Here is a 144,179-nt window from a genome sequence, read left to right as displayed (position 1 = left end):
ACCAGTCAGGAAACTGCAGAGAGAGGGCTGAGGTGGCTCCTCCAGTAGCCCTGAGGCTGGCAGGAAGGGTCGTCAGGCCCTGGGACTCAGCAAGGAGCGCCCCCGAGATCACACAGCGCTGGTTAACCTGGACATCACAGCTGTGGCCTCTGCTCTGTTGGGTAGATAGAGACAAAGGATATACTGTTCCCACTAGACCTAAGGGAAGGGGGTGCCTGTGCACAGTGTGGAGCTCCCTACTGAGCAGCCAGTATCGGTTTCCCATTAAACCGTTGCCGCCACGGTTCCCCTCAGTAGGACAAGCCGCCAGCCTTCTCCTAAGTGATGCCCTGCAGAGATGCTTACAGCAGCGCCACTGCCGCCTCAGGCAGGTGTGAGCAATTCGATGTACCTGCCTTCAGAGCTGCCATGTGCTCACCTGATCTGGCAAATCCCATGTTAACCCTTCCCCTCCCCAGCGTATCTCACCCACCGAAGAAATGAGTTAGCTTCGCGGAGTTTGCAGTGTGCTGGAGGTCGGGGGAAGGGAAGAAACCTTCTGACCTAAAGATCTTTACTGTTAACCCCCCCCCAAGATTAAAAGGGGGTCGGGGTGGGAAATGAAGCGCAAGAGGGGTGAGAGGATACTGCTCATCTTCAGACATTCCTGGCATTTTAGGTAAAGAGCAACTCGCAAAAGTCAGTCCAGATTGACAAAAAAAAAAAAAAAAAAAAAAAAAACCGTGCTCGCCTGTCAACCTGTCAACTAAGGAAGGAAAAACCGGAGTCGCCGAGGTCCCGGGCTTCGGGTCTGCTGCTCGCCCTCCGCGCCCTGCCCGGGCGGACTGGAGGCGCAAGGCGGGCAGGCGAGACTGCGCCCCCGTGCACGCGCACACCGGGACCCCAGGGCCGCGCTCGGGGCTCGCGGCCGCGGGGACACGCCCTCCACCTACCTCGAACATGGGAGCGGCGCCCTTGCTCGGCAACGTGCAGCCCAGGAGCTCGGCGACAAACTTTGCCATATACGAGCGCTGAGGCGGCGCCCTCCCGAAGCGCCCGAGCGGCGGCCCGGCTCGCGCTCAGCCCGCCGGCGGGCGAGGCGGGGGCCCCGGGGCGGGGGCGGGGCCGGGGCGGGGGCCGGGGCCGGGGCCGGGGCCGGGGCGAGCGCGCCTGCTGCCCGGGCGCCGCGGTCCGCGCCGGCGGGTCCCGCTGACTGTCACCACGACCGCGGCACAGGGAAGGGCCCCGGCGAGGGGGTGCGGGAGGGCCAACGGCCCCGCAGCCCCGAGCCGCGCGCGGCCGAGGCCACGCCCGCGACACCGCCCGGCCCGACAGAGCGGGGCGGCGGCGGGCACGGCCGGCTCGGGGAGGCGGGCCGGGGGGGGCCCAGTACCCCGCTTCCCCCTCCCCGGCGGACCCGGGCGAGGCGCTGCTGCAAGGCGCGAGCTGCCCCGGGGCCCCCCCCACCGGCTGCCGCCAGCGCACCCTCCGTCCCTCCGTCCCTCCCTCCGGGAAAGGAAAAGGCTCCAGAGCCCGGGAGGAGGGACTCCCACTCCTCTGCTCACATTCACCCCGGTGTTGAAGGGAGCAGGCACAGGTGCGCCCCAGAAGGGGAAGGGCGGACTCCGTGCGCACAGGGGCTGGACCAGGTAAGCTCCGTAATCACAGCCGCGGCCCTCCAAAAGGATGGCCAGGCCAGGGGACAGACACACACAGCTGGGGCCCTGTTTCTCTTTCCAAACCTGGAAGGCCTGTCTTATGAAAAAGGAAGATGCTTTTAGGACACAAGACCTACGTACATCTCAAACTTTGGCGTACCTAAGAATAACCTGGAGACCTCGTTTAAAATCAGAAGCCCTGGGCCCCAACTCCCAGTGTTTCTGATTCAGACGGTTTGGGACAACCCCAGGATCCGCTTTTTTTTTTTTTTTTTTAGGCACCCCAGGAGATCCCGATGCAGGTGGTGCCCAGCATCAATTTGGAGAAACATTGCCCTACCTTGTCAAATCCAGAAGTCAGAGCATGCAAGACCTGTAAAAGCATGAGACAGGCCAGAGACAGAGACCCTCAAGAAAGTTTGTCAAATCACCTAATTTTATATGCAAGGAAACAGCTGGAAAAGTTTGTATTACCTCACAGGAGACATGGTATTAGAGACACTCCAGGCATTATAGAAGCACTCTGTAAATCTTGCTCGACTGAATGAATAGAAAAAGACGGATAGCCGGATGGACGGTGATGCATAGCTCGGTCTAGATTTCCTGGTTTACATTCCAGAATTCTAGTTGGCACCGCAGAGTCACTGTGAATTCAGGAAATAAAATGGGAAGGAAAGGTGTTATACTAAATAAGCTGGAATTTATCAGCTCAGTGCTTCTCTAACTTTTTCAGTCAAATATTTTTCACAATAGGGGATCCCTGGGTGGCTCAGCGGTTTAGCGCCTGCCTTTGGCCCAGGGCGCGATCCTGGAGTCCCGGGATTGAGTCCCACCTCGGGCTCCCGACCCACCTCGGGCTCCCAGCATGGAGCCTGCTTCTCCCTCCTCCTGTGTCTCTGTCTCTGTCTGTCTGTCTCTCTCTCTCTCTCTCTCTCTCTGTCATAAATAAATAAATAAATCTTAAAAAAATATTTTTCACAAAGAGATGATCAAAAACAAATTTTTTATGAAATCTCTGGTTTTATCTTTTTTCATTTTGCCGTATGAAATATTCAATTTTGTTACAATCTAAAAAGGCCTACTCCTATAAGTAAAATGAACACTTCAAGTACTCTATCTTTATCCAGAACCCACTAGCATAGCACTAACTAATCCCCATCAGCGAAATCAAGAATGTGGCAGCTCGGTGCCCATGCACTACACTAAAAAGAAAAGAGAAAGGAAACTAATATGCACTGAGTACCTCCAAATGTTTTAGGCACTGTGTCACTGGGCTAGAGGATGGGCTCTGCTGATAGACTACTAAATCCCATTTATGATATTTAATAGCCGTGAGTCTTCGAACGAGTGACTTCTCTGTGCTTTGGTTTGGGCATTGCAAGTCAGGCAAATAATAAAGGTAGCTACTGCATGTGGTTTGTATTTGTTTTCCATTGCTGTCACAACTTAGCATCTTAAACCAATACCCAGTTATTATGTCATAGTTCTGTGGGTAGGCTCAACTGGGTTGTGTGTGTAGGATCTCATAAGGCTAAAATCCATACACAGCCAGCTAGGCTCTTATCTGGACACCCTGAGAAGAATCCACTTCCAAACCCAGTTCCTGGCAGCTGTAGGTCTGAGGTCCTTGCTTCCTGGTTGGTTGTCAAGCCCAGCCCGTCCTCTGCTCCTGGAGAATACCCAGGCTTTTCACGTGACCTCTTCCATCTTTAAAGCAGCAATTGAGTTGAGCCCTTCTCACACTTTGAATCTCTCTAACTTCTTTTGCCAATGGCCAGAGAAGACTTTTTGCTTTAAAGGGGCTCATATGATTATATGATTATAATATCCAGGCCCACCTATATAATCTTCCTGTCTTCAGGTCAACTGAGCAGTCATGTAATCACACCTTCAAAGTCCCTTTTGCTGCATCAACTAACATGATCACAGAAGTAACAGCAGAAGTGAAGGTCATGAAAGCTATCTAGAATTCAACTTACCACAGATTATTTTGAAGAATAAGTAAATGTTTGCATTTTAAACCCTTAGAACAATGTTTTATTTCATTATACTTACAGTAAGAACTCAATAAAGGTTAGCTGTTATTTTTTTTCTGACCATAGCACTACATTTGATTGTCATTACAACTCTGTATTATTTTAAGGGATTACACCGAGAATCAAAAAGTTTGTCCATGTTGGTGAAGATGTGGAGAAAAAGGAACCCTTGTGCACTGCTAGTGGGAATGTAAATTGGTGCAGCTTCTATGGAAAACAGTATATAGGTTCCTTAAAAAAATAAAAATACCATATGATCCAGTATTGGGTATTTACCCAAAGAAAATAAAACACCAATTCAAAAAAATGTATGCACCCCTACATTTATTGCAGGATTATTTACAATAGCCAAGATACAGAAGCAATCTAAGTGTCCATTAATAGCTGAATAGATAATGTGAAACACACAGTGGAATATTACCCAGCCACAAAAAAGGATAAGACCTTGCCATTTGGAACAACATGGACGGACCCTAGAGGGTATTACACTAAGTAAAATGAGTCAGACAGAGAAAGACAAATATCATATTATTTCACTTATATGTGGAATGTAAAAAAAAATGAGTGAACTAACAAAAAGCACAAATAAGTCAACAACAAAGAGGATGAGAAAATGAGTAAAAGGAAGTGGGAGGTAAAGGCTTCCTGTTTTGGAATGAATATTTCATGGGAATAGGGACGCCTGGGTGGCTCAACAGTTGGGAGCTTGCCTTCCGCCCAGGTCATGATCCCAGAACCCGGGATCGAGTCCCACATCGGGCTTCCTGAGGGGAGCCTGCTTCCCCCTCTGCCTATGTCTCCACCTCTCTCTCTCTCTCTCTCTCTCTCTCTCTCTCTCTTTCATGAATAAATAAATAAATCTTTTTTTAAAAAAAAGTCATGGGAATAAAAGGCACAGCATAGAGAGTATAGTCAATGGTATTAAAATAGTGTAACATGGTGACAGATGGCAGCTCACTTGTGGTACGCACAGCATAACATATAGACATGTCAAATCACTGTGTTGTACACAAGAAACTAATGTAGCATTGTGTGTCAACTATACTTGAATTAAAAAAGACAGCCTGTCCAATACCACATGACCAGTTAATAGCAGAGACAGGAATCAAGCCTAGCACAGCCGCCAATCAAGTCTGTGCTTTTGCTATTACGTGATAGTACATCATAGAAAGATGGCAAAGGACAGGGACTATTCATCTGGGGATGGAGGGCTTGAGGAAGAGTGTGGCAATAATTAGTGGCAGAAGGAATATTTACAGATAGTCAGTTGCTGAACATGAGTTCTTTATGGTCTAGGTGCAAGGGAAGCTATACTAAATTTTAAAAGTCTTTCACTGAACTGATGATTTTTAGTGAGCAGGGGCATTTTGTTGTGAAGACATTCATCTTAAAGTGCTATAAATTTCACTGTGGGTCTAGATTCATTCCTTTGATGAACTCTTCCTCTGCATGCCACCTCCCTCCCCTCTGCCATGTTGCATCTTGCAGTCTCAAGAGGAAATAAATATTTCTGAAGAGCAGTCCCACTGACCCCCATCTTGATAACAAGAGCATTGTCCAGATTTTCTCCAGGGCCTACTCAGGTCTGAATCACTACCACACCTATTTTCTGCTATCTTCCTAGCTACCTAGCTAGTAGCACAATGGCAGACACCCAGGGGGGGAAAAAAAGCAAGTAAATAAATTATTATCATCTCTGCCCCCCCCCTTTTAGGACCTTGTTCACTAAAAGTTATTCATACACTTTGACTCAGTATTTCTATTTCTAGAATTTATCCTAAAACATAAGGAATCACTCAAAGAGTATTGCATTTAAAATTGTTTCATATCTATAGGGACAAGGGTCTTTTTTACTGACATAGGTTATCATGGCTAAAAGAGCAGGACTGGAGTTGACCTGCCTGAGGTTGAACTCTGGCTCTGACAAGTACCAGGTTCTGATTATGGGCAAGCCACTTTGATTCTGTAACCCTCCATTTCCTTATCTGGAAAGTAAGGATGATAACACCTACCTCATAAGAATTTAGTTACTACTATTATACTAACTTATTAGAATGCTGATATTAACATACCTTCATATAATTAATGGTTCCACGTAGTGTCACCATAAGCATCTTTACCACAAGCATCTTTGCTGCATAATCCAGTAACCATAAGGCAATACTGCCATAAAAGATAAAAATCATTAAAAATAAAAAAGGGGGTATTCACTAAAAAGAAATAAGGAAACATGAAAAAGAATAACAAAATTAAAAAGACTTCATTGCAAAATACAAAATATTTGAATGCATTCAAAATGTATAGTATAGATTCATGGAGACACTGTGCAAATAATTGATTTTACTTTGTGGATTATACCTAAGCACTTTCTTCAAAGTATTTCATTCATAGTATTACATTTTTTTTGCTTGTTAATTCTTATTCAGCATCACATTCTTTCCTTATTTCTAAAATTTCTTCCTTCACTGAGAGACATATTACTTTCTAAATACTAGGATGCACATTGTAATTGACCTTCTATCACAGTGTTTGTTCGTTCTTGGCATACTGTCACATGTCTGCTGACAGACGCTCCAAAATTCTATGGTAAATGTGGGTTCAAAACCCCACACACCGTATAGACCGTTATGAAGGCTAATGTTTATATAATATAAAAATTATAGTACTGTGTCAATGGAGAAATCAAATCAAACTGTCAGTTATTTTTTTATCTTTTACAGCAAAATTGCCTTCTGGCCAATTAGTTATATGGCAAAAAAAGGTTTTCCGTGAACATGCTAACAGCAAAGATGTTTACAGCAAAAAGGTTTACAGCAAAAATTCCAGATACAATAATTAATATACTAATAAAGTACCCAGCCAATAGTTAGTAATAAATGTTAACTATTAGAAGAGTCACAATTAATGATACATCCTCAATCCTGGCCCATAGCCTGGCACCCTATACTCAATAACAACTGATTGAATGAATAGATGGATGGACAAATAAATGAGTAAAGATACTTGTTGCAACATCATAAAGCCAAAATTTCTAAATCTTCTAACATCTAACAATGGGATATTGGTTTGATATACTATGGTTCATAAATACAGTCAGCATAAAGTATATTTTAAAGAATATTCACTGACCTAGAAAATGTCCTTTGTATAGTGTTTGTGGGGGACAGCATACAATTTGTGTTGTATATGCTAACTTTGTAAAATGTTTCCATGCATATGTCAGAAGAAAACAAGAAGAGATATACCAAAAGGCAATAATAGTTCTTTCAGGGTGACAGAATAATAGATGACTTTTATTTTCTTTCTTCTTTATACATTCCTGAATTTTCTATTCTTTGCAGTGAACCTGAGCACAACATCCATTCTAATACTTTTTAAAATCTCATCATGAAGAACTTGGACATTTAAAAAAATGTTGAGTTAATCTTAACTGATTTAAGATTTTATCCCTTTAGGGACACCTAGGTGGCTCAGTGGTTGGGCATCTGTCTTCAGGAGCCCCGGAATCGAGTCCCACATCGGGCTCCCTGCGTGGAGCCTGTTTCTCCCTCTGCCTCTCTCTCTTTGTGTCTCTCATGAATAAATAAATAAAATCTTTGAAGGAAAAAAAAGATCTTATCCCTTTAATAAAACATTTGCAATAGACCGATTAACACAGCTAAATATACTACACCGTAAGAAATCTGTTTGTGAAGAGGCTTTATTAAATATCATCCAAAATTCAATTTTAAAGACACTCACCTTTATTGTAAGAGCTAACACTCTGGTTATCATTGATAGCCATGACCCTGAGAATGGCAATGTCATAAGCAGCAAGTATTACTAGTTTTTTTTTTTTAAACTTTATTATTTTTATTTTTTTTAAATAGTCATAGACGTTTTTTTTTTTAATTTTTATTTACTTATGATAGGCACACAGTGAGAGAGAGAGAGGCAGAGACACAGGCAGAGGGAGAAGCAGGCTCCATGCACTGGGAGCCTGACGTGGGATTCGATCCCAAATCTCCAGGATCGCTCCCTGGGCCAAACGCAGGGCTAAACCGCTGCGCCACCCAGGGATCCCGTATTACTAGTTTTTATAGCTTACCTATTTCCTCGTCTCATTTAGTTTAGAAACTAATGTCGAAGTTGAGGGGGCACCTGGATGGCTCAGTTGATTAAGCACTGGACTCTGGATTTCTGCTCAGATCATGATCTCAAGGTGGTGGGATTGAGTCCTGCACCAGGCCCCACACTCAGTGCAGAGTCTGCTTGGGATTTTCTCTCCCTCTCCTTCTGCCTCTCCCCCCACTTGTGCTCTAAATAAATAAACAAATAAAACCTTGTTTTTTTTTTTTAAAGAAGAAAAAAACTAATGTAGAAGTTGAAGAATAAAGCTCTGGAAATAGTCATTTGCCCAGGGTAAGTAATAATGTATGCCTGCCAACCCATAAAAAATACTACTTTTTTCATTGACAAATGAATAGATAAAGAAAATGTGATACACACACACACACACACACACACACAGAGAGAGAGAGAAGAATATTATTCAGTCATAAAAAGAATGAAATTTTGCCATTTGTGACAACATGGATGGACCTTGAGGTCATTATGCTAAGTGAAATAAGACAGAGGAAGACAAATACTGTGTGATCCATATACATGTGGAATCTTAAAAAAACAAACAAACCAACCGTAAAACTGAAGCTCATAGGTACACATTGGTGGTTGCCAGAGGCCATGGGGGGAGTAGTTGGCAAAATGGTGAAGGGGGGGGAGCCTGGGTGGCTCAGTCAGTTGAGTAACTGACTCTTGATTTCAGATCAAGTTGCAATCTCAGGGTTGTGAGATCCAGCCCTGTGTCAGGCTCTGCACTCAGGGTATGGAGTCTGTCTGGGATTCTCCCCCTTTCCCGTGGCCCCTCCCCCTCCAAATAAATAAATAAAATTTTTTTAAAAAATGATGAAGGGGGGCAGCCCCGGTGGCCCAGCGGTTTAGCACCGCCTTCGGCCTGGGGTATGATCCTGGAGACCTGGGATCGAGTCCCACGTCGGGCTCCCTGCATGGAGCCTCCTTCTCCCTTTGCCTGTGTCACTGCCTCTGTGTGTGTGTGTGTGTGTGTGTGTGTGTGTGTGTGTGATGAATAAATAAATAAATATCTTTTTAAAAAATGATGAAGGGAGTCAAAATATACAAACTTCCATCTATAAAGGAAATAAGTCATGAGAATGTAATGTACAGTATGGCAACTATGGTTGATAATACTGTACTGAATAATTGAAAGTTGCTACAAGAGTAAATCTTAAAAGTTCTCATCACAAGGAAAAAAATTCTGAACCTAGTGTGGTGACAGATGTTAACTAGACCTACTGTGGGGATCATTTTGCAATATAGACAAATATCAAATCATTATGTTGTTACATCTGAAACCAATATAATGTTGCATGTCAGCTACACCTCAATAAAAAATAATAACAATAAAAGAAGGAATGCTACTTAAATTTACCCCGCTTCCTTCATGGTTTTCAGAGAGATCTGGTATTGCAGTTACTGTAAACATTGTGCTTTGGAATAGTCAAAAAATAGAGCAGTCTGCTTAATCAACTATTCTAATTATCATCGATGCAACACATGAATTACCACTTTTCAAAAAATTAGGCTGTCATAAATTGTAACTAACACTGAAACTCTACTGAAGGTTTCATAATTCTTTGATGATGCAGAAGGCACTTCAGTGTCTCTCAGGGTGTCAGGCTCACCAGCATAAAAATCATTTATCCCAGTAGGAAGGATGAGGGGAGATGCTGGCTAATAGGAATTTTCAGTTGAGAGAAATGCAAGCAAGCCAGGTTTCACTGTGTTTACAAGGCTGAATGAATGTCTGTTGAGCTCTTTAAGCACCTCCTGAGAAAGGCGCTATTTGTCTGAGATGTTATAATTATAATTCCACAGGAATACAATGGTAACATTCTATTTTGCAACAAAGAAAATTAGATTACAAGTTTTCCTACAATCCTCCCTCCTCCCACTAAGACCACACACCATACAGAGTTACAATGGTGCCAATTACAACATCTTTTCATGCACTGTATGCTCCTTGGCTTTTGATGATCTGAATGGATTTCATACCAAATAGCAGCTACTGGCAGCAATCAAAACAGTTTGGAGGAAAATAGTCCCATCCTCTGTGTTCAAGTACTGCTATTGATTTAAACTTCATATTTGCCTCACTTTTCTTGGTACAACAAGCAAGCATGTGGCTTCTGTCTGGGCCCCCATTCTGCTTACCAAGAAGAAGGGGAAGGAAAGCTGGATACATTCTAGGCCTTGTCCGTCACCAGTTGCTAGAAGCCCACTTCCATCTAAGAGAGAGTGTTTCTAAGAATTTAGTCCAATCCACCACATCCCCCTCCCCTCACTCCACTTTACAGAATCAGAGACACAGAGAAGTTAAGGCTTTTTCCCCAGTTTACAAAGCTAGTGTATTGGTAGAGCAGGGCCCAGATTCTAAGTGTCCTGAGAGCCCACAGTTCCACGGAGTCATTTCCTCAGTGCCCATGTGTGAGATTCCACATCTTCTCTAAATCACGCTAGGGATGAGATTTTGCCTGAAAAATAGCCCTATCCTTTGAGCTAGGTATAAAACAAAAGAGGACAAAAAGGAAGAGAGAGAAATGTTGTGATGGAGGCAGGGAGGGAAAAGAGCCCAGCATCATTCCCTTGAGGTATCATTCCCACATCACAGCCAAGGTTACTCTCTTGATACAGGAATTTGGGGTTTTGGTCCTAACACAGTTAGCTGCTCAGGTTTATTTATTTGAAAAGTTGTATAATGGGACTCTCTGAAAGTCTTTGAAGGATAATTGAAGCTGATGGCCAGAGGCTCTCTAATGGGCTAAGAAATACTCTGACCCTCCCAGCCCTGCTCCAGCTGTCCGGGATAGGAGGGAGATATATTCTAACATGGGAAAGACTCAAGCTTTAGGTCAATATAATTGGCCGATGCTCAACACAAATGGAAGTTAGTCTGTCTAAGGGGTTAAGTCATTCAGTGTGATATCAATCAGCTTCCAGCACAGCCCAGCAGGGAACTTGTATTAAGACTCTCGAGAGAGGTACAGCCTGGAGAAATTGAATCAATAAATGGGAAAGTTGCAATATTATAGGTGAGACAAGAAACTAAGAGAATAAGCTATACGTCCCCCCCAGTTTGAGGCTTAATATAAGAGTCACTGTGCTTATGGGAAAGGGTCTGGCTCGTCATGGTGCCAGTGACAGTGGGAATGCCTCGGTCAACACCAATGACAATGAGAGGACTGATAATACATAACAATGACAAAACTCATAGTGGCATTAAGGCTACACCATACCCTTAGGAACCATTCCACTCAAGGGTAGAAAACCAAAGTTCACCTCAGAAAAAAGCAGGTATCAATATGGAGCTCTGGGTGCCAAGTACATCAATGGGTAGCAGTAAGTAGGACTGTAGCTTACACTAGGCAGAGGAACACCAGGGCCAGGACCATAGCACCACCCAGGAAGCAAAAGTGGCTACAGATAATGGAGCAGAGAAAAGGAGCCAGCACTAAAAAGCAGAGCTACAGGGATAGAACCAAATATGTGACAGCCTGGATCCTCCATGGGAAGGAATCCTCCATGGGATCAGCCAGAAAGCTAAAGATTCAAAGAATTCCCCCAAAGGGGCTTGAGGTAAATGCTATTTTGGCATTTACCCATCCTACCTGTGTGGCCCAGATGAAAGACAGCTGGGACAAGGGAATGGATAGGCTGTCAGCTCTTGTACAGAAGCACACCATCCCACTAAAGGCTGCTTCAGCTCTAACTATCCACACAGACCCAGATTTGCTCTGCATTAGACACTCAGCAAGATTAAAGAGTTCTGGACAAGGTCACCCCTCAGGCTCCATCAGTCCCACAACCAATTCAAAAATGACTTAAAGTCAGACCAGATCTATAGCAGCCACATACTTAAACCGGGCAGAGATGTGTTCCAGACATCTTCCACAGCCAAGGAACACAAGTCATGATGCGGAATCCACCATCCATTTTTCTCTATCCTTTGTGTCTGGGCTAATGACAATAACAACGGCCAACGTGGTACTATGTGAGAGGCACTATGCTATGCTCTTTGCATATAGTATATTTTTATATTTGATCATTTTATCAACTCTTCCGAGGAACACAATCATAATCCCTACTTTATAAATAAGGAAAATACAGCACAGAGATGTTTATTATCTTCCCAAGGTCACATAGCTAGAAAGAGATGGAGCCCAGCCAGGTATCCAGGCAGTCCTCCAGAGCCCAACCTTCCCCTACATCCATCCCATCATTAGACTAGAAGAGCAGCAAGGGATTAGGCTCTTTCAGCTCCCCCGTAGGGAAAACTGAATGTGAAATGAGTTTAAAGAGGAAGCAGTTTTTAAATCTATACTGCCTCATCTAAAAACATGCAAATTTTTCTGACTAAATAAAAAATGAGCAGAGCCACAAAATTTTGACCCCGATGCCCTCAAGCCTGAACAAGAGAATGTTCCAAGTTCACTTTCCGTGAGTCACCCCTGCCCAACACTTGCTTGCTGAGTAATGCTAGGAGAGTCCCAGTGGGTTCCCACCCAACTTGCATATAAATTAAAGAGCTTTCCAAATCTACTAAATTTCTCCACCTTAAGCAAGATTTTAAGTTAAGAGCTCGGTTTGACTGGCTTAACTTATTTTCTTCTACTTTAGGGTTTAAGATTCCCATACGCCAATTACCTTAAAAGACACATGGGTTCCCGGTCAAAGACACCCAACATAACTTCAGTCCTATAAGGAGCTACAGCTACTAGGACCGGCCCAGCAACAGTCACAAGATTTCCCTTGAGAGAGGAAGAAGTTTCAAGTTTCACCCCTCAGGAAAAAAGCACTCAGATTTAGCTAGGGAAGAATTTGCAAGTGTCCAAGGTCTAATCAGCACCCACTGGGAGTGGCTGCAGTTTAACCCCAGCCACCTCATGGGTGCATCACAAGAGTTCATAGGTCCTTATTAATTTCAAGGATCCAGGTCTGTAGAGGGTACATGGCGATCAGGAAAGGGGAAGCCATTTATTAAAACAGAGGCATCAGAAAACAAAAGAAAATATAACTGTAGAGGGTGCCCCCTCGTAACCTACTCCAAAAGATAAGGAAAACACAAATGATCCAAACCAAAAACCTCTGAAAAGAGGGGGGGAAAGACCAGGCTTTGTGTTTGATTCTGGAAACATATATTATGCTCACACTGAAAGCTGGCGGGCAGATGGTTGAAGCTCATACAAGGAATATTAAATCTATTGAAAACCTCTTGCCCTCCTAATACAACACAGCTCAAGCCTAGGGGGCAAGACAATCAGCACACGAATGCCTACAGATCACTCAGATTGTGTCACAAGCTGGGAAATCCTCACTGCATCCCTGAGCACCGGGAGCCTGACTTGTCTGCCCCAACCCTCACAACAGATCCGCCAGGGAGGGTCCGAAGGCTGGGTCTGACTACCTATCCACCGCCCCCTCTTTCTCTCTCTCTCTCCCCATCTCTCTCTGTCTCTCCCCATCTCTTTCTCTGTCTCTCACATGCATACATGCACACACAGTGGATGTCTTTGTATTCAGACTGGTTTCTGCCATTAGAGGCAGATATGAAATGAAATGGCACGTGAAAAGCACCCAGCATAGAGCCCGTTTATGGGGCTTGATATGTTTTTGCCATCTCTTTGCAGGAATAAGAACAGATAATTAGATTTTAAAGGCCAGGCGAAATGAAGTCAGCAAACTTTTACCTTGCCCAGTAGTCCTTTACTCTTTACATCGTTTGATGGGCAATCATTCAACAATGTGGTGAAGGTCACACACGTTTCACTGATTCTGCCTGGAAATAGCAAAGCATGAGATGAGGAAATCATTCCAAAATAATAGAATATGTTGTATTCCTCTTTTAACCTGAGCATCTAAAGCTCAGGGTGCCTGGATGGCTGAGTCAATTAAGTGTCAACTCTTGATTTTGATTCAGGTCATGATCTCAGGGTCATGGGATCGAGCCCCCGTTCAAGCTCCATGTTGGGCATGGAAACTGCTTAGGATTCTCTTTCTCCCTCTCCCTCTACCTTCCCCATCCTCTCTCTCCCTCTCCCTCTCTAAAAATAGATAAATAAATAAAAATAAAAGATAAAGCTCAGTGGCTTGTGAGCATTTGGATCACAAGATGCTTTAGTGCCAGATTACTCAAAGTATGGTTCACAAACCAATTCCATTGACATCATCTGGGAGCTGGTTAGAAATGCAGGGTTCCAGGCCCCTCCCAGACCTATTGAATCTGAGCTGGGGACTCCTTTGCTCAGGAAAGCACTGCTCTAGAGCAAGCAGTACTCTCTGCTGAGAGGTATGTGCACCTCAGAACCCACACAAATGATCTCTAGGGTGTGCAAATAAATATTACAACTTCTATTTTTAAATGTGTACCTCTATATTAGTTTTTTTTATTTTTGTTTATGCTTATCTCAAAAAAATTCAGCTTCTCTACTATTTGACATTGAGCTTGACAGTGATATGTGTATAAATTTATCAATATATATGCTTATATTAAAAGTATGGACTCAACTTTTTTTTCTTTTTAATAATAGGGCTTTCCACTTAAAAATTGGGCTGATGGTTCTAGCTAAGCTGTGGTACAAATTAGGCCATCTCTCTGTCCAAGAAGCTTCCACTATCCCATGTTGACTAGATGTCCACTATCTCCTCCCAGTTACCTTATAAATATGTACAGTGGTATACAGCAGGGCCCTTCTCCCAGAGCACTTACCACTATTGGTCCAGCTGTGCCTCACCCAGCACACATCTCAGCTAGCTGGCCATGGGACAGGGACACAGATATGACACTGACACTTCTGCTGTGACCCTCCCATAAACCTTATCTTACATCCACATTATGATACTAGTGTGCTCAAGTCTTTGTAAGACCCACATATAAACAAATAATCATCCTCCAAATAAATAATTAACCCATTTTATTTGTAATAAGTACCATGAGGGAAACGTGCAGGAGAGTTAGGGAAAACATTCATAGTCCAGATGGCCAGGGAAACTTTCATGATAAAGTGACATTTGATTGGGGACCTAAAGAATGGATACAACATAGGAGCATTCAGGCAGGAGGAGCAAGTGCAAATGGCCTATATGAGGAAGGAATTTGAAACAGATTAGATTCTGAATAATGGCTAGTATGGTTGTATCCTAGTAAGCAAGAGAGATGGCAGCAGGGATGAAGCTACAGGCAAAGACAGGGTGCAGATGTTTGGGACCATGTGAAGGATTTTGGACTTTCTCACATAAGACTATTGAGCCTAGGGTGATGTCCCAGTTTAAGCTCATCCAAAAACAGATCCTGAGGCAAGGACTAGGTATAAAAATTTTATTTGGGAAGTAATCCAAGAAGCTTGGTGAGGGCTGAAGACAAGGTAGCAAGGCAAGTCAATAAGAGGGTCACCAATGAACACAGTAGACAATTCAGGGTCATTCCCAGAGGGGACCCTCTGGGTGATCGCAGAAAACATGCCTTAGAATGTTTCCACTGAGAGGCAAGAAAGCTGGACACATACCCATCAATTCCCACCCATTGTTTGTGATATGTTTCTGTAGTGTTAACTTCTACCATGTATGAAGATGAGGAGGGGCCTATGGCCAGAGAATGTCCTCATCACATGCAGGTAAATATCCCTCATACACGTAGAGTCAACAACCCACCCACCTCATCCATGAATGTCCTGGTTTTAGCACTGAAAGTCTTACACCCTGAGAACCCCCTAAGTCCTGGCAAACTGAGATGACTGGTCACTCTAATATAAGAAGTATCTGCAGGTGACATCTGGAGTAGGTCAAAGGGATATGGGTGGAGCACTGACAACAACTGGGAAATGGCATCAAAAGATTGCATACCTACATCCTGTCTAGCTCCCAAAATATCAATGACATTTTCTTACCAGAAAGACAGAGTCAAAGACATATGACAATGACATATGATATATGATAGCAATGCCCAAGAGGATGACAAAGCTGGATGTTACAAAGTTCCAGAATGTAATACACGTTACTGCCTATAACAACACACTTGTATTAGTTTCCCATGGCTGCCAGAGCAAGTCAACACAAAATTAGTGGCCTAAAACAATACAAATCTATATCTTATAGTTCTGGAGGTGGAACTCTAAAGTGTTGGTAGTACTGTCTTCCTTCTGAAGGCTCTGTGGGAGAATGCATTACCCTGCCTTTTTCCAGCTTCTAGAGTCTGCATTCCCACTCACAGTCCTGTAGCACTTTGACTTTTGCTTCCATCATGAAATCTTCCTCTCTGAGTTTGACCTTCCTGCCTCCCTCTCATAAAGACCCTTGTGATTACATTGGGCCAACCTTAATAATCCAGGACAATCTATCTTAAAATCCTTCACTGAGTCACATCTGCAGAGTCCCCTTTGCCATGTAACGAATCATATTCACAGGTTTCGGGGATTCACACGTGAACATCTCCGGGGCGCGGGGGGCAGCATTCTGTCTACAACAATGCCCTTGATCCTAAGGCATATTTCATTGTAAGATGCACATTAATTTAGTAGTGGCTTTGATGGGTGGTAACCATGATCTAATTAAATGTATATTTTAAGTATATATCCTGATTTCAGAAATACCAACAGCTATAAATCTGGGACTTCAGCATGTATGTGAATGCAACAAGCATAGCACAGCTGTGATTTTATAGAGGCTCGGGTTCTAGATGCAGAGCCTAAGGTGAATCTCCACCAGGAAATGTTTGGCAGTAGAAGACAGGCTCTGCCCTCATGGAAATTTCTTTCTGGTAGGAGAGGCAGATGAAAAGCAGTTACCCAGGGAGTGACCAGTGCCAAGAGGAGAAGAAATTAGAAAGAGGAAAGAGGCTATGAGAGGGCAGGTAGGGGAGGGTCTCATCAGATGGGCCAGATCAGGAAAAGTAGGCAAGGTGGTCGTGGTTAAGCCGAGACCTTAGTGAAGGCCCAAAGAACAGGATCAGGGTCAAGGGTCAGCTCAAACACAAGAACTGTGGAGCAGAAGGAAGCCTGATGCTGGAACATTCATCAGTTCCACAGGAAAGATACATCCCAGCTACCACTATCCCCACTCTGAGGCATAATGCTGCTCAGGTAACATCAACTATAAAACCTGACATCAAATTCCATTTTTTTTTCTTTTTTTCTTAAGGTTTGGTGGGAGGTGTGGTGGGATAGCAAGGAGACCAAAGTTAGAGTGGAGAAGAGTATTTGCTATAAAACTTAATAGCAGAAACTACCATTCTGTTTCTGATTCAAACTTGTATTAAGTGCATTGCCTGCAAGGAGCATAGAGATAGGCCCAAAGGAAACATGATATTTTCATCTTCCTATTTCTTGTTCCCTTAACAACTGTTTCATTATTTTAAAAAATCAAATGGACATTTCTTTCCTCCCTTTTTTTCGACTTTATAATCACAACACCCCAATACTCTTACCACCTCCATCCTAATACACCCTACTTCTACCCTCCTGAAGAAAGCCAAAGCTCTGACAAGCATCTGAACCTGTCCTAGAGAAAACAAGACCCAGACCTGTCCCCAGACCAGAGATGAGACAACCAGTTCCTGTCCCTACCAGAAGGGTCAAGGGCCAAGACCATCGTCTGCTTGATTAAAATCCCATCAAAGAGAATAAACAGAAGTCTCAGTCCATCTCAAGAGAAAGGAAAAAGGCATCTGGAAAATCCTCCACATCGTTATGACAGCTACAAATTGCCAATTATTAATGGCTCCCAATCTAACAGCCAGACTACAACAGGGACTCCATTTGTTAGGAAATGCTGCTGAGGACCAGTTCCCCCAAACAAAAGGGCAAACACACAAGCACAAAGAATCTGCCCACCCCCTCTGCAGAAGTTCAAAGGTTCAGAATCTTGCAGCTTTAGAGGATAATCTGGAGGAGACTCATTAGTGGTGAAAGGGTGAGGTCTCAAGCTGTGGCTCATGACTAAATCATTTAACAGAACACCTGCCTATTCTGCTTATTAACCTTGACTTACACATCTCAACAATGTTTCCTGACATTAAATTTGCAATCAAGATAGATACAATTAGTATAAACACTATTCAGAGTTATGTAAGAAATAGAAATCTGATTTTTTTGTTGTTCTCTTGGGTTTTTCATGAAAGTATTTTAAAAATTGCTGACCCACATGCCAGTGAATCTGAAGGTTATTTTACAGATCATCCCAGTGACAAAAATATACAGGCAACTCAATTGTCATGGATGTTTAACTTAAACCTCAAGCTTTCAGAAGTAAATTTACATAATTCTATCATTGTTAGAACAGTCATTTTAAAGTCATATTATTTCACATCTAAAGTATCTTGACCCAGGTCCTACCGGAAACAAGGCAGGTCTGGACATTTATAATTATATTTGACCTAAACTTGAAACTGTAACCAAGAAACCAAGAAATTTTCAATAGCAGCCTGGACTAAGGCTGAATACTTTCCAAACCATAAATCATAGGTTTGTTGGACACCCTCACAGGCTAAATGATGCAAGCAATTTCAGTACAGGCCAGTGCAATGGCCACTGAAATGAAATGTGAACCAATATCTACAGGGAGATGTTCAGCATGATCCATGAGGATTTAACCATAAGTCACTCATTAGTGTTAATGGAGCATGGCTCTCAGCTTCCAGATGACACGTTGGAATGTTACTGCCAACAGAAAAGGTAGATTGAGGTATAGCAGCTGTGATCTGGGAAAATTGAAGGTAAATAAAGTGCTGTCACTGACTGGAGGTGGGGAAACTGAAAGCCCAATCTCTATTTTTACTAACCTGTCAACACAGAATATTTTATATAGAAACTCATCTACCATTCATCATTAAAAACTACCTTCTACCTGGCTGTTAGGTCCTGTCTTTGTAACTAAGCTGCCTGAGCAGATGAGGAAGCAGCAATTCTGTCTTATACTTTTGGCTCTCTTGAAATCCAGCTTAGTGTTTTGGTCATAATAGATGCTCAGCAAATAATTCTTGATGAGAACAAAAGAGGAGAAGGAGGAAGAACAGGATATAAACTTCCTCAGTTGTCAACTCTAATAGGACGAATCATCACAAGTAATAAGCAGGCTCAAACAAAGCGATAACTTTAAGCAGTTTTCCTCTTGTGATTTCAGGTAAGAATGCCCAATACCCCTAATTAAGCCCAGATCTAAGTTTAGAAGTTTCCATTCTATCATTTACAATTGGCTATTCTTCACCTTAGATGGGATACTTCTTGGCCTTCCTTTTTTTTTTTTTTAAGATTTTATTTATTTATTTATTTATGAGAGACACAGAGAAAGAGAGAGGCAGAGACACAGGCAGAGGGATAAGCAGGACCCACACAGGGAGCCCGACACGGGACTCGATCCAGAGGGGCCCCAGGACCACGCCCTGGGCTAAAGGCGGCGCTAAACCACTGAGCCACCCAGGCTGCCCAACTTCTTGGCCTTCTTGTCGCTCATTTGACTGAGGTTAGTGTAATACATTTAACCTTAATGGTGTTTACACTTGCTCAGCTAACAGCAAGACATGACAACTGGATTTTTATTTAAGTGTTCTCTTGGATGGCGTCCTAGTGAGATAAGATAGAGCAAAAGAAATAATGTCTGCAGGCACACATTACTAATGAGGGGTGAAGTTAATTGACATGTGGGCAACAGCACTCATTCCTTCCTTGCGGAGCCATTTGGCATCATGAACAAAATTCTAAATCCCAACGGTACTTTGAAATACTTCCTGTATTACAAAATTTCATAACTTCCTTTCAGAGTTGAAAGTTATTCTTGAGAAAGGTTGATTTTCTTAAATTAGGTAGTCAGGCATATTAAGCTACCAGAGGACTTTTCCACCTATAGGCATCTTTCTCCTGTTCCAAACACCTGTTCCGAACACATGGTGCATGTGCCAAGCACCATGTAAAATGTTTACCTCATTTTATACTCAGTACCAGGGGCAAAACAACCCTGAGGTTAGGAATCTCAGAGAAGTTCATTAATTCATCAAAGGTCACACAGCTATCCAGTGAGGGATCTAGGAACTGAAACCAGCTCTTAGATTCTAAAGCCCATATGCTTCTCCGGTACACACCTTATAGCCTGAATCTTCATCTCATTCTCATGAAGCCAGGCCTGACTTCTTTCTCTCATTTCATTTGGAACAATTTACCAAGTTTCTCCTATTCTGGAATTGGGGAGTGGGGCTGGAAATTATACTGACAGGAGGAAATCTGATTTCCCTCAAAACTCTACCATGCCTATGATTCAACACTTTGTAAAGACATTATTTATTATTATTATAATCGATATTGCACTGAATGACAAGACAGTACTATATTTTTCAGAGTTGGGCTAAATTAAAAAGATGAAGCTGAGCTCTCTATTGAATCAAACTAACTCTACAGGACCTGGTGAGTTAGTGTTCTAAAGAAATTTTTAAGAATTTATAAAACAAAGTGAGCCAACGGATGCTTCCATTCCACGTTGTTTGAAAGGAAGTTGAGACCTGCCTTTGAAAGAAAAGCCCTGTGTATGGCAGAAATCTCAACTGGTGAAAGCAGTTACCGCTTGACCATTGCTGTTCTTTGCAAAATATCCTACATGCTAAAATTGAAACTTAGAAATATAGAAAAGATGTAAACAAATAAATAAAAACCTCATGATCTCAGCACCAAGAGACAATCCCTATTAGTGTTTTGTATAATTCCCTTCTTTCTATTTTATGTGTAGTATTTATGTAGCTGATTTCATATCAAAAATATAGCTTTTGATTTCTGAGGAGATTTGGGGAAGCATATGGGCACTCAGTTTTAACATTAGCATATTAAAATAATAAACACTGGTCAGAATTCCTTCGGAAAGATTGGCTTTCAGAATATATATCCGTTTAAATTCATTGATTTAAAGGCGTTGACTCAAAGGAGTCTAAATTTATTCAAATATTACTGTTATATAATTCCATCAGGTTTCCTGAACTACATAATTTCATAAATTTCCCCAATGACAAGAAAACTCCAGTGAGGATTACACAATTCTGCAAAGTCAGGAGTAAGCAAAAAGGAAATTAAAAATTGTGAGAAAAGGACATTAAACAGACTTTATTCACTTGTTTTAATTAGCATAGCTGAATTTTAATTATCACAATTCTTCAGCAGACACTAGTAAATGTGCTGAAACCATCTTGGAAAATTAACAAAGCTTTAATACTACCAGGCCCTGTTTAATTTTATCCTATTCTGCATTTGCAAAACAAAGAGTGATTTAAGCAAGAAGGTAGGGCATTTGGAGTAGGCAAACTTTCAGTAGAAAGTTTGCATCATTTAAATAATTCATTCAGTTATAATCTCCATGAAGGCAAGGATGGATCTACCTCATTTATTGTCGTAGACATGGCATCTAGCATAGTGAGTGAGTGGATGTAAAAATGAATGAATAGGGGATCCCTGGGTGGCGCAGCGGTTTGGCGCCTGCCTTTGGCCCAGGGCGCGATCCTGGAGACCCGGGATCGAATCCCACATCGGGCTCCCGGTGCACGGAGCCTGCTTCTCCCTCTGCCTGTGTCTCTGCCTCTCTCTCTCTCTCTCTGTGACTATCGTAAATAAATAAATAAAAAACCTTTAAAAAAAAATGAATGAATAGTTATATCCTTTGTCTCTTCAAAAGGGTTATGAAATACCCAAAGGCAGAGATTGTGACTTCTTCATACACAAAACATCAATAGAGGACTGAGTAATTAGGAATCAGATACTCCTTAGCAAACATATTTTCTAGGGAGGAATAGCTTCCACCATCCCCCAATGAGAAGGACAGAACAATCTAGACTCTAAACCTACAACACAACACAACTAACTTACTGTGATCCCGGAGGTGCAGAACTCTGCTGCTTTTCCTCTCATGTGATTAACACCAAGGACTATCAATGCAAGGGGGGGGGGTCGTCAAGGTCTGTACTCTCTAACACATCCAAGTGTTTTCGCTTGCCTCTTCTTATATACATTTGAGGATATTTCTCTGTTATGGGTATTATTTTACCTCAACATACAAAAGTTTTGGAGGATGAGTTGGAAGGCTGCCTTATGCAGGAGGATCTCTGATTCCAGCACTGCACCATCTTATTCCTGATTCACTTCATTTCAGCTATCATTTACCACCATCAGACTAGATGCTGGATTATGCTACCAGCCCAACACCTCAATTTTATCATCACTTGATTCTTAATATGTTCAATTAATTCGATCCATTCCATTGCTGAATTTGCTGCTGATGGGTGTATGAGTTTCAGATCCTGTCCTCACTCTGGTCCCTGACATCTGCCTAAACTGACAACCACTTATAGCTGTGGTTGTCCCCTTTCTGCCTGCTTACCTAACCACCTGCCTCTCTCAACCACCCCTCATTCAGAACCACAAACCACAGACATTAGGTTCTCCACAGAAGTGAATCTACATTCCTGAAAATGAAAGACTTTGAATTATTATGAAAGCAAACCACATAAACACACATACACGCACACCTTAGCAGAATTCATACAATACAGAACACTACAAAATAGGACATACAGCTCCCTTATAATCAGACACCCAAGAAATAATTGCTAGTATCATCTTATTGTGCATTCTTGCCCATTCCTTCCTAAATTAACATCTAAGTTTCGGCAGAACCTTGTCTTATCAGTGTTATCCATCAGTTTGGATTGAGAGTCACAAGAAGAAGAGACCTTAGTGTTATGAGTACATGATATAGTCAATAAATAGTTTTGGCACTAATTATGGAGTAAATCAGTTGCCGGGAACAAAGATATGAGGGATCTGTCACAATTCCACACCTGTTTGTTTCCCTGGATGAATGCCTTGACTTCAACAACATTTTCATTTAGAATGCTTATCGGTAGCATATGAAGAACATAAAGAGAGACATAAATAAGAATTGTTTAGTGTAATGGTTCAGATCGAGTTTTGCTTTGCTCCAGTCAATTTTTTCAACCTACTGGGCTTCCTTCCTAACAATGCAAATTTGATTCTTTCATAACCTACTTGAATTATAAGGCCTTGGCTTCTGTAAGTCAAGTGTTATATGAGTTTTAAACCTTATATAACTCTGGGTATGTCTGAAATCACATTAGTCTTTTTGGTACTAAACAACAACAATAACAACAAAAACAGACTTAAGAGAATCTCTTCTATCCAAGTGCTTGCATTTCACAGGTAAAAGTGAATTTGGTATCTATGTATGGATATACAGAAGTCTTACAGAAATCTGACATAACTAATAGCTTTATTTCACCTCTGTATGTGCATCTCGAATCAGACTTAAAGCTTTGTTATATTGATAATTAACTCTAAACACATAAAGTGAGACAGAAACATTATTAATAGGTATAGGTGTTAGTCTTTCTTGCTAGGGACCAAAGAGCAGCATTCAGTCTTCTATGTATGTATCTAGATGTCTAGGGGCATTTGTAGGGATGTGTTATATACATGTATATGTGCTATAGGTAACATTCCAGAAATATAAACTAAAGTCAACGTATATAAAGAGGTTTGGAGTGTAATCAACTCACCACCACCCTTTCAGAGAATCACTGTGGGATGTAAAATAAAAGCACAAAGCTGTACCATTTTGCCTTTTTCTTTCAGAAACTAAATTTGCATTATCTTTCTGCCATATGTTCAGGTAGCTTTCAATGGTACCTCATGCAGCTGTGTCATTGAATTCCCCAACCTTAATGAATAAACTAATTACAGTCTGAAATGAACTCTTGCAGACTAGCTATCTCCTGCCATAGATCATGGAGAGAACTTTATTCCCCAACTATCTGCTAATTTGCATGAGCCATAAAAAGTGCACCAGAGCATCCTTCCCTACTCCAGCTGGACAACCAGAGCCACATCAACAGGACAATATGCCACGATATTAATTCTTCACAGTTCAAGTTTGCAGCAGTATATTTGCCACTGCCATAATTCTCAAGTATAAATGCAACCAGGATGCTATTGATTAACTTGAGTTAGATGGCAGTGTTGCTATAATTGTTAGTTTCACGGCATTAAATTTTACAATTGAGCACTATTATTCATTTGGGTCTTGGAACTGTTTGTTTCCAAACAATTTCCAAAGAAAGGTCAAAATAAAGGTTGGATCATTTGAAGAACTTGAGACTATTAAGAGTCATTTTATCAAACACAATTATGGCTGAATCAATGGGGAAAATTATCTCAAAAACAAGCTAAAGAGAGAGGACACTAGATGCAAATCAGCCTTCATTCTCTGAATTCAACATCTATCCTGCCCCTCAGATAGGGATCCTGCTGTATCTGTTAATTATAACACTGGGTTGGATTCCAATTACATGGTTCTCAGATGATTATAACCTTATGGTGGCTTTGTTGCCAAATTAACTCTATCTCACCAGCAGCAAGTCACAAAATTTTAAGAGACTTACTGCAGAGCACCCCAGGCTCCTTGGCTTTTTTCTCCTTCAACATGCTTATAAATTTTCCCATTGGAGTTGTAGAATTCCAGAGTGAAAGCTGGGATCACCTATCACAAAAGTGACCATTAGTAGGCCTGGATTCTAGCCCCAGTTTTGTGCATTCTAGCTCTAGGACTCAGACTCCAAGAGCTTCTACTTCCTTTTCCACCACGTGTGTGTGTGTGTGTATGTGTGTGTGTAGGGGGTAACGAAGTGTTACCAAGCTCCACTTGAACATGTGTAGGAGTGAATATGCCTTTGAGACCTACATGCATTTAACATGCTCATGGGATCACTTATCCTTGACCCTCTCTACCCAGGTCAAACCTCTGTTACTTATTTTATTCACAATACATTCAGATACTCTCATCCAGAACATTCAAAAATTATCATTATCATCATCAAAAAGTGAGTTTTAGAATATATTTCAGATTTCCTTTTGAGAGCTAAAGCATCTTCTTCTGTAGTATATCGCACATCTCACAAAAGCACAAAATTATAAGGTAACTTGTCATAAAGTCTTTACAACAAATCAGATTAAATTGAAACCATCCTGATCAAAAAATAGCCCTCTCATTTTTCCTTAGAATTAAAGTTGGGGGGAATCCCTAGGTGGCTCAGCGCTTTAGCGACTGCCTTCGGCCCAGGGTGTGATCCTGGGGTCCCAGGATTGAGTCCCACATCAGGCAGGCTCCCTGCATGGGACCTGCTTCTCCCTCTGCCCCCCGCCCCCCCTCTGTCTCTGTGTATGTCTCTCATGAATAAATAAATAAAATCTTTATTTAAAAAAAGAATTAAAGTTGGAAAGTAGGACTAGAGACAGAAAGTCCTAATCATGGTATAATGGCCACAGAGCCTAGGAACATTCCAGAAATTACACACAAGTGTAGAGCTATTCATTTCTCCAGTATAATATCTAAATCCAGCAGAGGTCCTCTGATGATTTATGACAACTTACTGTCTTCTCCTAAAAAGAAACAAAATCAATATTCAACATGAATGACCTAAGCAAGCACCATCTCTATCAGGAAGTGTACAGTTTCCTTCTTTAGGTCTCACAGTTAGTATCTTTCACCACATCCTATATCCTGTTCTGAAAAGAAGGTCCATACTTGTTTCAGTCAGGGTTGCAGCACAAAATATATGGCATACTCATACTGGGCCATTAGGAGACTGTTTATAAGGATATGGGCAGGCTTAAGGTTTGGCAAACCAGTAAGGGATAGAACCATACACTGAAGCTAGTAACATGGGGGGAGGAGTTTGAAGGGGAAGAGGTTACCATCCAGGACCTGAAAAGGCTAGGATAGCTCTGGGAAGGCCCATGCCTGATTCTGGAGCTGTGGCCTTCAAGAGAGGGAAGCAGCCAACCTATGGTGACTCAACAGGTAGGAAGCAGGACTCCTCTCTCCTCCCTCTCTCAGATATCCTGTCAGTTCCCCCGACTCATCAAACCCAACCAAGAAGCCAGAAGACAAGGAGATCTCTGTAAGGCAATACTTGCAGGCTGGCTTCCTGGGTCTAGAGAAGAACAAAAAGAAGGTCCAAAGGAGCAAACAGGCAGAGATCCAGCAAAGCGAATTAGCCAACTGAATTCCATTAACACTGGGGTGCAAGTCTACTCTAAGATCCCCGAGAAATAACCACAGTCCTTACACCTTGAAGTATCCTCCATTGGTATTAGACCATAATATTTCCCATGTAAATTTTGTCTTGTTTTATGCACAATAATTCAGAATTTCAGAACCTGGAGCATTGAGTAAATAAAATAGACCCTTACAGAATATCAGCTTGAAGGCAACTCAAGAGTGTACGATTTAAGGCCTGTAGCAAATGCCACATCCAAGCAAGCACAGAGAAGAGGTAGTCAATACGGGTTTTGAAAATGGCCCATTAAAACTGAAATGTTTTTAAAAGTGGCCCAGTTGTCCAGTACAATGGCATCATCCCTGCTGGCATATTGTTTGACATCATTAAGGAACTGGTTGCACTCCCCACACCATCTTATATCTTGGTTTTCATAATGTTGCCATTTCTTGCTTCTCCTTCTCACTGCCCTCCTTATTCTTTTTTCTAGCTTCTCTCATCCTACCCCAACTAAATGTCAATGTTCCTCAGGACTTGATAGTTGCCCTCCTTTCCCCTTGTCTGCATACTCTCCTGAGCAAACTCACCCATTCCCAGGACATACCTGCATGTCCACACCACAGCTGTCCTTTCCAAATGCACAACTCACAGCCTTTCCTCTCTAGTCCATCTGTCTCACTGCTACTGGAGTTACATTCCTTTAAAAAAAAAAAAAAGATTTTATTTATTCATGAGAGACACAGAGAGAGAGGCAGAGACATAGACAGAGGAAGAGGCAGGCTCCCCACAGTGAGCCCAATGTGGGACTAGATCCCAGGACCCGGGGATCCTGACCTCAACCACTGAGCCACCCAGGCATCCCTAGAGTTACATTTTTAAAACACATCTCTAATCATGTCACTTCTCCATTTTAAAATCTTCAGTGACTCCCAGCTATCCTAGATAAAATTTCTTCTGAATATAGCATTGAAGTCCTTGTGGTCTTTGTGGTCATATCCTGCTCTCCAATTATCACCCACTATTAAAGCATATGGATCTTACATTAAAAACATTATTCTAGGGGCACCTGGGTGGCTCAGTTGGTTAAGCATCCAACCCTTGATCTCAGCTCAGGTCTTGATCTCAGGGTTGTAAGTTCAAGCTCCACATTGGCCTCCACACCAAGAGTGAAAGCTACTTAAAAAAAAATTATTCCACCATGCACTTTCACATAACTTTGCCTTTTCTTATGTTGTTTCCTTCCTATGGATAATTTCTTTCCACGATGAACTCTTGTTCATCCTTCAAGGACTAATTCAAATGTTCCCTACTCTGTGATGCTTTCCTCAAACTTCCTAGGAGATTGAACAGCTCATGGTCCAACAGAGCTACTATTATACAGTAATAGTGGGTTTTTTTTTTACATACTCATCTCATCTTCTGGGTTGTGAGCTCTTCTGGGGTAAAACCACATTTCATTAATGCTGAACAGAGTAAATTAATGCTGAAAATAGAGTATTAAAATTTCATATTCTCACTACCATAGATAGTAAGTCCTACACAGAAAGAAGAACATTCTTTTTTTTTAAGATTTTATTTATTTGAGAAAGAGAAAAAGAGAAAAAAGCAGAGGGAAGGGCAGAAGGAGAGGGAAAAGTAGACTCCTCTGCTGAGCAGGGAGCCCAACTTGGGGCTCAATCCCAGGACCCTGGGATCATGAACTGAGCCAAAGGCAGACACTTAACCGACTGAGCAACCCAGGCACCTAGAAAGAACATTCTTGAACAATGAAAGCTTGAGTAGATATAGAGAAGAATTGACCTAAGATATGCAAAGTCAACACTCATCAGGTAAGCCTGGGTTTTAGGCAGAATTACCATGAAGGTTAAGAACATGGACCCTTAAGCTAGATAATTTAGGTTTAGGTTTGCCGGATAAAACACAAAGCTTTTTTTTTATTCAAATTTCAGATAAACAATGATTAATTTTTTAGTGTAATTATGTCCCAATTATTGCAAAAAGAAGCCAAGTAAGGTGTAGGTATCCTGTGTGTGTGTGTGTGTGTGTGTGTGTGTGTGTGCATGTGTGTGTGTGTGTTTGTTTCCCGGTTTCCCTCTGAATCTGGCAATTCTACCTAGGTTTAAACCTTGGTTCTATGGTTTCCTGGCTGTGTGATCTCAGACAAGTTAATTAACCTCCTTGTCCTTTGGTTTCTCATTTTTAAATTGGGATAATGAAAATCTACCTCATAGGGTTATTATACAGATTAAATGAGTTCATACATATAAAAAACACTTAGGTTTTTGTTGCATAATAAGTTCTTAGTATTAACTATTTGCTACATAATGGACATTACTTTTTTTTAAGATTTTATTTATGAGTAATCTCTACACCCAACATGGGGCTCGAATTCACAACCCTGAGATCAAGAATCACATGCCAGCCAGGTACCCCTGGCCATTATTATTATTAGAAGTTGTACCTTATTTTAATGCTTTCCTCATTAAGATAGGTTTTATGCCCATCTTAATGCTCATCAACAATACTGAATGTTAGAAACATCTTTCTTCTTCATTATCAACAAAAAAAGACACATTCATACGTAGAAGACCATACTACTGCTAATTCATTTCACCACTAAAATGGTTCAAATCAAAAAAAGATAAAAGAAAGTAACTATGTGAGGTGATGGATGTGTTAATTAGCTTGATTGCAATAATCATTTCACAAAGTATATGTATATTAAATCATCACATTGCATACCATTAAAAAAATCACATTGTACAACCTGAATATATACAAATTTTATTTGTCAATCATACCTCAATAAAGGTGTAAAAGTAAAGTTGGTTATAAATAAATACAACTTAAATTAATGTAAAAAATGGTTTAAATCTAACTGTAGTAATAAATACCATAAAGATCTCCATTTAAACAGAGATATGTAGTGAAAGACATTATAGGGGAAAGGAGAGAAAATGAGTGGGAAATATCAGAGAGGGAGACAGAACCTGAGAGACTCCTAACTCTGGGAAACGAACAAGGGGTAGTGGAAGGGAGGTGGGCAGGGGGTTGGGGTGACTGGGTGATGGGCACTGAGGGGGGCACTTGACGGGATGAGCACTGGGTGTTTATATGTTGGCATATTGAACTCCAATAAAAAATAATAAAATTAAATAAAATTTAAAAATAAACAGAGATATGTTAGCTGAGGATAATAATTACTAATAACAGAAGTCAAGCAATTCTGTCCTAAATAATCTTACATGTTTGTAGGCACAATTCATTCTTTCGATTGTCTGAAATGAGTCAAAAACTAACCAGTGGGGATGCCTGGGTGGCTCAGCGGTTAAGTGGTTAAGCGTCTGCTTTGGGCTCAAGGTGTGATCCTAGAGTCCCGGGATGGAGTCCCACATCGGGCTCCCTGCAGGGAGCCTGCTTCTCCCTCTGCCTGTGTCTCTGCCTCTCTCTCTGTGTCTCTCATGAATAAATTAATAAAATCTTTAAAAAATAAAATAAAAAAATAATCAGTGAGAAACTCAACCCTATACAATGTAGTGTACCATTTTAGTGACAGGGGAAAAAGAACAAATTGATAGAAAGATCATGTTCTAATGTCAGGGAATGAGAATCTCGAGTCATGAAAAAGAAAAAGAAATTTTAAAACCATTCGTTTTCACCCATATGTAAATTTATCCGCTCCATTATGGCAATACCTTAGGATTATTATGCTAAACTTCAAACCCACCCTGATGGTGATTACTAAAAATCCTATCACAGGATCATCAGCCAAGTGTAATACTATACAGATTGTTAGAGCATGTGTATATTTCTACATTGTCCCTATTGTTTTGCCATTGCTCATCCAGTCAGAGTCCAAGTCCCCTTCACAAAAAGCACAACCAAGTGAAGAGAGAAATACGCCTCATAAGAAATGATTCCACTAGCTTATATGAATATGCTCCAGTGGGAAATACTGTCTCATGCATTACTATTAAAAACATGCACGCACACAAACACACACACACACATGCACACACAGAGAGGCACGTCTCAAAGCAATAAAAGGCCTGCAGAGAAAGGAGGTAAAATATGCTTGCTGAGCAATCATTACAAAATGGGGGTGGGGGGAGGCCTGAAATCAACAAAGGACCAGTCTCGGGAAATTTATAAGTTAATATCGGTCACACCTGCAAATTACTACAGTGAGACCCCTGACCAAATCCAAAATATCATTTAAATGGATTTGGTGAGATATTTATATATCCCTTGGAGTTACTGAAATGCTCTGAATCTAAATTTGTCAGTTATCCCAATTAAGTCCAGTGGAAGTAATATCTACAACAGTGCAGAGGAAGCAGATTTAACTGTACCATTTGAGAACAGGGTTTTTCTTGGGAATCTATAATGCGGTCACCCACACAGCTCGTGACTCAGATTGTAAATTTATTGTTTTCATTTAATGGCCAATCAGGACTTTTTTCCCTCACTTTTAAACTTCATAAGACTCTCAGATGCCTTAGAAAACACCAAACACTCTATTGGTACCTTCTGTGAGTTTAGCAAAGCATGTATTTTGAGCTGTTCGCCAAAATACCCCCATTTGAGTGACAATTTACACACATGTCACATCATTTCATCTCCCTTGTTTTTGTGGAAAAGGTCAAAGCCATCAAGCCGACATGCTTAGCCAGAGTCAGGGAGAGTCCTCATTTCACAACCATGAAGTGGAACTCACACAGCAAATGAGGCTAATCATTCAGCAAGTACAAGGAAAAGAGATTATGAGATCATAATTTTCTCTCCAATTGAGAATCACTGTGCGTAAAAATAGAAATTAATAAGGAAAAAATTCAGAATACTTACCAAGAAAATAAGAGCACTAAATAAAATGATCTCTCATCTGGGAAATGACTTTCCATTTCAAGCAAAACAGAAAGCTCTCAGATACATACAAAAGATATGAGAGTAAGAAGGCACACAGGCCTGTAAACAATTTGACTCTTGCTTTATTCTCAAAATACAATTTATAACACAAAATGCCCTGAGTGGCCTTGCAGATGCCACTCACCTGGAGTCAATATCACTCTTTCTGCTGGCAAGTGGGAAATGGTTCTGCTTTCGTTTATTTGGCTACAAATACGAATGGTCTCTTCCTAAACATGTTAGCTAAAGTGTTATAAAGACTGATGAGGCTAACTAATGGGAGCTCACTGAAGTGCACCTGGCTTTTAAAACCTTATAAAAATTCTGCTTAATGTTTTCCGGATGATCATCTTCCAACAAAAAAGATTTTTTAATGATGGAGGAAGAAAAGACTCTTTCTCAGCTTTTATGCATTCAGGAAAACCTAGATAGAATTAATTTTTCTGTAGAAGAAATATATAATAGATCTCAGGAAAAATCTAGTTAATCCCAAAATTTTATTCTAAGGAAGAGGCATTCTTTTAAAGAAAAGGCTGGGTGGCTCTTTTGCTCAGCCAAGCACCTTGGTTGATGTTGCATATGCAAAGGTTGTCGTGGGGTGTGAGGTTGGGCCAGGTGGAGGTTGGGGGTGTGCTCTACAGTGTTGACATTTCCCCAATAGGAGAGTGAGAAGAATTTGGAGCACCTAAGAGCAAGTGTGGAGAAGTGGCTGAGACAAAGGAGACACAGAAGAAGACAGAGAGGCTGGGGTACTATAGGAAGTGGCTTGACCAAGAACACATACCCTTGTGCCGTGCAACCAAAGACCCCTCTAAGGACAGAAATGTTTAACACATGATTGTTAAGTTATATTCTGTGGCATGTGATATGACAATGTGACTCCTGCCTTTGGTTCCACAATCCTTTATAAAGATTCTGGCCAATGAAACAACTCTTTGTGGCTAGAGGGATCAAGAAGAAAAGGCCTGCCATACCGACAGAGATGAGGGACCATTCCAAAAGGCAGAGCAGAAAAAAGGGATTCCCTCATAAGTAACCCTGGGAGCCAAGTACCTCAGGATTTACAGGAAGCTTAGGAATGGCGTTGGTAACCATCCAGGGGTGGCTCCAGGGTTTGAGCCCTCTTATCCAAATCTCCAGGGGCAGAGTAACCAGCTGATGTCTGGGTACAGATGCTTAAACTATTCGTGTTCCTTCACCTTCTAGCTGAGTACCCCTGTCCTGTGCTTTAACTCTGGCAGTTCTGTCTTTGTATGGTCCCTGCTCTGTACCTTGGAACTTAATTAATCTGACTACCCTGAGCCATAATCTACTCAGAGTTGTTAACTCTACACTTTAAAAATGATTGTCGGGGATCCCTGGGTGGCGCAGTGGTTTGGCGCCTGCCTTTGGCCCAGGGCGCGATCCTGGAGACCCGGGATCGGGTCCCACGTCGGGCTCCCGGTGCTTGGAGCCTGCTTCTCCCTCTGCCTGTGTCTCTGCCTCTCTCTCTCTCTCACTGTGTGCCTATCATAAATAAATAAATAAATAAATAAATAAATAAATAAATAAATAAATAAATAAATAAATATTTAAAAATGATTGTCATCCAGACCACTGATTTCACACGCAGGCAAGCCCCAATGTACCCACACACTAAATTCCAAAGGTACACTTTGAAGCTGATTGGCTATACGGAGGAGTATATTTTTCCCAGGGAAGTAATGCTACAAATCAAACGTTCTCAAACTTTAATGCAAGAAGGAATCACAGTGGAGGCTTGTTAAAAATAGATCCCTGAGCTCTACCACTAGAGATTCTGATTCTGGGATGGAATCCAATAAGCAGCGTTTTGATTAAATACCAGGTGATTCTGATGCAGCCACACTTTGGAAAATATCATTATTAGTAACAATAAGATTTTCTTTTTAAGATTTTCTTGATACCCCTACAAAAGTTAACACATAGTATAACTGATATAGGAGTAATAATAATTTTCATCTTTGAATACCCAACCCCCTAGTCTCAGATCCTTAGGCTGAGAGCCCAACCGCTCTGTACCCAGAGAAGGCGACCCCTCTGGTAGGGGCTAAGTGGAGCGAGACAGCAGCAACTGTTATATCGGAGGATTGCCTATAATTCACATTTCCCCCTCTGAATTTGTCACCCCATATAAAATTCCTTTTTTTTAAGATTTTATTTATTTATTCATGAGAGACACAGAGAGAGAGGCAGAGACACAGGCAGGTTCCATGCAGGGAACCCAATATGGGACTCTATCCCGGATCCCAGATCCCAGAATCACACCTCAGGCCAAAGGCAGACGCTCAACTGCTGAGCCACCCAGGCGTCCCACCCCATACAGAATTCTAATTAAGGTCCTGGTGGCTTAAAAGAATTAAGATAGCACCTTAACTTACTTCACTTACAGCCAAGTAATTAACTTGAGACAATCTAGTTCCATTAATTATCGTCGTGATATTTCCAGAAGAACACAGCTTATTTGGGTTTTTTCCAATTGAAATTATAGAATTTCAAATAATTTCAATTATAGAAGCCAAGCCCCAAAACAAAAACTGAATTGAATATTGTTTTCCTTGTGAATCAAAAAATACATCAAATGGCTTCTGATACAGAGGTCTTCTATAGCATAGTGTCCAAAATGATAAAGAAAAATAATATAAAGGACAAGAATTGTTCTAAGTGACTGAAAGATTTTCAAGATCTTCTGCATGATGGCCTGCCATAATCTCAGTCCAGCAAAGACCGCTAAAAACATGAGACATGAATAGGCAATTTTTAACTTAAAAAAAATCCATCAAGCTTATAGCAGAGTAACTTCTAGACCTTGAATGACACAACATGACAATTTTATTGGCTGACCTTTCAAGAGAGAGATCTAATTAGACACTCTGATGTTCAGGTTCTGAATTATGATGAGCAAGAAGAGGTCTCTAATCCCCCCACCGTTGCGGCTAAACATTTGGGAGTAATACTGCTAATTAAAATGCAACATTCCAACCTGAAAGCAGAGCTCCCTGCTCTAGTCCATACTGGTAGAGCCTGCTGCTTCTGCTACCTCTCCTCAACATGCTGCCAAATATTTCCCACCATAGAGATTCCCTTTATTACAATTTTTAATGTATTTCTATAACAGATGCAGCATGTTTACCTGGGTGCCTGGAATCTGAATCTCTTCAGGTGGGTAATCATTTGAATGAGGAAAGTCAAGTAGTCACTATAATCCCCACCTCACCTCTTGCACAAAATAAATTCCATGTGGATTAAAGGTTTAAACCTAAAAAATAAATCCACAAAATACTAAGAGAACAAATGAGCATGGTTGCCACAGAATTTATAATGGTAAAAACGTGGCAAAAAAATTTTCTAAACCTGAGTATCCATCAGTAAGGGAATACACAAACATAAATTATGGATTATTCATGCAGTGGAATAATAGGTACCTACTAAAGCAGCTCTTTAAAAGGGGAGGGTGGAATTCTGTATTCTGATATAGAATGATGTCTATGGCATTGATAAGTGGGAAAGGAAATTAGACTAAAGTTTGTGTTAAAAAAAATATGTGTGTGAGTGCATGCATAAAAGAAACCTGGGGGAGGGGGCTGTGGATACAAAGCCATCCTGGAGGGAAGTGCACAAACTGTTGACATTTGATCCATCGAAGGGCAAGACACAGACATCATCTCGTTATATACATTATGCCTTTCAGTATAGCTTGAATTTTTGCTACAACAAGAAAGTACAATGGAGTAGCATCATTAAAAACATTTAAATTGGTAAATTCCACCCTGCCCAGAGTGAAAAGGAGGAGAGAAAAGATCATTTAAATTGTCCAATCATGGTTAAAAGTGTAAAGCAAAGCGATTAAAAAAAGCACTAGCACCAGACTGCCTGAGTTCAAATCCCAGCTCTGCCTCTCTCCAACTGTGCAAGTCACCTGACCTCCTGGTGCCTCAGCTTAACTTTTTAAAAAATGGGTATAATAAAAGCCATATTTTCCCCTTAGTCCACTTCAGTTTTTAACCTCTCATAGCATGAGCATCTTACTGAATTCCATAGGATTTTAGTATTTAAAGATCTATATTTCTGATACAACATGACCTCTAAACCAAGTCAACTACTTTTAGCAGTCAAATAAATAATGGCTTGTTTCAATGCCAGTGGGAAAACTGACTGTGTCAATGTATTGAAAGATAATATAGCAGTCTTCACCGAGGCATGTAATATGGCCGTGTATACATAGTCTAGGAGCAATTTAAGGGAATTTCGAGAGTGACTTTGGTATGTGCAGATTTTTTTTACACACTGGCTTTAGAACTGAACCATAGTGTACAATTACTTTTAAAATTAAAGTACCAGGGACGCCTAGGGTGGCTCAGCAGTTGAGCGTTTGCCTTTGGCTCAGGGCATGATCCCAGAGTCCTAGGATTGAGTCTCACATCGGGCTCCTTGCATGGAGCCTGCCTCTTCCTTTGCCTATGTCTCTGCCTCTCTCTCTTTCTCTGTGTGTCTCTCGTGAATAGACAAAATTTTTTTAAATCTTTAAAAAATAATAAAATAAAATTGAAGAAGCAATAACCCCCCCAAGTTTGGTAATATTATAAATACAATAATTATAAAGATCATCAGACCTTTCACATTGCCTAAATTGACCTCTTCTTAACATTCCTCTTCTGCATTTTTATGTTCCAAGGGTTTCTGACTCTTCTCTTTTGTACTTCAGCTTGGTTTAAAAAGGAAGGGTGCTTGGGGAGAGGAAAAAAAAAAAACAGTTGTAATCTCTGAAACAAGTCATCCCTGCATTGGTGCTGGCAGCTCAGTGGCCTAGGAACCAGCATTCCTAGTACAGTTAGCAGGGTCCCACGACCTACCAAGCAGTAGCATCCCTGACACCAGTATTGGCTGGCATCAGCCACAGAAGTACTGGCTTCAGCAGTGCCCTTCAGTGGACCTCAGCCACACAGAAGCCACTCTCAGGACAAGCAGCAAACATTGTCACAGTGGGCCAGAGCAGTTGCCACCAGATGGGAAAAGTGCTATCTTGTAGCATCAGAGTAAAGACAGCAAGATGGATGAAAGAAACCTCATACTTGAAGCATAATTTGACATTCCCTGAGGATTCCTCAGAGGTATCAGAAAAAGGTTTGCATTCCCATGGGAATTTTGGATACCTTAAAGGGCAGAATGTTAAATTTGGCAATGAACTTTGATCGAGGACTCAAAAAAGTCCACAATATGCTCTATATGAAAACAGAGGGGAATTCTGAAACTATTTCAGGGACTGCTCCAGCCAGTGGAAAAAATACCCACTTTGTAGGGGACTTCCATGCTACAGAGGTATTTGCAAATCTGGGAATTCTTGAATATCTCTAAGGGACAATCCTCAGATATGTTAAGGGTCCTCCGTAGCTCAGAGAAACATGACATCCAGGCCTTTCATTATCCAATAGGTATTTATTCCAGACATTGTAAAACTCTGACAGAGATCCTGGAAGAAGCTCACTTGGGGACACCAGGGAGAACCCGGAGAAGTAGGTGTCCTGTTGGAGGGAGGCTGGGACTGCGAGAGCTGCCTGGTCAGCAGCAGATCCAGACTGAATATAAACTTCAAGGGACTTGCTCCTCAGTCTTCACTCTCAACTACAAGCTTCCTCCAGACCCTCAAAAGATGCATTTTTAAAATTTGCCTATGTGAAAAGCCCTTGTAAGGATATAAGCAAGCTTTCATTTTGAGTTGTATTGAATTATTGAAGCAAGAGAGAACATACAAATTCTGAAATAATATCTCGCTGGAGAAAGTGAGTGTCCATTTATTATGGCCTATAGGTTGGGCTCCAAGTTCTTTGGTGCACCTTTGGATTGGCTGATTTCTTAGCAGAGGGTCAATGGAAGCAAGGAAAGATCCTGAGTAAGAGCCAGGGCTTGGGCAGCCCGGGTGGCTCAACGGTTTAGCGCCGCCTTCAGCCCAGGGCCTGATCTTGAAGTCCCGGGACGGAGTCCCACGTCAGGCTCCCTGCATGGAGCCTGCTTCTCCCTCTGCCTGTGTCTCTGCCTCTCGCTCTTGCTTTCTCTGTGTCTCTCATGAATAAATAAATAAAGTCTTAAGGAAAAAAAAAAAAGAGGCAGGGCTTTCTGAGGTTGTCATGGCCAAACTGGTAAGATGGTGGTTCCATTTCTCACTCCCAATAATGATAATAATAGCAACATAAAGTCTGTGCATTAAAGATGAGAACTAGCACAGTCACTCCTATCAATTATTCCACACTTCATTTTTCATCTTAGATTTTAAGTGTACAGAAGATAGGTCTCAGCCTCTTTCTTTGTACTTTGCCTAAGAAGCTACCATACACATTTATGTGTTTATAAGGCTTTTAGGTTTAGTTTGCAATGAATACAGTTAGAATCAGCCCTGCCAATTATCTTTACTCATCTAAAGGCATCATTCATCTCTTCAGGGATCTTTCAAAGGACAAAGAAAGAAGTTCTAGACTAAGTTACTTCTTTAGGGCCCATCTAGCTTTAGGGATCTATAGTAAAACATGGTACACCTTACAGCTGTGCTATATGCACATATAATGAAGAGCCTCTCCTGCAAACTTATCAGAGAATGCTACCATGGGAACCAGGAATGGAGGCTCTACCGTGACTCCAGAAAGCAGAGGGGGGAAAAGGTGGAGAAGCAAAGTAGCAATCAGCACTGATATGAAGACCCAAGGTACTTCCCCATCATCAACATGGACTCTTCCTTCTACAGCCATCCAGGCAGGAACCCCTTTCCCTGTACAAACCTCTCAACTTACATATTACTTCTTCAGGATGTTTTCTCCATTCCTTTTTTTCCTTCCAGTTTTAGTGAATCTATTTCTCCTATATTTAAATACTTGGAGAGTAGCTGGATATGGGTTTGACCTTGGGACAACTAGACCATGGAACTTGTATAATCTTTTTTTTTTTTTAATGAGATCTTATAAGAACCTCAGACATCTCTATCCCATTCGACTGGATCTAAAATCCAAGACAAGAATTTTTCTAAATCAATAAACAGTAGATTGCTTATTCAATGTGTAAAGAGAAAAATGTACTGATCTGTTTCCCTGGCTCACCACCCCAGGAAAGTCATCTGTCTCGAATGATGAGGTGAAGACACTGTACAGAAGGCCCAGCAGGAGTAAAGGATTAAACATTCAGCCAATTCTAAGTCATTTAAAAAGAAAAGGGGTTGTGTTTTTAATGCTTCTGTGTTAATCACTCCTTAAGGTCAGAGGGATAGATCCCCCAGCAGTACCACAGGCTTACTTACCCTTTAATAGCTCAGGGCTCCAAGCTCATAAAAACCAATGGATTAGACAGACACCACACAGTATAGTAAAGAATATGTTTACTATATTTACAAGAGGTAAAAATATATAAATATGCCAACGTACCAATGTCCCAATATTGTTTCTATGGAAGAACGTCAGTAGTCGAACACCCTGTGTTAACGACCTTTTTGCAATGTTCATTTCCCACCTTGCTTCCTTGCTAATAGAACTCCAATCTTGTGCAAAGGTCACTATGCCCAGACATAGGCAATGGATCAGGATTTGTCTTGGTCAGTCTTGACAGTCTTGTCCCTTGTTTTCTTGAAGTTGGGGGCAGGGGGGCAGGGTACTATTTGAATCAGGATTAAACAGGGAGGCTTAAGAAGTTATTGGAAGGTGTGTTTCTGAAAAGGTTTGCTTTTCCTTGATGGAAAGGACAGATGCATATGGTGCTGCTCCATTCCCTAAGCAAACAAGCAAACAAAAAACCAGAGAGATATTAGATCCAACCACACTATCACTGAACCAACCCCAGCAGGGGTCACTTATGGATTTTTTTCAAGTGTAAGAAAAAATAAACTATTATGTGCTTAAGCCATAGTATTCTGTTATTTGCAGTCAAAAACACTCTTAACTAATATAGTTCCTCTTCTCGCTTAAACTAAATGATTCTAAACCGGTAAGTAGAAAAGGTGCATCTCCTCTGAAGGATAGCCAGACTTTAGCTCCTGATTCCCTTCCCTACCTTCCTCAGTATGCCCAGCTCCTCCCACAGCCGACACATGGGTGAGGTGAGTGCAAAATGTGAGGGGCTGCCAAAGAACTCGGTGATCAAAATAAGCAATATTTCAAGACAATAGTGGTTGTTTCTTTTCGGTTTTAAACTGTGATAGAATACACATAATATAACATCTACCATCTTCACCATTTTGAAGTGTATATTTAGCAGGATTAAATGCATTCATAATGCTGTTTAACCATCACCACCACCAACTCCAGAACTTTTTATCTTCCCAACTGACACTCTACACCCATTGAACAATAACTTCCTGTTCCTGTGTTTCCCTAGCCCCTGACAATCACCATTCTACTTTCTGTCTCTGATTTCAACTATTCTTACTCTAAATATTTCATGTAAATGGAATAATGTAATATTTGTCTTTTGTGACTGGCTTATTTCACTTCGCTTCAAGGTTCGTCCATGTTGTGGCATGTGTCAGAATTTCTTTCCTTTTTGAGGCCTAATAATTTTAATGCAATAGTTTCAAAAATCATAAAGGGAACCATATTACTAACTTGTCCTTTTTTTTTTTTTTTACGCTCCAATATGGCTCAGGACAGCACTGTTACTGATCATGTCTTTATTTAAAATTTGTATCTTTTGTTCATCATGTACATTTTTGCATTCATTTTGATTTTTAAAAAATATTAACATATTATTTTCCTTGATTACTAAGTGTTTTGGACACCCCCTCTTACATTTTGTGCCCAAGGTGAATGCCCTACTCATCTCACCCTAGTCCCAGCCTGGCACTGCTCCACAAACATGCCATATAATACCACATGGTACTTGTAGTAGCTTTAGTGTACTCTTTTTGCTTATTTTTTAAGTAAGCTCTACCCCAACATGAGGATCAAACTCAGGACCGCAAGCTCAAGAGTCATACGCTGTACCAACTGAGCCAAACAGTCCCCTTCCCCCCCCTTCCCCTCCCCCCAACACCTCCACCTCCACCCCCAGGATTTTCTGACCCTAAGGAAACTATTCCTTTCAGAGCTTGCCAATTCCTAGAGACACTAAACAATCTGCCTTCCTGGGAGTCTTTCATATGCAAACCAACCAATCCAAGCCCAGATCCCAACCACCTAACTTAGGTCACTGCCTCCTGCCTTAATCACCCCACAGCCAGGTATCAGACAACTAGGGACAGCCCCAATGTCCAGACCCCACCAAAATTTTTCAAACTGACCAATCCTAACCTGCTTATCCTGCCTTTCCTCTTCCTTGCCATGGAAACCACGGTAAAGGCTCCTACTCATGTTTCCCCCTCTACCTCTGCCCCCTGACTGACCCTGGCGCTTCCCCATGTGGCCCTGCAGGGCATGGCGTGACCCCTCCTCGTGGGAACTGTGAGTAACAAACTGTCTTGTCAATGGCAATCATCTATCTGATCTGTTGGCCTCATCACACATGAATAGTAGTAAAACCTGCATTATAACACAGGGCTCGGGGAAGGTAATATAGAGTGATGGAGGATGCTTGGTGGTCCGGAAGGCATCTCTGAAGAGATGTCTTTTGAGCAGAAACCTGAAGGCAGGGAGGAAGAGGAATGTCTGGAGAAAGGAAGATACCCTGACTAGATAATTTACTCCTTTCTGAACCACCTTCTTCTCCCTTTCTCATGATTTTTGCAGCACCATTTTCTTTTCTGTTTTTCCCTCGCCTTTCTGAGCATGCTGTGCAAGCTCCTCACTGCCTCCCTGGGGCTTCCAAGGTTCCTCCTCTCCTCCAAGTCCCTGAGGTCTCTGGAATTAGTAATATTTTAGGTGCTGATTCCTCCTGGCAGCCAGTTCCAAGCACTCACTGGCCTTCCTACAGATAATTCAAACTTATCCTGTCTAAAACCAAATTCATTATCTTCCCCTCAACCTTACCCAAATGTAAAACTTTCGATAGTTTCCACCTGGATTGTACAAGTGTCACAGTTGGTCCCTTTCCCTCCAATCTCTCCATAGCCAGCTCATGCTCTACAGCATTGCCAGAGGATTCTTAATATGGGCATTTCCCTGCCTAATAAATTCAATGATTCCCCATTGTCTACAACATAAAGTCCAAATTTCTGAGCCCCAACCTGGCATGCCAGCTTCATTTCCAGTGATAACTCCTACAGTCTCAAACCTTTGCCCTACCAGGTTAACTGTCCCCAAAGGCCAAAGTTCAATGGATTCTTTGACTACAACAATCTTCCAACTCCAGTGTAGCCACAGACTCTGATAGCCATCCCCTGAATATGTTAGGATACTCTTCCTACCAAAGAAAGACATGTTTATTATAGAAAGTTTTTAAACTAAAGAAGATTCTAATAATAAAATTGAAATCACTGCCTATAATCCTACCACCCACTACTCTACATTTCCAAGTATTAATTGAGTATCTACTAGTTGCAAAGAATAAGATAGAACTAGATACAGAGGCAGTATAAACTCTTGAAGATGTTTGAATAAAACCCAGAGAGATAGGCTTTCCAGAAGCCATTCCCTCTGTCTACAATGTCCTTCACCCCTTTGCCATGTAGCAAACTTCTCTTATCCTTAAAGACCAACTCAAGCCTCTCCCCCTTTATGAATCTTTCCTAATTTCCCTCAGATTGAACTGATAACCACTTGATTTTGTCCTTCTGTACCTTGTAGATTCATCCATGTTAGCCCCTGTCGCAAACTTTAAAGGTCTCACTCTGTGTTTGTCTGTCTCCTCTTCCAAACTATGGAATTTTGAGGCTGGGAACCATGGTGACCATCGTTCATCTAGCCCTGATACAAAGCAGGCCCTTAGAAATAAGCGTTACTAAAACATGCTTCATAGAGCTCCTCTCAAGTCTGAAAAACTCAGGTGGTTTCAGTACCTGCAACTCCATTTGACCAAAGCTTTGTGTATTTCCAAACACCGCTTTTTATATTAAAACATTTCCCCAGGTCATGTTTTATTTTTTTAAGATTTTATTTATTTATTCATGAGAGACACAGAGAGAGAGAGAGAGAGGCAGAGACACAGGCAGAGGGAGAAGCAGGGTCCCTGCAGGGAGCCCGACGCGGGACTCGATCTCTGGTCTCCAGGATCACGCCCCAGGCTGAAGGGGGCACTAAACCATTGAGCCACCCAGGCTGCCCCAGGTCATGTTTTAAATGCAGTAACATATATAACTCATTTTAATGAGACATGCTCTACAATAAGCAAGTCCTACTAGATACCAAAACAAATTAGAAGAGCCATTTGGTACCCTTTGTACTCCCACTGAGCCTGCAAAAATTATTTAGCCTGCCCTTCCTACTGAAGCCTCTGCCAGCTCCAAAGCATTTAAAATAATCAATTAGCTAATCCTTGCAACACCTCTCTGGGCTTAACTAGTGCTCTCATAACATTTTAGAGTTATATTTAAAGCAGACAGAAACAAAAAAACAGCTATCCTATAAAGCAGTTGGATTACCCAAGGATACATAGCACCTGAGCAGTCAGCCCCCTACGCTCAGGGATAAGTCGCTGGCCCACCTACCCACCCACAGATTTTCACTTCGCCGCAGACCTCGTGTTTCTAGCACTCACCACTTGAAGAAGAGATATCTGAAAATTCCACAGATTTGAGAGAGCAGCCAGGATCATTTGTGGGAAACAAAGTGTCGTTTAGGTAAGCAGGAACTCGGGGGGCACAAGGGAAGAAGAGGTCCACATAACTTGAACCTGGAAGATCAGCAGCACAAAGTATAGAGAAACTAAAAGCCACTGCTTTGTAACTGCTCACCTGACCAGTGACGAAGTGATTCAGTGTAAGTTGAGGGGAAACTAAAACATTGTGTGTGTGTGTGTGTGTGTGTATTTGTATTCATTTAAACTAATGTAACAATTAACATTTTTGAATACTCATATTTATTCCATAATAATTCTGTGAAGTAGATATTATCCCCCACTTTACATTTTAAAAAGATTTATTTATTCCAGAGAGGGAAAGAGAGGGGAGTGTAGAAGGAGAGGGAGAGTGAGTCCTGAGCAGACTCTATGCTGGGCTGGATCTCACAACCCTGAAATCAGACCTGAGGCAAAACCAAGCATCGGTCACTTAGCCGACAGTGCCACTCAGGCACCCCTATTCTCACCTTAAATTTGAGAAAGCTGAGAGAGTCAGAGTGGTTAACTAACCCCCACTCCCAGTTAGTGAATGACGGGAATGTATTCAAACCCAAATCAGTCTCATGCCAAATGGAAGATAACCACTATACCATACTGCCTCCCAGTAATACAGGCATTTATTATATTATCCTATCCATCAGGGCCCCAGCAAGGCACAGATGGCACATTCCAATATAATAACTTGAGGAAAGTTTAACAAAGGGCCTGTCTACAATGGTGTGGCCAGGAGGCAGGAAACCTCAAGGAACAATGCAGCTGGTTATCAGTGGTCTCTGTTAATACTCATAAGCCAGAAAGGGCAAAGGAGGCTGCTGGAATTTGAAAACAAAGAAGCAGTGTGGAGAGGAACACTTTACACAAAACATAATTCCATCCCAGAAATGTAGCCAATGCACTGGAGGCTACAAAGAGAGGGAAAGGGTGATGAAAGCACAGGCCCCGGCCTCTTCCCTCCCTCTAATCCCCACCAACGCTTCCACCTGGCCAAACCAACCTAGAGCCAGAGGATGAGGCAGCCTGCTGAAGTTGTCCAACTGCCAGGGTATAGAACAAGGTAGAAAAAGCTGAAGAGGGATCCTGGGTGGCGCAGCGGTTTAGCGCCTACCTTTGGCCCAAGGCACGATCCTGGAGACCCGGGATCGAATCCCACGTCGGGCTTCCGGTGCATGGAGCCTGCTTCTCCCTCTGCCTGTGTCTCTGCCTCTCTCTCTCTCTCTGTGTGTGACTATCATAAATAAATAAATAAATAAATAAATAAATAAATAAATAAATAAATAAATAAAAACAAATAAATATTTAAAAAAAGGAAAAGAAAAAGCTGAAGAGTGGCTCTGAAAAAAGGAAACATGAATTTGAAAAAGAATCATAAAAAAAATAAAAAAGAATCGTAGCTTCATGAAATTCCTTCACAGTCACAAGAAGAGACTTAGAAAGGTATATTATTCCAAGGGATGATGGTAGAAGGTGGGGAGAGATAAAATTCAGCTAAAAACACAATAAAAATCACACTTTAAGACTATAGAAAGACATAATATTACTATTTTACTAATAAATTGAGAATAATCAAATATGACAATAAGTGTGCTTGGTTTTTTTCTTTGCTTGGCCTGATGGCTTGATGGCTTAAAGGAAAAGCAAAGAATTGAACTAAACTATCCAGGAAAAAGAAATTGGGCTGAAAAAGACAATCCTTCTTCCCCTATATTCTTTTTTTTAAAAAGATTTTATTTATTTATTCATGAAAGACACACACAGAGAGAAAGGCAGAGATGTAGGCAGAGGGAGAAGCAGGCTCCAGGCAGGGAGCCTGGTATGGGACTCCATCCCGAGACTGCAGGATCACACCCTGGGCCAGGGGCAGGTGCTCAACCACTCAGCCACCCAGGCATCCCCTTCCCCTATGTTCTAGGGAATAGGAGGCTCAGGAAGTACCCAAGCACGTGGTCTAAACTGCTCCCTTTTGGAGATGAACAAAATCATGGAACTGAAGAAAAAAGAAAAGAGAGAAAAACCCCCAGTGGAAAACAGTAACAAATGAACAAATGACAAAGTCATTTTTATAGAATATCACCCAAGAGATCTGCAATTCATTGAACTCAGTCAATATAGATATAGATATAGATATCTATACCTATCAATTCTTCTTTCAAGTTTCACTGTATTGAATTTCTATGTAATAAAAAATAACTACCATTAAAGAAGAAATGGACGTTGAAACAAAAAAAAAAACAATATTTAAATTAAGAGTAAATACAGACATCAACACCAGGCCATTATTCCTTTTAAGACAACTCTCAATATTCAGAGACAAAGCCCACTGCCTTGAACAAATTATGTAACCTGCAGACAGGACAGAATTCATTTTAAAAGCAAACATGAGAAGATTGTGACACTCTTCTTGTGTTTTTGGTCAATGATTGCACAAAAATTGAAGGAAAGCAGCTGAATCCCATGAATTCTCCCTCTGATGCACTCCCTGGTCTAAAGGATGGCCCACCTATGGCAGGATCTTGGCACCATCACCACACACATCCATTAGTCCTTACAGGAGCAGAGCTGGCTGGGCTATCAAATAGTGAGACCCAGAGTTCTCTGATTGAGCATCATAAGGGAAAAGACCTGTACCAAATCAGCAAGCCCTTGAAAATGCAGACCGTGTTCCATGGCTTGCCTCACAGGCTGCTGCAGACTTTGCCTATGGTGTAACTGCAAGGGAAAGGAAGACCAGCTCCGACTCTCAGAGCTCACAAGGAAGGTCCAAATCCCTCACTTGACAGGTACAAGGAAGCACAGCCCTAAAGGACTAAAGTGTAAGGCATTCCATACCAAGAAGAAATTTGCCATTTTTTTTCTCTCTTTTGGCAGAGCTTTACATCCTTAAGGCCAAAACATTGCACCTAGCACAATGATGATACTAAGTAAAGTAACCTAAATGGTCACTCAAAAAAGTAATGATCCTTTTCCATACACTCAGGTATAGAAACAGAACTGTCATCATGAGTAAGCCCGGGGCAGGAGCTGAGCTAGAAATGGAAATAAGTATGTGGCCAAAGGCAAAATATGAATGAATATAGAGAGATAGAAATAAGATGGAGAGCAGCTGAGTTCAAGGGCTTGTATAGGTCCTTCACCATTAAATGTCTATGATTTATTTTAAAATCTTCAGTGCAGACAATGGAACACAATAATGTATTTGTTGGCTTAAGCTTTACTCAAGGGGCAGTCGTCCTAATCTGGAACCCCCAGTATCGGGGTGAAAGCCCACACACCACAGGGACTCTGCCACTTGTATGCAGGTATTCATATCTCAGTCCTCACCTGTGCTTTTGCTAATGAGTACAGAGTTCAGAAATAGAGCTCTGCTGGTGAAATTATCATCGTAATCAGTACCGTGCTGTAGGTGAAGAGTAGTATTCAAGATAATGTGGGATGGTTCAAATATCTGCCACATTTCCCACTGTTTCGTGAACAGCATAAAAGAATGTATTGAGACCTGCAAACTGCAGGATGAGGCTTCCTATCTAAATGCTCCCTTGCCGTACAACCACAGAAAAACAAGAATAAAGGGAGAAGGCTGCTAAGGAGAGAAAAACAAATTAACACTTCAGGACAGAGATGATATGATGCTTATTTCTGAAGCAGAAGTTCTTATCTAGGCAAATATCAATTTTTTTAAAGATCTATTTATTTTAGAGGAAGGGGACAGGATGAGGGAGAGAGAGAATCTTAAGCAGACTCCTCACTGAGTGCAGAGCGAGAGGCAGGGCTCGATCTCAGGACCCTGAGATCATGACCTGAATCAAAACCAAGAGTTGGATGCTCAACCAACTGAGCCACCCAGGTGCCCCACAAACATCAATTTTTAAGGTCTTGAATGGATTTCTTTAAAACATATACTATATATGGGATGCTTGGGTGGCTCAGTGGTTGAGCATCTGCCTTTGACTCAGGACGTGGTCCCAGTCCGGGGATCAAGTCCCACATCGGGCTCCCTGCTGTCTTCTCCCTCTGCCTATGTCTCTTCCTCTCTCTCTGTATCTCCCGTGAATAAATAAATAAAATCTTTTAAAAAAAAAACATATACCGTATAGAATGATTATTGGTTACCCTAAAGCCTACATGGTCCTTAAAAAACAAATTTAAAGGAGACCGCATGCTTATCCACCCCTACCCCTTACCCTACACATAAATACACTACCTAGTCACAAACACGAGATCCCCCAATTTATGCTAAGATTTTCTTCTCTGCATTCCATTGGATAAGTTTACTTTAAAATAACCAAATCTATCTCACTGTTCAATTTCATATGTTAGCACATTGTAGCCATCTGTTGATAAGTGTCTGCCCTGTAGTGCTTCTAGGTTAAATTTTTTAAACATACCTCTTGAGATTTTTAACCATTTCCATTTAATTTTCAGGTTTTTGCAAAACCCCATTTTTAAGCATCTCCAACATATGGAGGAGGTTAGTCTAAAACTTCAAATATCTTAATGCATTATTTTAGTATTAAATTATATGTCCAATTTTCCTACACTATATCCATTTTTCATAAGCTCCCCAGCTAAGCGCTTTTCCACCTCTATACTAAACAATGAGGAAGAAGACATTACAAATCAATGGACAGTAACATTGGTGACTGCTGGGGTCCTGCAATATTATATCGCAAAGATGAAGCAGCCAATTGTGTAGACCCAACGGAGGTTTCTTTGCATAATCCTTTAATGAAATGAGACTGCTGAATTAGAAGAAGTTGGGCAAACCTGACCCAGATTCTTAAAGTAAGAGTAGTTGCCCTAGATGTCTGTCAAGATTGTGCATTAGAGTGTATTCTTAATCAGTGAGCAATCAAAACAAATATTTCACTCTGCTTCATAAATCCATGCCGTGTGATTGCATCTGACACATCTAGGAGAAGATAATCCCTTACAGTTCACTTCCTCTTGTTTCTAAATGTTAAGTTGCGTTGTCTTAAGGCCTCTCCAGTCTGCTCTGTATTAGAAAGATATATGGAGGGATCAGAGGAACGGAACTGGTGAAGCAAGAATTCCACCAGGACTGAGACTGCCGGAATTGGTTGGGTTCTCCCAAATTAGCACAGGAAGAAATTAACATGGGATTCTTTCCAAAACAAAGAGTATCAGTATATAGATTTCTTTTTTTTCCCCTTTGATAAATTTTTATTGAACTATAAATGGCATACATTATATTAGTTTAGGTGTACAATATAATGATTAAACATTTGTGTATACTGTAAAATGTTCTCTACAGTAAATCAAGTTATTATCACCATACAAAGTCAAGAAAATTTATCCCCCTGGTGAGAATTTTCAAGATTTACTTCTGTAGCAACTTCAAATTTGCAACACAATACAATTTCTATAGTCACCATGCGATACATTATACCTCCATGACTTATTTTATAACTGTAAGGCTTTACTTCTTGACCCCCTTCACACATTTTGCCTACTCCCAAATCCCTGCCTCTAGCAACCACCAATCTGATCTATCTATGAGTTTTGTGTTGTTTACTTGTTTTATTTTTTAGTTTACATGTCTGAGTTAAATGATATGGTATTAGTCTTTCTCTCATTTATTTCACTTAGCATTACACCCTCAAGGTCTATCTATGTTGTTGAATGGCAAGATTTCATTCTTTCTACGGCTGGGTATTATATATGGAATAATACCATTTTTATTAATAATAAAATTATATATATATATATATATATATATATATATATATATATATATACCACATCTTTATCCATTAGTCCATTGATAAACTCTTGGGTTATTTTCACTTTTTGACAAATGCTAATCAACCATTCACTTCTTCTGTCTTATTCCTACGGCTTTCTTGGATTGATGTTTAATCTGTCCCCACCAATACACTTTACCTGTGTTAACTCTTGCTTTATCCTAAGGTTTTCTCAAATGGGAAAGTATTAAAAATCCATGGGCCAAACAGAGATATTTCACTAGATTCCTTTCCAAGCAGAAGATATAATGAATGCAGGGAAATACAGAGCCCTGAGAAAGATTTTTTTTCCCTATATCAGTATATATATATATATATATATATTTCAGTGTTGTTTATTTCAACATTGTTGGCAGTAGCAAAATAAGAAGAGGGACAAAGAGGAATCCCCTCAATCTCCATCAATAGGGAGATGATTGAGTAACTTATTGTCCATTTGTTCATGGACTATTCTGCAATAAGAGAAGCGATAGAGCACACAGAATTCAGGAGCATAGAGTGTAGAGTCAGACTGCCTGGGTTTCTCATTCTACCACTTCTTTATCTGTATGACTCTCACAAACTACTCAATATACCTAAGCCTCCAGTTTTTCAAATGGGAAATGCTAATGATAACAACACCTACCTCACAGGGTTGAGGGATCTAATAAAGTATTTCCAAGAGAGATTTGGACATACTAAGCATTCAATAAAAGAAGCTAATAATAAAAGAGTTACTTGTCCAGTTAGAGCTAATAACTGAATTGAATGGCTGTTCTTGGCAGAGTAACGTTCATGGTAGGGTAATGTTAAAAACTGACCCTATGGGGATGCTTGGGTGGCTCAGCAGTTGAGCGCCTGCCTTTGGCTTGGGGTGTGATCTCAGATTCCCAGGATGGAGTCCCACGTTGGGCTCCCTGCATGGAGCCTGATTCTCCTTCCTCTGCCTGTGTCTCTGCCTCTCTTTCTGTGTCTCTCATGAATAAATAAAATCTTTAAAAAAAAAAAACCTGACCTATGTATGTATATATATTTGCCTACCATAGAAAAAGGTACAGAAGGATACACCCATTAGAAGGAGAGAAAAAAAGAATAAACTTTTTCTTTATATACTTTTGTGTTGATTTATTCTAATAAGCATGACTTACTGATGAAATGTGTTATATCCAGTAAAATAAGAAAATATGTGTGTTAATGGGCAAGTATTTGGATACTTAAAGTCAGCTGATATTTGGCTTTGGGTCCACATATGGAAACCAACACTAGAGTAGGGGAGGGAAGCACAGCAGCATAGCAGGCCAGGCCTGACTCAGTATCTCTGTCTTCACCGTTCATCCATATAGCTGAACTGGGAACCACTGTTGGTCATTAACTGTTGGTGCCCACAGGTGTTACATTAATGGATGGCTCCATCCCAGAGAGCACTGGTTTTGCACATGGCAGTGGAGATAGCCTAGGCTATACCACAGAGGCATCAGCCACAAAGGTTTTTTTCTCTTCCACGTTACATCTCCAGATGGCATGTCCTGCCACAGCTCCATGCCAGGCTTCACTGCGAACCCAAGCTAATGGACCTGAGCCTTCAGCTGCAACACTGCTGAGCTAATGGCAAAAGAAAGAGAGAGAATGGAGAGCTACCCATTGCCCCTTAAAGCTTTGCCTGAAATGATTCATTCCTTCTGTTCACATTTCATTTGCCAAAGGAAATCAATCACATGGGTGTGCATGGATTCAACAGTGTGAAGATAAGTAATCTTCCAGGAGGGAGGGCACTAATGTGCATGAAGCTACTGTAATCACTGCTTGTGTTTCTCCATTAATCTGTGTTATTCACAGAATGTCTCTCTTCCCTTCTTTAGAAGAGATGTACGGTCCCTTATCTGAAACCCTTGGAGCCAGATGCATTTCAGAATTCTTCAGATTTTATGCAACCATTATTAAGAATACACCAAATGGGATCTGGGGAGCACCTTATATTACTATTCCTGAAGCAAACACACAAATATCCACATTAGGTGAGATAAATAAGCCTAAACTTCTGTCAGTTCAGATCTGGGTATTTTCACCAAATAAGTTTGCATAACTTAAAAAAAATAGGACTTTCCAAGCTTTTTGGAATTCAGAATTTCAGGTAATGGATTGTGGACAAGTACAGTCAAGAATTAGCTATGGAGTAAATCCGCTTTAATGTCTCTTCCTCCAACAGAAAAGCAAAACTAACAACCAATGAGAAAGATAAAAGGAAAACCAAATATTTTGGCGATGTCATGAGGCATTCTACATGAATATTCTACTCTGTCAGAGACAGTACAATTTATAGCACTATTTAAACCCAGGTTGAAAGCAACTAAAGAATTAAAACCAAACCCCCTGAACATGCTTTAAATTTCTTTTTAATGTAGCTTTGGCTTATGTTTACATCAAACATATTTATTTGAATGAACTCCAGGTAGATAAAATTCCAATATTTATTCAGGAATTTGGACCTAATGAGCAACAGTACATTGGGAAATCATTCTGAATAAATATTAGGAGAAGAAACTAAAAATAAAACTGCATGAAAAACAAGTATCTCACATCAACCCCAGCCTTCAGGCAATGCATAGCAACAGATTAGTTGGCCTGTTCCTAGCTCCAGAAAAACATTCAGTAGTCACTGTTGCAGAAGGTGATGTTGGAAAGGAGTAAAGATTTATGGTCAAAAGACCGAGGTATGATTCTCAACTCTGCCACTGACTCGCTGCGTGAGGTTTAGCAACATTCTGAACATTCATTTCTTTTTTTCTTCCTTAATTTTTATTGAAGAGAGCATCCATTTCTTATGTAGAAGAGGAGGTTAGTGAATGATTTTGCCTACCCAACTGTATTGCAAGATTGCTGAGAGACTCAGAGGAGGATACACTTGAAAACCGAACAGTTTTGTACCAGTACTAATCACTACCACGCTGTTGACCCCTTGGAGCTGTCCTTAGGTCATGTAGTAGAATCTCCTTTCTGTCCATCTTTCCTCCTCACACATGCCATGGACCAACTTAAGTGTTCACTGGGCTCTTTACATCCTCAGGTATATTTGGTTCTTTTAAAATCTATGGAAAAACATGTTCTTATCCAGAGTTTGGCTTTGTCTTAAGGGTCCGTTTGTTTTTTCTAGTGCCTTCACTTAGGAAAAATACAATTTTCTAAGAGAATGGACAATGCAAATTTTTCATAGTGATATCAACCTCAGGAGGTCATTCGACAAGCTGCAGTGATCGCCAAGAAGGCAAGCCAAGTCACAGTTTAAAAAAACAAATAAAAGGATGAATTAGCATCATGCTGGTTCAACTCAGGCTTTAATCCAGATAAGACACTAATATGCCAATTTGAGGAAACATAGAGGTAAGCAGTTGATTTAGTTAAAGCAGTAGGGTCATAAGTGATTTTTCTTAAGAAAAAAAAACTTGTGTAACTATGTTGGTGATAGATTTTAACTAGACTTCTTGTGGTGACCATATCTCAATGTATACAAATATTGAATCATTATGCTGTACACTTGAAACTAATATAATGTTATATGTCAGTTATACCTCAATTTTTAAAAAATATTTTTTGGCAGAAAAGTTTAATAGGGGGTAAAGAAAAATATTTATTTCAGGTCAGAAACATTAATTTCAGTGGTCTCTCTTAGATTTTAGGCTCCAGAGATGTTCAGTTTAAGTCCCTGATTTGGAGAGGATTTTCGCCATTCTGTGTACTGTGTACAGTTCATATTACGGGGAGAAATCCTATTATGTCAGTATTTTGGAATGGCAAAGCAAGCCTTACCTGTTATTCCTAAGAGCTGAAAAGAATATAGGAAAGATCTCTTGATAACAGATAGAACTACAGGAATTACTGTGAACATGAGAAGGAGAATTGCAGTTTTTATGTTCTTCTATTCAAATAATTTTCCTTCTGGGTTCCCAATCCCATACTTACACTTTATGAAGTATGTTTACTTCTTAAAATGTTAAACTCTAGGGGCACTTGGGTGGCTCAGTTGGTTAAGCGACCAACTCTTAATTTCAGGTTGAGATTAAGCCCTGCCTGGGGTTCCATGCCCAGCACAGAGTCTGCTTGTCCCTCTCCCTCTGCTCCTCCCCCTGCTCATGCTTGCTCACTCTCTCTTTCTCAAATAAATAATAGAATCTTTGTAAAAAAAAATAAATTAAATTAAAATTAAGTGTCAAAGTCTATCAACATTTAATTTTTGGTCAGCATTTATTGAGTACCAGCTACACAGGAAACACATGAGTAGGCAGATAAACAGAGTACCTGTCCACACAGAGCTTAGGTCCAGGTCTAAGGTAAATTCTAGATTCTTATGGAAACAGAATCCATAGAGCCAGGAAGAGTTTTTACCTAGAGGTCTGCTTTGCCAGGTGGGGATCTGACAGCTCCTACTGGTGAGAGAGGCAAGTGCAGGGGACAAGGCTGTAAGAATCAGTCTTACAAGGGGTATGTCCCAGAGAGGTCAGCTAAGGCTGGCAGCCATTGGCAGGTGCCATAGCTATAGGCAAGGTCTAGAGTCTGGAAGGTCAGAGACAAAAGCAAGAAGCCAGGAACCAAGGGGTAAGATTATCAGAAAGTCTGAGTTAGAAGACCTTGGCTTAACTGGTGCAGCCACTCTGGAAAACAATGAGGACATTCCTCAAAAAGTTAAAAATAGAGCTACTCTATGACCCAGCAACTGCACTACTGGGTACCTACCCCAAAGATACAGATGCAGTGAAATGCCAGGACACCTGCACCCCAATGTTCATAGCAGCAATGTTCACAATAGCCAAACTGTGGAAGGAGCCCCGGTGTCCATCGAAAGATGAATGGATAAAGAAGATGTGGTCTATGCATACAATGGAATATTACTCAGCCATTAGAAACGACAAATACCCACCATTTGCTTTGACGTGGATGGAACTGGAGGGTATTATGCTGAGTGAAGGAAGTCAATCAGAGAAGGACAAACATTATATGGTCTCATTCATTGGGGGAATATAAAAAGTAGTGAAAGGGCATAAAAGGGAAAGAAGAGAAAATGAGTAGGAAATATCAGAGAGGGTAACAGAACATGAGAGACTCCTAACTCTGGGAAACGAACAAGGGGTAGCGGAAGGGGAGGTGGGCAAGGGGGATGGGGTGACTGGGTGACAGGCACTGAGGGGAACACTTGATGGGATGAGCACTGGGTGTTATGCTATATGCTGGCAAATCGAACTTTAATTTTTAAAAAATGGAAAAAAGAATAAGAATCATAGATCTGTTCCAGACAATAGGAATTATTGAAATGGCAATCCTAAGTTAATGAAAAACAATTGAAGACCTTTCCTTCCTTTTTCTTTCTTTCTTTCTTTCTTTCTTTCTTTCTTTCTTTCTTTCTTTCTTTCTTTCTTCTTCTTTCTTTCTTTTTCTCTTCCCTCCCAGCATTTACCCAAAGAAAATGAAAACACTATTTTATGAAGACATATGCATTGCTATGCTTACTGTAACACTGTTTACAATAGTGTAGCCAAAATATATGGAAGCAACCTATGTCGTTCATCAACAGATGAATGGATAAGGAAAATGTGCTGTGTGTGTGTGTGTGTGTGTGTGTACACAACAGAATATTATGCAGCCATAAAAAAGGATGAGGTCATGCCATTTGCAACAACATGGATGGAACCAAAGGGTATTAGGCTAAGTGAAATAAGTCAGACTGAGAAAGACAAATACTGTATGATTCCACCCATAAGCAGAACCTAAATAAATAAATAAATAAATAAATAAATAAATAAATAAATAAATAAAAAAGAAGCCAGGAACCAGTGCGTAAGACGATCAGAAACTTTGAATTAGAGGACCTTTGCTCTCTTTCTTTCTCCTCTCTCTCAGCTGAAGTGTGGACAGCCTGGTTGGAGTCCATATAAATGTGTTACAAGCATGACAATCTGAGGTGTGTAGGGAGGTCCTAACGTAGACTGATGCAGGGACAGAGCAGCTGGGCTCTCTGCAAGGTCAGAATGGTGACATTTTCATGTCCTTAGAGGCACTGCAAATATTCTACTTTGCAGCCAGATAGGAATACTCAGAGCCAAAACAAGTGAGCTACAACCCCCTCAGTCTGATAATGATGAATCCAGGCGTTGTAATAGATAAGCTACAGCTTTTAGAATTAGTAGTGAATGTTCACATACTCCAGATGCTAGAGTAAGCTGAAAAAGTCTTGGAACAAATCCAATATCCTTTTCTAAGATGTCATGTGAGTATAGTGCAGACACTAATGCTTCCGTTAAATAAAATAGAGGGTGCATTTTCAATGACATTCTTCATTAGGAGTTATATTGCTAGAGATAGAAATAATATAATAGATATAACAATATTCTAGGTTATCAGAGGGGAGTGGATCAAGGCAGGAAAATATGTTTAAATTTCTGGGATCCCATCAAACGGGAGGAAAGTCATTAAGAAGGATCATTATCTGACTTCCTGTTCATGCACTAAGATACAATGAACCTGCTGCCCATGCATCTGGCCCTGAAGCTTTCCTGCAGGCCTGCTTCGCCACAGTGGCAGAAGGGCTGGCTGGCTGAAGGCTCAGGATCTGTACAGAGCAGCAGATGAATTTGGCTGTGCTTGGGTGCAATTCACAGCCTACAGAAGTAGACCACTTCCCCGTGCGGTTTTGCTCAAGGTCAGGATTATACCCTCAAGAAAACCTCCCCTGCATGAGACAGGGAGCCAAATACAATTGTGGTTAATACCCTCTGGCAGGGCCCCCTCCAAGGTCATGGGCACTGTTCTAACCACTGCTTTGTTATGTCACCAGGAAAGGGTTTTCCACCACCACCTGGGAGCCCTTGACTGCCATTAGGTCAGGCCCTCAAAGCTCACCAGCTTCACCATGTGTGTAATACAAACGGTGTGGCCTACAATTTCTGACTTAAATTCCACTATTTGAGAGCTAACCACATCTTCCATCCAACATGATTGGGAGCTTATGTGATGTGTCATTGCTTTAGTCCATGCTGCTCAGAGACTGATATCACTTTCATAACATAGCATGCTACAGAAAATGGGCACATGATGGCTTTTAACTGAACAGCAGAGCCCTGGCCCCACTTCTGTGACATTCTGATCTTGTTGACCAGAGGGGGCGCCCAAGAATCTGGACCAAAATGAGCACCTCAAGTTATTCTGATTCAGGTCGAAGGCCCACATTGTGAGAAACAACTAGTAGAGGGGCTGAAATGATGTCCTGACCTGGACACATATTTTAAACCAAATATAAGAAACAACTCCTTCAAGCAAAAATACCATAAATCTAGTAGCATGGCAATTCTGCTGTGGTCTTATTCTAGCACTGGTGGTTTTACCTTCATATAAATACTCTGAAGCATAGTATTCGTCTCGAGCCCCTCAAACTATTCATAAGAAGTCGTAAACATTGTATGCAAATTCTGATCCACAAATGGCCAAAGATACACAATACCTTATGCGTGATTGACAGCACTGAGGGAGACTAAGCTTTGTGTCATATCACCTAACACCATATATTTTCCTATTTTTGTTTGTAACCCAGCACTTTGAGCTTGCACTTTATTTTAGCAGCAATAATGTTATGAGATTTATGCACCAAGGCCATATGCCTTGCATAATGCAAGTACTTGATTTATAACTGATTTTAAAGTTGGTGATGCCCAACTTAATGAATGAACCACTTTACTTGTCATCTTTTTTAATTTCAACCCTCCTTTTGAACCAAAATTTATTTTGTACTTCAACAGATTTTTCTCTGCCTTTTTTCTGTTTGCATGCCACTACTTTTGAAAGGTCATTTGGGACATAAAATGTACTATGTCCACCAAAACTAAAGGAAAGAGGCAGAGGAAGAAGCGGAATGAGAAATAAAAAGGGAAGTGAATGAGAGAGAATAGAAAAGGAAAAATGAAGAAGAAGACATCTTCTGATCAGTCCCTTCCATGCAAAAGTTGCTATTGTTTTTGTGCATTCCTGCAATGCTCAGTGACATCTTGTCCTCTCTACCACCTCCCCTTTGCCCTTCCACTTGCCCAATGACTTGAAGTCCACACTCTTTCCCAACTCCAGTGATCTAGCTTTTATGAGCCCACAAGGCTCATAGAGGCTCAACAAAGACTCAAAGCATACCTGGTGCCCAGCCTTCTGTCTCTTTCTTAGGGAAAAAACTACTGCAGGTGAATGTCTGTGTTCGAGATGCCCCAGTTAGTGTCACTGATGTTCTGTCTGCTTAGGTCTGGTCACCCATCTGGTGTTCTGAATAGTAGGTCAACCTTTTTCCTGGCTAAACTATCTGGTAGTCATCCAAAATTTATAATCATTGACTAAGTGCAGGTACTATGTATGATGCTGAAATGCAGAGTTCAATAGGATTTGGATTTCATACCAGAATAGGAGGGACAGACATAAAAACAGACAGACAGGGGCACCTGGGTGGCTCAGTGGTTGAGCATCTACCTTTTGGCTCAGGTTGTGATCCCAGGGTCCTGGGATCGAGTTCCGCATCGGGCTCCCCACAGACAGCCTGCTTCTCCCTCTCCCTATGTTTCTGCCTCTCTCTGTGTCTCTCATGAATAAATAATAAAATATTTTAAAAACAAACAAACAGACAGACACCCCTGCTGGAAGAAATTGTGAAAGATTTCCTCAAGGAGAAGACAGCAATGTGGTCTCGAAGTATGAGTAGGAGTTAGCCCACTGAAATAATAGGAGTAGTGATTATATTTCAAGACAAGGAAGAGGCATGATCAAAGGCATAGTGGTGGGAAATATTTGGTGTGGGGATATACAATCAGTTTGGCATTACTGAAATATAAAGCGTGAAGCCTAGAAAGGTGCTCAATGAAGCTGAAAGCCAGAAGCCAGGATGGGGAGAACCTGAATGCCCCATGGAGGTGCTTGAACCCTATTTGATGAGCAGGAGGGAAGTGCCAATGAGTTGTTTTGTTGTTTGTTTGTTTGTTTTTAATAAGGAAAAATATGCCAGATTTGCACTTTAGGAAGACCTGCACTGATGACCATGCAAATTCTGCATGTGATGTGGGGTAGAGTGGTGGCTGGGAAGCAAGATTAAGGGTATCAAAACCAAGTAGGAGATTTCTATAATGATCCAACCCAGAACTGATGAGACTCCAAATTTGGACAGAAGCCAGCATAAAGAGGAAGGAGTAGATTTGAACGATCCCATAAAAGGTTAAATCAATTATGTGTGTCAGGTAAGGAGAATTCAAGGAGATTTCCAGGTTTCTGACTTGTGTGACTCAGCAGTAGATTTACTGAACAGGGAAGAAGGGGGAAGAAACTTGTTTGGGAATATCAGGAGTTACTTGTGAATTCATCATGAATTCCAAACCCTTCTATACAAGCCATTCAATCTTCACAAATTTGGAAGACTTTTAAATGCTACTGGCTATATTAGAGGAAAAGCCATTTTCCCAAGGTGTTGGTTCATTGAAGTTTTACTGCCTGGAATTCAATTTGTACCTTCCATTAGGGGGACTATCCACACACGGGTAAGGTGTGTTCTGCTTTCAACACTTAGTTCATCACTGCACTCATTCCATGCTACTCAGTGACGCTTCCACATGGTTCCTGTCCATGCTCACCCATTCAGTGTTGCTGAGGTCAAAGATCAGTTGCTGTGTGACTGGTGGTTCAAACAAGTACCATAGAATAGGGAAGCCTGGGGGGCCTGCCATGCTGTCAAGAAATATCCCCAGTGCTCTGTTTGTAGCACTTTTTTTATATACCAAAAGATCAAATATAATAACTTCTTGACAAACAGCCAGTAATACATACCTGGCCATTTGTTATTTTCTTTCTTTTTTTTTTTTAAATTTTATTTATTTATGATAGGCACACAGTGAGAGAGAGAGGCAGAGACACAGGCAGAGGGAGAAGCAGGCTCCATGCACCGGGCGCCCAATGTGGGATTCGATCCCGGGTCTCCAGGATCACGCCCTGGGCCAAAGGCAGGCGCTAAACCGCTGCGCCTCCCAGGGATCCCTGTTATTTTATTTCTGTATTTTTCCTTTTTCTTTCAAATCCTCAGATTTAATTTCCAAAAAATTAGCTCATAAATATCTTTCATCTCCTTATTCCCACCAATCATCTCTCCCTTTTTCCCAAACACAAAACCTGGGTTTTTTCTTCTCTCTTTAATAATGACTATGAATTTGATGGATGTAAAAGGAAGGAGGAAAAATTAATAAATAAGATACATCTTTTCCAAATTTAAGTCTTATGGAAATGCTGTAAAATTACCAGAAATATGTGTACTTGTATGGCTCCTGGGTGGCTCAGTTGGTTAAGCATCTACCTTTGGCTCAGGTCATGATCCTAGGGCCCTGGGGTGGAGCCAGGTTCCCTGCTCAGTGGGGAGCCTACCCCTCCCTCTCTCTCTACCCCTCCCCCTCCCCCACCCTCACCCCTTCCACCCCAAACCTCCCCCACACTCCTGCTCCCTCTCTCTCAAATAAACAAATGAAATCTTTTTTAAAAATGTGTGCTTGCATATCATATACAATGTATATAATACGCATGCATTTGTATACATACATGTTCAAACTTGACCTGACATAACCACTTTGAATACCTCTGTTTACTCCCTAAGAAAATTTATGAAGAGTATTAAAAAAAATAAGACATCAGTGTAAACTCCATGGTATGTTATTTTTCGAAGATTCAGTGATCCAAACTATGCCCCAGTGGTTAGTCTAATGTCCCAGTTCAATTTCCTGAGAAGCAAACTCTGAAATGGAATTTGTATGCAGGACATTTAGTAGTAAGTGTTCTCAGGATCAATACCTGTAGGGAAGGAAAGGAAGCCACATTGGACAGAGGGAGAAATTGGGCTTCTGCTGATCTTCCTGGCTGTTTAGAGTTGTCTCCATTGAGAATGAGGGCGCCAGGCCTTTCTTACTCCTCATCAACCAGACACCTCAGGCTTCACATGCAAGCTGCCCCTTGAGATAAGAGTGTGACGTTCCAGAAAGAGGCTTTCTGCCATCAAGGGCAAATCCTCAGAGAGGGACTCAACTGGGAGCTACCTGCTGCCAAAATTCCTAGTATTTTGGGTGACAAATATTACAGTCCTGAAGTGGGGTTCTGAGAAGCCCACCCTACTATCCACTTACTATACCTAAGTTCTTTTTTTTTTAATTTGTTGTTTTATTTATTTATGATAGTCACACAGAGAGAGAGAGACAGAGACACAGGCAGAGGGAGAAACAGGCTCCATGCACCGGGAGCCCGACGTGGGATTCGATCCCGGGTCTCCAGGATCGCGCCCTGGGCCAAAGGCAGGCGCTAAACCGCTGTGCCACCCAGGGATCCCCTATACCTAAGTTCTAAAAAATGAAGCAAAACTAACATTAATTACATGTTGAATTAATGTAAGCACAGTGATCGCCAAGTCACTTAATATCGTGGGACCCATTTTCCTTACCTATCAAATGAGGTGGGATAGGCCTTTCTCAAGTTTCTTCAGCCCTGAAGATCTAGATGTGAGCTAAATTTATCACATTGTAGAACTGTTTTATAATTTCTACATATACTTTCTACACACATGTGGGATACATGCCATGCTTTTATGCTCACTTCATATGACTTGAATTTGTGGAAACCCTTTGAATGTCTCTGATTACTCTAAGAAAAATTTAGAACATTTAGAGGGATGCCTAGATGGCACATTCAGATAAGCATCCGACTCTTCATTTTGGCTTAGGCTGTGGTCTCAGGGTAACAAGTTTGAGCCCTGCAGGGGACTCCGTGCTCAGCTCAGCGTGGCAGCTGCTTAAGATTCTCTCTCCCTCTCCCCCTGCCTCTCCTTCCTGCACTCTCTCTCTAAAATAAATAAATCTTTAAAATTAAAAAAAAGAAAGTTTATAGGAAGATATTTCTTTTTGTAATGACATATAATTTACTATACTTATGATTTATTTGATTCCAAGTTAATTGGTAGGAAAATACAGGTTTTGGCTTGATTTCGGCTCAGGTCATGATCTCAGGATCCTGAGATGCAGCCCCCCAACAGCTCTATGCTCAGCAGGGAGTCTGCTGGAGTTTCTCTCCCCCTGTCCCTCCACTAGCACTCTCTCTTTCTCTCCCTAAAAATAAATAAATAAATACATACATAAATACATACATACATACATACATAAATATTTAATCATTTTAAAAAGGCATTAGGTCTACGTTTTGAGTGTATGGCTGCTTGTTAGAGAGATATTGCCAAGGGTTCCACTAGTCAAGATGACAAATAGCAAGAAGAGAGAGAAACGAGCATCCTGAACATTTTAGAAGTCTGTCAAATGAAATTGGCAATAGTGATGCTAAGTTTGTTCAGAGTTCCCTGGAGTTGGTTTGTCAGTGCCCAGATACGCTCGAGCTTAATTCAAAAGGAAGGTTACTCTCTTTCCACTCCCTTTTATCAACATTTGTCTCTACATTGTCAACTCACTTCCCTATGGAGTCAGGGTCACCAATAATAAAACAGACTTTCCTATACATCTTCCCAAAAATAGCATTTAAAGTAGTGTAATTTTCACATATATATGTACTGGGATGTTCATGAAAATTTATAACAGCCAAAAAGGATATTGTCTAAATTTTCAACAATAAAGACATTTTTAATGAAGTATAGTATATCCCATATTATGCCATGAATATTATTACTAGAAGATATACAGTGAAACAACATTTGTTCGTGTAGGACAATTATACAATTTTTTAAGCCAACAGGTGGGCTATGTGTAAAACAGTATTATAATCCTGTGCACTACAATGTTTATAGTGGTATGTTTTTCTTCACTTTCCAAGTTTTCTGCTTTGAACATGTATGTGCTTTTGTCACTAAAAACAGTACCACTTTTTAATTTATTCTATTTTATTATTTTTTTAAGATTTTATTTATTTATTTGAGAGAGTGAGAGAGAGCGCGCACAAGCGGGGGCAGGAGGAGGAGTGGAGGGAGAGAGAGAAACAGACTCCCCGCTGAGCAGGTAGCTGGACATGACCTGGGCCAAAGGCAGATGCTTAACCTGTGGGACCCAGGAAATTTAACAAAAATCCCCTACCCCTGGACAAGCAGAGCAGGACTGATTCCATTTTGTGCTACAGCCGCCACCTCCACTATGACCCCCACATGACCTGTTTATTGCTTAAGGCGCTGCCCCACCCTAGTCAAGCCGCTGGGCACACCCTCATCGGAAATGGGCTCGTAACAATGTAACCCTGCTTTGTGCCCGCCAAAACTGCGCGCCAATTCTGACCGCAGTACTAGGCCAGCTCAAGTGGATACTAGAGGCTAAGGTGTAATTCAATCGGCCACCTGCGTGTGGACCCACATGACTGTGCAACTTTCTGCGTATCCCATGGGCCAGTGGCCCCTAGAAAGCTGCTACGCCTCTTAGTCTCGGGGCCCAAGTCCCTGCTCCGCTGTGTCGGGTGCACTTGGACCCAAGCCCGAGCTTGTAAATAAACCCTCGTGTGTTTGCATCGGTGTCGGCTCCTCGGTGGTTTCTCGGATTTGCGATCTTGGGCACAACAAACCAACTGAGCCACCCAGGTGCCCCGAGTACCACTTTTTCAAATGGCTATTTTCAGTAATGTAGAGAAGACAGTCCGAGAATGGATTACAGCTCCAAGCACAAGTGCTCCATCTCTTTCCTAGTGGCAGCTAAGCCTTGCATGAGAGGTAGGGGTGACAGCGGGAACACAAATACCTCACTTTGGTGCAGCTCTGAGGCCATGCCTGGGTCCTGAGTGATTAAAGGTGCCTAATCAATTCCCAAGAAATACCTGCACAGAGCAGAGCTCCAGGCTGGAAGATGGAAAAAGATGGGAGATGGGGAAAAAATGGCTCACCTAAGCTGCCAAACTGAATCACTAGCCTGGGGAGTCTGCATAGTATATGATATATCCTGCATATTACACTATGGGAGAAACATTCCCATCTTCTTCTCCAGGAGGATAAAAGCAAAGACTGAGGTAAATCTGAAAGGCAGGCCTGTCTTACAATGACTTGGTTTATTGAATGAAAATGTTACTAGGTTTAAAAGATCTCCCACTTTAACAAAGCGAACAGCCAGCCAAAGAGAATGAAATACATGAGAAACCTACGCAATGGGAAAGCTCTCTCTGCATTCTGGAAGCTCATCCTGTCTTTTTGGCAAAGGTCAAGAAAATCCTTCTCCATAAACAGCAAGAAAATACAGTCATCCTAAAGCACAGAGGGAAGTCACCAAGGACACAGGTGGGTAGAGAGGTCTGACCAGGTATTCTGAGGTGAGCCACCAGCCTCACTTGGCCTCCAGGCTGGTTGCTCCTCTCACCCGTACAAGAGGGACCTGAGGTAAGAAGAACTAAATTCTGTGGCAGGTGGGCCCCATCCAAGAATTAAGGAATGTGTTTAATGGCATGTTATAAAACAAATGCTACCTCACATTTAAAAACAAAACAATAATAAATGGGCAAAGATAGAGAGAAATTGAAACTTTGTGCACAGTTCCTCAAAAAATTAAAAGTAGAACTGCATAAGATCCAGCAATTCCACTTCTGGGTATTCACCCAAGGAACTGAAAGCAGACTCACAAACAGGTATCAGGACCCTTATATGCCTAGCAGCATTATTCACAACAGATAAAAGGGAGAAGCAACCCAGGTGCCCACCACCAAACACATAAATAAACACCATATGGTATATACATAACGGAATGTTATTCAGTCTTAAAAAGTATCTGAAATTCAGATACATGTTTAATGACACTATGCTAAGTGAAATAAACCAATCACAAAAAAAGACAAATATAGTACCATTCCACTTACAGGAGGTACCTGGAGTAGTCAAGCTCTTAGAGACGGAAGGTAGAATAGAGGTTCCCTGCAGGTGCGAGAGCAGGGAATAGGGACTTATGGTTTAAGAGCTAGAGTTTCAGCTTAAGAGGATGAAAATTCTGGAAGGTACTTAATGCCACTGAATTGTACACTTAGAAATGGTCAAGATGGTAAATTTTATGTTACTTATATTTGACTACAATTTTTTAGAAATCATTACTTCATGGACAAAACAAAAAACGGAAAGAAGTGCCAGTGGATGCAGAGCTGAGTAAGTCTTGCCGCATACCCTAACTTGCGCGGAGTCCGCGGGCCGAAGGCAGCACCCCCCTCCCCCCTCTGGGCCAGAGCCCCAGGAGCCTGAGCAAATCCGCAGGAAGCGTGGGCAGCGGCCTCGGGGAGGCAGGGCAGCCGCTGACCGAGATCGCGCTGCTCCAGCGGGTCGGGGGAACCCAGCGCCACGGCCCTGCGGGGGCGCCCCGAGCCAGGGTCTCAGCCACAGCTGAATTCTAATTGTGAAACCAGGTCGGACTGGTGTCAGGATTAACTAACGACAACGCATGAAGCGCAGAACACTGTATGATGTGTTCCTGCTTATGCCAGGAGACAGAGGTGAATATATATGTTCATATTTTCTTCTGTGTAAAAACCTCAGGGAGGATACATAATAAATGGATAGCCGTTATTTATTTTTTGGACAGGTGGTAATGCAGTGGAGGGAAGAGGGGAAATTTTTACCGTCTCTTTTAATTTTTGCATTGTGAACCATGCAGCTACATCATCTTTTTAAAACTAAAGGGGTGCCTAAGTGGCACAGTTGACTGAGCAGCGGATTCTTGGTTTCGGCTCAGGTGGTGATCTCAGGGTCATGATCTCAAGGTCCTAAGGTGGAGCCCGACCCCGCCCAACTCCCTCCGGCTCCCAGCTCAGGGTGGAATCTGCTTGGGATTCTTTCTCCCCTTCTCTCTGCCTCTCCTGCTCATGCTCGCTCCCTCTCTCTCTCTAAAATAAATAAATAACATCTTTGGGGAAAAAATTTATTTAAAAATTTTAAAAATTAAAAATATCAAAAGTCAAAGTATATAGAGCATGCGTCATACAATGTATATTAATTATGAGGATGATAATTATCATTAGAACCGCTACCCTTACATCTAAGCCAAACAGCACTCCTAGGTTCATCTAACAAAAAGTCAACCCCCAGGAGAAACCCTGAAAGCCTTCCAGAATCTTTTAGATTCACGACTCCATGGTAGGTCCAGAACCCCCAAGACAACCTTCCAGATCTGAAATTTTATAATGCTAAGGCATGATCTTGTTACTCATTATAGCCAAAATCTAAGCAAGGCAATAGCTGTGCCAACCACGGCAACAAAAGTGTGCAAGCAGGACAAGCAGACAAAGGGAAAGACAGGAACAGGGAAAGAAGGAGGAAGGAAAGAGCAGGGCCACTTTTGCTCACCTAACTCCTCCCGTCATCCTTTCCCACTATTGCTCCTGGCCAAACACCTGTCCAGTCCAGTTTCGGCAGCCAACCTAGACCTAGCCTACCCACTTAGATTAAACAGCCTCCACGGCACAAGCAAATCATGATGCCAGCCCCGGGAAGCAGGATATCACCCAGCAACGGGTCTCCTGCTTCCCCAGCTGCCTGGCTTCTCAAGGGCAAAAGAGCAGACTCCCCAGCTAGACATGGGGGCATACTGGATTGTCCCCAGGGGTGGGCCAGCTCTGTCACACCCCACCAGCTTATCACGGAAGAACCTGACCTTGATTAAAGGCATTCTTTCCACGCCCTTGCTCTCAAGATCTTGCCAGCATCCATTACCGGGTCTCAGTGTCGCCTCCAGCACAAAAAGACACAAAAGTTACCAAACAGCATCACAGTCATAACCCAGAGGGCGATATGAGGCAGACAGCTGCTTGTGGCATATTTTCGTGTGCAACACAGACTGCCTTGTTGGGCAATAAGTTATTTACGCGAATCTGCATTTTTATATCTTACTCTGTGCAGAAACAATTGGTTCCACTTGGGTGCACAAGAATATAGAGGAAAGAAGAAACACATCATGATGTTGGTACCGGGAGCATTCAGATCATCAAGGATTGATCAACAGACACCCTGTATTAGATGCAAACCTCTTCCCTCACTGCCAAGTTGTTGCTCATGGTGTTTTTAGTTCATATACCATGCTAACCTATTATTAATTCACAAAGGTTTATTTAATTATGGAGAATCAAGCCTTTCAAAAAATAATTAATTACAAAAGCTACTTAATATTCAGAGGTGTCATGCAAGCAGATAACTGGCATTCTCTGTTGGTGGTTTAATTAGACAAGAAGATGCAAAAAGCTGTCACTTGAGGGTGGGTGGCTGCAGGGGAGGGAAGCCCGGGTAAGCACTACCAGTTGGCCATCTGTACCATACACAAAAGCACGACTCTTCAGCTGGCCTCCCTTAGAGAAAGCCCCCCATTTTTACCATCTCATCCACTGGCAATTTCTTTCTGCAGCACAGAGCTGGAAGGCAGAAGATATTCATAAACGGTAATTTCAAATTTGATGTTTCATACATGTGGAAGGTGGGGAAAAACAATTAACCACGTGGTGCCTCAGTTTCTCCATCTGAAAAATACAATTCATAAATGTCATCCATCCATCTGCCTCCCAGATCAACAGCTGTTGAACATTTTCTTTACAAATGGCCAGGAACATGCCAAGTAACAAAACTGGCCCCATGTTACACATTTTGATATAAATATGCTGGCAAGAAATAGAAAAGCTTCTTAATTTTACTGAACAATTGATTCTTGATTATTTCAGAGTTGATTTGTCAAGTTGTGATTTTCTGTGCCACTCCCCCCTCCTCGCATTTTTGAAAATCATCTTTGGCCATCTGTTCTCCAGATAATTCTTTCTTCAGTATCTTTGTTAGATGGTAAGTAATAAGAATACCAACAATCAGTACTATGGTTCGTTGTATATTCACATTTAGTCTTACCGGCTCAGTGAGACAGGTATTATTGTTATTATTATTTCTATTTTATGGATGAAGTTTAGACAGTTTAGCTAATGCCACCAATGCCCCAAAATTAAGTAGCAAAATTAGGATTAAAACTCAGGTCAATTTGATACCAAATCACATAAGATTGCTTTTGCTATTCTGCTATAGAGGACAAAAAACATATATAAACACACACACAGAGAATGGTCAGGATTTCTACTGTTCAGAAATTATTATAGAATATGGGAAGAACAGGGCAGCCTGGGTGACTCAGAGGCTCAGCATTGCCTTCAGCCCAGGGCCTGATCCTGGAGACCCAGGATCGAGCCCCACATCGGGCTTTCTGCATGGAGCCTGCTTCTCACTCTGCCTGTGTCTCTGCCTCTCTCTCTCTCTTTCTCTCTCTCTCTCTCTCTCTCTCTGTGTGTCTTTCATGAATAAATAAATAAAATCTTTAAAAAAAAAAGAATATGGGAAGAACAGAAATCACTCGATAAAATAAAACTTATTCTAAACACAGTGTGATATTCTAGAACAGAAAAAAATTTGTGGAAAACCTGATGAGATTGAATAAAATCTGAGTTGGGTTTTAAAAAAAAATCATTTCTAAGGAATTCTTGCCATCTGTGGCCAAAACTGTAAATTCTATCACCATTACTGAAGTCAAAAGTTGATCATTGTTTACAAGTAATTTAAAACATTTTTGAGTATCTGCTATGAGATTTATTTCATACGATAGCTATCTAATCCATAAATCTTTCCTCGAGAGCCTTTTTGAAAAAAACAAACATTAGTTTTGTATATTCATGATTTTCCCTACCTAAGTAGCACAGACAACTGGAAGTCAAGTGAGTAACATAAAACAAAATGGTACATCAAAAGAGCTTTCATATTTGGGAAAGGAAATAAAAATATTAATATTGATCTTTAATTTATCAAAGTATAGGATCTCTAAATTTCCTTCTTTAACAAGTTTGTTTTAAAAATAATAATAAGGGATCCCTGGGTGGCGCAGTGGTTTGGCGCCTGCCTTTGGCCCAGGGCGCGATCCTGGAGACTCGGGATCGAATCCCATGTCGGGCTCCCGGCATGGAACCTGCTTCTCCCTCTGCCTATGTCTCTGCCTCTCTCTCTTTCTCTCTCTGTGACTATCATAAATAAATAAAAATTTAAAAAATAATAATAATAAAAATAATAATAATAATAAATAAGCTTGTTTAATATAGTAACAGCTTATTTCATACTATGGAATCAATGTTTTAAGTAAAATTAGATTTTGTTAATACTTTTTAGCATGCCAGTGAATTTCCAGTAAAAACATACTTGTAACAATATAGATTCAAAACTGCAAAATTTTTCAAATGAATAAAAGGACAAAGAAAAAATGCACTTATGAGAAACTACAGAAACAGTAAAAGTTTATAATTTAATTAGAGAATTTTTGATACATAAGTATACTTTTTTCCTTCACTATATTTTTGGCTTGTGTACAGAGTTGTAGTGTGGTTATATAATGTGGAATTTTATGTGGTTCCTAGTTTCTCTATTTTCTTGAATAAGCATTTGGAATTTTGTTTTGATAATGGAGTTAAAATGAACTATAAAGCAAAAGCTAGAAAGAACTATTTAAAATTTCAGAAATAGAATGAACTTAGATACCAGTTTTCTTCCTGACACAAACCCTGACAAAGTGCCATGCTAACAACACAAAAACTAGCGACTGACCTCAGATTTATTTATTTATTTATTTATTTATTTATTTATTTATTTAGATAATGTACCAGAACAAAACAGCATCATCAAACTATTTTCTGCACCAGGTCTAAACATTCATTCAAGTCCATGCATTCTACAGAAAGCTCTGTACACCAGACCTCTCTTTCTATGGATCTGTGCTTAAAATCTGGTATCAGAGACCTCTTTGGAAATTAAGAGAACTGCCCCTGTTTTTCAGGAGAGTTCCCAGCATGCACTTGGGAGTTGATGTTGCTATAGTGAAAATTTTACAGAGCTTCTTTCAGTTTCTTGCACTGCCAAGTTTATAGCCAATGGATTATAAACATTTAGGTGAAAGATCTAAAATTGTAATTAGTACTGGCAAACCTTCCTAAGTTTTGTGACTTTCACACAACTAGTCTGATGGATTTGATCACTGAATTCCCTAACATTGTAGTTTTAATAGAATCTGGACCAAGGATTCTAGAGCCTAAGGGTTCCCTAGGATGACGAGGTAGTTAATGTGAAATTGAGTGTATATATGCATTTCTCTGGGTAGAGGGCCCCTACTTTTCATCCTCAAAGGAGTCTTTAACTCAGAAGAAGTTAAATACCACTTACATGAGCTACTGTGTGGTTATAGAACCAAAGAGTATCTGAATAAAATAGGCATACTTTTGCCCTTATGAACTGAACTGTGTCCCCCCACAAAAAAGTCACGTGTTAAAGAATTCCCCTGTATCTGAGAATGTGACTCATATCAAGAGGATCTTTACAAAAGTAATTAAGATAAAATGAAGTCATTAGGGTGAGCCCTGATCTAATATGACCAGTGTCCTTAAAAGAAGAGGAAATTTGAGCAAAGGGAAGAACATGTGAAGACACAAGAAGATGGTCCTCAGAAGGAGCCCACTCTCCTGACACCTGGTTTGAGACTTATAACCTCTAGAACTGTGAGAAAATAAATCTATTGTTTGAACCACCCGGTCTGTGTATTCATTATGGCAGCCCTAGCAAACTTGTATGGATGCGTAGTATATTCATTTCAGACTGCAAATACTAATGGTCAGGGAGAACTGAAAAGTCTATTTGCAAGTAGAAAGTCTCCAGCACTCTCATTTCTTTTTCATATAAAAGGCCATAAATATTAAAAAATTAAATATTATTCACCTGGTTAAATAATGCATTCCTCAAAGATGTGAAGAACATATAAATTATTTTTGCCCAACTCCCTTAAGAACCAGTGGAGGAACAGAATTGCAAATTGCAAACCACAGTCCTCTACCCCACACTTCCTTCTTTGTCTGTTTTATTATGGGTCTCCTCAGAACTCTGTGGAAAAACACACAATGTTTAAATTGTTAATTTTTTAAAACAAGGTGATAGATGGTTATTTAAAAATAAATGTTTAAATATAGGTAAGCAAACAGAGAAAAACAAAACTTCCCACAACCCAGAAGAAACAACTTCAGTAATACTTGTTGACATATTTGTATTGCTGCTAAGTCTCATAATACTATTTTCCTTAAAACTGTAAAATAATGTTGCCTTCTTCAAATAAACAAGCTCATTATACAGGTTATCCAATAAAACAAAAATGTAAAACTGTCAAAACTATTTTGAAAAATTATAAATGCCCACCAATGAAGAATGTGAACGATAATTTATTACTTACACAGATTATATTTTATCAAACAAAAGTTACATAAGATTACATCCAAATTGAGATACAACATTATTTACATTTATGACAGAAATAAAAATCACATTAAGTCTTATAAATAATTATTACTTCAACAATCTCACATATGCATTAAACTTTACTGACCAAAAAAGTAAAGAGACATTTCAAGATAATAGCAAGCAGCACCACCATTTTACTAATGCAGCACATGTAAAAACATATAGGCATGTAGGCACACATACACTCAGGAAATAGTTAGGTAGTATCTAAGAAATGGAGAAAACAAAATAGCTTTTAAAAGGAAATGAGAGAAATTATTTAATATAATTAAAAGGGAATTAGATCAAGAAAAATAGCAGTAATCTAAAAGAGGAAAACGGAAAACCAACAAAATGTTCCATATATTAAGAATGGTTGACATATTAGAAACAATCTCCTAAGGAAAATTACATAAGCACTACAACTCAAAACTGGAAGTCGTATGGAATTATTGTCTACTAATGCTCTTTTCTGAAATAATTTTAATTTTTCAGTCATTTCTGTATTATTCCTTCATAGGCTCTATTTCGAAGAGATCAGTATAGCACTCTGGTTTGAAACTAGGTAAATCTGATCTGTTTTTACTACAACGTATATTTTAGATTTCCCCATACAGTTTTTTCTTTTGCATAATTTTTTTTTGAAATTGAGGATGGGAGCATCAAAAGATGTCCCAACGGAACACTTGAGAGAGAAACATTCTTTCCTGCCTCCACTGAGTTACAGCAGCCCTGTTATCTCCTGATGATCAAGTGTCACTGTAGTGACACCTTTTCCTTGCCTGCCAGCCACAGTGATTTGAAAAGGAAGTTAAAGAATAGTTCTGCGAGATAGCCAAATGTTTTCTGAAGCTACAGTAATCAAAACAGTGTTGAATTTACTGCCTTACTAGGAATAGGGAGAATTAGGGTGTCATATCATTGGGAGTCAATGGCGAATTTCAGAAAGAGTCCAAATATGTAAAATACTTATTTATTATTTATTTATTTATTTATTTATTTATTTATTTATTTTAAGATTTTAAGATTTTATTTATTTATTCATGAGAGACACAGAGAGAGGCAGAGACATAGGCAGAGGGAGAAACAGGCTCCCTGCGGGGAGCCTGGTGCAGGACTCCATCCCAGGACGTGGGATCACCCCCTGAGCCAAAGGCAGACGCTCAACCACTGAACCACCCAGGCGCCCCATAAAAAATAATTAATATTGAATAAAGAAGTCATTTTAAGCCAATGAGGAGTGTGTCAAGGTAATAGCTGACTGTGTAGGGGAAAAAATCTGTTTCATCGAGAGCTGATATTCAGCAAGAACTATCAATCTGGCCATACCCAGTTTTTATAATTGGCATTCATTTTGATTGGTCCACATCCACAGCATAATGGTTGTTAAATATTTTGAACATCACTCCAGGTTTCATCTCTCCACAATAATGAAAGAAATTCCTAATGGGATTAAAGTGTAAATATTTGGAATGAAACTTGAAAAGCAAGGAAAATATAATTAAATATTTATATAATATCAGATGAAAGACTTTTCTAACCATGCCCTCAAGAGCAAACACCCATTTTTAAAAAGATTGAAATTTCGATGAAATAAAAATTTTAAACTCTTTAGGAAATAAAAGATGAAATATAAAAGGCAAGCAGCAATTTGATACAAATATTTCTGACATATATAAAAGAGAAGTAATTTTATCCTAAATATGTAAAGGGCTACTACAAATCAATTTTTAAAGAAGTCTAACCACCCAATAGAAAAAATAGGCTAAAGGTATGATTTCACTAGAGGAATACATGTAAATAGATGATAACACATGAACAAATGTTCAACCTCTCTAGTAATCACAGGAAATCATATTAAGACTATTAAATACCATTTTAACTATCAAGTTAGCAAAGTTTTTTTTAAATATGTAAGAACCAATGTTGGCAAGGGCTCAGGGAATTGGGAACTCCCATTCACAGCTGGTAGGAGATTAAAAGTGCCCTAATCTTTCTGGAAGTTAATTTATAAATACGTGCTTTAAAAATCTTCAAAAGGTACATCATTTTAAGTACTAAAAAATCCACTTCTAGCAAGGATATCCAAAAATATTGCTTGTTGTAAGATGCATGTACCAGGGTATTCATATTGCCATTGGTAATTAAAGTCAAAAACAAAAACTAGAATCTATTAAATTTCTAATAAAAAGAGACAAATTAGGGGTGCCTGGGTGGCTCAATCAGTTAAGCGTCTGCCTTTGGCTCAGGCCATGAGCTCAGGGTCCTGGGATGGAGCCCCAAGTAGGGCACCATGCTCAGCAGGGAGTCTGCTTCCCCCTCTCCCTTTCCCTCTGCCCCTCCCCCTGCTCTGTGCTCTCTCTGTCTCTCTCTAATAAATAAGTAAAAACTTTTTTTAAAAAAGCTATGCAAATATGAACTAGTAGCATTATGAATATCATGTATGGTGCTATTTAATGCAGCACTTTCCTCAAAAGTTATGTGACCCTGTGGTTGCTTCCTCCCAAACTAAACAGCCTCAGACCATTGTGCCAAAGAACTAGGGAGAATTCAAAAGAAATTATTCTGCTTTCTAGAGTTCTTCTGTTTCCTCCCTCTGCTGTCAGCTATTGTTTCTCATGAGGTCAGTGAGTCCTGCTGCTATCATCTGCTGCCTTACACACACAGTTGTTCTGAGCGACTGCCTGAGGGCAATTCTGTCTTTCATACAGAATAAAGTACTCACCAGTTTGCAGCTTCAAGCCTTTCTCGTTGCCTTTTTCCAACCTATGTTCTGAATGGCTGAGGCTACCATCAGTCTGACCTCTGGATAAGAGGCGATATTATGGCATAATAAACATATAGATACATCTTTTACATAGAGATATTTGTATATCTATAGCACCAAAGCAGGGACCGCTACCAAATGGGTGCACAATACGATTTTTTAGTTGAAGAAGTAAATGAGTGTGTGTGTGGATATCTCACGGAAGTGTGTATATAAACAGTACATAGTTTCACTCTGACACTTCTAACTCCTGTGGCTTACCAGAAGACCAAAAACTGTGGTCTAATCAACCCAAGTCCATAAACACTTCTGGGAAAACAATGCCAGGGACAAGAGTTAATGGGAAGCTTTAGCATTCTCTTCACAGGAAAAGGGCAGCATTTATATTTGTGTGGTAAAACAGGAGAAAACACTCTGAAGCATTAAAAGCACTAAATAAATATAGGTGCTATTACTATTAATATGATATTATATGAGCATTCACCAGCCCACCTTCCCTGAATCTCTAAGTGGACCAGTCAGGCACATGTCGTAAGAACGTGGCCGGGCCTAACACAGATACCCAGTCTGGGATAGGCTACCACTGGGCATTCTACTGATTTTTAACTCTGTTGTGTAATGCTCAGTAGACAGTGGGTGCTCAATTAATGTTGCCATCTGCATGAAATTTCAGAAGTTTAGAATGCTGATTCTCAACTAAAATCAGAAATCTGCTCAAGGAAAGCAAGTCAACGCTGTCCTGAAATAGTGATGCGATCAGCAGAAATTTCTACAACATCAATCAAAAGGGTTCACAGCAAGTAGTCAGTGAACCAAGTAAAGTGACCTTCAGGCCCCCTCCCCCTCCTGCCCCACTCCATATTCTAGTTAACCACTGTTGATTGATGGCTTCCTCGAAAAGATGATCCATCACTGTTCAGATGAGCGAAACTTCTACCACGACTTGCAGGTTATTCCAGCATTTTGTAAAAATGAGACAAAATATAAAGTCTAAAAAAATGCCAACTCATGGGAAAAGAGGAAAAGCTCCAAACAGCATGTTATTGCCAAGCACCAATGAAATTAACAGACAGAAGATGGATGGATTTTTTGTTTAATGTATATGTAATGGAGGAGACACCTATTTTTCAAACACATAGAAGGCCGGTGATACAGTTTTCAATTCCATACTGGAAAATTGTTTATGACCAGGATAATTACTGGGAAAATTAAGTGCCCCCCCTCCAAGTATCAGCGACCACTGAAATTGAGCTCTTACTCATGCCAGATATGCTGCTAGCCACTTTATATGTTATCTCTTTCAATCTTTATCACTGTAAAAGGTAAAAGTCTCTATTTTGCCAGTAAAGACTTGTTCACAATCACAGAGCTGAGGAATGATAGAGCCAAATTCAAACCAAAGGCAGTCTAACTCTAAAGCCCATATTCTATGTGCAATTCTTCTCCCTACCTCCCAAATTTTCAGAAAGGTGAAATCAGGTTTAAGTGATTGTGGCAACAAAAATGAAAGGATCAGTCTCAAAACATGCATGTGCCCTGGAAGTTGTGTGTGAAATGGGAGAAGGACAGCCTTACTCTTTACACCGTATGGTGGCCAAACTGTTTATAGACTATAAAACACTCCTGAAAGACACAGAAGTAGGCTTGAACAAATGGAAAGACATGCCATGGTTTTGGATAAATAAACTCAACACCATAAAAATGTCAGTTCTCCCTAAGTGATTTTGTGAATTTAACAAAACAACAACAACAACAACAACAAAACAGTAGGGCGGGAAGGATAGCCCTACCAGGTATTAAAATGCATTATAAAGCCTTCAGTGCATGCACATGAATTGATAGGCCAATAGAAAAAGAAATGAAAAATTGAAAAATACATCAAACTAAATATGGAAGTTTAGGATGTGATAAAGGCACAATTTCAAATCAGTATGGAAGAAATAGACTATCTAGTAGGTAGCTGATCAGCAATATAGAAAAATATAAAACTGAAACTATTCCTCATATTGTGCACCAGAATAAATTCCAGGTGGATCTAAATGTTGGACACAGACATATTAGGAGAAAATATAGGTCATTCTTTTATAATCTGAAAATGGAGAAAACTTTTCTTCAGCTTAAAATCTAAACGCAATAAATAAAAAAGGATAAATTTGACCGCATGAAAATAAAAAATTTTGCATGAAAAAAATAACATAAGCAAAATCAAAGGACAAACACAAATTGAGGGAGGAGGCATATTTGCAACTTATAATACTCAGAAAGTGTTACTATTTCAAATATATACAGAGGTCTGAATGATCCTAGCGGATGGAAATATCCATAGAAAAATGAGCAAATGATAACATTTAGAGAAAAAAAAGCAAATTTCTCTTAAACATCTGAACAAAATCCCAAATATGTAACTTCCTCTATGGTGAGGCTATGGAAAAATATGTACTGCCATACCTTGCTGTAGGAAATGAAAAATAGTAGAATTCCTAAGGAGGGGAATTTGAGCAGTATCTAGATAGATTACATGCACACATTTAACCCATTGACTTAACAATCCCACTTCTAGGAATCCTATCAAAAATACACTAGCAAAAACATGATATGATGTAGGCATATCACTATTCACTGTAGCACATTTCATAATAGTGAAAGACTAGAAACAACATAAATGCTCAACCACAGGATACTGCTTGAACACACTCTGGTACATTAACAAAATGGAGTATGGTGCTGTCATAAAAAGAAATTAGAAAGCTCTCAATATCATTAAAAAGCACTGGTTCTCAGCTAGGGATGATTTTGCCCCTCCAGGGGATATCTGACAACATCTAGAGACATTTTCAATTATCTAATGGCAGAGTTGCTACTGGCATCAGGTGAGTAGAGGCCAGGGATACTAAACAGCCTATAATACGTATAACACATAGAATATGTAGAACTGCCCCCCAAGGGACGCCTGGATGGCTCAGCAGTTGAGCATCTGCCTTCAGCTCAGGTCCCGATCCCGGGATCGAGTCCCTCATCCGGCTCCTTGTGGGGAGCCTGCTTCTCCCTCTGCCTGTGTCTCTGCCTCTCTCTCTCTCTCTCTCTCTCTCTCTCTCTCTCTGTCTCATAAATAAATAAATAAATAAAATCTTAAAAAAAAGAACTGCCCCCCCAAAAGAAACAAAGAATTATCTGATCCATAATGCTGCTATTGATACTCCAAATCAAATACTAATTTGGAGTATTCCTCAAGATACATTGTTAAGTGAAAAAAAGCAAATGAAGAACATATTGCTGAGACCACTCCCACTTTTGGAACCTGACAAGACTGAATGAAAGCCTGCAAACCCTAAGTGGCTTCTCCCTCAGAGACATTTTCATACAATATGATGATGGACTGGATAATTATTAATGATTAAATGGATTCTAGTAATGAGCATTTTGACTTTTATGAGCATTTTACTGTAAGGGTTATGTGTCCAAAGACCAGGAAGTAGAGCATAATGTTGTAAAATAATGACAAATACATAATTGATCTTCATCCTCAGTTCCTGGCACAGAGCATCTAAAACTCTTATAATTTTCTCAGTGATAAACAGAAAAAGGAACATCTTCTGTTATTCACAATGAGCCCCTTTTAACCACACCTGATTTTATGGTAATGGTGACTCTTGGAGGTTGGCAAAGGAATCAACCATGTAATTAGAGGATTTGAACTTTCAGCCTAGCTACACACCTGCAAGGGGAGAGGGGCTAAGGTTAAGCCCAATCACAAATGGCCAATCATTTAATCAATGTAAAGGAACCTCCATTAAAAACCCTAAACAACAGGGTTTGAAGAGCTCTCAGGCAGGTGAACACATTGACATGCTGGGACAGTGGCATGCCTGGAGAGTATGGAAGCTCTTCTCTTCCCAATACCCTGCCCTATGTATCTCTTCATTTGGCTGTTCCTGGGTGTACCTTTTATAATAAACTGGTAATTTAGTACGTAAAGTGTTTCCTGAGTTCTGTGCACTGCTCTAGTAAGTTACTGAACCCAAGGAGGGGGGCCACGGGAACCCCCAATTTATAGCTGGTTGGTCATAAGTACAGGTGACAACATGGGACTTGTGACTGGCATTGGAAGTAGGGGGCAGTCTTGTGAGACTGCACCCTTAACCTATAGGTGGAGAATTGCTTGGTGGAAAACCCACACATTTGGTTTCAGAAGTGTTGTCAGTAGAGGGATAGTGTTTCTTTATGTACAGTGTAATCAAATCATTGAAGGAAACATTCTTCTTCAGCTAATAAATGTAAAGAGAATGATAAAACTGTAAAATCCCCATTTTGCAATCCCCAATAAAACAATGGATATAGGTAATGATCATCAATGGCCATGAAAATTCTTGGGTGAAAAATAAATGAGAAACTTTAGCATGGATAAATCAGGTGAACAACACATAGACCCATTAATCAAAAAGAGAGATAACCAATTATTGTATGTTTTGTGATGTGATGCAATAACGAATATACAATTTCGACTGTGAAATATTTTTGCCAGAAAGTTAAACATGAATGCTAGATCAGTGGCTCCTAACTGGGGCAATTTTACATGAAGAGAACATTAGGCAATGTTTGGAGACATTTCTGGTTGTCACTCAGGGGGGCTGGTGCTATTGGCATCTAGCAGGTAGAGGTGGAGGATGCTGCTAAGATAGCCTATAATGCATAGGACAGTCCCCTATTGCAAATAACTATCCAGTCCAAATTGTCAATAGTGTTGATACTAGGAAACCCCGCTCTGGATCTACTACAAGAAATACAGGACCCAAGGTGCATACCAACCAAATGTAATCTGTAGGCCTTATTTGAATCCTGAATCAAACCAATGACAGACATTTATGATTCCGAGAAATCTGAACACTGATTGAATATTGAGGAGCTGTTCACTTTTTAGGTGTATTAATAGTATTATGCTTATGCTAACAGGAAAATCGTATCTGTTGTTAGAAATATACACTGAAGTATTTACAGATGAAATGGCACGATATCTGAGACTTACTTTAAAATTAGGCAGCAGGGTGGAAAGTAGAGGAGAAAAGTGAAAATTAAGCAGTTTGGTCATAATATTAATAATCACTGAAGCCAGATGATGGGTCGAGCTTCTACTTTTGTGTATGTTTGAAAATAGATAATAAAAATACACAGAGCCAGACACAGGGCTTGATCTTGTGACCCTGAGATCATGACCTGAACAGAAATCAAGAGTTACATGCTCAAACAACTGAGCCCCCCAAGCGCCCCCTTAGATTAGTTTTAGAAACAGTTAAACTGAGTACAATGTTGTTATTCCCAGAAGCAATGAACTGACAAAGCATAATCCTCAAAGTCCTAATTTCCTATACTCTGCTGAAGGCTTCCCATGTTTTTCCACCAAAGCACCCTATAAGGCACATGCTATGGTATCTATACTTTAATATTCTCTAGGATAGAGTGTGTGTCAGTTACAGTTTCACTCTTGGGGCAGGATGCTGCCCTAATCAGAAATCCACAGTCTGGAGATGATGAATTAAATGTTATTAGAAAAGTCATGCACTAGAGGTGATGACTAAAAGGTCTTCATTTTTTTCTCCCTTCATTGCCAGAGCTTTCCTAATCAGCATAATGTTAGGAATGGGTTTTCATGGGTGGAATTAGTGGCTTGTTAATTGATAAAAATGAGGCTTTCATTTGGGAAGTGGCAGTGGAGAAATATGAATTGGCTACAATATTTTACAGTCTCTGTGACTGCAAAAAAGATAAAGGAAAAGGAGGTAACATTCTAGAGAGCCCTGGAAACTTTGTCCTTAGGAGTAGAACCCTGGGTGAGATCTCTAAACGATATTTGCAGAAGTAGTTTAAGATGATGTTGTGCCTGCCTATAGAAATGTCTTTGTGAGTAGCCAGAATTTGTTCTGAGACTTGCTTCCTAACAACCTGATATGAGATTATAAGTAACTAATCCTCTTTACCTCTAACCATTAATATAGCCCGGGATATACCAAAAAGAACCTAATAGTGGTGCACACCAAACTGGGCTGGGTCAGTTCTCAGCAACAGAAAAAAAGTAAGTGCATTATCCAGAGTGCATGAGTACTGGTCTATCATAAAGACAAGTTATCTTGAAATCACCTGTTCCATCGTTAAAATTCATATAAATTTGTCATTATTACTCCATGTGATAGACTCTTACATTGGCAACCCCCAGTGAATCATGCCTTTAGGCTTTAAGGCCTTTGCTCCATGACACTGGGTCATGTGACACTTTGGCCAATGGAACATTAGCAACTATGATGCAAGTAAAAATTTGATAAGTGATTTCACAGTGGGCTTTGTCTTCTTGGTGCCCTGAGCCATCACGTAGAAAGGTCTCGCCACTCAAATGGAGAGACCTTGTGGAAAGAAAGAGGGTTGCCTGGCTAGCACATCCCAGCTCTTGCAGCCCTTGCAAATGAGGCACCAGACTTGGGAGTAAAGAAATCATCTTAAATATCCCAGCTCCAGGGCACCTGGGTGGCTCAGTCAGTTAAACATCCAACTCCTGGTTTTGGCTCAGATCATGATCTCAGGATCGGAACATTCCCTCCATGCTCACCAGGGAATCTGCTTGGGATTCTCTCTCTCCCTCTGCCTCTCCCCTGCTCACTTTTGTGCCCTCTCAAATAAACAAACAAACAAACAGCTCCTGCAGTCACATGTGGAGCAACAGAACCACCCCAGTGAGCCCAACCTAAATAGCACAGATTTAAGAAATAATAGCTCAACCTTTGGGAAACTGTACCAAATTTATCTTGTGATTTCACATATTCCTTGGAACAACATTAAACGTTTTCCCCATGCTGCAGCAGCAACCATCTACAGCATCATAGATCCACTACTCTGATACTGTGGAGAACTTCAGAAGCTGAGGAAAACTTAAGAAAAAAAGAGACGGTGAGTGCATCGTCCAAACGCTCTCTCCAAGCAGACTCCTCATTGTGTGGGAGCCATCAGAATTGTAAGGAATATTGCCAGAATCCAGAGGGAATGGATTCAAGTTAGGCCAAACCAGAGAAATGTCCCCACATGCTCTAGAGAAGTTCTTTACTACTTTCTAGACACTTGGATTTCTTCTATCTTATTTTTATGTCCTGGTGACTTAAGTGTCTTGGAAGTAGGGTTGGAAGGCCAAAGGAGAACATTTGGAAAAGTGGTCAAGAAGAGGGAAATTCAATATGCTGGTATTAGCCATGATGTAAAAGATAACCATCTTGATAAGGCACTGTGCCTGCATTCAAGCATGCATACACCCAAAGTACAACTCTGCCTGACAACCCACACATTATTCCAAGCATCCTGGATACAGAATCTACCACTGCACCAGTAATTCTATACCTACCCGTTCGTGAGTCTATCATAACAAAGCTCACCTAATACAAGATCAATCAAGGATTGTCTTAGGAATTAGAGAAACCAAACCCATATGTTGTATGTTACAGAGTACCAGTACTCACATAGTCTGAAAAAGATAAAGGACAAACTATTCCACAGCCTACCCACTAGGAGGTATTTCTGGGGGCAGGGGGAAGGACTCCAGTAAGATATTTTCATATTTAACAAAATCCACTTAAAAACAAACATTCTTTAAAAAAAAACATTCTGTAATTCTGCTGAAAAATTTATGGACAGTTCATTGACATTTCCATTTGCCATAAGAAAAATCAGCAAAAATTTATATTATTCCTTTCTCGTTTTTGAAAGTAGATTTTATATGGTATGATCAGAAAATCAGTAAATTTCTAGATAAAGAGCCTGTCTGGGCTAGGCTTGCTTACTTTTTTGTATGTCAATAAATCTTTTACTAACCTGAGGGACAATAGAGAAGCCAAGTATGTTTGGCCTTAAAGTTCAGGAATGTAGGACTAGAAATATAGATAGAATCTAATTCATGAAATGATAAGCATCTGTTGGGATGATCACTCATGTTCTCAAAAAGACTATCCATGTAATATGTCAGATAACAGAATGTGAATGTGACCTCCCTAACCTCCATGAATGGTGAGTTAGACAAACACTCCTATACAGGCATGCACAGGCACATAGCAAAGTCGACAAATAAACCTTGCACTTATTTCAATCTGTATCTCTCCAGACTAGTCTATTCTAAGTCTACCTAGGAAAACTGGGGCAACCAAACAGATGTCTAGCATTATTTCAGTACTCTGATTTTCTTTTAGAAAATTCTTGTTACCACTGATTTTCAAAGTATTGTATATCTATTAAAGGATAGATTTCTTCATAGCAGGAGACAACAAACGGTGGTTAAAATCATTAAAAGGTTAAAAAAATAAAAATAAAAAAATAAAAAATCATTAAAAGGTAATAAAACAAAGGAATAATATCAATAGTACTCATATTGCTGAAATTGTACACCAGTAAAAATACTAATCATAATAAAAGCATATGTACCAGAAAATAGGGAATAGAAACATAGGTACAAATTACTATTTTATTAGCAAACTAAATATTTGCTGTTGGTAAATGATCCTGACAGGAAAAATAATGTGAAGAACATAATCTGATAACTATATATATCTAGAAAAAGAATTTAAACAACCATGGAAGTCAAGAAATAACATATTCTCTTCCCTTAAGATATCTGAAGGTTGCATATAATCTAATAGATAGACAGTAGTGCTAACACATAAGAATTAGAACATACAAAAATACAGTAGTGTCTTGTTCTTTTCTAATATTGTGCCTCTGGAAGATAAATTATTGTAACCATATTTTTAAAAAATAAAAAAAGTGACCTATTTGAGACTACATATCAAGCTCTTGTGTATTCCCAGAGGATTTGCCCCAACAGGAAAACAGCATGACTTTTACACAATGAAGGTGTCACATGAATAAAGATTTACACATAAGTAAGCAAATGAAATTAAAAGGCAAGTAGGACAGAGGTATAGTTTACTCCTAGATTGGCTTTCATCAATTTTCTGCTTATCTTAGACACTCCTTTTGCTCTCTAGCTATATGTCTGAAGAGAATCTTAGATACAGTTATTTTCAGTGTTTCTCTAAAACAAAAATGTAAGCCATTATATATGCATTTTTTCTGTGAACCAGGGTCATAATGGGTTTAAATGTTCACTGAATTAGTTTTGATCTTCCTCCAATGAGCTTATAAACCAAATGAATAAATAAACAAGCTGTAAACATATGCAAGATGTGAGAAATACGCTGAGGGGGAGCAAGGATGTGTGAAGATAAAAATAAACTGAGTTGCATTCATACATTGTGAAAAAAAAATAGCCACAAAAGTCCATGAATCACACTCACTTTAACAGAAATGACAGGAAGGTGGGAATATGAGCAAGTGGGCTGTTCTCACACATATACTATTATTTTCCAGAATCATAAAATTAGATTGAATTGTTATGGATTTTTCATGAGGCAGCATTAGACTGCTGCTAGAGGGTGCCATCTAATAAAATCAGTGATTTGCAACACAGGAATACTTCACACCAAAGGAGGTGTCTGCTAATTCATCACACCAGCAAGCTCATTGTTTCACTTGAGAGAAAACCTTTATGAAATACCAGGGGAGCTCGGAGATAAAAATGTATGGTTTGTTGTCCCTAATTTTTTAACATCATGTAAAGGCTTTTATCTCAGTCTACTTTATTTTTTAGTGTTTGCACAACCATATGGTTTGTCCATTGGCTTGTCTGAGCCACTCTTGTTATTTCCGGGGATTCCAAAGCCAAATTCTTAGGCAACACCAATGTGGCTTTGGTAGACCCACATGTGACCTTATAACATGGCAGATTTTCTCAGTCCACATACCATCTTTGGGACAGAAGGGTCCTAGGAGTACTCATTCCTCTACTCACAGGCCCCTTTAGAAAACCTTGATGAGTTGGGGTACAGGACCTCCCAACCATGTTTTAATTCTGCCATGGGCATTTGGATATGACCACTTTGCTTTGCGCAGTGCCTTGCTTAATAACACGATAGGGACGCCTGGGTGGCTCAGCGGCTGAGCGTCTGCCTTCAGCTCAGGGCTTGGTCCTGGAGTCCCAGGATTGAGTCCCGCATCAGGCTCCCCACATGGAGCCTGCTTCTCCCTCTGCCTCTGCCCTCTGCTCTCTCTCTCTCTCTCTCTCTCTCTCTCTCTCTCTCTCTGTGTATCTCTCATAAATGAATAAATGAAATCTTTAAAAAAAATAACACATGATAAATAATATTCAGAAATGTTATTTTGATGATGACCTAATATACCAAAAGCTACCACTTCTTGAGTTTTTACCTCCAAGCCAGATGTGCCTACATAAAACAAACGTCTCTGAATTTTTCTCCCTCCAGTTGCACTTAGAAAATGTTTGGATTTGCATTTAGAATAAATTTCTTCTCCAACATTGGGGATATATTCTAGAGCTTCCATGAATGATTTTAAAACACTACATATTGGGGCAGCCCTGGTGGCTCAGCAGTTTACCACCGCCTTCAGCCCAGGGCCTGATCCTGGAGACTTGGGATTGAGTCCCACGTCCGGCTCCCTGCATGAAGCCTGCTTCTCCCTCTGCCTGTGTCTCTGCTCTCTCCTCCTCTCCTCTCTCTCTCTCTCCCCCCCCCCCAGGTCTCTCATGAATAAATAAATAAAATTTAAAAATAATAAAAATAATAAAAAATAAACTAAAACAGTACATATTCCTGTGTTGGGTACAGAAAAGTCTCCAACTAGAAATGACACTACAAAATGTTAGCAACAATAATTGGTACTATGGGCTGTGTGTTCTAGACCTTTGGCCACCTGCTGACTGCAAAGGAAAAATCCAAAGTTAGAAATTGGGGAAATGGACGGGATGAGCACTGGGTGTTATTCTGTATGTTGGTAAATTGAACACCAATAAAAAATAAATTTATTATAAAAAAAAGAAATTGGGGAAATGGAACTTGAAAGGGTTTGTAGTCTTCATTCCTTGAGGAACAGCACTAATATAAGGGAAAAATATGTGGCTATATACGAAGAATGTCCGATCAAAATTAATTTATATTTCCTATTGACTGAAAATCTAAGATACACTAGGACTCAAGAATAATAATCACATGTGTCGTGTGTTTGAAAGGGCAAGGTGGGGGGAGTCAGCATCTAAAGGAGAAGCATAAATAAATGATAGCTAAACGTTGTTAATTGAGAAATACCAGGAAGCTGAAGGGGATAAAACTGGGATTCAGGGAGAGCCTAATGATGGGCTACAAAGATGAGCCAAATGTTTCAAGATAAATATTCTAGACTTAGGTTTAGAGTGGCAGGAAAAAAGTTCAAGGCAGGTTTGATGTAATTTAACAGTTGTACATGTTTTGAAAATGCTCTAGAATAGTTGCTGATTACATACTCAATGAGTCATCTGAGCCATTTGGCAGTCTGCATTGACTGACTCATGGAGTCCAAAGCAAAAGCATCTTTCTGGATTATGAGACCTGAATGCTACTGTCAGCCAGAGACAGGCTTTGGATTTGGGGTTCCACATGTCCAGACCCAGTTAGCAAGGAGCCTGTCTGTGGAAACTGGGGTGACTCTAATCTGTTGTTCGCATTTTCTCTTCTACTCCCTGTTGATCTTTCTCTGATCTAGCAGTTCATGCTGTCACAGTTACTCAGTTACCAAAAATATGCATTACAACAACAACAGTGTTTGTCTAATTATCATCCGCTTGTAATTCTTAAGAAATAAATACCATGGGGGTCTCCATAGCCCCTTGGAGGTCACAGTGTCAGAGAGTGTGAGAGCAGTACAGGTTTCTGGTAGGCCCTAATTGGTGGTGTTAAACGTGGAATAAATAACTCAGAAACCATGTTTCCAGGGCCATTCAGTGAGCAAGACAGAGAAAAGTCCCTGTCTTCATGAAGTTTATGTTACAGTGGAAGACAGACAAAAAAGATAAGGAAGTAAAATATACAGTCCAGTAGAGTAACAAGTTCTCAGCAGATGTTACCAGCACCCTTCTCAGATTCCCTCGGACTCCATTCCCACCTGTCCTGACCCCAGGGCTCCTACTTGGAGCCTCTGCAAAGCAGAGGGCTTTCTCTGGTAGCTGGAGGACACTGGCCCAAGCACAGAGACAGGAACTGCTGGGAAGTTAAAGTCCCAACCACCACCACTCCCACAGCAGCTCTCAACCACCCGCTGATGAGAACTGGTGGATAAACATGCCAACTTCCGGATGCCTCAGACCCCCTCCAAGGCATGTCCACACAGTCTCCCAGAGGCCCCAGCAGGACTGAGTCCCAGCCACCCACAGCAATAACCTGCTGATTACTGAGCCCTGACTGGCTTCCTGTTCTGCCCTATTTCACTCTCCCAAACCCCACTGGCCTTCATCACCCCCATATCAACCACGTGCACGCATATCCTTCTCTGAGATCCAGCTTCTGGGCAAGACAAGTGTTAAGGAAACATGATGCAGGGAAAGAGGCAATGAAATGCCGAGTAGAGTGAAATATCAGATGGGGTGATTGGAAAAGGCTTTGCTGAGGTCATTTTGAAAAAAGACTTGGATGGAAGGAGGAATGAAGTCACTAGTCCCAAACCAAGGTTACTGCCACACCTACCACACCATGTTACATCCAGAGTCATAGTTCAGCTTGGGGGTACGGGGAGGTTTCCCCTATCTGGTGTTTGAAAATAAATTGTTCATCCCTAGTAATTTGGTGAAGTTTGGATTTTCACAGCTAGAAGCAAAACACTGATTTTCCTTCACAGCATTTTGATATAAATGTATGTGAAGCCCTTAGGGCATCTTGCCCTCTCATTCTTATTATAAGATGTCTTGTCAACTGTCCTAGCTCAAGGCCACAAAACTGACTTGATACTGAGACGTTCTCTCTCAGAGGAATTCTCAACAAAATTTCATGAGTACAGATATGAACGTGGTGGGGATTCATGTCACTTTCACTTAGAGCCTCCAAAGAATAAAATGTCATTCTGTGTAGTCACCCTAAGCTTACTGTGTGACACACTGTCCCTATATGTGTAATGACCTACGATACATACATTAAATATGTATATATAGAAAGAAAGACAATTTTACAGAATCACAGGCTTCTAAAATTAGAAGCTACCTCAATAGGTAAAATCTCGTACTCAGGACAATGATCCCTGCCCCATCATTCCTGATAGGGGGGTCACCTGCTCACTTTTTCCTGGTCTTGATTTGACAGTTCCATTTAAACAGAAGTGCAAAACTTACCTATCTGATTGCAGGCCCACAATACTATACACCATGCACATCACAGATGTCTTACTGTAAAAGTTTGTCTGTATTATATAGTGGCCCCCACAATAGATATTTTACCCTTGGAATGCAAGCCAGCTTTTCTTACTGGGTTTAGAGATCATTTAGGGTGCCAGCTTTATTTTCACACCTGACCAAGCCTTTCCATTGCCAAATTGCCTCTATCACACGTAGCTTCTACTTTTAGTTGATAAGGGTTCAACAGGCCTTCCCAAAACTGCTCATATGCCTGGACTAAAATTAGCTTAAAAACTAAAGTTGCACAGGAAATTAGAGAAGCCAAGCATGAGAATGCATCTTCCATAGACAAATCTTTTCATTAGACTTTTTTGTTGGAGATGAAGGACTATCACAGAGAAGAAAAATGTTCTCCACAGCCTAGAGTGACCATTGCAGGCACTTTTGGGCCCAAGATGAGGGCTCTGGACCAGGCCTCATCCAGAAGATCCATTCCAGCAGGGGTGGCCTTTTTAGGAGGGCTCTAGGCTTACAAACCAGAGAATCCAGAGAGCATTACCACAAAACATGAAATTTTAAAATAGTTCTCCTCCTATTAGATCAAATTGGCCAAAAGATCCCTGAAACAGACCCTGTGGGTGGTCCTCTGGATTAGGAACCACCAGAGCTTGAAGTAGACCTTTTTCTATCAGTAGGAACAATCTTGGCTGCAAGAAACAGCTCATTTAAATTTAATGAACAATTAAGGAAATTTTTACCTCACAGCTCTCCATGCAGAGATCAGATGACTAGATAGGTCCTTGTCCATTTCTCCTTGATTATCTTTATTCTCTTTCCATGTCTCTGCTTCAAGTTGACTGCAGTAATTCTAAGACTAACATCATGAACGTGTCCAGAGGAAAAGATGTCCGGTATCCTCCTAAAGCCAAAGAAAATATTCTACCCAAGGTCCCCAGTAAGCATTCGTTATTGTGACACATGTCTATTCCAGAATCAATCATTAACAGTGGTAGGGACAGAATTACCCTTACACCAAAAGGGAACCCCTGGAACTGGAAATGGGTTCAGCTGCCCTCTGGAGTCCATGAACAGCATTGGCTGGATTAAAAGGAAGTTATTTTGGGCAAAGGGGAGAAAAATAGATACTGGGAGAAAATTGACAATATCCTCTGCATTCTTATGGCAGCTCTGTGCTCTCCTGTCTTTCTTTTTTCTTGATCAAAATTCCTGGGGTCCAAGAAGCATAACAATAGCCACAGCAACAGTCCAGAGAAGTCTTGGATTCTGGTGTTTCAGCCAAGGCTGTAGACTTGTAGTTTATATAGAATTGAAAATCACGGACCCATCCCATTTCTTCCAGTACTGTGCCCAACTGTCAGTTCTATATGCTGACAGAGGCTTTTTAAAGCTCTATGCTCAATTCTTTGGAATTGAGAATACTGAGTGATACCAATAATGAAGTCATATCGTTACAACACCTATCTTCATTCTTCATTGTTATTAAGCTGGAAAATTCAACTATTCATTATGATGATCATTTCCAGCCTTTGATAAGATTTTCCATTTTCTCTCTTTTTTAATGCTTTTAAATTGTAATAAAGCTTTAAAGGCTGAGCTACCAATAGTTTCATTTGCCTATCTTTCAACTATAATGAATACAGATGGGCAGAGAGGAAAAGAAATCCTGGATTTGGTCTAATCTTATAATCTTTCTCATTTGCTTGTGAAAGGTTGAATAATTCCAGATGAATACCTTGTAATGCTCATGTTTTCTCATCCCAATGATTTATTTTCTCATCGACGCTAAAGAAATATTCAATATAATGTGCATATATAAACTACAAAATGATAATAACCCACATATGAAAAGTCATAAATAACCAGTGTAATCAGAAGTAATGTGTAAGTCTGCATGCATATACACACATCATTAATACAGAAACACTTCCTAGAAAAGAAACCACAGATATTACTAAATGAAAAAAAAACCACTGAGTGCATTTTCTGCCCCATAAAATAAGAAATCATGTTGTTTTTCTTTCTAACCATATTTGTCCAAATATCATAGTTGATATATCCATATTGTGATAAGCTGTGACATTAAAATTCTGTTGGAGTCCACTTTGAAAACTTCATTTTACTTCCCTGCCATTTACCCAGTCATTTGTCTAGTTATGTATGTGAAAAAAAAATTGACTTCTGGGTTGCTCATATATCTCCAGAGAATTGATGCTGCCTACACATAAATTTTACTCTGTTTCCCCAGTCAAAAAACAAATCAAAATGAAACAAAACAAAACAAACAAACAAAAAAAAAAACAAGCCCCAAGTGTGCTAGGTACAGCAAATCAGGAATAATAAAAGCACCTCAATTTCCCTTGGGTTGGTAGTACACCATGGTACAATGCATGGGTAGGATAAGTAGTGATCTTATGATCCACAGTGAGCTCTGTCTATTAAATGAAAGAAATTGCATGAAAATGACCAACCTTTACAATGAGCTCTGGAAGGAACATTTCTGAGTGAGGAGTGGTAAATGTGCAGGCAGCCTGTTTATCTCCTCTTCCATCCCATTTATTTCTGGCTGAAAAAGTCTCTTACTCCAATTCTACCTTGTTGTCAACACTCCAACTTTGAGAGCAATGCTCTTTCCTCTTTAATATTCTGACTCGAATATATGTATAACTAAAATTTATTTCATTCATCCCCAGATCAAAGAAGTTTGAGCTAATTTCCAAAATGAGATGAAAAAATACAAGTTTTAAATTTACAACATATGGTGTCCTGATTACAGCTTATTCAGTTCATAAGCCCTGTTTCATTTAACATCTTATCTCTGATGTGTTTAAAAAAAAAGACTAAGGAAAAGAATTTTGGGTTACTTTGTCTATGATTGGCACAAATTTGAAAGGGAGCTGGGTATATAAAAAGGTGATATATAGTTCAATCATGAAAATTCATTATTTTGTAGGCAGACATATCTTTTTAATCAAAGTCAAACAAATTTAAAGTAATAATCTCTGGGGTCCCTGGGTGACTCAGCAGTTGAGCATTTGCCTTCGGCCCAGGGTGTGACCCCAGGTCCTGGGATCGAGTCCCACACTGGGCTCCCTGGGGGAGCCTGCTTCTTCCTCTACCTGTGTCTCTCATGAATAAATAAGTAAAAATCTTTAAAAATAAACAAAGTAATAATCTCATCCTAAAGCATTCACTTGTGCTTCCTACAGAAATTCTTGAGTAGCAAGAATACAGTCTCTTGAGAATTAAAGGCATATTTAAAAAGGGGTTTTACTTTCATTAATGCAGACTGGATGATTTAGACCAAACTTATTACTAAGAATGACTTGAAAAGATGAACAAATATTTTTTTAAATGTTTGAAGGCACAGATAATAAGGCAGTAAAAAATTACATAGCCATGGTCCAGAAGAATAAGGAAACCCAAGAAGAAAGCCTAGAATTTGAAACCACTTTTCTACCAGGAAGTGTGCTGATGTTCCACTAGAAGCATCTGAGAGGCTGAGAAACTCATCAAAGGTTTTAATAGACTCACAGGTCTTGGACGACAAAAATTGGAATTCAGAGCCAACTGGGAAGTGAGTGGTGGTTGATAAAACCTCTCCCCACACCTCCAGGCACATAGTTGAGATCCTTGAGTTCCTACCCATTCTGGAGTAACAATAAACTGAAAACAGACCACCACCCCCACAGAGGATGAAGCTCAACTTCCTTTCATCTCAAATGGTGATTGGATTAAGAATATCTGGGATTTCCAGTGTACCTAGCCTACATAAATGCAAATATAAATTCTCCCTGAGAGGAAGGTAATATCCAGAGCTACAAATTATCTGTAGTTTTCATAATCTTCAGCACTTAACCAAAATAGCTAAGGGACATGAGATGACAAGACAATACGACTAAGAACAAAAGTAAATAGCAATCAAATACAGAGTTACTAGAAAGGGTCTCTAGACTCTCCATAAAGTTAACTGACACAAACTTTAATATAACTATACTTAATATATTCAAGGCTAACACAGGCAAGATTTTTAATTTGGGAAGAGAATCAGAAATTATAAGAGAGAACCAAAGGAGAATTTAAAAATGTTTAAATAAAATAATTAAAATTAAAGATTTTATGTGTTATATGTGGAATTTAAGTAACAAAGCAAATGAACAAATTAAAAAAGAGACAAATGAAAAAACAGACTCTTAAATATAGAGAACAAACTGGTAGTTACCAGAAATGAGTTTGGGGGCAGGGGAAATGGGTGAAATAGGTAAAGGGAGTTAAGAGTATACTTATTGTGAGGGATGCCTGAGTGGCTCAGTGATTGAGCATCTGCATTCGGCTCAGGGTGTGATCCCAGAGTTCCAGAGTACCAGGATAGAGGCCCACATCTGGCTCCCTGCATGGAGCCTGCTTCTCCTCCCTCTGCCTATGTCTGCCTCTCTCTATGTCTCTTGTGAATAAATAAAATATTTTTTACAAGAGTATATTTATAATGATAAGCACTGAGTGATGTATAAATTGTTGAATCACTATATTGTATACCTAAAACACTGTATATAGCACTGTACATTAATTCTACCAAAATTAAATAAATAAATATAAAAAATAAATTTTTTCAGAAGCAATCTCATGAAAACTTTGTTTCATGATATTCTACAGCCTTATGAAGATATTTTGGGCTATAAACTCTGTAACCAAGAAAAAGAAAGAATGAAAGAGAGAGGGAGGGAGGGATGGGTCTGAAGAATATTTGAAGTGACTGCCAATGAACAAAAAAAGTTCAAGTGGGAGCTATTAATTTGATGAATTATTTTAAGTATAGGAAAAATAGCACTATTATAGAAGCTGAATGAGAGCATTCCTTAAAATATCTTTATTAGTTATTCCCCTCATGATTACAAAATCTTTGACAGTCACACACCTGGTACACCAGAGGATGATTAATGCAGGACCACAGGGGCCTTATTAGCAGATTCTTTAATACAACTGTTTTGCCCCAAAAAGTAAACTTAACAAAAAAGATATGTATTAAACACCATCAACACAGTCAAAAGAGAATTAACAAATTGGAAGATAAGTCAAACATTTTTCAAACAATAAATCCACACTTACATGGTCAATTAATCTATGACAAAAGAGGCAAGAATATACAACGGGGAAAAGACAGTCTCTTCAGTAAACAGTGCTGAGGAAACTGGACAGTTACATGTAAAAGAATGAAATGGGCCACTTTCTTACACCATACACAAAAATGAACTCAAAATAGATTAAAGACCTAAACGTGAGTCCTGTAATTTCTTCAGTATCAGCCATAGAAACATTTTCCTACATATGTCTCCTAAGGCAAGGGAAACAAAAAAATAAATAAACTATTGGAGATATATCAAAATAAGAAGCTTCTGCACAGCTAACAAAATCATCAACATAACAAAAAAGCAACCTATTGAATGATAGAAGATATTTGCAAATGATATATCCAATAAGGAGTTAATATCCAAAATATGTGAAGAATTTTTATAATTCAACACCCAAAAAACAAATAATCTGATTTAAAAATGGGCAGAGACCTGAATAGACATTTCTCCAAAGAAGAAATACAGGTGGCCAACAGACACATGAAAAAATGCTCAACATCACTTGTGCTTAGGGAAATACAAATTAAAACCACAATGAGATATCACCTTAGACCTGTCAGAATGGCCAGAATCAAAAAGACAAGAAATAAGTGTTGGCAAGGATGTGGAGAAAATAGAACCCTCATGCACTGTTGGTGGAAATGCAAATTGGTGCAGCCACTGTGGAAAACAATATGGAGGTTTCTCAAAATATTAAAAATAGAAATGCCGGGGATCCCTGGGTGGCTCAGCAGTTTGGCACCTGCCTTTGGCCCAGGGCGCGATCCTGGAGTCCCGGGATCGAGTCCCACGTTGGGCTCCTGGCATGGAGCCTGCTTCTCCCTCCTCCTGTGTCTCTGCCTCTCTCTCAATCTCTGTGTCTATCATGAATAAATAAATAAATAAATAAATAAATAAATAAATAAATAAATAAATCTTTAAAAAAAATAGAAATGCCATAAGATCCAATAATTCCACTACTGGGTACTTACCCAAAGAAAATGAGAACACTAATTCAAAAGGATATATGCATCCCTATGTTTATTGCACCATTATTTATAATAGCCAAGATAAGGAAGCACCCCAAATGTCCATTGATAGTTGAATGGATAAAGAAGGTGTAATATACAATAGAATATTACTTAGCTGTAAGAAATGATGAGATTTTGCCCTTTGCAACAATATGGATTGACCCAGAAGGTATTAAACTAAGTGAAATAAGTTAAACAGAGAAAGACAAATAACCATATGATTTTACTTATATGTAGAATCTAAAAAAACAAAAGAAATTAATAACAAACACACAAAAAGCAGAGTCAGACCTATTGATTGGTGGCTGGCAGAAGGAAGGAGGATGGGATGATGGGCAAAATGGGTGAAGGGGAGTGGGAGACACAGGCTTCCAGTTATGTAATGAATAAGTCATGAAGATGAAAGATACAGCACAGGGAATATAGTCAATGGTATTTTAATAGTGCTGTATAGTGACAGATGGTAGCTACACTTGTGACGAATACTGCATAACAGTTGCTGAATCAATATATTGTACACCTGATACTAATGTAACATTGTGGCCAACAAAGAAAGAAAGAAAGAAAAAGAAAGGGAAGGAAGGAAGGAAGGAAGGAAGGAAGGAAGGAAGGAAGGAAGAAGGAGAAAGGGAAGGAAAAAAGGAAAGGAAAGGAAAGGAAAGGAAAGGAAAGGAAAGGAAAGGAAAGGAAAGGAAAGGAAAGGAAAGGAAAGGAAAGGAGGAAGGAGAGAGGAAGGGAGGAAGTGAGGAGAGAAAGAAAGAGAAGAAAGAAAGAAAGAAAGAAAGAAAGAAAGAAAGAGAGAGAGAGAAAGGAACAAGAGGATTGAGAGGATAAAAAGGACATACAGAGGATAGAGTGAAAGGGTAATTATAATCTAAACGGAAGAGGACAGAAGGAATGGGTAAATAATGACTACGAATTTTTCCCAAACTGTTGAAAGACTCTACATCACAGCCACAAAATACCCATAGCCCCAAGGAGATGAATGCAAAGTAAAACACACTTGTGCAAACCATAGTAAAACTGCTGACAGAGAAAGACAAAGAAAAATCTTGAAAGCAACTCCCTGCCACAAAAAGAACTATTGCCTTCAAAAAAGAAAATATCACTTTTCAACAGAGACAATGGAAATCAAAAAACAATGTATAATTTTTTCAAAGTTCATCAAAGGGAAAAAAACTGCCAAACTATACTCAGCAAAAATATCCTTTAAGAATGTAAAATAATGTTTTAAGAATGTAATAATAATGTTTTTACATTTGCATGCAAAAACAAAAACAAAACAAGAGAACTACTTCTAGACTTATATAAAAGTATATTGAAAGATGTTCTTCAGGCAAAAGAATAGTAATCCCAGGTAAAATATTAAAGATGTAAGAAATAAATGAAGAGAGAAAAAAGTGGGAAGTAAACAAATTGATTGAATAAAGCAATAACACTAATACTTTTCAGGGCTTAAAATATAGAGAAAATTAAATAGACAGCAATAATTAGTCAGGATTACTACAAAGAGAGTTAAAGTACTGTAATATTTTTGAATTTTCTTGGATAAGATGAAAGTACTAGTTTATATTAAACTTTGGTAAATCAGGGATACAGACTGTAAGCCATTGAAAGCATAGTAAAATATCTTAACCTGTTAATAGAGAAAAACAAATAATAAAAATACTTAATTCAAAAGAGGGCCAGAAAGAGAAACAAATAGGAAAATGATAGATTTATATGTCATTACATTAAATATAAAAACACTGTTCCAATCAAAAGGCAGATTATGAAGACAGGGTTTTAAAAAGTCGAAAACCATATTAAATGATGTTTGAAAGAGAAACACTCTTAAAAATAGAGATACAGAAATATGTAAGTAAGAAATGGGAAAAGATATAATATGCACACACAAAAGAAATCCATGTAGCCATCTTAACATCAGATATAGTAGACTTTAAGACAAAAAAACAAAGAAAAAAAAGAACACAAAATCATAATGATAAAAGTTACAATTGCCCAGGAAATCATAGCAATTCTAAATGTATGTTCCTAAATATATAGCCTTAATGTATAGAAACAAAATTTGACACAACTAAACAATAATAGGCAAACCTACAAACATAGCGGGAGATTTTAACATGCCTCTTTGGTACCTGATAGAACAGACCAAAAAAAAAAAAAAAAAAACCACACAGAAGGAGATTTGAACATGACTGACACTTGAACTAAGTGACATATATAGAACACTATACCTAACAACTGCAGAAAACAAATTTTTTTCCAAATTCATCGACACATTTGCCAAAGTTGACATGTTTTGAGTCATAAATCAGGTTTTAACAAATTTCAAGACTTAGATCATAAGAGTACATTTTTCTGACTATACTGAGTTAAGCTAGAAACCAGCACCAACAAAATAAGAAGTCCTCATGGATTTTAAAAATTAAAGTTCTAAATAACCCATGAGTCAAAAAAGAAATCAAAATGGAAATTGGAAAATATTTTAAAATAAATGTTAATAAAATACTATTTGCAAGGTATATGAAAAGTCATGCTTACAGGGAAAATTTACGGTCTTAAATGTATGCTTTAGAAAGAAAAGTAGCTGAAATCTAAGCATTCACCTCAACAAGTTAGAAAAACAACAGTAAATTAAGCTCAAAGAAAGTAGAAGGAAGAAAATAATGAAGATAAGAACAGAAAATTATAAAGTATAAAAAACATACAGTGAGAGGAATAACAAAGCCAAATGTTGGTTCTTTGAAAATACTTTTTTTTTTTTTTATTTCAGGGAGAGAGAAAATGGTGGGGTGAAGTGGAGGGAGAGTGAAAGATAATCTCCAATAGACTCCCCAATAGGCATGGAGCCTGACACACAGGTCTCAATCCCATACATAACCTGAGCTGAAATCAAGAGCCGGACACTTAAATGACTGAGCTACCCGGATGCCCCCAAAACACTTTAAAATTGATAAACTCTGGCAAGACTAACCACGAAAAACAGAACACTCATACTCAATTTCAGGAATAAAAAAGAATATCACCACAGATACTGCAGCCATTTTTTTTAAATGAGAGGATATAGTATAACTTATGCCAGTAAATTAAAATTCTTTAGTTGAAATGTACAAATTACTAGAAAATCATAATATATCAGAATGGCCACAATATAAAATAGAAGAGCTGAATAATCCTACAACTATTAGACATTATCCATAATTTAAAACAATCCCTCAAAAATATTCCCAGCCCATTTGACTCCACCAGTGAATTCCATCCAACATTTAAATAATTTAAGTTTTAAATTAAATTATTCATTTGTTGTATTTTTTAGAAATCATATAAAAATCTCACCCAAAACAGTAAAGAAAGAACCACTTTCCAACCTGTTTAATGAAGTCAACCTAACTTGATACCGAAACCACTAAAACCTGACAAAGACATTACAAAAAAATAAAATAACCAGCCAATCTCACTTGTGGATATAGATGAAAAGTCCTAAACAAAATATTAACTATTCAAATTCTCTGACACATATAGTGTATATCATAACCAAATTGAGGTTACCTCAAGAACTCAGAGTAAGCTTAAATTTTAAAAGCAGTAATATAATTCACTATATTAACAAAATAAAAGAGAAAAATCATATTATCTTCTTAATCAGAAAAAGCAACTAATAAAATTCAACAGTAATTCATTATTAAATTTTTTAACTCTTAGAAAACTAGAATTATAAAAAATTTTCCTTGACTTTATAAATGTATATAGAGTAAAACTATATGCCAAAAGTTTTACTGGCAAACATCAAACTTAATAGTAAAATTTTAAAAGATTTTCTCTTGAGATTGGAGTGATAAGAAATGCCAAATTTTATCAATTCTGTTCAATATTTCATGGAAGATTCTAACTTATATAGCATGTATATAGAAAATTCAAGTATCTATCCCTTAAGTTCCTTAGCCCTCAGATAGTGGTGCTGGCTAAAGATCTGAATGTATGAAATGTATGACAGACAAATCAATGCCTGAAATATGTCAATTTTGGTAAGATGGAAGATGCCCAATGTAGTCAATTCTTCACCAAATAGCTGGTTGCCCTCCTTATGGGATGGTGCTGGACTGGGGACTCAGTGTTATCTCTGCTACTGGAAAAGTGGACACTCATCAGTGGCAGTAGCTAAGTCTCCCTTGTTAAGTGGGAGTCCTTGTAGTTGGGCCCGTATGCCTCCATCCCTGCTACAGTGGCTACTCTGTTCATGATCCCAGTTGTATCAGAACTGGGATAGTTAATGGCAGAAATCAGCATAGGTAAATTGATTCTATGTGGCTGCTGAGCATCGCATCACTGAGGATGCTTTCTGACAGGCATGAACATATACAGCACTTTAGACCCAATCCTATAGATCTATTTATATTCTTCTTTTCCAGAAAGGCATCTGTCTTCTCTTATATTATTTCTTCCATAGGCCCCTGACCAATCATCCAAGCCATTCTCCATTTGTGAGTCTACAAACTTACCTCAGGCCCCTTTTCTTTCCGCATAAATTGAATAATCAGACATACTGACCAAAGCTCTGCCAATTAGGATGATTTCTTCCCACTGCTATCTTTCTTTCTAGGCTACCTCAAGTGGGTCTGTGGTTTAACTGCAGTCCACTTTTGGTATACACTCATATACTGAACTAAACCATCTATGGACCAAATTCAGCCTCTTTCCTTCTTCATCAGCTGGTCATAATGAACCCTCCCCCCCCCACCCCCCACCCGAGGTACAAACTAGGTCAGTCAGGACCAACTATAATCCATCATAAGATCAAAGTAGTACATCTGGAATCAGCCGTGAACAGGGCCAGACAGCCCAAATAAGTAGGTGGCCCAAACATCCATGCCATCTACCAGTGATGTACTGGTACCACTCACTCAGTTCATACCTCATAGTCAGTCATAGGATACACCAGTCAAATGCTCCATCTACATCATGTGAGCCTAAGTTGCCCATCCTGGGCGTGGATTCTCTCAGATCCACCAAGTCATAAGTTGGGTAGACTCATCAATAATCCATCAAGTGTCAGGCTCTTGCACCATATCAAGGACCTTCTGAAGAGCTCTTTCCCGCCCTGGGCCACACTCAAAGCTGGAAGCTTTCTGTATCACCCAACTAATGGGTCAAAGCAGTATTCCTAGGTGAAGAATATTCTGCTTCTACAACATAAAGAAGACCTGAGCTGCTGCTTAAGTAGAGGTTGTAATAATGTGCCCTTTACTTTGGAGAGAATTCCCTGGCATGGCCAAGACCATAGACTTTTTAAAAACTTTAATGATATGGCAGATGTCTGACCATTACCCTTTATTCTCTGGAGTATTTTCTGGCTTCCAACATTCTTGCCACTTACTGCTCATCGGCAAAATTAATCGATGTCACTGATACAGTGGGTCAATATAATGTTCTCTACATAGTACCCAGATGGACCAGATCTCTTTGGATTATATTATGACTAAATACAAGAGAATTAACATATTCCTAGGTCAAGAACATTCTGATGTCTATCCCATGTGCATACAAACTACTACTAATTCTGAGAAAAACTAAAATAATATTTGCCATATCACCGGCCATCAAATATCAAGTATCTAAATCTTTGTTAACCTGCTCTTGAAAAGGTGTCATATCTAGCACAGCAGCTGCAACTAGAGATACAACTTGGTTAATTTGTGATTGTTTGCCTATTGCCATCCATAAGGATCCAACTGGCTTTAGTAGAGAACAAACTAGTAAATTAAATAGAAATACGATGAGAGCTATCACCCTTTTATCCTTTAGGTTTTTAACAGTGGCATTAATTTCTTCCCTCATGCCCAAGATGTGAAACTGTTTTTAATCTACTATCTTGACCAGGGTGGAGAGGAGAGTCTCAAAAGCTTCCAATAGGCATTCCCCACAATATAGCTCTTATTCTACTGGCAAGAGGGCCCTGTATCATGGTTCTGCAAAATTTAGTAAAACCCATCCTGTGTCTCTGGTGAAAGTGTTCCCAATCCTGAGTGAAACCTTGGAATAATACCCCTAATGTGACAGAGCCTTTAGGCTGTGGGGAGAAGATGCACAAATCCCAGAAACTAGTCACAGGAACTGATGGCAAAAAAAGACCAATCCATCATTTAGGGTCATTGTGCTATATCGGCTGTTGATTTTGTGTATATATAATACCCTTGAGGACAGTACCCAAACTCTACAGGCTCTTATTCCCAAGCTAGCTCCTTAGCTGACAGCTCTGACAAGATATCAGGATGAGATTAAAACCACATTTAGATACCACTGCATATACACTAGAATGTCAAAAACTTAAGACTGCCCATACTAAGTTGTGACATTGTGATTTATAATAGGGAATATATATTTGGTCTTTGTTCCCTGTTCTAGCACAGAGCTCAAGCACTTAGAACTTCCAAATGATGAGGAACGCCTGGGTGACTCAGCGGTTGAGCATCTGCTTTCAGCTCAGGGTGTGATCCTGGAGTTCCAGGACTGAGTCCCACATCAGGCTCCCTGCGAGGAGCCTGCTTCTCTTCTCCCTCTGTCTGTGTCTCTCATAAATAAATAAATAAATAAAATCTTTTTAAAAAAATTTCTTTAAATTCTAAGTGATGAAAGTTATAAAGGTGCTTCTGTTATGTTAATGAGGTAACTTTTGGACCTAAGGATGAGGGATGGTTGTCAGGAGAACCAACCATGTGATTAAAGGATTGGAACTTTCAGTCCCACCCCTGTGATGGAAGGTAGTGAAGCTGGGAGTCTGGAAGCTGAATCAACCACCAATAACCAATTATTTCATCAATCATACCTATGCAATGAAGCCTCCGTGAGAACCTTAAAGGACAGGGTTAAGAGAGCTTCGGGGTTGGTGAACATGTGAAGATGCAGGGAGAGCAGCACACCTGGAGAGGGCATGGACACTCTGTGCCCCTTTCCCTATACCTTGCCCTGTGCATCTCTCCCATCGGGCTTTTCCTGAGTTACATCCTTTTATAATAAGCCAGTAATCTAATAAGTAAAATGTTTCTCTGAATTCTGGGAGCCACTAGAGCAAATTATTCAAACCTAGGAAGGAAGTTGTTGAAACTCCTAATCCATAGCCAGTGGGTTAGAAGAACAGGTAACAACCCAGGCTTGTAATTGGCATCTGAAGTAGGGAGAGGCAGTCTTGGAGGACTGACCCTGTGGAATCTGACACTATCTTCAGGTAAACAGTGTCAGAATTAAGCTGAATCATAGGACACCCAACTAGAATGCAAGAAATGCTTAGTGGAAACTCCGCATCCCATGTTGAAATTGGGTGCAGGAACCCAAAATACAAGTCTTGGAGAAAATGTAGAGCAACAAGAATTCTCATATACTGTTGATGGGAATGCAAACCACGTACTCATGGTACAACCACTTTGGAAAACAGTTTGTCACTTTCCTAAACATACACCTAAAATATAACCTAGCTATTCTACTCCTAGGTATTTAATAAAGAGATATGAAAGCATATGTTCATACCAACACTTGTACACAATGTTTCTAGCAGGAAGGGGAGTGATTGATATGGAGGAGATATAAGAGGGGCTTTGGAGGTATTGGTGATGTTCTATTTTTTTTATCTGGGTAGGGAATATGTGGGTGTTTACTTTGTGATCATTTGGGGGGCCAAATACTTATGATTTGATCATTTTCCTATTTGTTATATAAAATGATTTTTAAAATTTTTTCAAGCCTAGGAAAGTAAATATCCCTAAAATATCACTAAATCAAAATATTTTTGCTCCTTCCAATATATAATATAAAAATATCATCCCCATGGAACTCATGGTAACATTTAAAATGAGGACTAGCAACTGGGGAGAGGGTCATTTATGTGAAGGAAGCAATAACAAAAAATTTAAGGTTTATGTGTTTGCCCAAAAATACGAACAGTAAAACCTTGCTTTTCTCAATTGAATGGCAAAATGCATCAGATTCACTATTGTGAGGTATTTCCAGTAGAAGCAGCAAAATAAACACCATTTGAAACAACAAAAAAAGGTGTGTAGGGTATATCCAAATCTGAAATTGACCCAAAATTTGAAGTAAAGAAAGTGACAAAAATAAGAGGGATGATAAATATTCTGCACATAGTTTTAAAAGTTAGTTGCTGAAGAAATAGTTCTTAGTAGAAATTTAAAACAAGTGATATAGAGGGGGAAGTCTTATTTATTGATATTTATACACTCCAATGTCCAAAAAAAGGATGTAAAGTGACTTACAAGGAAGAATAAAGAGATATAAGAAATAGTTCACAAAATAGGAATGAAGAGAGGAAAGCAGTGTTAGAAAAATATAAGGGAGGGGGAATAAATATGTCAACCATAAGTGCCAAAAATAGGTTTCCAATTCAGAATTTTACCCTGAAACCCAGCTTAATATATATTTTTGCCTATTGGATTTGAACTATGATACTTGTCCTTTAAAGTGCCTGAGCATAGACAGTGCTACCTATATATTTGCATTAATAAATTGAAGTTGCACCTTCAGTATTATCAGTTACCCTCATCAGGAATCCATATCCCAGCGGTGGTCAGCTCGTGCTCTAATCATGAAGCCTAGCTCCAGCTGCAACTATTAACATGTGCTTCTATTATCTTTGATCAACACCAGCAGTTTACTAATTAGCATAATAAATGTTTAAAAAATGAGTTTCACTGGCAAAGTGAATAGCCCAGGGGATGTTAGAAATAAGCTCTGGATGAAGAAATTAGTGGTATTTCATTGATATTTATTGAATAAAATACATTTTATTTTGTTGCCTGTGTTCTCCTCTAGGATGTTGATAGCGTTTAAGAAGATACCAGAACCTAACGTCTAAATCTTATGGACAGTCCTTGAGATTTTATACCTAAACACTCCCCTCTCTCCAGCCACTGAACTGAGGTCTGTGACACTGCTTTATGCATCTGCTGGAGCTGAATTTTTTTTTAAGATTTTATTTATTCATGAGACAGAGAAGAGAGAGAGAGAGAGAGAGAGAGAGAGAGAGAGAGGCAGAGACGCAGGCAGAGGGAGAAGCAGGCTCCATGCAGGGAGCCTGATGTGGGACTCGATCCCAGGTCTCCAGGTCTGCCCTGGGTTGCAGGCAGCACTAAACCGCTGAACCACCCTGGCTGCCCAGAGCTGAACCTTTTATGAAAATGTCATTGTGACAGCTAAGAGGACAGGACAGAGTCATTGTCATGACTCTATCAACCTTACAAAATGGTGTATGTTAATCATTTTGGGCCTGCTTGCTAATAAGTGCTCACCTTAAATATAAATATATTTATAAATATAAATAAATATAAATATAAATATTGATAGATTCCTGTCTCACATTTAGATCTTTCAACCATTTTGAGTTTATCTTTGTGTGTGGTGTGAGAGAATGGTCTAGTTTCATTCTTCTGCACGTGGCTGTCCAATTTTCCCAGCACCATTTATTGAAGAGACTGTCCTTTTTCCAGTGGATAGTCTTTCCTGCTTTCTCAAAGATGAGTTGACCATAGAGTTGAGGGCCCATTTCTGGGTTCTCTATTCTGTTCCATTGATCTCTGTGTCTGTTTTTGTGCCAGTACCACACTGGCTCAATGATCACAGCTTTGTAGTACAACTTGAAATCCAGCATTGTGATGCCCCCAGCTATGGTTTTCTTTTTCAACATTCCCCTTACCCAGGGCAATTTACACGTTCAACGCAATCCCTATCAAAATACCATGGACTTTCTTCACAGAGTTGGAACAAATAATCTTAAGATTTGTATGGAACCACAGAAGACCCCGAATAGCCAAAGGAATATTGAAAAAGAAAACCAATGCTAGGGGCATCACAATGCCTGACTTTCAGGAATCTATCGATATCCTAGAGGAGAACACAGGCAACAACCGTTTTGAACTTGGCCACAGTAACTTCTTGCAAGATGCATCTATGAAGGCAAGGGAAACAAAAGCAAAAATGAATTATTGGGACTTAATCAAGATAAAACGCTTCTCCACAGCGAAGGAAACAATCAACAAAACTAAAAGACAACCTACAGAATGGGAGAAGATATTTGCAAATGACGTATCAGATAAAGGGCTAGTATCCAAGATCTATAAAGAACTTATCAAACTCAACACCCATGAAACAAACAATCCAATCATGAAATGGGCAGAAGACATGAACAGAAATCTCTCCAAAGAAGACATAGACATGGCCAACAAACACATGAGAAAATGCTTCACATGACATCAGGGACATACAAATCAAAACCACAATGACATCCCACCTCACACCAGTGAGAATGGCGAAAATGAACAAGACAGGAAACAACAAATGTTGGAGAGGATGTGGAGATAGGGGAACCTCTTGCACTGTTGGTGGGAATGTGAACTGGTACAGCCACTCTGGAAAACTGTGTGAAGATTCCTCAAAGAGTTAAAAACAGACCTGCCCTACGACCCAGAAATTGCACTGCTGGGGATTTACCCCAAAGATACAGTTGCAGTGAAATGCCGGGACACTTGCACCCCAATGATCATAGCAGCAATGTCCACAATAGCCAAACTATGGAAGGAGCCTCGGTGTCCATCGAAAGATGAAGGAAGATGTGTCTATATATACAATGGAATATTACTCAGCCATCAGAAAAGACCAATATCCACCATTTGCTTTGACATGGATGGAACTGGAAGGTATTATGCTGAGTGAAATAAGTTAATCAGAAAAAGACAATTTTCATATGGTTTCACTCATAAGTGGAATATAAGAAATAGTGAAAGGTATTATAAGGGAAAGGAGGAAAATTGAATGGGGAAAAATCAGAGAGGAAGACAAACCATGAGAGACTCCTAACTCTGGGAAATAAACAAAGAGTTGTGGAAGGGGAGGTCGGTGGGAGAATGGGGTACCTGGGTGACGGGCACTAAGGAGGGCACTTGATGGGATGAGCACTGGGTGTTATATGTTGGCAAATTGAATTTAAACTAAAAAAATTTTTTAAAAAAAGAATAGTTGGCCCTCATCCATCTTAGGTTTGGGGGTCCTTACTATTATCAACCAAAAAGAACCTGTTATGCAAAACCCAAGTGCCTTAGGTCAGCTCGCAATTTACAGTTGAAGTCCTCTCAAGTGTGGAAAGCCATAACTAAACTCAAGCTACCCTGGTTCCAGCATGCTATCTTTTCTGTTTTTTCCTAAATTAATAGGACTACTGTTTATCTTGTCATCCAAGCCAAAATCTTGTGTCATTCTGATTCCATCCCCGCCTCACCCAATGTAATTTCCTATGAGCCAATACCTAAGTTGTTGGGTGTTTTTAACATATTAAGTAATTTAATTTTCACTGTCGGGTATGAGGAGAAAACTAAAAAACTAAGCTTAAATAATAACTTAAGGTCACACAGCTACTAAGGGGGGGGGGGGACCAAGATTCAAACCCAGGCAGCCTGGCTCCAGAATCTTCACTCTTACCCACAACTCCTATCAGTTTTACCTTCTTAAATCTGTTAATCTATATCCTTATCCCCAAGCCCATAACCATCCCTTAAGCCAGATATCATTTCTTACCTAAATAATTATGAGAGCCTCTGATCTTAAACTTCTCAGATCCACTGTACAGAATCAAATCATATCATGGTGTTCATCTACTTCAGACATTTTGTCATCACCCCAGCATGATGGCTGAGCTCCTTGGCAAAATTCTTAGGGCCCTGATGATCAGGTTTGCCGATCTTCGCCACTGAGATCAGCCCTGCTCTGCATGGCACTGCAGCCTCAAGCTTTGCAGCCTATCTAAAGGCCCAGAAACTCTCCCCTAGTCTCCAAAGCTTCTGCTCTTGTTGTTTCCTCTGCTTTGGGAATGCCTTTCCTCTCCTGTCTGCCTGAAAAAATTTTATCCATCCTTCAAGATGCAAACCCTCTGTGATAGCTTACCTGTACCCCCACAGAATTAGTCAGTTCTTCTACTGTCTTCCAAACTCCTACACTTGGTTTTATTATAGCATGTGTACTCACATGTCTGTTTCTTCTATAAGCACTCATGGAGGGCAGTAGCCACATCTTACCCACTTGGGCATCGCTAGTAGCCACATAAATGAATACGTATTTAATAAGACAAATGGATGATTGACACAGGCACCATATTCAGGTGAAAGATTTGGCTCCAGGCTTCCAGGCCACCACGGCAAAATAAAGGGGGTTGGGGAGAAAAGGAGGAGGGAGAGGGAGATGCAAGGAAAGAAGGAGGGAGCAAGAGAGGGAAGGGAGAAGAAATCCACAGTACTGGGCAGCGGTTTAGCACCGCCTTCAGCCCAGGGTGTGATCCTGGAAAAGCGGGATAGAGTCCCATGTCGGGCTCCCTGCAGGGAGCCTGCTTCTCCCTCTGCCTCTCTCTCTCTGTGTCTCTCACGAATAAGTAAATAAAATCTTAAAAAAAGAAATCCACAGTATTATATTATTTCCAATTAAAGGTTATGATAAAAAACAGACCTATACATTCTGCTTCTACATTTCTTATACTGCTTTTGAACTGCAGTGAAAGTAAAGGAGTGAGTTATAAAGATGGAAACTGGGACATCTGGGTGGCTCAGTGGTTGAGCCTGCCTTTGGCTCAGGTTGTGATCCTGGGGTCCTGGAATCGAGTCTCACTTGGGCTCCCTGGGGAGGGCCTGCTTCTCCCTCTGCCTATGTCTCTGCCTCAAATAAATTAATTAATTTAAAAAATCTTTTTAAAAAGAAAGTGTTGTGTTCGCATCTGAGATTTCACAGAAAAGTCTGAATGGTGACAGGGACTGCCAGTGAGCCCAGGACCGAGAAGGGCTGCAGTGCTGTTGAAATCCCTTCCACTCTCTGTGCCAGTTCCAAGTAATACCTCCATGAGCAAAACCAAACCCAGCCCCTGACTTCATGGAGTTTCTTGCTAACTGGAGAAGGGAGAAGGCATACATATCAGTCAAGATCTAACTGGGAAAATAAAAACCACCTCTTTCAAGCTCCACTTTGTTCCCTTCCACAGACGATGATCTCACAGAGAGTCTCTAATTAACATGCTAATCTCCATCTCATAGGCTGCTTCTAGGAAGCTCAATCAGTGTCACTAGAAATTCTAGAATGTTTGGAATAGAAGGAGGACCAAGAAGTCTCCCTGAGACCCCATATATTCAGATGCCTTTGGACTTTGCTCAGGGCTCCCAATACAAACTAATAATAGCCAACATTTGCTAAGTATTTACGTGTGCAAATAATTGACACATATTATTAACTCATTTCATGTTTAGAACTTCATTTTACAGATGAGAAAACTGAGGCACAGAAAGATTAGGAAATTTGATTAAAATCATACACCTGGTATGTTAGTAGTGCCAAGTGACAAACCCAGACAGTCTTTGATTCAGGCATCTCTGCACTGTGATTCCTCACACGCACATGGGCTTGGTAAAAGGTCGTTTTCTGTGTTGGTAAATATCCAGCTCCATGTAGATATTCACCTGCTCTTGGTGGAACCAGATTTTTGGAAGAAAATTGTACATGCTTCCTATTAACAGATTTCTCTTCCTTATTATGTTCTACTTATACAAATACCAGCATTACCTTGCATTAATCAGAGACACCACGTAAAGGGGTGAGAGAAATAAATCTGAAACTAAACATCTGTTGGAATAACTCCTGGAAAGGGAAGTACCCAAGTAGATCAACAAGAGGCAAATACATGGGTACAAATAAAAATCATTCTTAATCTTATCTTACTTTGAGTTTTAAATTTTTTCACCTTTATCAAGGTATAATTGACACATAGGAATTGTATACATTTAAGGTGTACAACTTGATGTCTTGATATCAAAACATTGTATACATGATATCATTGATATACATTGTATACATCATGAAATGATCACCACAATCAAGTTAATTAACATATTCTTAACTTATCCATCACAGTTACCTCTTTCTTTCTTTCTTTCCTTTTTTTAGTGAGAACTAAAATAGTGAGAACACTTAAAAATCTACCTTCTTAACAAACTACAAGTATACAATACAGTATGATAACTGCAGTTACCATGCTGTTCCAATGAGACAACACCTCACACCTGTTAGAATGGCTTTATCAAAAAGACAAGAGATAACAAGTGTTGGTGAGGATGTGGAGGTCCAGTTTCCTATTGTGGCTGGGACAAGATCCTAAACACATTCTTGATTGTGTTAGTATTTATATAATTAAAAACAATAAAACAAGTTCTCCTTTATATGCCTTTCCTTTTTCCACCTCTATGGTATGAAATAAACATGAAACTATCAAAGAGAATGAACTGAGACAGGATGAATAATCTGCCACTGATGATAGTCACTATACACAATCTGAATATTGTTCCACCTCACTGGGATTTAAATAATCTGTCAAAAAGCCACCATATTCTGGGAATCCCTGGGTGGCTCAGTGGTTTAGTGCCTGCCTTTGGCCCAGGGCGCGATCCTGGAGTCCCGGGATCAAGTCCCACATCGGGCTCCCAGCATGGAGTCTGCTTCTCCCTTCTCCTGTGTCTCTGCCTATCTGTCTCTCTCTCTATGTCTATCATAAATAAATCTTTAAAAAAAAGCCACTATATTCTAAAATCTGTATATGGAATCAGGGGACATGAGGAAGAAATGAGGGAACAGTTAGTGAAGCCAAAAGAAATATCCTCATTCCTGACACCAAATCAAAACAGCCACTCTCAGATTAATTAATTTAAGTCTCCCTCTTTCAATGCTATATCCATGCAATTATTGCAAGTCCATTTCTTTTTTTTTTTTAGGGAAATACACTTTTATTTTCTTCTTTTTTAAAATTTAAATTCAATTAGCCAACATATAGTAAGTACATCCTTAGTTTCAGTTGCATGTAACACCCAGTGCTCATCACATTACAGGCCCTCCTTAATGTCCATCACCCCTTTACCCTGTCCCCACACCCACCTCCCCTCCAGCAATCCTCAGTTTGTTTCCTGTAGTTAAGAGTCTCTCATGGTTTGTCTCCTTCTCTCTCTTTTTTTTAAAGATTTTATTTATTTATTCATGAGAATACACAGAGAAGAGAGAGACAGAGACACAGGCAGAGGGAGAAGCAGGCTCCATGCAGGGAGCCTGACATGAGACTTGATCCCAGGTCTCCAGGATCACACCCTGGGCCAAAGGCAGCACCAAACCACGAGCTACCGGGCTGCCCGGTTTGTCTCCTTCTCTGATTACTTTCTGTTCAGATTTCCCTCCCTTCCCCTATGATCCTCTGCACTGTTTCTTTTATTCTACATATGAGTGAAGCCATATAATTGTCTTTCTCAACCTAATACCTTCCAGTTCCATCCATGTCAATGTAAATGGTAAGTATTCTTCAATATTTAGGAATATTGTGTAAGTGTCTTAAAGATGTTTTTATTTGAGAGAGAGAGCAGAGGGGAGGCGCAGACAGAGAGGGAGAGAAAGTCCTAAGAAGATTCTGTGCTGAGCCTGGAGCCCAACATGGAGTTCAATCCCATGACCCCAAGATCACGACCTGAGCCAAAACCAAAAGTCCAATGCTCAATCAACTGCACCACACTGGCACTCCCAATTATATTCCATTTATGAGAATATACTCTAATGTAATCACCCTGAAGATGGAAAAACCTTTATGAATAAAAATGTTCATGATGGTGTTATCATTTATAATAAAACATGGAAGTAAACTAGATGTCCAGCAATACAGGAATGGCTAAATAAAATAAGACGCATCATACAGGGGAACAGTATGGACTCTCTTAAATAAAATTTGGCAAAACTTTTTAAATCTTCTATTATGAAAGATACATGAAAAAATGTAGGTTATGAAATTATACACATATGTACTCAATTATGCTAAATCATACAAAAATATGTTAAAGAATCAAAGATAGCCAGGCCAATTTTGAAGAAGGCACAAGAGGAGAATTTTACTCCTCTAGACACCAAGGCTTAGTGATATTTGGAATCTGTGATCAGTGATCTTTGATGTTACTACTGTAACTGGGGGCACCAGTTACTGCTCCACCTCCTGCCCTTCCCCACCTTCCCTCAGGCCTTCCTTGAGACACACAATATTGACATTAAGCCAAATAATAACCCTACAATGGCCTCTAAGTGTTCAGGTGAGAGGAAGAGTCATAAGTCTCTCAACTTTAAATCAAAGGCTAAAAATGATTAAGATTAGTGAAGAAGGCATGTCAAAAGCCAAGACAGGTCATAAGCTAGACCTCTTGAGCCAGTTACCCAAGTTGTGAATGCAAAGGAGTAGTTAATGAAGGAAATTACAAGTGCTACTTCAGTGAACATGTGAATAACAGAGAGCAAACAGCCTTACTGCTGATATGGAAAATATTTTAGTGGCCTGGATAGATGATCAAATCAACTACAATATTCTCTTAAACCAAGAGCATAATCTAAAGAGCAAGGTTGGGCAGTCCCGGTGACTCAGCGCCGCCTTTGGCCTGGGGCTGATCCTGGAGACCCGGGATCGAGTCCCATGTCAGGCTCCCTGCATGGAGCCTGCTTCTCCCTCTGCCTGTGTCTCTGCCTCTCTCTCCCCTTCTGTGTCTCTCATGAATAAATAAATAAATAAATGATCTTTAAAAAAATAAATAAAGAGCAAAGTCCTATTTCTCTTTATTTCTCTGATGGCTGAGAGAGGTGAGGAAGCTGCTGAAGAAAAGTTTAAAGCCAGCAGAGTTTGGCTCATAAGGTTTGAGGAAAGAAGCTACCTCTGTAACATTCAAGTGCAAGGTGAAGCACCAAGATGCTGTAGCAAGTCATCCTGAAGATCTGGCTACAATAATTAATGAAGGTGACTATGCTAAACAACAGATTTTTTTTTTACGATTTTATTTATTCATTTGAGAGAGAGAGCATGAGTGGAGGGGAGAGGCAGAGGGAGAAGCAGACTCCCTGCTGAGCAGGAAACCTGATGCTGGGCTCTATCCCAGGACCCTGAGATCATTACCTGAGCTGAATGAAGTCAGATGCTTAACCATCTGAGGCACCCAGGCACCCCAAACAACAGATTTTCAATGTAGACAAAAGAGCCTTATATTGGAATAAGATGCCATCTAGGATTTTCACAGCAAGAGAGGAAAAGTCACTCCCTGACTTCAAAGTTTCAAAGGACAAACTGACTCAGAGTGGAACCTGAAAATGTGTCTGAATTGCTACAATTTCATGATAAAACTTGTAGCAGACAAGGAGTTGCTTCTTATGGATGAGTAAAGAAAGTGGTTTCTTGAGATGGGAATCTACTCCTGGCGAAGATACTGTGAAGATTTTTGAAATGACAACAAAGGATTTAGACCATTATATAAGCTTATTTGATAAAGCAGCAAGATTTGAGAGGATCAACTCCAGTTTTGAAAGAAGTTCTACTGTGGGTAAGTTGCTATCAAATAGCATCACATGCTCCAGAGAAATGGTTCATGAAAAGAAGAGTCAATCGGTGCAATAAACTTCATTGTTGTCTTATTTTAAGAAATTGCCACAGCAACCTCAACCTTCAGCAAGTTTGATCAGTCACTCTGATCAGTCAGCAGCCTTCAGCATTAAGGCAAAACCTTCCACTGGCAAAAAGATTACAACTCACTGAAAGTTCTGATGATAGTTAGCATTTTTTAGCAATAAAGTGTTTTTTAATTAAGATATATACATTGTTTTTTGAGACATAATGCTTAATAGACTACAGTATGGTGTAATATGCTGTATAGTATACGGTATAGTATATAACTTTTATAGGCACTGGGAAATCAAAAAAATTCATTCAACTCACTTTATTGTTGCAATATTAGCTTTAATGCAATGGTTGGGACTTAACCTATAACATCCCCAAGATATGCCTGTAAACAAAAGTAGTATTGTAATTAAATAATGCTAAAATAATGGACCCCAAATATAAATATATATATATAATTTAAATCCCTACTTTGGGCCAGCCCTGGTGGCGCAGCGGTTTAGCGCCGCCTGCAGCCTAGGGCATGATCCTGGAGACCCAGGATCTAGTCCCATGTTGGGCTTCCTGCATGGAGCCTGCTTCTCCCTCTGTCTGTGTCTCTGCCCCCCTCTCTCTCTCTGAATAAATAAATATATCTTTAAAAAAAAATATCCCTACTTTGTATTGTATGCAAAACCTAAATTTCACATTGATTAAAAGATGTAAACATGAAAAAAATCTAAAACTTCTGCAGAGGGAGGGATCCCTGGGTGGCGCAGCGGTTTGGCGCCTGCCTTTGGCCCGGGCGCGATCCTGGAGACCCAGGATCGAATCCCACATCGGGCTCCCAGTGCATGGAGCCTGCTTCTCCCTCTGCCTATGTCTCTGCGCCTCTCTCTCTCTCTCTGTGACTATCATAAATAAAAATTTAAAAAAAATGTTTAAAACTTCTGCAGAGGGATATAGTAGAACATCATTATGATCTGAGAGTAGGAAAGTATTTTTTCCAATAAGATGGAAAAAGCCAAACCATAAAGAAAAAGGCTGATAAACTCAATTGTATTAATAGTTAAAACTCCATATGGCAAAAATAAATAAATATACAAATAAAGTGAAAAAATAAGCCACTGACTGAGAGAAAACATTTCTTTCTTCCCTCCAATTTTATTGAGATATAACTGACATATAACATTGTATAAGTTTAAGATGTACAACATGATGATTTGATACACATATACTGAAAAATGATTGGGGTGCCTGGGTGCCTCAGTCGGTTGAGCATCCAACTCTTGGTTTTGGCTTGGGTCATGATCTCAAGGGTTGTGGAGTGGAGTCCCACCTCAGGCTCCTTGTTCAGTGGGAAAGCTGCTTGAGAGATTCTCTCCCTCTGACCCCCCAATATGTGCTTGTGCTCTCTCTCTTTCCAAAAATAAATAAAGAAATCTTTTTATGGGGCACCTGGGTGGCTTAGTGGTTAAGTGTCTGCCTTCAGCTCAGGTCATGATCCCAGGGTCCTGGGATTGAACCCCACTTTGGGCTCCCTGCTCAGTCGGCTTCTCCCTCTGCCCCTCTATCTGGCCATGCTTGCACACTCTCTCTCTCTCTCTTGCTCGCACTCTGTCTCTCAAATAAATAAAATCTTTAAAAAAAAATTTTTACGGCAGCCCCAGTGGCTCAGCGGTTTAGCGCTGCGTTCAGCCCAGGGCATGATCCTAGAGACCCGGGATCGAGTTCCATGTCAGGCTCCCTGCATGGAGCCTGCTTCTTCTCCCTTTGCCTGTGTCTCTGCCTGTCTCTCTCTGTGTATCTCATGAATAAATAAATATAATCTTTTTTTAAAAAATTTTTTTAGATAAGTCTTTTTTAAAAAAGAAAAATGATTATCACAGTTAATTAACACTTCATATCATTTCCATTTTTGTGTGTGCTGAGAACTTTTAAAATCTACTCTATTAGCAAATTTCAAGAACCCAGTATAGCACTGTTAACTATAGCCACCATGCTGTACATTAGATCCCCAGAACTTATTCATATTATAACTGAATGTTTGTATTCTTTGACCCTCTTCACCCATTTCCCCCACCCCTGCCCCCTGGCAGCTGCCAATCTCTACTAAGAGTTGTGTTTTTTTAGATTTCACATATAAGTAATATTATATAGTGTTTGGCTTTCTCTGCCTTATGTCACTCAGCATAATGCCCTCAAAATTCATCCATACTGTCACAAATGGCAAGACTTCTTTCTTTTTATAGCTAAATAATATTCCAACACACACACACACACACACACACACACACACACACACACATTTTCCTTATTCATTCAGTTGTTAATGGACAGTTAGGTTGTTTCCATGTCTTGGCTATTATATATAATAATGTCTCAATGAACATGAGAATGCAGATAACTCTGAGATAGTGATTTCATTTCCCTCAGACATATATCCAGAAGTGGGTTTGCTGGATCTTATCGTCATTCTAGTTTTAATTTTTTTGAAGAACTTCCATACCATTTTCCATAGCAGCTTTACCAACTGACATTCCCCACCAACACAACTTCCCTTTTCTCCACATTCTCACCAACACTTGTTATTTCTTGTCTTTTTTATGATAATCATTCTAATATGTGTCAGTAGATAACTCACTGTGGTTTTGATTTGCATGTCTGTGGTAATTAGTGATACTGAGGACCTTTTCATGTATCTCTTAGCTACTTGTGTATCTTCCTTGGGAAAATGTCTATTTATGTCCTTTGTCCTTGTATTTATGCTTTTATTCATAAAAATGGTTTTAGTTGGATTATTTTGGGCTTTTTGGATATTAACCCCTTATCAGATATAGGATTTGCAAAATTTTCTCTCATTCCACAGGATGCCCTTTCATGTTGATCATTTCTTTTGCTGTGCAGAAGCTTCTTACTTTGATGCAATCCCACTTGTTCATTTCTGCTTTTATTGCTTGTGGTTTTGGTGTCATACCTAAAAAAACCAATGCTAGGGTGCCTCAGTGGCTCAGTCAGTTAAGTATCTGCCTTTGGCTCAGGTCATGATCCTGGAGTCCCGGGATTGAGCCCAGCATGGGCTCCTTTCCAAGGAAGATACACAAGTCCCTGCTCAGTAGGGAGTCTGCTTCTTCCTCTGCCCCTTACCCTATCCATGCTCACTTACTCTCTCTCTAATAAATAAATAATCTTAAATTTAAAATATCAATACCAAGACAAATGTCAAGGAACTTACCTCCTATGAGTTTTATGATTTAAGGTCTTACATTTAAGTCTTTAGTCCATTTTGAGTAAATTTTTATGAGCGGTAAAAGATAAGGAATAAACAAAGTTTAATTCCTTTGAATGTGAATATCCAGTTTTCCCAACATCATTTATTAAAGAGACCATCTTTAACCCATTAAGTATTCTTGGCTCCTCTGTCAAATAGTTGACCATATATGTGTGGGTTTATTTCTGGATTCTATTCTGGTCCATTAATTCCATGTGTCTGCTTTTATGCCAATACCATGCTGTTTCATTGATAGCTTTGTAGAATGGTTTGAAATCAGGAAGCATATGCCTCCAGTTTTGCTCTTTCTCAAGATTGCTTTGGATATTAAGGGTCTTTTGTGGCTCCGTACATGATTCAAGTGGGACTGCTGGGTGGGCTCCCTGGTGGGGCAGTTCTACTGGCTACATTCTCTGGTCAGAGGAGCTTGGGGGGCAGGGAACACTAGCTGATTCTGCAATCACCTTTAGGCTTGCAGGGTCACAAGCTGTGTTCTCTAATAGTGCAGGCCTCTGGTTGGGCAGGACTGTGGGCATGCCTCACAATCTCTTGTTGGGAGAGCCTCAGGCTGTGCCACTGGCTGGACTCTGAGTTGATCCCTGTGATTCTTGTGAGGTAAGACAAGGTAAGCCCAATGAGCCTCCCCCAATAAACATCTTGTAATGTTGGGGAACTGAATGTCCACCTTGGGTTCTCTTTTTCCCCCAGGAGAAACCACAGGCCCTGGGGAACCCTCTTGGTGTGGTGCTGTGCTGGCCTGGGGCAGGGACAATGCAATCAAGTCAATGCAGTCAAATCAAGTCACATCCTTGTGCTCCTCTGACACATCTAAAGCAGCCGGTCTCAGTCTCTCTTGCCCAGGGGAGTGTTTCAGGCTCACTCCCAGATTCTAAGATTTTCAAAGTTGTGTCTCATCTATGGATGGCTGCTACTTGCTACTTGGTCTTCTTGTGAGGGAGGCTACAGCCAGAAACATCCATGTGAACAGAAGCTCAGACATCCTCATAATCATATCAATCTTAAGATACTTCAACATCAATTTGTATCTTGAATCATATAACTCAACATGAGAAATATAAACTGAACAAATAGAAAAAAGACAAAGGCTATTAAGCAAGCAATTTGTAGAAGAAAAAAAATGAAATGGCTGGTAAGCGTATGAGATCTTTAAGCTCACTAATAACCAAGGACAAGCAAATTAAAACCAGAGTAAGATACTATCTCATATTTGAAAGCCTGGCAAAAGCTTAAAATGTCTAACTATACTGGCAGACATGTCAAGAGAAAGAAACTCTCATGTATAGCTAACGTGTTCTGGGTGAGAACTCCAGAAGACAGCCCAACTAGGACTCCATTGTGGTTTCCAGAAAACCAGATTTCTGGAGACAACACCTCCCTTCTGTACTATAATAGGTTCTTGTTAGTGGTAAATATTTCAAATCAAAGAGAAAGGGAAGTTAGTACAATTGCATGCTGGGGAGAAGGTAAGAAAGATTCTAGCCCTCTCTTAAATCTCACCAATGATCAACTGTCAACACAACCCCTAAGTGAACCAGACCTTCCTCTTTCTGTTCCTTTAGTGAGACTAATTCTTCTCTCCCAACCCCTCTGAACTGACTTCCACAGTTCCAGTCAACTGAATGAATGGAAACATAAATCACTTGCCCCCCTTATTTTTTTCTTTCTTTTTCTTTTTTGAAGAATAGTTGATATGCAATGTCACATTATTCACCTCCCTTCTGCCAAACAGAAAATGGGATAAAACTTTGAGAACTTATCAAGGCAATTATATTAATACATACCTTTGTAATTAAGGAGACAGCTACCAAAAGCCAAATGGTCCAGCACTAGACCCTCTACTTGTTCTCAGCAAATCCTAATGGGAACAATTTAAAAGGGAGAATGAAGGAAAAGAACCAGCACTATTTGGCATAAGTGTAGTGGACTGACTTGATAGGTAGCACCACACTTTACACATTATGAGGCAGCTGGGGATATTTTTCCTTCTTGTGGGTCTAGACTGCATGGTCTCTTGAATTCATTTTTGCCCATAAGAGGAGTGTGTGTGTGTGTGTGTGTGTGTGTGTGTGTGTGTGTGAGAGAGAGAGAGAGAGAGAGAGAGAGAGAGAGAGAGAGTAAATTTGGGAGAAGAAATAGAAGCAACTCAACTCTGGTGGTGAGATCTTAGAGGACACAAAAGGGAGACCAGACCCTTGTCCTGTCTGGACCAAAGTGAAAGACTCAGAGTACCATAGTCCCGATCCACATCTGACCTCCATCTAGGCAGTTCCATTGTGTTCAGATCTATAATCACATCTCCCATGATAGGGTACCATCACTTTAGAACCCACCACTCAGACTTGGGGAAACAGACCCAGAGGAAGGAGGGAAGAGGAACAGAAAGGTATGAGGCTTCCAAATAAGACCAGGAGATATTCATGGGGAGGGATTTTAGAAGGAACTATATGAAACAGGAATAATTCTGAGGACAGGAGCATGCCCATAAAAGAACTCCATCATGGGGATCCCTGGGTGGCTTGGCAGTTTAGCACCTGCCTTTGGCCCAGGACATGATCCTGGAGTCCTGGGATCAAGTCCCACATCAGGCTCCCTGCATGGAGCCTGCTTGTCCCTCTGCCTGTGTCTCTGCCTCTCTCTCTCTCTCTCTGTCTCTCATTAATAAATAAATAAAACCTTAAAAAAAAAAGAATTCCATCAGTTTCCTTGCCTCTTCCAGCTCTGGGTGGCTGTCAACATCCCTTCACTTAGAGCCACATACCTCCAACCTCTGCCTTGACCTTCACACCCCCTTCTCCAGTATGTGCACAATTCCCTTGGACTCTCTCTTAGAAAGACTTTGGTGACTGGATTTGAGGCCCACCTGAATAATCCAAGATAATCTCCTTTTGTCCAGACCCCTAATCTAATCACATCTGCAAAGATTTTTTTTTTCTTTATAAGGTAACATTCATAGTTCCAGGGATTAGGATCCAATATATTTGTGTGACTGTTTTTCAGCTTACTACAGGCACTCTCCTGTGAAGGATTTCATTTCTTGCATTTCTTCCTCTTAGATCTTCTAAAAGGTAATATTTACCCCCACAGACTTAAATTGCATCTCCTACCTTTTCATTTCCTTTAATTGTCCCCCAACTTCCTAGCAAAGAAAGTACAAGTACTTAGTGAAAGCAAGTACACTAATACAACCCTCTGTGAGGTGCAGGCAAGAGAGAGGAGAAGGGATTGTGTGAAGGATATGTGAAGGATGTGAAGGATGCCTCATCTCTATCAAACTATCTGCTTGTCCTTATGCAGAGAAGCAGCAGTCTATCAATGACATTTGCCTGAGAGTCCCAGGAAGTAATCAGCAGTCACTGGGTGAGCAGGGGTTCATGGTGGAGCTGAAAGCAATGGAGAAAAGCCTGAGATGCTAAATAGTTTTCCAAATTGATACTCTGAGCCCAGTAGGGACCACAAATAAAAGCTGCCAATTTCCCAGCCTGTCTTTGAGCAAACTGACCCTGAGAAGGGAGTACAGGTAAATTCTTATGTTGCACATGTTTTCCTGGATGGCCTAACAAAGACTTTACCCCAGGACTTAAATGCTTTAATAATAATCTTGCTTCCACTCCCTTTCACCCTCTCCCACTTTCTAATCCCACACTTCTTTCTCTATCTCTCTCTGTGTCTCTGTGTCTCTCACACACACACAGAGAGATACATACACACACACACACACACACACACACACACTCCACAGCTGCTTGTCTCCTGGCAATAACAGTTAACTCAAACAAGGCTATCCAAAATCATTATCTACTTCTGCTTTCCTCATCACCACCATTACAAGCATCACTCAATACCAAAAGAAAAAAAACTAGCTTGATTCCACACAATGCGTGTGACCATGGAAAATGACAGAGTGAGATACAGTGCATTCCATGTGCTGCCAATGGTGACACCGTTAAAGTAAATTCATCATCCTGACATGTTCATGATACTCCCAACACTGCTGTCTCACCGTGTCCCGTGCTGCTGAAGCTTGCAGCTCAGGGTGACACACCGCGTCGAGCAGAGCAGCCTCACTCCTTACATCTCACCTAAATGCTCTGTCACATGCCAGTATGTGTTCAATGCTGCCCGGGTGAGGAAAATGAAGTGGACGAGAGTAACAGCAAATGGGTGTTGGTACCTGATTGAAATGGAAGCTCAATGGCTTTTCTCATCTAGGCTTTTCTGAGGAACTGCTCCTGAGCAAGGCCATCAACATCACCTTTGCAAAAACTGATGAAGAGACTGGTCATAAACAAACCCTCTATTTGAAGCAGAGGAAATTTTCCCAAATGATGCAATTACTAGTAGATCAGAAGGACTCTCATCCTCTCAACACTGATGAGTTAACAGTCCACAGTGAGCCAGGGAAATCAAGTGTCAATGGAAGGTCATACATCCTCATCCCTTCATCCCTGTACCTACACCTCACACTTCTCCCAAGCCTCATGGAAAAAAAAAGAAAAGAAAACTAAAAACACACAACATAAAACAAACCCAGCAGTTTTTAAGTGATGACCACAAGATACTACAGTGTACTTTGGAATGATCAAAACCCGATCCCTTTGTGTGGGCTATTCAGAAACAGACCCTATGGCAACCACAGGAGGACAAGAAGTTTCCGTGGGAAGCGCAGAAAGCACTACCTCTAATAGGTGAGCAGGAAATGAGAGAGGGAAAGGAAAGAAGCCAGGGAAGGTATTATGGCAAGCTAGCCACCACTGGGGATGACTGGAGCTTACACCCATGAGAAAACTGGGGAAGAGTATAAAATACACATTCCCAGTCATCCTACTAGAGAAGCAAGCTCACCAGCCTTTGGCTGAAGACTGCTCCCTGGAACAATGAGTTACTAGGTGTTTCTAGTCCAGGACATCTTGTCAACTTTGGACATGTCACTAACCCCAGCCTGCTAGGTATGGGATGGCAGTATCCCCTGACACGCTTCCTGAAACTACAGATTACCTTAGTGAAACCATGTCACAGAGGGAAAAAAGTCTCTAACGCCAACAAAACCCAAGTACTATGCTAAGACTCAATGTCTTCACTTTTGTCACAAGGTTATAGTTTTAGGTCACTCACTATGCATTTTGGGCACTAAAGGAAATGCTCACAGTGACTATACCCACTGGTTTTCATTTTACAGAAGAGCAAGTGTACAGGGTTTTTGCCCAGGTCTCTCATAGCTCCACCCTCAGCCAGCCAAGTTAGGGTTGGCTGCATGGAAAATTTTGAAGGGGATAAGGTTTTAGTATTCTCAGCCTCCTCCCTCTGGTTCTTTCCTCCTCTCCTGGAGTCTCCTCCTCCCCCAGACCCTGTCAAAACCAGCTACCAAGAAAGGTTCATATATTAGTCATTTATACCTAAGTATAAGTGTAACTTATTCACTCAATAGATATTTAATAATCAAATTGTTTTAGGCCTGACACTGTACTGGATGCTACATATAGAATTGTAACTCACAGTCCCTGTCTATACAGTGTGATTAAGACAGAGCGGTATGAGAGCCCTCAGGAGTGGCTGCTAGGAAGTATTTCTTTAATGACTCAAAGCCTTCGTTGCTTGTTAAATGCATTTTAAGCATCAGTGAGTTGCCAAAAAGGAGTAGAGAATGGAAGGAAGCCTCTTGCCTCAAATTCATGAATCCCACGTTGTTGCTATAGAGAATTCAGGCACTTGAGCAGTTTTCTATTCCAACCTACATATAGCACTGGCCTGTCACCATGGCCTGCAGAACAAATTGAAAACTGAGCAGCAAGCAGCAATGTGGGCATCTGTTCTGAAATCCTGCTGTGTATAAAGGATGTTTTTTAATTTGCTTGCCCATTTTGGGGGAAAAAAGATATTTCCTATTTATACATGAATTCAACATTTGGATAATAATGCTTTCTTGGCTTATTACTCAGTATGGAGATCTCCTCTGTGTTTCTGTTTACACCTGTTCTGGTCCCTTGTCCCTGTATCTCACTTTAAAGAATCAAAGCCAGAGCCCTAAGAAAATTCTCTGTCTCACATTTCTCCATCTGTAAAAGGAAGCTAATAATTCCTCACAGAGAAGCTGGGAGGATTAAACAAAATAATGTAAAGCACTTAGAAACCAATGTCTGATATTGAGAAGGTAATCAGTAATGTAGGGAGTTTAGGAAAGCAGGTTTAGGAGTTCATTTTTCCCAACAAATTATAGACTTACCTGAGAGATTATATCTAAATCTTTGGCTGCACTTGGTAAGAATAGTTATCAAATGCTTACTGATTTCAATAAGCAGGATATCATCAGAGCCTGGGGGCTGCCGTATTGGGTTATACTCAAACCCAACTAAGCAGCGGATCCCAGACCTTCTAAACTTTCTATAAAGGTCCAGATAGAAAACATTTTTAGGCTTTATGAGCCAAGAAACAATGTCTTCATTTCTTAGGCAACTGTTCTAGTAGAAAGGTTAATAGTTTTTTTCAAATTTTACATTTAAAAACGTTAAAATCATTCATAGCTCAAGGACTAGATCTGGCCACAGAGTCTATAATTTGTCAACTCTTGTTCTTAAAAGATGAAACTAAGAGTTTCAGCTGTTGTATTGCTTTGTAAATTTCCATATGAATGAGAATGCAATTCCTACCTAACAGACATCTTCACCAAACATACCAGGAGGTGTACTGTACAATCACTCACCTACAAAAGAAATAGTCTGTGAATCCTAATGTGGCCCCAAGTCCCCAAACATACCCATTTCCACTGAAAACAACCCATCTACTATTGTCTAAAATCCCTCTATTCAAACTGCATTTTTTGCACTAAATAGATTGCTTGCTTCCGAAACAACTTAGAGGGATAGTACACTAAGCCATTAAAACTTTAACAATAATTCATGTTTTCAAATGACTTTTTCTTCATGCAGGAATTTTGAATGATGTATGAAAGAATACCCAAACAAATAAAAATAAACAAGAGTGGTCCTCAAAGAAATTTGGAATGTGCCCTAATTCCAGATCAATTATTTAAAAAAAAAGATTAGGGATCCCTGGGTGGCACAGCGGTTTGGTGCCTGCCTTTGGCCCGGGGCACGACCCTGGAGACCCAGGATCGAATCCCACGTCGGGCTCCCGGTGCATGGAGCCTGCTTCTCCCTCTGCCTGTGTCTCTGTGTCTCTGCCTCTCTCTCTCTCACACTATCATAAATAAATAAAAATTAAAAAAAATAAAAATAAAAAAATAAAAAAAAGATTAGAGGAATGCCTTGATGGTTCAGTCAGTTAAGCATCCAATTCTTGATCTCAGCTCAGGTGTTGATCTCAGAGCCGTACATTCAAGCCCCACACTGGGCTCCATGCTGGGCATGGAACCTACTCAAAAAAACTTTTTAAAGAAATTAAAAATAATTTATAAAAAAGATTAGAGATAGGACAGTATTATTTTGACGTATCTGCATTTTTCACCTAGTTTCCCTACCAGAAACAAAATAAGCTAATGGTAGCACAGATTCCAGAGGCTGAGTCTGGTTCACACCAGCTGCGTAACCTTGGGCAAGTCATTTAACTCAATGAGCCTTAGTTTAATTATCTGAAAAAATTAGAATGATAATAGGATCTATCTCAGAGTGTTGATGGAAGAATTAAATGAGATGAATATATGATGAATACTTAGAATAGAATTAGAAGATTCACAGTAAGTGATAGCAATGATTGTTTAACATTTCTCAAATTTTAGTGCAAAGAACAAACATAGAATTTGTTAAAAATCCATACTCCCAGGGCACCTGGGTGTCTCAGTTGGTTAAGCATCCAACTCTTGCTTTTGGCTCAGGTCTTGATCTCAGGGTTGTGAGATGGAGCCCCGTGTAAGACTTCATAGCATGGAGTCTGCCTTGGGATTCTCATTCTCTCTCTCCTCTTCCCCTAAAAAAAAAATTTATATTTCCATCCCCAAAGATACTGACTTAGAAGTTCTGGTGTGGGGGAAGGTGGGGATCTGTATTTTAACAAGAATGTCAGATGATTCCAATGTCAGTGATGCAGGTCCTGTTTAGTAATAAATAACATCCTACAAAACTCATCAATAGGGTAAGAAGTTGGAATAGTGGTTACATGAGAGGACACGGGAGAGAGTAATGATTAGGGAGAGCTCAAGGGAACCTAAGAGGTATAGGTAATGATCTATGTCTTGGCCTGGTTACACAGGTATGTTTACCTCGTGATAATTTAACAAGATGCACAGATGACTTACCTGCTTTTTTGTACTTAAGTTTTTTCTTCAGTAAAAAAGTAAAAACCAACACCAAACAACAAAATAAAGCCAGTATCCTGTATCAGTGGTTCTCATTCCTGACTGAATAATAAATTCAGTTTGAGAGTATTTAACATGGATGCCAGACTTCAATTCTCAGAAATTGTGATTTAATTGATCAAGGGTAGGTCCAAGCCTTCAGTATATTTTAGAAGCTCCTCAGATGAGTCTACCCTTTACAGCCATGGTTGAGAACCCATGCTCTTACACCAATGTTCTCAAAACCTAACACTTGAGGGCTTATTAAAACACCATGACTGCACCCATTTCCAGAGTTTCTGATTCAGTGGGATCCAGGATGGAGGCTGAGAATATGCATTTCTCAGTTTTTAAGAAATGCCGATTTTGCTGGTCCACACCAATGGTGATTTCTTTATAAGGTCAAACCTCTGGCATCAAACCCCTCTTGTCATCATTTACCTAATATTCTTCTATCAATAAAAAGTTAATATACCTCTAATATTAAAAGTCTAAAGCCCAGGAACTGGATTTTGTAGTTGTAGAATACAGATAGTTCTAACATTAACTCTTAGTCATATTAGAAAGCACATTCTTTCATTGAAATGTCCACATTTTCTTTAAACAAACATTTCCTGAGTCCATACAATGTACTAGACACAGAGCTGGGTGCAGATCTTCTTTTCAAGAAGTCCTCAAACTAGAACAGAACTCCTGATTCTCACACATAAAGGAACTGGTATTCATGCTGATTTTTTTAAGTATTATACATGTCTCTCTTTTTTTTTTTAAGATTCTATTTATTTATTCATGAGAGGACAGAGAGAGAGAGAGAGAGAGAGAGAGAGAGGCAGAGACATAGGCAAAAGGAGAAGCAGGCTCTTTGCGGAAGCCCGATGCAGGACTCAATCCCAGGACCAAGTGATCTTGCCCTGAGTCAAAGGCAGACGCTCAACCGCTGAGCCACCCAGGTGTCCCTCATGCTGATTTTTTACTGCAAGATTGCCTTCTGGATTAATACTGGAAATGGTTCTCTCTTTCTGTAAGTGGGCACAGAAGAATATGGAGGTCTAGTCCTCTCAAAAGAAGGGTGTGCACACCTCAGAGTGAATCTAAGGGATGTTTTCTTATATATTTGTAAGTACTCCCAATATATTTGCCCTGGATGCTCTGGTAAGAACTTTATCTTTTACCAGAGAAAGAGATTCCTTTGTGACAAATCTGATGACAATCTTAAAGATCACTTTGCAGTTAGAGCCTCAGATAATACAATGAAGAATTATCCTCAAAGGCATCACAAGCATAACCCTTGGACCATCACTCAAAACTGATTTATTCCTAAGGACTTTGCTGTGCATATCTTCATTCCCTCATGCCCTTTGTTTGTTTATGTTACTTAAATTCTATTGGGAACAAAGGGCTTGATATTGGACTGCAGAGCCCATGTAAAATGTCTATGCTATTATATATGTCAGCTCTCAAAGCACATAGGATAATAGAAGTCAATTTAAAAAGCTTTCTATAGCTCACTAGCAGGAGCATAAACTGATAACTTCAACAAAAATATAAGGAAGAAAAATTCTTATAAAACTTTATTCAACATGAATTTTTCTATATTTCTAAGACTTTTCTGTTTTACAGAAAAGTTTGGTTTAGTGCCAATTAACACTATGGCAATAAAACACATCACCTACTATATCTGGTGGCTAGAGTCTTATTTTAGAGAAACATTTGCTCTACAACCTAGCATCCACTACCTCTTTTAACAGAACTAATGCTACATGAAATCCTATGTGATCTGCAACCACCTTTATGAAATAATTGGTATTTCAGCAGAATTAAATCCAACAACAGGTAAAAAGAGTAAAACACCATGATCAAATAGCATCGCAGAAATTTTCTTTTTGCTTGTCCCAGAAATGAAAGGTTCAACATTAGAAAACCAATCAATGAAAAAAAAAAGAAAAGAAAACCAATCAATGTAATTCACTATATTAGCAAAAAAAAAAAAAAAAGTGAATACAGTATGACCATCTCATTTTTCAACAAAAGTCAAAATCCATTTATGTCAAACACTCAGCAAGCTAGGAATAGAATGGAACTTCTTCAGCTGATACAAGAAAACCTACAGTTAACACACTTACTGGTTAAAGACTGAATACTCTCCCTCTAAAATCAGAAGAAAGAGTTCCTGGGGTACCTGGGTGGCTCAGTCAGTTAAGCATTCAACTCCTGGTTTCAGCTCAGGTCATGATCTCAGGGTCATGGCATTGAGCCCTATATCAGACTCTGCATTGAACACAGAGTCTGCTTCAGGCTCTCTCTCCCTCTCCCTCCCACTCACTCTCTCTCTTTCTCAAAAAAATAAATAAGTAAAATATTTAAAAAGAAAAAAAAGAAACAAACATTCCTTTTCTCACCACTTATTAAACATTTTGCTAAAAGTTCTAGCCAAAGCAATAAGTTAAAAAAAAAAAAAGCATGCAGATTGGAAAAAAAAAGAAATAAAACTGCTACTATTAGTAGACATAATATGCTCATATGCCTAGAAAAACCTGAGGAATTTAGATAAAAGCTATTAGAAATAATAAGTGAATTTAGGTAGGTAGCAAGATACAATGGCAATACTGAAAAATCAATTCTATTTTTATATTCTAGAAATAGGCAATTAGAAATTAGAGTTAAAAAGCAGTATCACTGGGGATCCCGGGTGGCTCAGTGGTTTAGCGCCGCCTTCTGACCCGGGTGTGATCCTGGATACCTGGGATTAGGTCCCACGTTGGGCTCCCTGCATGGAGCCTGCTTCTCCCTCTGCCTGTGTCTCTGCCTCTCTCTCTGTGTGTGTCTTTCATGAATGAATGAATAAATAAATAAAATCTTAAAAAAAAGCAATATCATTAATAACAGAATCAAAATATTAAATATTGGTGGACAATTATTTTAAAATGTTTGCAAGGCCTTATGTTGAAAACAATAAAACATTGCTGAGACGAAATAAATACCTAAATAAATGGAAACATACCATCTCCATTCATGGTCAGAAGACTCAATATTGATAAGATGTCAATTCTCACTAAATTGGTCTGTAGGTTCTTCATAATGTCACTGAAAATCTCAGCAGACTTCACCATATAAACTGACAGGCTGGCTCTAAAATGTATATAGAAATGTAAAGAATTCAGAATAGCCAAAAAGATTTTGAAAAAAAAGAATAAAGCATCCACACTTACCTGATTTAAAGACTTACTACAGGGACGCCTGGATGGCTCAGCGGTTGAGCGGTTGAGCGTCTGCCTTTGGCTCAGGGTGTGATCCCAGGATCCAGGATTCAGGATCAAGTTCTGCGTCAGGCCCCCTGCATGGAGCCTGCTTCTCCCTCTGCCTGTGTCTCTGCCTCTCTCTCTCTCTCTCTCTCTCTCTCTCTCATGAATAAATAAATCTTTAAAAATAGACTTAATATTTAAAAAAAATAAAAAATAGACTTACTATAATGTTATAGCATCAAAACAGAGTGGTGCTGGCACAAAAATAGACATTCAGATCAGTGGAACAGAACAGAGTACTAAAAAATAGCCATCCCTTCTTTTCCATCTTGCAAGATGGCGGCGAAAAAGCCAAGAAGCCGGATACTAAGGAGAAGAAACCTGAAGAAGCCAAGGAGGCTAATGCTGGTGGCAAGGCAAAGAAGGGCAGCCCCAAGGCTAAAATGCCAAAGAAGGGGAAGCCCCACTGCAGCCAAAACCCCGTCCTCGCCAGAGGAATTGGCAGATATTCCGTAAAGGCCATGTGCAAGGAGAAGTAAGTATTCGGCAGCTAAGTCCAGGGTTGAAAAGGAAAAGAAAGAGAAGGTTCTTGCTACTGTCACAAAACCAGTTGGTTTAAAAAAAAAAAAAAACAGTTGGTGGTGACAAGAATGGTGGTACCCGAGTGGTTAGACTTCACAAAATGCCTAGGTATTACCCTCGAAAGCTGTGCCTCGAAAGCTGTTGAGCCAAGGCAAAAAAACCTTTCAGTCAGCGTGTGAGAAAGCTGCGAGCTAGCATCACTCCTGGGACCATTTTGATCATCCTCACTGGGCACCACAGAGGCAAGAGGGCAGTTTTCCTGAAGCAACTGAACAGCAGCTTGCTACTTGTGACTGGACCTCTGGCCCGCAACCAAGTTCCTCTGCGTAGAACACACCAGAAATTTGTCATTGCCACTTCCACCAAAATTGAATGTCAGCAGTGTGAAAATCCCCAAACATCTCACTGACGCTTATTTCAAGAAGAAGAAGCTGCTTAAACCCAGACACCAGGAAGCGGAGATCTTTGACACAAAAAAGGAGAAATACAAGATTACAGAGCAGCACAAGGTTGATCAGAAAGCTGTGGATTCGAAAATTCTGCCAAAACTCAAAGTTGTTCCTCAGCTTCAGGGTTACCTCCGCTGTGTTTTCTCTCACAAATGGAGTTTACCCTCACAAACTGATGTTCTAAATTTCTTACAAAGAACCTAATTAAACAACTGATCCATTTATTAAAAAAAAAAATACCCATCCATACACTCAACCTATGTTCAATAATAACAAATGGTGCTTGAATATCCACATAGGAAAAAGTGAACCTTGATCTTAATTTGAAATGGATCATAGGGATCCCTGGGTGGCGCAGCGGTTTGGCGCCTGCCTTTGGCCCAGGGCGCGATCCTGGAGACCCGGGATCGAATCCCACATCGGGCTCCCGGTGCATGGAGCCTGCTTCTCCCTCTGCCTGTGTCTCTGCCTCTCTCTCTCTCTCTCTCTCTCTCTGTGACTATCATAAATAAATAAAAAATTTGAAAGTGAAATGGATCATAAACCTAAACACACACAAAGAAAAACTATAAAAATTCTAGAAGAAAATATTCAAAATGCATGTATCCGACATAAAGGACTTATCTCGGAATATGTAAGAACTCTTATAACTCAATAAAAAGAAGATAAATAAGCCAGCTAAAATGGGCAGAATATTTTTTTAACGTTTTTAAATTTATTTATTCATGAGAGACACAGAGAGAGAAAGGCAGAGACACAGGCAGAGGGAAAAGCAGGCTCCATGCAGGGAGCCCGATGTGGGACTCGATCCTGCAATTTCAGGATCACACCCTGGGCCAAAGGCAGGCACTTAACCACTGAGCCATCCAGGGATCCCCCAGGCAGAATTTTTTTTTTAATTTTTTTTTAATGTATTTATGATAGTCACACACACAGAGAGAGAGAGAGAGAGAGAGAGAGGCAGAGACATAGGCAGAGGGAGAAGCAGGCTCCATGCACCGGGAGCCCGATGTGGGATTCGATCCTGGGTCTCCAGGATCGCGCCCTGGGCCAAAGGCAGGCGCTAAACCGCTGCGCCACCCAGGGATCCCCAGGCAGAATATTTTAACAGAAATTTCATAAAAGGAGATGCATGGAATGCAAAAACCATATGTAAAGATGCTCCACATCTTTAGTCACAAAGGAAATGCAAATTAACACAATAAGATACCACTACTTCCTTACTCAAATGGCTAAAATTTTAAAAACTGATGATATTACCTGTAAGTGAGGATGTAGAACAACTGGAAATCTCAGACATTGCTGGTGGAAATGTAAAACAATGTACAGCCACTTTGATAAACTGATAATTTCTTAGAAAGTTTAACATACACTGACCATGTAACTCTGGAATTCCCCTCCCAAATATCTCTTCAAAAGAAAACATGTGTACACAATCATTTTTTTAAATTGTTAGATGAAAAAATAAATAAATAAATAAAAATAAAAATAAATAAAATTGTTAGATGGATGTTTAGAGCAGCTTTACCCATAATAGCCAAAAACAACCCAAATGCAACTTAAAAAAAAACAAAAACTGTTCCATGCAAAAACATAGGTGAATCTCTAAAACACTATGCTGGAAAAACAAAACTAATGTAAAAGAGTGCTTACTGTGTAAGTCATTCTCATGAAACTCTATTGAAGACAAATTTAATCTATGATAAAAAACTGATCTTGGGACACTTGAGTGGCTTAAGTGGTTGAGTGTCTGCCTTTGGCCCAGGGTGTGATCCTGGGGTCCCAGGATCGAGTCCCACATCGGGCTTCCTGTGTGGAGCCTGCTTCTCCCTCTGCCTATGTCTCTGCCTCTCCCTGTGTCTCTCATGAATAAATAAAATCTTTTTTAAAAAAAAGCAGATCAGTAGTTGCCTAGAACCAAAGTGGGCAGATGGGACTGATTTGGAAGGAGCTCATGGGGACCATTCAGACAGATGGAAATGTTCTATATTTTAATTGTGTATACACTTGTCAAAACTCATGGAAGCATTATACCTTATGTAAATTATACTTCAATAAAATTAACTTTTATTTTTTAAGTTAATTTTTAAGTTAAAAAGCTAGCACTTTTTACATCTCTGAACACATTTGACACTGTCCATGTAAAGAGGCAATGAACATAAAGCATCAAATAAGAAGAGCTACCATTGACTATTTACTGTGTCAGAATATATGCTCAGCATTTAAAAAGTATTTTCTAGTAAAACCAATGTCTTAAGGCTTATTTCTGTTCCCACTTTATGGATGAAGAAAATGAGACTTAGGAAAGTCAATAGTTACTAAATGGTGTGCTGGGCTGGGAAAGCCAAATCCATCTATCTCCAAAGTAGCCCTTACTCTCAGAATTTGCACCATGCTTTCTCCCAAAAGAAAAGGACATTCCACCTTCTGGGGAGCCCCAAGAGTCATTCCAATAAAATGCTCTAAGCAAGATGCCAACAAAGAAGAAAATTAGTGGATCTGTTGCCTGTGCAGAACAAGAATAGAATAATAAACCATCAAGAAGCTTTTCAGGAACCACTAATGTCAACAGACTATCAGGTCTGAACCGATGGAGCAGCAAATGTAATTATGGCAGCAGGGAAATTCCAGTTTAAAATATTACATTAATCTCAAAGATACAAAGGTCCTTGTTATTATTCTTATTTAAGAAGGAAAATTAACTTATAAAGAAAGGCAGACATTTTCAATGAATAAAAACTATGTATACTGTCTTCTCACACTTTTTCTTGTCTTATTTACCAGAATGCTTATGTTCCTAGCTTATGCTGTTTTATAAGTGAAGTCTTTCAAATTTTTAGACTGTCATATTAAATAAATAGATCCAGTTCCAAAACATAAAGAAACAGAAGACAACCTAATTAACTCTAGAAAAGCAAATATAGCCATAACGCCAAAGCCTTACAGAAATAGCACAACATTTTTTAAAGGAAAAGAGGAAAAGAAGGGAGGGGGAAAGAAAGGAGACTTTCGAAAATTTTCAAATAGGAGTAGGAGACTAGAATTCAACAAAATATCTTCTAAGGCAACCAAATAGAATTAAACAGGGAAAGTAAGAATGCCTCAATCATGAGAAATTTATTAATAGAATATACTATAACAAAAAGCTCAACAAAAAATCCATAAGATAATGCTCCATTTAATCATCTGCCCCAAATTGTCATCTATTTTTTACCCTGATAAATGAATAATTAGAAGTTATCCAAATTCTTTCTTTGAATAAGAAAGAATACCAATTTATACAAAGGTTCAAACATAGATTTATGACATCATTACATCAACAAATAAAAACCACCAGATGGCAAAAAGGCATTTGATGAAATTAACTTCCATTCCTGATTTTGTTAATAGCCTAAAAATAAGGCAGAAAAAGAGGGGAAACTTTAACAGACTCAGAGTCAATTAACACCACTATTGACCTCATGTATACATAGCACAGCACCTGGTACATGATAAGCACCAAGTAAATAGAAGCTATTTTTTATATCAAACCAACAACCAGCTTCATGATTAACAAAGAAATTCTTCAGGAACAATATTAAAATTAAGCACAGAGGCTGCTGGGTGGCTTTGCTAGATGAGTGTCCAATTCTTGGTTTCAACTCAGGTCATGATCCTGGGGTTGTGGGAATGAGCCCCATGTTGGGCTCCACCGTCTGCCCCTCTTACACACACACATACACTCCCAGCTCGCTCATGCTCTCTCTCTCAAATAAAATGAATAAATAAATTTTTCAAAAAAAAATTTTAATAAAAATTTTTTAAAAACAAGTAGAGAACTCCTTTCTTGTCATAACTAAATAACATCCAGGTGGGTCATAAAGTTAAGTAGTTAAGGGACACCTGGGTGGCTTAGCAGTTAAGCATCTGCCTTTGGCTCACCATGTGATCCTGGAGTCCCGGGATTGAGTCCCACACTAGGCTCCCTGCATGGAGCCTGCTTCTCCCTCTGCCTGTGTCTCTGCCTCTCTCTCTCTCTCTCTCTCTCTCTCTCTCTCTCTCTGTCTCTCATGAATAAATAAATTTTTTTAAAAAAAGTTAAGTACTTAAAACTTATAGTGGAGAAACACTATAAAACATCTGGAGGGAGAAAAAATTCCTAAGCTCAAAAGCAATAGAAGAAAAAAAGATTGATACCTTTATTATTCAAAACTTGGGAAATTTCTCCAAGTTAATAAAAAAAACAAAATTAAAAGGCATACATTGAGAAAAAATTAGGTTATATAGTACATAAATGATCCTTCCCATTAAAATTTATATGGTTTATATATACAATAAGGAGAAACTCACAATTCTGATACCTAATAATATAAATAGATAAACCACAAAAGAAAATACAACTAGTAAACAAACATGGGGAAACATCCCAATAGAAATTTAAGAAATGCAAAAATAAAACCACAGGGAAGTGCTATTTTTTTCATGATATTAGCAAGTACTTTGTCAAATGATAACATTCTACTCTGGCGCTAGTGTTGTGAACCTAGTATTTTTATACTTTATATACCAGATTTCAACCTTGTTGAAAATGTAAATTGGCACAACCATTTTGAAAGCAATTTGAAAATATTTTTATAGGCCTTAAGTTCATTCACAATAATTCCATTTTGAAAAATTTATCTCAAAGAAATAAATATGGGAAAAGCTTATGTGTGAAGATATTCACTGGAGTATAACTTATAATAGCTAAAATTGGAAGAAAAACCTTAAATATCTAATAACAATGAAAAACCTAAGAAAACTAAAAACCTAAGTAAATTATACCCACTAAATGGAATAATGAGTAGGTGCTTCAAGTGACAAATAAAACTATTAAACATGTTATCTATGGGAAGTAAAACTATAAAGAATTTTTATTTTGCGCTTAATGCATTTCTTAAGTTTTGAATTTGTTATTTCTTTCATATCATAATGAGAAAAAGGATATGAAGATATTTTCATTTTGAAAAAACATACTTAAACTGATGGTTACAAAGATCATAGTAACAACATGGGCATGCTCATTATCCTTGGGGGGAAAAACTCTGGAATGAAATACCCATAAATGCTAATAGTGGATATGTTTACCCACTGATGAGAATACGGGATGATTTTTTGCCTGTTTTCCAAATTATCTTTATTCAACAAACACTTATTGAGATCCTAAGTTAAAGGTCTTATACTATGACAAAGATATAAATGGCACTGCCATGCTGTTTATTAATACACCTGACTTATTTTTATAAAATTCAGGATACATTTTCTCCCTGCAAAAGAGTTCTCAGGGAAAAGAGCATAATGCATCACAAAACAATCCATTAAGAGTTTATTATTACACAAGTTTCTGTGGCATAAAACTATAATATCCATTTTTCAAATACATATAAGAAAATACTATTAAGATTTAATAAATTTGGTTTACAATAATGACTTCCAAACTTCCAAATATACAACCACTCTATTAAATATGAGAAAGAGAGGTGTAAAAAAAAAATAAAAAGAAAAGAGAGGGGTACCTGGGTGGCTCAGTCAGTTAAGGGTGTGACTCTTGATTTCGGCTCAGGTCATGCATGATCTCAAGGTCATGACATCAAGCCCCACTTCGGGCTCTGCACCCAGCACTTAAGATTCTCTCTCTGCCTCTCCCTCTGCTCCTCCCCTCCCTAAAAACAAACAAACAAATATGAGAAAAGAGAGATAGAAATTTCTTTACTGTTTCCTCAGATCCCTGAGATTATTTAAACACCTACTTCAAAAGCAGAGAAATAAAGAGTGAAAAGTTTACAGAACTGAGTAGCTGCCTTCAGTAAATATTTCTTAGTAACCTCCAAAGTGAATTTGAACATGTCCAGAAATTTCAATTAAATATCTACCAGATTAAAAAATTTCACATAAAAATGTGAAACATATCATTAATAACCTTATGTTGATTAAATGTTAAAATAATAGTATTTCAGAGATATTTGGTAAAATAAATGTAGTATTAAATTTTTTTAATAACTATCACAGGTAATTTTCTAAATACCATTTCTTTTTTTTCTTTTTTTTTTTTTTTTAAGATTTTATTCATTCATGAGAGACAGAGAGAGAGGCAGAGACACAGGCAGAGGGAGAAGCAGGCTCCCCATAGGGAGCCCGATGTGGGACTGGATCCCAGGACTCCAGGATCAAGCCCTGAGCTGAAGGCAGATGCTCAACTGCTGAGCCACCCAGGTGTCCCCTAAATACATTTCAAATAAACCTTAAGGAGTTCAAAGACAAAAAACATGACCAGATTAATGTCTATCAAGTTCAAAAGCATTTTCTTCTATTAGAATGTTCTAAAGATAACAAATAAAAGAATGTTCTTTCATGTCATCATATTTCATATTTGTTAAATATGCATTAATTCATAGAAAGCACTCAAAATAGTGCCCACCTTAAAGTAAGTACTCCACAAACATTGAATGTCATTTTTAACAATTTAAGAAATCTTTTTGAGCAACTACTATGTGCCTGGTATGGTAATAACCACAATTGAACACAGTTAGGTCGCTGAAGAGAGCAGCTCTGAAGAACAGGATATCCTGGGCCACCACATCTCCTTAATCAATAACAAAATAGGGGCAGAATATTCACACTGCTGAAGAGCAAGAAAGAAATAATGCCTTTCCTTTGGTCTCCTACAAACACTAGATTCTTAATGGGGTTACTTACCTGTCCATCATCAGAGCACAAAAGGGTAATCAGGAAACAAATATGTGAAAGCCAAGGCGGTGACAGAAGGATAGTGAGGTCTCTGGAAATAATAGGAGAGGTTTGTTGGATGAAAGATGACGGGCAATGACGGCAGAGTTGATACTGTGTCTGTATGGACCTTCTTGTCTTTAAATCCCCTCCTAGAACTTGATGGGATGAGCACTGGATATTATACTATATGTTGGCAAATTGAATTTAAATAAAAAATAAATTTTAAAAAATAAAAATAAATTCCCTCCTAGGAATGTCTTCCCCATGTCACATGCTAATGGCTGAGTGACATCACACAGCAAGGTCATGACATTCATCAAAACCCAAAAAAGGGGATCCCTGGGTGGCTCAGTGGTTTACTGCCTGCCTTTGGCCCAGGGTGTGATCCTGGAGACCCAGGATCGAGTCCCACATCGGGCTCCCTGTGTGTAGCCTAATTCTCCCTCTGCCTGTGTCTCTGCCTCTCTCTCTCTCTGTGTCTGTCCTGAATAAATAAATAACATCTTTAAAAAAAAAAAAAGAAAGAAAAGAAAAGGAGTATAAAGAAATCATTTAGAAAGAGCCACTGGAATCAAACAAAGGTCAGCTTTGCTAATGAGAACTATGTCAAATGTCACAGAATAATAAATACAAATCATAGGTAGAATCTATTTTCTGGAAAGTAGATCTAGAGTCGAGTTCAACATCTTAACCAACAATAAAGAACTTCTACATTTCTTAAAAAAAAAAAAAAAAACTTCCAATAAGGCAAATGCAAAAGTGTTTGTTAAATAAGAAAAACAAACATTATGATAAGCACCACAGGAGGTGGATTTGTATTTTGACAAACAATAAGAATCCAAAACTCTAAATAGTAATATTAAAAATACTTAATTTGTGTCAGTTTCACAATTCCCATGCTTTATCACCACATTATAAGTTGCTTAGAGGACTATTTTTTTTAAGATTTTATTTATTGATTGATGAGAAACACACACACACAGAGAAGCAGAGACATAGGCAGAGGGAGAAGCAGGCTCCATGCAGGAAGCCAGACGTGAGACTCGATCCCGGGACTCTGGGATCATGCCCTGGGCCAAAGACAGATGCTCAAGCACTAAGCTACCCAGGTGCCCACTTAGAGGACTATTATAAATGTTTTTTCATACCGTAAACTTCTAGACATTTAATTGCAGTTAAACATATATTTCTCCAATCTAATTAAAGTGAGGAGGGAAATAAAGATGAGCAGGGATAAGACCATTTCGTGAGCAGCCTAGAAAGTAAAGTAGGCCCAAAGCACCCCAAAGGTGTTCCTAAGTCTCCTCAGCCAAAGCAATGAATAGTGCCTTTCCCAAAAGCAGGAAGGATCCCCTCTCTTTGATTCCTTAGACAGATTTCTGAAGCAACAGCCTTGGATTTATTTCTCTGGCAAACATTATAAATAAAATATTAATCATTATTAAACCTGCCTGGAAAAAAGAATACCCTGCTAGAGACCAAACCACATTTTTCTGGGCCCAATTCAGAAGTTTTTACACTTGAAGAAAATGCTTTTTTCCTTTTACTGAAATTTTTCTGACTCAGATAAAAACCCCAAAGGATCTTCAAGTTTGGAAAATGCCCTGAATATCACAAACACCACAGCCAAAGATTTGAATAAAATGAATCTTGTCTTCAGCTGCCAAAGGAAGTGTCTTGTATTATTTGGCCTGTGTATGTGCCTTAGCTTCTCTCTGAGTAATGTAAAGATGTAAATGTTCAACAACTTCTTAACTACCGATTATATCAACATGCAAGGCCCAACAACTACCAATTCCAATCCAAACCCAGACACCACTATCAGGCAAAGGATGACATCCACTCCAAGCAGAGGATATCTCTTAGGAGACACTCATAAATTACCGTACAGCTTTCCATTCATCTAGTCAGTGAAACTACTCTCTGATAATCATGGAGAAACACCAGTGACCACCAGAGACTTGTGCCCAATTTACCTAACAATTTGGACCTTGGCACTGACTAGTTCTATGTATTATTGATAAAGAAATTGCTCATTATTACAACCCCTCCAGGTGCCATTATTCTTTACACAGCAGAAGTCATTAGGCGGTGTCAAAAAAGGGTTGACATGGCTGAGATTACACTGCACATCTGCCCATTAATAGTATGTAGTGGTCATGCATTTCTTATTAGGAATGTAAAAAGTTGAGCATGCATAAAGAAGTCATACAAAGTAAGCTCATTGTTTAATCTGCTTCACCAGCCCTCCAAAGAGAAAGAATGCCTTAAAAACTCACAGAATATCTTTCATGAGTTTTCTTCAGGGCAAAAGAATTCAAATCCCTTGCCCTGAAGCACAGAAAGTCTCACTGACTTCAGTTACTATTATTTTAACATCTCCAGAACAGACGGCTCAGAAAAGACAAAAGCTAAAGTGAGAGATGAGTCAGAGAAACATAACCACAAACAAGGAAGTTCTTCCACTTTCTAGTTCAGCAAATAATAATTATTACAATTTACATCAGTATTGTGGTTTAGAGTTCACTAAAAACTTTTAAAAGATTCTTTTATATGTGATTCTCACAAGAATCTACTTAATATTAAAGCATACTATAGCACTAATGGACTGTCATGCAGCCAGGCAAAAGAGAACAATGTTGTAGAACTAATAGCACGGAAATATGTTCATAACAGATTGAGTACAAAATGCTGGTTACAAAATAGGATGGACTTGGCAGCCCTGGTGGCTCAGCGGTTTAGCGCCGCCTTCAGCCCAGGGCCTGATCCTGGAGACCCGGGATCGAGTCCCATGTGGGGCTCCTTTGCCGGGAGCCTGCTTCTCCCTCTGCCTGTGTCTCTGCCTCTCTCTCTCTCTCTCTCTCTCTCTCTCTCCGTCTCTCATGAATAAATAAATAAAATCTTTAAAAAAATGGAATGGACTGTTCAAACTGTCTTGTTTCTGCAAAAAGTTATATAGATGCATACACACATGCATATACGTATGTATATGTAGAAAACAGGCAGGGAAGATATCAACCAACTATAGCCTCTGTGTTATGATTACTATCTTTTCCCTTTATCTTCTGATATATCTGCAATGAACATGTATTATATGTATGATCAGTAAAAGATAATCATATATGGTAATGGAACTCCTCTTATATTTCTAATAATAATTTTTCCCTAAACTTCGATATCCATGGCTTAAAGCCAAGGAGAAATAGAACCGTAGTTTGAACTGCTTTGAGAGAAAGCATTTTTGAAAATATCAGAATTCAGGAGGATCCCTGGGTGGCGCAGTGGTTTAGCGCCTGCCTTTGGCCCAGGGCGCGATTCTGGAGACCCGGGATCGAATCCCACGTCGGGCTCCCGGTGCATGGAGCCTGCTTCTCCCTCTGCCTATGTCTCTGCCTCTCTCTCTCTCTCTGACTATCATAAATTTAAAAAATAAAAATTAAAAAAAAAATTCGCTGAGTTTTAGAACCATCCAGGATTATAAGGTCTGTGAGTTCAGGACAGTTCAGCACAAAATATCCATTGAGTGATGCTTCGGCCCAATTCCTCCAGGAAGCAGAACTTATGGTGGGAATTAAAGTGCTAATACTCGATTTGGAAGTTCAAGTCCAAGACAGTTTAGGTAAGAGGAAAGGGGAGAGATGAGGCAAGCAGCAAAGCAATGCGACACAGTGCCACCTCCTGACCACTGACGGCCTTACATCAATCTCAGAGAACATGGGTCAGGCAACCAGACTGTTCACTTGGCACACGTGGCTTCTCTGTAATTGACTGCAAGCAGTAGTGACCCCGGAACAGTCCAAGGAAGAAGGAAAGGAGGAGGAGTTATTTGCCCAGGTCCCCACAATCTCCAGTGCCCTTTCGATCAAGTTCCCTCCGGGCCCTCCATCCAGCCCCCCAGTACCCACTCAGGAGGCCAAATCCAATGGTTTGAGTATCCAAGCACAGAGAAGGAAGGCTAATTTCATGCAGGTGGGGCTCAGCATTTGAGATGTGTTCCAGAGATCCAAGGCCTAACCTCAGACTCCAGGATGCCAAGGAACCAGCAAAGGTGGCAGTGTCAGGAGAAAGGTGGCTCCTCCAGGAGAAAGAGGTGATTCAAGGACTATGAGAGAAGTATAAAGACTTATGTCCAATATAAAAGTCTTGCTATATCTTGAAAATAGTTGGCCATTTTATTGCATCAAATTCCATTAATATAATTAATAACAAAATAATTTTCCCATCTGTAAACCTATAACAGACTATGAGAGATCTTGTTTTATTCATTTACTTCACTAACATCTGGCATAGTCTCATACATGTGAGATGGACATGCTCAGATTACTCATTGTGCAGGTTATACTTAATTCTTGATGCACAAAACATACTTCTAGCCTTTACTCTCCCACTCAGGGAAGCATACTAGAATGCAAATAAATGAAGCAGATGTTATTAAAGAAATTATGTTAAATTCACTCTAGTTTTGGGGCACCTCGGTGGCTCAGTCGGTTAAGCGTCTGCCTTTGGCTCAGATCATGATCCCAGGGTCCTAGGATAAAGCCCTGCATTGGGCTCCCTGCTCAGCAAGGAGTCTGCTTCTCCCACTCCCTCAGTACTTCCTCCCTGCTCCTGCTCTCTTGCTTGCTCTCTCATAAATAAATAAATAAATAAATAAATAAATAAATAAATAAATAATGAAATCTTTTTTTAAAAACCTACTCTAGGGATCCCTGGGTGGTGCAGCGGTTTGGTGCCTGCCTTTGGCCCAGGGCACAATCCTGGAGACCCAGGATCGAATCCCATGTCGGGCTCCCGGTGCATGGAGGCTGCTTCTCCCTCTGCCTGTGTCTCTGCCTCTCTCTCTCTCTCTCTCTCTCTGTGTGTGACTATCATAAATAAATAAAAAAATTTTTAAAATAGGATATTAAAAAAACCTACTCTAGTTTTTTTAAAGAAAATCATTCATGAACATCAGTAGTTTTGAATTTTAAAAAAAAATCACTTATAATTTATGTCACAAATGATCACCCTACCTTATATGTGGAAATACTGATTTAAAAGCACTATGAGATATCACTTCACACCCATGAGGATGGCTATTATAAAAAATTTTTTAAAAAACAACCAGAAAACAGCAAATGTTGGTAAGGATATGGGGAAATTGGGACTCTTGTGCATTACTGGTGAGAATGGAAAAAGGTGCAGCCAGTGTAGAAGATAGCATGGTTAAAAGAAGAAGAAGAAGAAGAAGAAGAAGAAGAAGAAGAAGAAGAAGAAGAAGAAGAAGAAGAAGAAGAAGAAGAAAGAAGAGGAGGAGGAGGAGGAGGAGGAGGAAGAAGATAGTATGGCAATTCCCCAAAAAAATTAGACATAGAATTACCATATGATCCAGAAATGCCACTTCTAAGTATAAACCCAAAAAGTGAAGGTAGAGACTCAAACAGATATGTGTGTACCAATGTCCATACCAGCATTATTTACAGAGGCCAAAAGTTGGAAGCAATTCAAGTGTCCGTCAATAGATGAAGGGATAAACAAAATACAGGACTTCCATACAATGAAATATTTTTATGCACATATCTTTAAACAGTGCTTTCTTTTTTCTGGATTTATTGACACATAATTGACAAGCAAAATTGCATATATTTAAAGTATACAACATGATGACTTAATATACACATACACTGTGAAGTGATTTAACACACTCTATTAGCACATACATGACCTCACATGGTTACCTTTTTCTTTTTGTGGTGAGAAAATGAAATGTTATTCAGCATTGAAAAGGAAGGAAATCATGATATATGCAAAAACACAAATGAAATTTAAAGACACTAAGCTAAATGAAATAAGCCAGCCACAGAAGGACAAATATCGCATGAGTCCACGTATATAAGGTATCTAACGTAGTCAAAATCATAGAGACAGAAAGTAAAATGGGGTTGGAAAGGGACATGGGGAGCTATTGTTTGGGCAGAGAGTTTTACTTTGGGATAATGAAAGAGCTCTAGAGATGGATGGTGGTGATATTTGCACAACAGTAAATGTACTTTAATGCCACTGAATTGTATACCTAAAAATTGTTAAAATGGTAAATTTTATGTTTATGTATATTATTTAAATAACTTTTTTAAGATTTTATTTATTTATTCATGAAAGACACAGAAAGAGAGAGAGGCAGAGACACAGGCAGAGGGAGAAGTAGGCTCCACGCAGGGAACCCAATGTGGGACTTGATCCCGGGACTCCAGGATCACACCCCAGGCGGAAGGCAGATGCCAAACCGCTGAGTCACCCAGGGATCCCCTTAAATAACAATTTAAAATTGTAATGCCAATTAAAAACTACTTTTCAGCACACTAAATAATCAACTAATATTTATAGATACAAAATACACAAGTGGAGCATCTGCACTGGTGGTCTAATAAATTGCTCAAAATTACTATCAAACTATGCACATTTTAAGCCTAATTTTTCCAATGTCTGAAATGAAAATAAAAGATAACCCACAAAAAAATACCTAGAAGAAATTATTTGCAATGCTCATAGCCATTAAAACATTAACATATCCCTCAATGCACAAGAGGTCATACAAATTAATGAAAAAAAAAAGACAAACTCAGAGAGAAAAAGTGTAAAGAATATGAAAAAGCAATTCACAAAATAACTGTAAATGGTCACTAATATTTTAAAATAAGCTCAACTTAGGGCATCTGAGTGGCTCAGTCAGTTAAGTGTCCAAGTCTTGGTTTTCGCTCGGGTCATGATCTTAGAGTCATTAGATTGCACCCCAAGGCAGGTCTTCCCCCCCCCACCCCCAAGCAAGGAGTCTTCTGGAGATTCCCTTCCTCTCTCTCTGTCCGTCCCCCTTCTCTCTCTCCCATCTTCCCTCTCTCTCAAATAAAATGAATAAATAAAATTTTTTAAATAAGCTCAACTTTAATAGTCAGGAAAATGCTAATTTAAAACTGTGATGATTTTTTAACTACCAGTTTACAAGAATTGAGGGGTGGACTGTAGGGACACTGGGAGAGGGAGAGAAAATCCCTGTGTTGCTCCACATGGAGCCAAGGTGGGACTCGATCTCACAGCCCTGAGATCATGATGTGAGCCAAAACCAAGAGTTGGACACTTAACCAACTGAGCCATTCAGACAACCCAAGCTTGACAAAAATCTTTAAATTAATTTATTGTTCTGGGGATAAGTAGGAGTTTGGTTTTGATTTGGCAAAGGGAGAGAGAATCCTAAGCAGGTTTTATGCCCAGCACAGAGCTTGATCTCACAATCCTGAGATCATGACCTGAGCTGAAATCAAGAGTCAGATGCTTAATCAACTGAACCACCCAGGTGTCCCAAAGGAGTTTAAATTAATATAATTTTTGTGCTAATAAATTGACCGCTATCTATTAAAATTTAAAAACATATAAATCCTTTAACACCCTTAATTTCACTTACTGAAGAAATCTATCCTAGAAAATACTTGTATGACTACACAAGGATTTCTTGCAAGAAAGTTCAGTACAGTGCTGTTTATAATCAGAGAAATATAAAAATAATCTAAATATCCATCAAGATAAATACAATTAAAAGTTTTTTTGATAAAACCATTCCATGAAATATTATGCATCTGTTAAAAAGAATGAAGTAGATCTATACATGCTAACATGGAAAGATATCCAAAATGTGTTTAGAAAAGGTACATGAAAATACATAAAACATAATGCCATTTATGTTTAAATAAAAACTACCTGTATGTATATAAGCATTGTGTGTGTGGTAAGTATCTTGGAGGATTCATATCAAAATACTAACCATGGATGTCTCTGTGGAATAGAGGCATACATGGGAGTGTAGGAGAATGAGTCCCTTGGAGATTCTTGGTCACAAGTGAGAGAAACATAACTAAAAATGAATAGAAACATACAGGGTGAAACATTATTCTAAACCCAGAACTCCAAGCTTTAGACATGACTGGATTTAGTTAGAAACTCAAAGAATGTCATCAGGCCCTCCTGTCCTCTCCTGATGTGTCACTCCTTTCATTCTTCAGATAAACCCTTTTTCCAGGGTAGCTGAAGAGGCCCCTGAACACCCAGACGCCCATCCTGCCAACTGAGCAATGCTGGAGGTGAGAAGCTGCCTTCCTTCCACAAAAAGTCTAAGAAGGAATTGATGGTTCCAGCTTGAGACACACGCTAAATTAATTACGGTTTGCATTTAGAGGCAAGTGACAGAGAACCCAACTAATATTAGTTTCAACACCTAAGAGTTTGAGGTTTCTCCCCCACACCACAATAAGTCCTCAAAGCAGACAGCCTGCTGGCCTCAAGTCACAGGCACGGGTGTTCGTTCTGTCAGTCTTCCTTGTGGTCCAACGGCGGCATCTCCTGCTCCAGCTAACGGACCCCTGCGGACAGCGTGAGAAGAAAGCAGCAGCAGTCTGTCTCAAAGCAAAGGCTCCCCTCCAAACTCTCAACAGCCTTGTTTACTTCTTACTGGCAGAACAGTGACACATGCCCAAGCCCACCGCAAAGTAATCTAGGAAAAGTTAGCATTCCTTACTGCATGGCAAAGGAGAGCAAAGGAAGCAGATGCTGAAAGACTGTCTAGTGAACCAGCCTCAAGAATATCCTACAAATCCCTGTTTCTAACTAATCAATCCCTATAGCTCACCAGGCTAGGGTAACAATTTTCATCCCTGTGTCAGGGGAGAGCAGTGTTCTGTGACCACTGGAATAGAAGGGACCAAGGACCACGTCTGAAAACACCGATCTTGCCAAAGAAATTGTACGGAAAAGCACCCCAGATAGAAAGCAGTAGAATTACCACAGCTGAACCCAATGATCCATAAAACACACACATATACACACATGCACACATACACAAACACACATAAATACAAACACACACACATACAAAAACACAAGCATACACACACACACACACACACACACACACACACATCCAGAGATACCAGGCTGGAAAAAGTTGAAAAAAAAAATTTAAACCCACACTATTAACTGTCTTTTTCTTGTGGGGGAGGGGTGCAGAGAACAGGATGACTTCCATGTCTTACTTTATGCAGCTCCCAAAAATAGCTAAAGACTTGAAGGTGATTTTTTCTTTTTTCTTTTTTCTTTTTTTTTTTTTTTGGCTTTTTTGGGTTTTTTTCAGTATCTTCCAACTAACAAAGAAATGCTATTAACTTATTAATAATAATATTGGTAACAAACCATTTTACTGAAGGAGAAAATTGGACTAATCCAGGTTTTTCTCATTTTGGTCCTGGAAATTATCATCAAGAGGCAATATTTATTAGGAAGGGCATCAAAAAGAAAAAAAAAACTGGGTAAAGAAAGAATCATGAATAATGAAAACTGATCTCTCCTATTTAATTTTCCTACATCTGTGTGGATGAAATTACACCTACTAAATATTGACTTTGCTTCTAAGGACCTGAAGGCATGTGACATATTTCATTTAACATAGATCACTACATTTAACCTTTGGACAAAGATGGAGCCAGAATATCTCATTCAATGACACAGAAGATAGTGATACATAAAGACGTGGAGTGATGAATCTGGGTTCAATTGTCACACCGTAATTGCCTTATAGATCCCTCTGCCGCCGATGAGAAGGCCTGGCTGACTGGCTCTGTTGTGGCTGTTTCCAGCCAGTTTGTCCTCCTACCTAAAGAGAAAGTGTTCTTGGGACGCCTGGGTGGCTGAGCGGTTGAACGTCTGCCTTTAACTCAGGGTGTGATCCCGGAATCCCAGGATAGAGTCCCACATTGGGGTCCCCGCATGGAGCCTGTTTCTCCCTCTGCCTATGTCTCTGCCTCTCTCTGTGTGTCGCTCATGAATAAATAAATAAAATCTTTTTAAAAAATAAAAAATAAAAAAAGAGAAAGTGTTCTTCACCTGGGGCATTGTAAACTTGGAATTGAAAAAAAATTATCTTTCCCCTCCCCCCCCACAAACCTCTAACTTATGCTTCTTTCCATCATAATATAGGGCACCAACCACTGTAGTACTAGCAGTACCTATGAATTTGTCACCAACAGAAATCACAGATATTTCCCTAACTGCTGAGTCTTTGCCATGTCATCTATACACATCACCATTTCAAAAGCAGTTGTTAGACCTTTATATTGTGATAACTGGATTTCAATAAAACTTGTTTTCTCTGTAATCCTACATATTTCATTTTATGCATCCAAAAATTTTCTTCTGACTACCAAGAGGATCTATGGCACCAAAAAAAAGGAAAAAAAAAGAAAAAAAAAAGAAAAAACACACAATACATTAAGAATGTCTGCACATAATATCTCAAGCATTGAAGCATATGTAGGAGCCTTCAAATACCTCCCTGAAATCATCCCAGGATTAAAAAAAGAAAAAAAAAAAACCTTATTCCAAGTCTTCCCAGATATATGACCACAAAACATCAAACCCATTGTTTGGACATGTTTGCCTGCTGTTACAACATAACTACATGACGGTCAAGTCTCAAATCCCGTTTTGATGCTCTTCTCCTCCCAGGGATCTCTCAAAAGAACCCTTCACTTTCACTGCTATTGAGGAGCATTATATGTTGCTTGGGTCACACACAAAACAGCTACCATTTTTCCAACATAACTGCAGACACTATAGCAGTACAACAGTTCACAGTCAACATTCCAACACACAATCTGTAAAACTAGAAGCCAAGTAAAAAGGTTAAAACCTATCAATGTTTCCTCTTTAACTCTCCCTGGCTAAGGAGAGAATTATGAGTGTTTCTTCCACTACATCAATTAGCTGTCACTTTGGGTGTTTTCCTATGGGCACCGAAGTCCAGCAGAACTAGTTCTGAATTCCAGCTCTTCTACAATTTACTGTGAGTTAATCAGATATCCTTCCTGAGCTTTGTTTTTTTTTTTTTATTCAATCATTCACTCATGAACTCATTAATCAATAAATGGTTTTTGAGCATATGCTGTAAGTCGTCTTTACCACAGTTCTGAATAGATAATGCAGAAATGGAAGGAACCTAGGAAGACTCAATATTAGGATGTATAAACACTCTCAAGACAAAAATCCACAAATGGTTCAGAAACAGTGGGCCCATCTTGTTATGTCTCAGAACTCAGTATCAGACAGATGTGGTTTGCCAGAAGCATAGAAAAGGTAGAGAGGAAGCAAATTAGGATACCAGAGAGGTGTGTCAGAACCAGGTTAAGACAGTTGCCTGAAAAGATCTAGCCAGCAAAAGAATATGGGCTTGGAACAATGGAAAGAACATCAGTGGTTGAAACAAAGATCCACAAAGAAAGTTCAAGAGAAGACTGAGGGAAGCTACTCAGCAGTGGGTAGAAAAATAGCAGCTGTAAATCCAGGGTCAAGAAAATTCCAGAGTAACATGATAACATTTGTCAAAGGCAAAGCAGAGCCCACATTACCCAACCTGGAAGCAAAAGCAGGGTTGTAGCTTCTAGGAAAAGGCTTAACAAGAACAAAACAAGTTAACAGGCACCAGAGCTGACAGCCAGAACAGGTTGCTGGCACACACAGGATGGAGAGAATGTACCCCAAGGCAGAGTGAGCCCAGGAGTCACTGGAGCATGAAACCCAGGCTGACAACACAGGAGAGCCAAGAAGTAAGGCAAGAGCCTCCATGTATACCCAATCTCAAGTGTAGGAAAATGACTAGTGCTAAGTGCAGAGTGAGGGACCTGATACCACACAGGTCCTGCTTCAAGGAGGACTGGCTCTGAACCTAGACCAAGGTGAGATGGATATATAGGAGGCTTCAGTGTTACCAGCTTTCAGGCACAAGAAAAGATGAAGCAGAGGAAGTGAATGATGGGAGGGGGTGGAAGCAACCAATTGTTCAAATTTCTTTAACTTTTTTAATTGAAGTATAATTAGCATACAGTGACCCAGTTAACATATAGTGTAATATTGGTTTTAGGAGTAGAACTTAGTGATTCATCACTTACATATAACATCCAATGCTCAATACAGTAAGTGCCCTCCTCACCCAACACCCATTTAGCCCATCCCCTGCCCACCTCCCCTCCATCAACCCTCAATTTGATCTTTATAAAGAATCTCTTATGATTTGCTTCCATCTCTTCTTTCCTCTCCCCTTATGTTCATCTGTTTTGTTTCTTAAATTATACATATAAGTGAAATCTTATGGTGTCTTTCTCTGGCTTATTTTGCTTAACATAATGCTTCTAAGGACCTTCTAATACACTCTAGCTCTATCCATGTTGTTGCAAAGGGCAAGATTTTATTCTTTTTGGTGACTAATATTCCATTGTATATATGTACTACATTTCTTTATCCATTCATCAGTTGATGAACATTTGGACTCTTTCCATACTTTGGCTGTTGTTAATAATGCTGCTATCAACATCGAGGTGCTTTGAATCAGTATTTTTGTATCCTTTGAGTAAATTACCCAGTAGTGCAATTGTTGGGTCATAGGATAGTTCTATTTT

At 39.6% G+C, this 144,179-nt stretch overlaps 1 pseudogene; it reads left to right on the top strand.

Annotated features, from left to right (window-relative positions):
• The first annotated feature begins 61,831 nt into the window (after window positions 1-61,831).
• Window positions 61,832-125,146, top strand: LOC129501761 (60S ribosomal protein L6-like; annotated as a pseudogene).
• The last annotated feature ends 19,033 nt before the right edge of the window (window positions 125,147-144,179 follow it).

The sequence above is a fragment of the Nyctereutes procyonoides genome, unplaced genomic scaffold, assembly GCF_905146905.1.
Source record: "Nyctereutes procyonoides isolate TBG_1078 unplaced genomic scaffold, NYPRO_anot_genome, whole genome shotgun sequence".
Taxonomy (NCBI): Eukaryota; Metazoa; Chordata; class Mammalia; order Carnivora; family Canidae; genus Nyctereutes; species Nyctereutes procyonoides.
Note: the sequence above shows the minus strand (reverse complement) of the source record. Positions and strands in the feature narration are given on the sequence as shown.